The sequence below is a fragment of the Plectropomus leopardus genome, chromosome 11 (genome assembly GCF_008729295.1).
Source record: "Plectropomus leopardus isolate mb chromosome 11, YSFRI_Pleo_2.0, whole genome shotgun sequence".
Taxonomy (NCBI): Eukaryota; Metazoa; Chordata; class Actinopteri; order Perciformes; family Serranidae; genus Plectropomus; species Plectropomus leopardus.
In genome coordinates, this window is record NC_056473.1 from 7,883,166 (window position 1) to 8,010,817 (window position 127,652).

At 40.3% G+C, this 127,652-nt stretch overlaps 2 protein-coding genes across 2 annotated transcripts; both read left to right on the forward strand.

Moving 5' to 3' along the window:
- Positions 1 to 975: 975 nt before the first annotated feature.
- cd82b (CD82 molecule b) lies at positions 976 to 30,234 on the forward strand. Its single transcript, XM_042495812.1, has 9 exons — positions 976 to 1,108; positions 7,304 to 7,376; positions 9,795 to 9,867; positions 16,118 to 16,242; positions 18,258 to 18,332; positions 20,677 to 20,775; positions 23,096 to 23,269; positions 25,767 to 25,850; positions 27,044 to 30,234. Exons 2-9 carry the CDS (start codon positions 7,314 to 7,316, stop codon positions 27,119 to 27,121), a joined length of 771 nt encoding a protein of 256 aa, XP_042351746.1. The 5' UTR covers positions 976 to 1,108; positions 7,304 to 7,313; the 3' UTR covers positions 27,122 to 30,234.
- A 41,076-nt stretch (positions 30,235 to 71,310) lies between these two features.
- tspan18b (tetraspanin 18b) lies at positions 71,311 to 112,243 on the forward strand. The gene is made up of 9 exons (XM_042496899.1): positions 71,311 to 71,590; positions 96,281 to 96,364; positions 104,644 to 104,739; positions 107,264 to 107,458; positions 107,750 to 107,824; positions 108,399 to 108,497; positions 108,755 to 108,931; positions 109,629 to 109,712; positions 111,310 to 112,243. The coding sequence occupies exons 2-9, from the start codon at positions 96,362 to 96,364 to the stop codon at positions 111,355 to 111,357; spliced, it is 777 nt and encodes a 258-aa protein (XP_042352833.1). The 5' UTR covers positions 71,311 to 71,590; positions 96,281 to 96,361; the 3' UTR covers positions 111,358 to 112,243.
- The last annotated feature ends 15,409 nt before the right edge of the window (positions 112,244 to 127,652 follow it).

The window sequence follows — 127,652 nt, forward strand, 5'->3', positions numbered from 1 at the left end:
CTCGTAAAAAATAAATGTATTAATTAATTTAAAAAAATAATAATAATAGGGGAGTCCAGGGTTGGTTGGCACACTTTTTACTCCCGGATGTATTGCATAATTTATGTAGAATATTCTAGCCAGCAGTGAATGAAAGGTTAAGGTTTCAGCTATAAATAAATATGTTTTAATGTAGCGTTGCACAAATGCTTTCCAAAAGTAAGTGATTTGTGAATAAAGGGGGTTGGTTCGCACAAGGTCAAAGTGCTGAGGTTACAAAAAAATATGAAGCAACCAGTAGAAACAATATAAGCATTTAATTCAAACAAGAACTTGGAGGAAGATATGAAAAGTTAAGTGAATATCTGTGCAATTTTAAAACCAACAAACATTTTCAAGCAATTCATCAGTCGGTATGTCTAACTGCTTTTGCCATTGATAGTTCAAATCAATATTAAAAAATATAAACATCGTCTTTAAACTTTAGCAAACAGTTTTAATATCTCAAAAATACAGTGAGGCTTCAATTAAAACTCTTAATTTCACAATTATTTGGCACATGTGCTAACCAGCCCCACTCACATTTTGGTCATTATCTAGAAGTTACACATTTTTTTTTGATACCGTAAAACTTTTAGACGTCTTAAAACAGTAGATGAGTGCAGGTCAGGAAAGCAAACATTTTGATATGACATTTTGCTACTGTGACCTTCAAAAGACCAGAATGTATCTGTGCCAACCAACCCAGCCTTCCCTGTTAAAGTAGCAGACTACACAAAACTGTGAGTAAATGTACTTAGTTGCTTCCCACAACTTAGAAAATAATTATTTTATGAAAGTCTGCAAATTCAGTTGTCATTTATCCTAAGAAAATGCACTTGTGTGGCCTCTTCATTAACCCTCTCCTGCCCGGCTGGCTTTGCCGGGCAGGAGAGGGTTAATGAAGTAACCACGTCTCTCGCGCGGTAGGGGTGTGAACTCTTTCCCAGACACTCACACACTCACAGACGGACAGAGACAGACACACACACGGCTTGTTCCTCAACAGACAGTTAAGTCATTTAGCAAGCAACACAGAGGACGGTCGACCCCTCACTCAGCTGTTTCCACTCTTGGACAAAAGGTCAAAGTAAGTTTATCCTTTATCTTGTCTGCATTTGCGAGTAGATAAAGAGTAACTTAAGCTAGAGTCGTTGTTGTCAGTTAGCCGCCTTACTCTTTGCCTGTAGAAAACTTTGTTTACCTCATAAAAAAGCCGTTAATGAAAAAATGTCTGCTAAACTTACCGAAAATTAACAAACATGTTACTGCAGTTAAGTTAGCATAGCCGAAGCTCGTCGGTTGGCAGTTTTAAGTGAGCTAACGTCATTTACGACCAAACTGATATGGTTTTGATAGCTACGTTAAAGTGTTTAAATCGCTGAAATGATTCAACGAAAGGGCTCAGTTTAACTGTAAAATTGTTTTACTTTGTCAATTTTAGTGTAAAATTATCGTCCAGGGTCAGTGAAAGAAGGAATAAGTTAGAAAACGTGATGTAAAGTAGCAACGTGCCTGCCATTGCGAGGTCTCAGCTTATTGAAAATTTGTTACCGTCGGTCTAACAGCTGTAATATGTTCTGTGGCATTGATATAATGAGTTTCATTGAGTTATATCTATGTTTGGTCCCAAAAAATGAATGATTTTCAGGATACGCTTTGCTTGAAATGTGAAATAGTGAAAAATCAGTAGGGATTTCTGTCTCTGTCCTCAGTTTAGAGTCAGGTGTCCTAACTCTGAAGTGTATTTCAGCGTCCTCAGAGACTTTTCACTCAAAGTGATGGAGCCATAAACTTTGATTAAGTTTATTATCAAAAGATTGTGTGCCAAAGCAGTTATAACAAGAATTCCCTATTATGGACGAGTTTTGATACAGCTCCATTGTTGTCTTCTTTGTTAGTTGTCTGCACCATTGTTTTATAATAAAGCTGTCAAAGAGAGATCTGTGGGACATAAACTTATGTTTGTTAGGATTTGTGTGTTTACCAAGGCTTGATAGTAAAAAGGTTGTGAGCTATAAAGAGGGATTCCTCTGGCAAAACTGAAGAGAAGCAAAGAGTAAAATGTCTACCCACCACATACGAGGCAACATCCAGCTGCCTCAGTGCTCTTGCAGTCTTCTTGCAGCCTTCCTGCACTAGGTGCAAGCTTTTTAGTAACAGTGTGGTGTACAAGCAGAAACTCATATCTGAGCAGGAAGCCCTATTGTAATGAAGCAAGCAAATTTATGTCTGCTCAAAAGTTTCTTGTCTGTACTTAAGTTTTATTTTGTTTACTGCAGAAATCATAAATAGAATAATCCATTATTCTGGGGCAGAAGTTACTTCAGGGTTTTGGCCACCACAACCATTCAGTTAGCCATGTATTTGGTGGCTGTGTGTCAAGTTTACAGACTGCTCTAGCACTGGATTACAAAGTCTTTAACAGCTCATGTGCCCCACATGATGTGTCTTAAAAAGCCACATTTGTGCAGAGGTGAGTTGTTTGATGCTGTGTAGGACACCGCAGCCTCAGGCTGCCTCAGCCTCATATTTCTGGTTCCATTGTAGTGACTGAGGGAGCACAAATTGAATTGTTGATTTTTGTGACTTAAAATTCAGCCAAAAGATTTAACCTGTTATTGTACAAACATACACACAAATATATATATATATATATATATATATATATATATATATATATATATATATATATATATATATATATATATGTAGTCTGACAAAGTGAACATAAACAAAACATCAGCCCTAAGTTGATGTATTTGTCTTGTTTTGTGCACTGAATGAATATAACATTCATAGAAATTTATTTTATGTCTCCATCTGCTGGTAGGCCATCACGATAATTATGCATATATGCATAATATGATGTTAAGATTCCACTACAGAAGGGATTTGATGATCACTTAAATTAGGAAAATAAGAGGATATATTGACATTAGTATTGCTTATCGGACAAATGAGTTGTTATATTTTAGCATATTGGATATCAGCAAAAAATCCAATATTGGGCATCCCTGCTTTTTCCTCTTTGTTTTTTTTTTTTTTTTTTTTTTTAAAAGATCCCAAAAATAAATTCTTAGGTTCTTGGTTTTAGCTGATCAGACTAAGAAAGCAATATTAAGTCATTTGTAATAGGTGTCATTATTTTTGATTTTGACAAAATCATTAAAAAGCTGATCCGTATCAGTATATCTTGTAGTAGGTCAAAACCAGTTTTGCTCTGTTTAGTCTTGTTGCCAATGATACTTCATCATTTCCACTTAAGGTGGAAAGTTACCTGGCATTGAACCCATGGTGGGATTTCACCCCATTATGTCATAAGAGTCCCATTGATACTTAATGAGAAATCCCCTCCAACCCACATGAATTATTGACACTCATCAACTGATGAAGCAACTCAAGTGATGAACATAGTCTAGACCACAGATTTTGCATGATGAACACAGATGAACAATATTGGAAATGATCATTATTTGCAAGCCTAGTTCTCACCCTCGTGAACGGCATTAAAATAACTTGCACCAACAACTGTGTCTGGAAATGTGCTGTTTCATCTTAATCAAAAAAGTCCCTTTTTACAGAGGGACAAACAACATTGTTGCAGATGTTAAAGCAGGATTCTGCCATGGTATTAAGGGCTTTACTCACAGGCAAATTCGTGCGAGCACATTGGCCTCACAGATGTTTAAATGGGTCATATATGAATATAATAGAAAGTGGTGGAAATGGAGGTTGGCACATCGCCTCAGTTTTTGTGTACAACAGGGCTGTTGTTGATCCACGCTGGGTCCATTACAAACACAGTCGATGCCATCTGCCGCTAATGCTGCCTTCATAATCATCTGCACCGCATGCTTGTGCACTAGTTTTTGTATTATAAACTCTAATTTCAATTTAGTGCACCCCAAACACTTTTTTATGGTGATCACACCTTATGCCAAACCGCATAAATGGAGATGGAGGCTATGAAAGGAAAAAAACGCTGTATGAGGTCACAGAGTTTAAAAAAAGCTCAGGTGACTCATTTGCAGCTTTCTTGGAGAGTCGTTTTCTTTTTTTCATGTGGTTTTTGTGTCGTAAGCCTGAGCTTTACTGTCCTCTTCCTCTGCTGTCAAACTACATTGTCTTTTGATTTCAGCAGCATTGTGAATACTAACTGTTATACAAGGCTACTGTGTCTTGGATTTGCCATTTGGTTCTGCTTTAAATTTCCATTGCACTTTCCAGGCCTTATTTTCGCCTTGGAACAGATTTGTCATTCACTTTCAGAGAGTCCCGTGTGATTGGGTTTGTCTAGGTAGGTTGAGCAAAAATAAACCAATAAAATGGCCCCACAGTTTACAGTATCTGCTCAATGTGTGAGCTTGCCTGAAAAGTTCTGCAAAAGAGTGTATTTATGGTTTGGTTTGGCTTCGCTGCTAACCTCAATATGTTCAGTGGGCTGCTACAGAATGAGTTCGGCTGCTCATTTTAACCTAGTAAATTTGTTGTTTGAAAAAATATAATAAGAAGCACTGAGGCGTTGTCTGGAATTGTGATCAGATAGCCAGGGCTCCATCAACAAAACAATGGTTGTCATAACTAAGCCTGTTTTAATCCGCACTGTACTGCTCACCATCTAGACACAAAGACCAGCAATCTCCTTTACGGATTATCTACTTTGCAGGGGTATCTGCTGTGGGGTTTGGGCTTTGTACTGTGTTCAGTTTTGTAAACATGGATTGTGTTGGTATTTAGGTTATCAAATAAATATAATAGCCTAGTATCAGTGGTTAGTAATATTGACCTCAGCTGTCTTTACAGGCCTGCTCTACAGACTGTGCCTAACAGCCAACCACGTTGAATCGGAACAATATGCTGCGTTCACATGCTTCTCATCATTCTTCCGACTTCAACATGTTAATGAGCTTTTAAGTTGTCATGTGGAAAAAACATGGACGCTTCAGAGAAGATGTGTTGTATTTTATTGCTCAGAGCGTTAAATGTCCAAGTGAAGATTCATGTTGCTATCCAAGTAACAGATTTGTTGCTGCACCAGTACATTCCCGAAAACCACTAAAATATTGCTTTGTTACCAGGATTAATGCTAATAAGTAACTTTCCTAACTAATCTAAGTCTACGCGAACATCTACAACTTATGTGTTACACCTAATGTCATGTTACAAATTACATGTGATAAAAAAAATTGTTTGCAATGCTTGAATTAGTAAAAAGTGCCTTAACATCAACCAAACATTTATTCTCATCCAACATGCCTCTGTGTAATGTGACATCATCTCAGCTAGTCGTGTGCCAAAATTTTCAGCACCACATGAATATATTTTATTTTTACAGTGATACAGTATTTGCCCATGTTTGGATTTGGTTAAATAACTAGGGCTATAAGTAGCCCAATTTATGTTACTTTGCGAATCCTAACTTTTAGTGTTTTTCTCATTCTATTGAGCCATGAATCTCATTTGATTAAATTAGATGCAGCATTGTATGACTTACATTAATATAGTGTCACTGTAAACAGTATGTAGGCAAATTAGTGCATTACTTTTTTGAAATTAATTGAGGAAGTAAACAGTATATATATATATATACAGTTTAGAGAGGTGTTAAATACTGTTTCGTGTTTAAATTAGGCTGTAACTCATTTCCTGTTGTGATGCTTCCCTTTTCATGTATATACAGACACACTACTAACCAACTAAAGGGGAAGATAAAAGTCTAGCAGTCAAATGTGACTGAAAGATGTCTGCAGAGTAAATGCTCCAAGGTAACTCAAAATGATTTAACTGAACTGGTAACAACATTTACATATTTGCAGAGAGGGATATTTTACATCATAAAACATTGCAATTTTTACTTAACCAGCCACCACTTTCCCCAAGATTTCCCTGTTATGAAAGAAATTAGATAAATCAAAGACAAACAAAATATGAATCCTTTTTAAAGGATTGTAAGTGACTGTATCATTTAAATACAATACACAAAAAGCACCATGTCATAAATTTTGCTTCCAAAAGTAGTTTACACTGTGTTAAAATAGAATTAAATAGACTCTTTTATAGGCCCAGGCATTGGGAAGAACCTACAGTTTTGATGTAAAAGACAGAGAGTAGAGAACAGCTTGTCATCTGATACACGGGGAGTAGTCTCTATAGGATATTTTCAGACTCCTCAAATAACCAACAACCACAATGGCTGGTTATATTTTCAGTGCTCCCAGTGAGGGAGTAGGTCTGGTTGTGGTAAATATTTTCTTTTGACTTGTGGAGTCCAGGCTGAACCATGTTGCCAGAGTTTCATAGAGTGTCCCTACTGTGCTGTATGTCTGGTGCTGGCCTGGCCCACAGGTGTTTCCAGAAAGGAAAATATTACTCACAGAAAAGTCACTGAATGCAGTCATATGTGTAGGCTTGTGCAGTCATGTGTACATCTGTGTACATGGGAGACTCAAATACAGATGAGTGGGAGGTAAACTGATTGTAAAACAATGCAGATGTCGGTGTAACATGCCCAAACCTGAAAAGTCAGACAGCTACAGTTCTGAGCTTGCTTTGATGGTCTGATTCACAACAGTATCGATTATACAGTGTTATGACATCACTCAGACCTGTTGAATGTGGCTGGATATGTTTTATAGGCTACTCTTGTTGTACACATGTCTCGAAATAGTCAATGAAATTGACTGTAAAATACTGTGTTTCTAACCAAGCTTGTTACTGCTAGTAAACACAGTTGCAGATCAGCCTGGTTCTCTTTTGCTTGTGATGACAATAGCATGTCTGACCACATGCTGTCATGGTCTCCACACACTCATCATGACTTCACCACTCCCCACTTTGTGGTGGTCTTCCCTCCAATCTGTCTCACCAGGGTGGTTCCCCTTGTTTGTCAGGAATTAAACTATATTTGTTAACAAATTTGCTTTCAAAAGCATACCATACTGTCATAAAACCCAATATTTGAGGCCAATTTTTGTCTTATAAAACGTTAGCAGGTTTGGCTTTTTAAAACTGGATAATCGTGGCTGTTGAAAATGAATTAGGCTGGATGTTGCTTTGAAGATTAAAGCTGTGTTTAATCAGGAACCCAACTATGCAGAATTTCCTGTCCTTGTTTTATGGCATGCAGGGCTATCTCAAGGCTAGCTGTCTTTGTTTTGTTATTGTATAATTTCTCCATCTTGTGTCTGTCTTCTCTTTTTATCCCACACACCCACACCAGGCCTCTATATTACCCTCTGATGTTTAATTTAACCAATACATTCTGTTTATTTCTGTCTTCCAGAAGCGCAGCTATGGGGAAAGGATGCATCACAGTCACCAAGTACTTTCTATTCCTCTTCAACCTCCTCTTCTTTGTAAGTGAACACATTTCTTCATCACTGCAGTGCTGCAATAGTTGCAAATGCGTTGCCTGCATTGTCAGAATCATGTCATGTGACTTCCACTGTGTCAGCGGCTTTATTTACCTTACGATCGAGTGATTGGTATGCTATGCTGCTTCAGCCGAATCAGACACTTGTGACGCATCGGGAGCCTCTTAATGGCTTTTACTGTTTTAGTTTTTATTTGATTAGGCAAACTTATTCAAATAGCACCAGAGATTATTGGAGATACACAGGGAAATGTTGCTGCAACTTTGCCTGGAGCAAGAGACTTTAAAGAGTACCTCAGCACAACCAGGTTTAAACAACAGCAGATGGTTTGTGTTTGTTTCTTCCTCTCTCACATCGGCTACAACATAAAGTCCAGGGGTTGATAAAACCCCAGACTCCTAAAACGAACTCTACGAGGATGTCCAGACCTTTCCAATGAGACTGCGGCTGTAAACCTGATACAGACCTTTTGATGTGAACACTCAACTGGTGCCTAATAGGAAGCGTGTGTGTTTGTGTCAGTGTTTGTCCATGTGGACAGATTAGACTTGTGGAGGTTAGGGGAAGCCAGGAAGTGGTGGGCTAATGATGACTGCCGGGAGCTCAACAATCCCTCTAAATGAACAGCACTGAACCAGGGCTCTAATGAGTGTTGTGGGGCTGGGGCAGAGTGGTAGGGTGAGTCAACAGAGTCTCTCATCTATGGATTTTGCCCCCACTACAGTGCCCCCGCAACTTCTAAACAAGGGCCCTCTTAATTACATAGAAGTTCCCAACTTCATTTCCGCATTACACAAAGTGAAACTGATAATTATCTGAGGCTTTCAGACGCCACTCATAAAATGTTCCAGTCTAGAGGTGATAATTTGATTCAGTTTGATTTGATGTTGATTTATTTCAAACATGTAAAAAAGAAAATAGAGAAATGATTATACAAACAAGCAGACATACAAAGAAAGTAATATTTACAGACAATGAAAAACATAGAGCAAAAGAAAAGGTCAAACACATGATGACTTGGTTTACATTAGGGCTGGGCAATATGGCCTATAAATAATATTGTGATATATAAAGGCTATATCACGATACAATATATAAATCTTAATATTTTTAAATGTCCTTTAAACTAATGTTAACTACTAAAATACAAAATTATTGAATGAACTGCAGTTACAATAAAGTAGCTACTGTCATTAATAAAACTGAATGCACTATTGTTATAAAAACATTTAATAAAATACAGTTATAAAGAGGTCAAATAAAGTATTTTCATAATGAAATTTGAAAAGTATTGTTCAATTAAATAAATCAAAGCAGGATCTAGCTCGTCTCAAGCCAGAAGTGTGGACTTGAAGCCTCCGATCAACAGTGGGACGTTAGTGTTAGCAGACAGTTAAACAGATACCACAGCACCTTTAACTGTGAAGATTCTTTCAGTGTGAGTGAGCAACAAACAAACGGCTTTCCAGTTCATGTATTACAAATATCAGCAAATTGCACTGGTGCTCCGTGGTCGCAAAATATGACTAAATAGTCATGATCGGAGCTGCAAATATAAACACAAGCCTCACCTGCTCACACTACCACCATTAAGTTAGACTCTTATTGCAGGGCTGTTTAACTTGATGAATTACTCTTTGTGAGCTGGAAACAAAGTAACAGCTCTCCATAGTATTTGCAAATCGCAGTGGTCCTCCATAGTAGCAAAATGTGACAAAATAGTCACAGTGTGTAGCCCTGCAATAGCCCTGCTCTGTGTGTGTGTCTATGAGAGGTGGAGAGCCTTAGAAGACAGCATGAGAGCCCAAACGCCTGTGGCCTGTAAAAACCACGTCAGAATGTATACTCAGTGTTTGCAGTAGAGTCATTTTATATATCACAGTGGAACAAGCCGCGATACCTAGAGTATATTTGATATATCGCCCGCTTCTAGTTTACCTATTTGAAAAAGATTGAGAAGAAGTACAAATGTATTTAATCGCACCTCTTTTTCATAAGTCATTGAATTCTAAGTAACCAGCTTCCTTCTTAATTTCTTTCTTCTTTTTTTCTTGCCATTTCTGATTGTCTTGACTCCTTTATCCTCGCTTATCACTGTTCAGTTTGTTGTTCTGAAGAGGATGTGGATGACTGAGTATGACTTGTAGATTTGTGGCTTGCTTTTAATTGTGAGAAAATCCAGCAGAGTGGGCCTTCTCACCGTCTCCACATCCTCTTTGTCCCTGCACATTGCTGTGAGACAAAGAGACATGCAGACAAAGTGAATCTGATTAATTCCAGATGTGGCAGACTGGGGACACATAAATAAGGCCCTCTGTTTTAAGACATAGCAGTACAGATTTTGTGTTTTACTCTCACATGATATTTAGTGGCTGATTTTTTTCTGCCTCCCCTCCACAGATCTTTGGAGCGTTGATCATGGGCTTTGGCCTGTGGGTCCTCTTTGATAACCAGAGCTTCATTGCTGTTCTACGTAAGTGCTGCAACACTCACACACACCTCCGCAGTCCTGCTGCCACTTCATTGTAGTGATAGCACCCATGTCAGCAAACATTCAGCACTTTGGACCCATGTCAGTTCAGCTTGTCTGAGCGCAGTAGAATGGGAAATAGAGATTGGAGCGTGTGCTTGTCAAATCCTAAAACCTCTGGCCTACTCTGCAGAGTTTATGTGAATTTCATCCCATAGGACTTATTCCCAGGGAACCACAAAGGGATTTTTGCAACATACCAAAAATATGACTTGCAGATGAAACTTTATGACTTCCTCAGCTTCCCTGTAGAGGCGACTCGTACTGATAGACACATCTGTGGAGATCCTGGGGAGCAGGTTAGTCAGGGGAGGTGACAGTTACCAAGCTATAGCAAGTTATTTTATCTTATGGCAGGAAATAGCAGCTTTATTTCCCCAACAGTTTCCTCAGTGATGTACTTAGAGCTTGCTGGTTCTCTAGGCTCCCCAGATGGCAGGGGTGCACAGATATAATCTCTCACCTTCACAGATGTTGTTGCAGATCTATTTGTAGACTCTGCATAGCGAAGAAGAAACCAAACCTCCGCATGGCATCCCCCTAAGAGACAAAGTTATCAGCTTTGTCATATACAACAATATGTGTAACTTGGGTTATCTGCCCGTGAAGACACTAGAGAAAGCATAATGAAACCCAGTTCCAGCTGAGAAGAAAAAGAGAACCACGGATGGAAACTCTTAGTTGCCATAAATCTTGTTATAAATGCTTTCAGTGTATTCATCCCAGATGGAGCATCGCCGACAGCAGCAGTGAGGTTTTCTTCCAACATCAGTGTATAAAGAAGAATTCCTTCAAATTATTATCTGGCAACTTAATATGCATTGGAAGTCAAATACAGCGTTTCTTGAAACTAAACTGTGATTCTGCTTTCCTATAGGAGAATGGGCATGTGATGCAGGTCGTAGCGCTTCATCTGATGATGAGTGTTAACCCATTCAGATCAATCTCAGATGTGGTTATAGCATGAGCACTGTGCCAATCTGAGAGGACTATGAGATTTACTGAGTGAATAACATCTTTCAAGCTGAAACCATTAGTCAGTTAAAGGTTCAGTGTGCAGGATTTAGGGGGATATATCGGCAGGAATGGGAAATAATGTATCAATATGTTTTCTTTAGTGTATAATGTAATATATATAAACAATTATATTTACATTTGGAGCAGGTCCTCGTTCATGGAGATCAAATTCTTGCACCACCATGTTTCTACAGTAGCCCAGAGCTGACAAACCAGACACTTGCTCTAGACAGGACCATTTTCTTTTCTGCATAGTTAACAGCCCCTCTGCAATGAGCATTGTTGGAAAAGTGTTGATTTCTCTTTAAAGTCTCGGTTGTTATTATCCCTGGGTGGGTTTTGTTTGGAGAGCTAGAGACCGCTGCAAATAATTTGGTTGCATCTCAAAACCTCCTGAACGTGTGGATCTTACATTATCAGACAAAAAAAGTGAATATAAATTAGGAGGTGCTGGTTTCAGCTGGTTTCAATCTGCAATCCTCGCCACTATACTATACCACTCAATCCCCCTGAACCTACATACTGCTCCTTAAAATTAAATCACCAACTATCTTGACTATTGATCCATTGTTTACATCATTTTTCAAGCACACATTCAAAATGATCTTTGAAATGTTTTGCTTTCATTGGTTTTCATATAATTATAAACCAAATATCATTTCTGTAAGGTTGGACAAAACAATAATATTCTGACATCATTATGTGGTTGATAACCTCCACTACTTTTTGACATTTTAGAAACATAACAATTACTGATTAAACAAGAGAGTAAGAAGCAGATTAATCAATGGTAAAAAATAATTGTAAATTGCAGCCCTAGTTTTTTAGCTTCTGTTTGCAGTCCATGGCTATGGAAAGTTTTATGAGGAGGAAGGCCGATCTCTGAGGGCTGAGCAGAACTGGAGAAATCTATATTTAGGCTGGAGGTCTGTGCTGCTTTGACTAATGAGTTGTGAAGAGGCTGAAGTTATGACAAAGACCAACCAGAACTGACCTTGTGTCCTAAACTAGTAAGACTGAATCTTGTCTTCCTCTGACTCATATTTCAGCCCCAGAGGTCTCTGCTCAGAGAGGAATAACTCCGAGGTTGTTATTGAGCTGAGTTTGCTTATCTCCAGCCAGGCGTCCAGAATATAAGGGCAGTACAGTATCCATTATCCCTGCCAGCCCCCGTCCTATTGTTATGATAATCCAGCTGTTCCTCCTAAGATAGCAAAGATCCTGCTTTACTGATACCCTGAGGATATCCCTTCCTATGTGCAGCTTGATGACCTTCTCTCCTCCATGTATTTTTGTTCCATGTACCCTTAATGGGTAAACTTCAACTCTGCACTGGTTCCCTGGATTTCCAACCTCACTGGAAATCTCTTACCACTCTGTAGAGGAAAAAAAACCCAAAGCTGCAGGCAACTCTGTTTATTGACTCTGTGTGTTCCCCTCAGAAGTTGTACTATTGCCTGACCATAAACAGGATCTCTGTGTTTTCAGTTTCCATTCTTTATGAGTTATATTAATAGAGGCCTCTGCAGCTGTCCCAGTGACTTCAGACAGGGGAACTTTGGGAATGTTTTGGTTTCAGGACCCCTATTTCGCAGTCCCTCAGTGCTCACCCTCTATATCAATACAGTGCTGTTAATAGTTTACCTCAGTGACAATATGCCTTGAGTTTATCTGGCTGGCACTTGCCAAAACACAGCTTGCCTTATGTTTAAAGAAAAAGTCAACCTTGGAAAGGAGGTCTGTGAGCCAGAGAGCGTACCAAAGCACAGTTTGGAAATATGCTGTGGATTAATTCAGAAACTTTCCAAAGTCGTGAACAGAGAAAAGACAATTTTGTTGGAAAATAGTTTTTCTTTGGGCTGCGTAAACCCTATAAATTAAGCACAGAGCTGATCCGCTTACGTTTACATTTTAAATGTGTATATAATGTCAACTGTGACTTTTCTTCAGCTCTATACAAGCTGAATGTGTGGCTGTAATCATGTTTACAAAAGGACCTGCAATACCAAACAGTTCCCCCTCCTCCCTCTGCAGCATTCTTGAAGGGCACCATAATTCTTAGCGCTTTAAATGGAAAGTTCCACGGAAACCACCCGAGAAACTATTTTCAAATATCTACCAGTGACCTAAATGGACATGTGCCATGGTACTCAACAGAACAGCACAGTGACCAGGTGAACACATGCTGACTTCAGAAAAAGTGTCTGTGAAACTCCCGCTGAACACAGATGTTAGCAGCTCAGCAGGAAGGTTGTAAAGTTCAGTATCTGTTGCTCTGCATCTTTAAAACACCTGACGGAGGGGCTCACAGGAAGCACCTTTTTTTTGTAAATCAATAGCAACTGGAATATAAAAGTTCTTCTGAATATGTTCCATTGTTAGCTGCTGATGTTGGAGAAAAAAACGATCCAAAGATTAGATGTTTTGTCATAGCATGCCAAGGATATTAGAAAACTCCTTTAATTAAAACTTTAGAAGTGGTCACAGCAGAGAGTTGTTTTGAGGTTGCATTAGTGTTGCATGATGTTTCCTCTAACTCCATGGTGTTTGTTTTTATTGGAATAAGTGTTCATTTAATCACAAGGCTGCAGGGAAACTAACACTCAAACATCTTTTTCAATTTCAGCTCCCACTTTTAATAATTGTAGAAAAATGGCTTATGATCTACACGGAAAAAATATTTGGAATGCCTACTTACTAAATCTCTATTGTGTCGATTTATTGAACCATAACTTAGTGCAATAGTGAAATGGCTCTGCTCCACATTGATACTAACAACTGTAAAGGAAATCATTGTATCTAGCAGAAAAAAATGATTTAGTGTATCATACTGTTTGACACTAAAACTTCCGTCACTGCTTCCTTTATTTTCTCTCTGCTCTAGATATTGATCTGTTGTGCCACTTACTAGATACTCTGCAGTACCTCACATGTTCAATGTGTTTCCATAACTAAACCTTTTGACAGCCACTGAGGCTTCTGCTTAAACCATTTCATCTCCCCAAATTTGTCAGATAGTTAATTCCTGTTTTTAAGGAACCTGTGGACACCTGTTGCTTTTGCAGACACTCTGTGTGTGAGTGAGTGTGAGTGTGAGTGTGAGTGTGTGTGTGTGTTTGTGTGTGTGTGTGTGTGTGTGTGTGTGTGCGTGTGCGTGTGCGTGTGTGTGTGTGTGTTAGAGAGAGAGAAAATGAAATAACATGCTTCAACAGAATGCTGTATATAGAACATACAGTATGCTTGTCTGCCTCCCTTTAAATGCTACCCTGTAGCCACATAAACACTCTGCATTGGTCGACTGACGTACTTTTAGCTTTCAATTATTCTCAGCCGCCTCAACATGTGTTGCTCTGGTAACCTATGTAGAGTCAGCAATATACGTGCATGTAATGACATCTTTGTGCGAGCGCCTGTACTTTGTTACTAGTACATTTAAAGTAAGTAAGTGCTTTAGTACACTACACCATCTATGTACAAAATATACTAGATAGATATTAGGGATGGCATATTAGACATTTTAACAATATGGACTACTCAAGATGTTATATGAACACTGACATCCACGAGTACTCGAGTAGTCGAATACTAAGCCCACCCCATTTTTACATTGGGGCTGCAACTATCAATTTATTATAACAGAATTATAATTTCCCAGAGTTTAAGGTGAGGTCCTCAGATGTCTTGTTTTTGTCTGACCAACAGTCCTAAACCCAAACACATGCACTTTGATGTCAAACATTCCTCACAAGTCCTCACACTGGAGAATCTGAAAAAAGATGCTTCACGATTTTGCTTAAAAAAAATGAAGGAAAGTTTTACTTGATTATTATCAAAGTTGTTAATTTTCTGTTAATGAGTTAATTAACTGATCGTTTCAACTCTTGATTAAGTATAGAATTGGGTGTTTTTATTGGGTGTTCTGTTGGCAGACAGGTAAACAACAATTTAAATTCATGCTAAACTAATTCTTTTTGTACCTATAGATTTAGTCTGATGACAGCAAAAAGTAAAAAGGTTTTCTGTCTCTGTTTCAAAATCTACATCTGTAGTAGGGTGTAGTGGTCTATTCCAAAGAATTTGGGCATGGTAGAAAAATGCACTGCCGCCTTACAAATAGCTTATTTATCTTTGGAGGAATGACACAACCTGCATCCTGTGATACTGAGTGTACGTGATAGAACATAAAGACTGAGGATGTCTGCAGATGAAGGTGGTGCTAAATCTTGAAGCAACTTATAGTCTGGCTTGTTTGTCTGTGTAGACAAATGTTGGCTCAGTGCATGTAGTAGCGTAAAGTTGTACTTGGAAAGACAACTTGTTTTTACAGTCTGTGGGTTAATTAATATTCATTGTGCCAAAGTGTGTATGATCAGCAAGTAATATGCTAGAGGAAGCCAAGAAACAACAATGTATTATTTTCATTGAGCAGCGGTGATGGAGGAGCTGCTGTGTCTTTCAGCTTCTTCACCAAATGGATGGGAGTGAGTTATCTGATAGCTCTGGCCAGTTTGCTTGGCCCAGGAATCTTTCAGAGCTGGAGCCATTTCACAGAGCTCGGATTCTGGCTTCATCTGCCGACCGAGCTCCAACTCTCTGGAGCTCCTCCAGGCCAGATAACACACAGCCACATAATGGCTCCAGTTTATCTCCTCTCCAACCTTCCAATCTTCCATTTCGGTCCCTGCCCCCTCCTCCTGCTGGAGCTCTCCCGCTCCACATACCAAAGAGGGAAATCAATTAATCCCGCCACACATTGGACCAACTCTCTCTGGTGGCCTATTAAAATAATCTTTTGTGGGAGAAAAGCACCAGAATAGTCTGACTTTAGAGAAGTAGAAGGTTTGTGCCGTGAATCATTTTTGGCCTCGCTGTAACTATCTGTATCAAATGGTTTTGCATGTGAAGAGGCCTTCCTCTGAGCTACATTTGTTTGTAGACACACAACCATTGTTGTTTAAGAGGAAAGCAGCAGCAAAGATTAGGGCCCTGCTGCTGTTGTCTATCATGAAAATCATCAGTGCATTTTGTGTGCTAACTGGTTGTGTTTTTTTTTTTTTAAAAGGAGCTGAATTTAACTACAAGCTGCAGAAAATGCTGTTGCAGGTGTTTCGTTTCCAGCACCCATCAAGGTTTCAGTGGTTTGTGTCAGGTTTAACTCTTCCTTTATTTTCTGCAGAGGAATCGTCAGACACAGTGAAGGTGGCTTCTTACATCCTCATCGGAGTGGGTTCCTTGTCAATGGCCATGGGCTTCTTCGGCTGCATAGGAGCCATCTACGAAATCCGTTGTCTGCTGGGTCTGGTGAGGAAGGCCATTTAATTTAAACTCCAGTGCTAACATGCTACAGCTTGGTCTCATTTTCAAACAGGCTGAAATAGGGTTAATGCCACCACCACAGAGAGAAAAGGCAGTTTTAAATGAAATGTGTGTGTGAAACATCAGACCATAGTTATAACACAGGAAACTAAATGTTCTGTTCTATGACAGAGAAAGTAAATAGGTTTCACATTGCAGGTGAGGAATTTGTAGTTTTGAGTAGGGGTGAGCATTATGGCCAGAATTGTGTATCATAATAAATAAACAGTAAATGCTCTGTAAATTCAATCAAAAAATGGTGATGATGATAATAACTTTATTTATATACCACCTTTAAAAAACAGAGTTTACAAAGTGATTTGACTAACAAAGTAAAGCAGAAATGAACACAACCATGTCATACTTCATCATACATCTTTCCTTTGGAACTTCCACAAACCATATAAATCACATTACCTTGAAAGGTAGCTGGATTGGCAAGGATCCAGACATGATTTGCTACATAGCCTCCACAGAATAGCTGCTGCAGTAGAAACAGCACAATTAATCAAGCGATTATTAGAAATGCAAAATATGGCTAAAGTGCTTTTTCCAAATTGCAGGAGTTGCAATTTTTGGATGAAGTTTCATGTGTCACAACATAAGATTATAAATTTTTGTGGTGTAATTTTTATTTATTTATTTTATTTTATTTGCATATTGTGCAGCCCTAGTCCTATTGCCTAATCCAAGCAGAGGGACGCCCAGGCTATCCAGGGGTTAAACGTGCTGACCATGAACTCCAGTGTCCCTTGTTAGAGTCTGGAGACTGGGGGCCTTTACTTTAGGTCATTCATATCTCTCTTTCCGTCATATTTCTAATATTGAGTCTCTAAATACAGAATACAATGCCCAAAATGTATACTCTGTGAACTCAGTAGTGTTTGGCTCTCTAATCAACCGTGGACTGTAAACCTACATTTTAGATGAAACATCCTTGTAAATGCACCTACTTGAGATCTCAAGCTTGGCTAAGAACACATGATAGATTCCTGCTGACAGTAAAGCCCTCTCGCGTTTATGCTTATGTGTTGGTCGAGGCCTCGCAGCATGTGTGGATTTGCAGAGGGGAGGGGGCTGACAGGGATAAAGCCAGTGAGATACAGGGGGTGCAACAAGAGTGGGGATGGGTGCATGACCTCTACAGCGTTAAACCTGCTGGGGGTTAACTGAAGAACCGCTGTGACCTACTTCTCCCAGTGACAGTGACCAGCTGGCAGATGTCTCCCCCATCACACACACGCACACACCACCCTTACACTAAAGGAGGACATACATGAGGCTGTAGAAAAATCTTTAATGGCTGAAATTATTCTTGCAGATGGTTTTTAAAGATTAAAGACTTAAAACACAGATAATAATCAATTTAAAATGAAAGGTAAACATGCCCAAGAGTTTTTCTTTTCTTCTTCTTCTCAGTTATATAATGTGGGATTTTTAAACCTGCAGTAACAGATCTCTTGAGCTGTGATGGCAAACCTTTTAGCAAACAATTGCCTATTTACACATCTAGCAGTTACAGAGCCACACTATTTGCATTTTGCTCCCATCTTTGTGTTCACTGATCAGTATGAGTCCGGTGTTCATTTTTTTGAGCCTTTAGCTCTGTGCTGTGAGAAATATCTGGCTCTTTAACTGCCAAATCCATGAGAGCAAAGAGATCCAAAACAGTAAAGGTGCAGGTTGTACAGATAAACAATGCGCTTAAACTCACTATAAAGCTTCTTAAAGCTGAGGGGAGCTGCAAATTCTGGTGTTAATTCCCTCTGGGTTCATCACTACATGCAACACCTTTCACATTGTCACATCGTTGTAAAATTATCATGAGATGCAGTCAATTACAACCACTCAAATGACCCTTTTCTTTATTTAATTTCCCATTATTTGTTAATAAGAGATATTGATTTTGCAGTATTTTTAGTGATTTAAAAGTTTTTTGACTCTTCCTGTATTCTCCACAGTACTTCACCTGCCTCCTACTCATCCTCATTGCTCAGGTCACTGCAGGAGTTCTCATCTACTTCCAGAGAGATCGGGTAGGACACAGTCTCTGTAATGCACCTTTTCAACCTATTTATTGTTTGTCTTTCATTTTTTCCCTGTTCACTCTCTGTTCTAATTTGATCTTTCGGACTTTAACCTCTCTTTCTCAAGCCCTCTCTCTCCCTACTGGTACAACTTGGGCCGACTGGGTGCTTGTGCTTTCCCTTTTCACAGCTGTGACTGGCCACAATTTATGTCTTAGCTAAACCTGTTAGGGAAACCCCTGCATCTTGTGAGGAAACAGTTTTGTGCCTCAGTGCGTGGAGAGTGACGTGTTCTCGGTTAAAACAGAAGTGACGTTAGTTGCTGGCAGAAAGTGAGATGAAGCAGAGGGACTGAAGGAGATATTTGACAACTGTAGAGGAAGTAGCGAGCACAGCCTTACACGGAGTGTTTCAATTGTCGTTTTTCTCGTTTCCCCCGTTGGGTGTTTTTGTTGTTGGTGTTGGAGAGATAAGACAAACAAATCCATGGTGAATGAGCGTTGTTAAAGCTGCTGTCATATGCTGACACATTAAATTGGCATGTCTAACACTGCCTCATCTAAAACAGTAATTATCACTCCTGGGACAGAAACCACTTTCTGCTGATGTCTTTGATGAAACAGTGCCCCCTACAGGCAACTCAGCAGAGTTAGTTGAATATGTTTCAGCCTTTATCTCTGAGTTGAATTGAGGCTTTGATACATAAATAAATAAGCCCAGGGTGAAAATGTAATCATCAATACACAGGAAAGGGCTAATTTGAAGATATTCAGACAGTCACAACAAAACCAATGTCATAAATACTTCTTGTAAACTGAAAGCTGAGATGTTTTTTGCATACCACTTCTTAAGCTAAATAAAGAATTTAAAAACACAGTCATAGTCACAAAGCTGAAAACAAGACTGTTCTTCTGAAAAGTTTATGTTGAAGTTTACTGACACTGCAATACCAACACCAACACACATTTCCAGAGGACTGTTTTGCTCAGGGCCCTACCTAGCCAATAAGTTCAAAGACGAATATCAGGTGATTTACCTATAACAAGACCAATATAATAGACTGGAGGTTTCAATGTCTTTCAGGCCAAGGACCACTTAGCTGAAAGAGAGAACAAGTATGGACCCCCTATTACATATGTTGGATAAAACTGAGTTGCATATTAAACTGGACATATGGAGGTTGTCAAACAGAAGGCCACATCAGCCTCAGGCTGCAGTGTTGACCTCTATTTGCTTTTCACAAAGAAAGGTTGGAAAAGTAAAAATGTTTGTAATCATGCTAATGCAAAATTTTAGACATATTGTAATTTTTGCAGAAAAAAAACAATAACATGTTGGCCTCCTTGCAGCAGCTCTAAGAACCTATAAGGGGTAGATGTTGATGAGGCAGATGTTGAAGACCCATGTAACAGACAGTGCATACGAAACCGAACCTTTCAAATAAAAAAAACATTACAGCTGGATGTCAAAAATGCATTCAGATTACAAATTACATCCTAAAATCACATGTCCTTTGTGATTTTTATCATGTCATGCCCATCATAAATGAGGGTGACATCAACAGAAGCAGGACGTGAACGCAGCTAAATAATGAAGCCAGTGTGTTTGCATTGTGCATGTGAGGGGAGTGTTGTGTTTGAGCGCACCAACCACTTGGACCGGTTTTATAATCTGAACTTGGCCATTCTCTCCCAGGACATAAAAAGCCTTTCCTTTGATAAACGTCACACCTGCAGGACTTTCGATAGGCGGTGGCTGCTGTTGCCCTTTTAGCTGTTAGCCCTCCAGCATGTATGTGTGTCCTTACATGTGTGTTTTTGTATATCTCTGAGAGCACGTGTGTGTCTGCAGCCTTTAGACGCCCTCCCTGTGTTTAAGGCTTACCACAGGGCAGGGTGGTGCCATTTACCAGAATAGGGAGAGGCTCTAACTGATCTCCTGTAGCGCTCTGAAGATACATTGCTGCTACTGCTCTGTGGTCTTACTGACATAAACACAGAGTCATGCTCCCTCTAAGCTGTTTGTGCAATGTTTCAGCCCAGCATGGGACTTCACAGAGCAATACCACCCGAGCTGTTGCCCTAAGAAACATTAAGTGCAGATGTTGATAGTAAATTTTGCAAAAAGATTTAGCGTGGGTGTGTTTGTTTTCTTTTTTTCCAACACTGTCTCTCTACTCTGCACCAAAGATTAATTTATTAGTGACACAATCTGTTGATTCTTTTTGCTCGCAGACAAACATTCACACACATTCAGTTCACGTACTGCTATCTATTGCATTTGCATCAACTAAAAGCAGGCATTGGTGTGACACATAAACTTTGCTGATTATGTATTCTCATCTCCTTTCTAGTTGAAATATGAAATGTCCAACATCATAAAGGGCATGATAACCAACTACACTGGCCAGAACAGGACCACAGAGCACACCTGGGACTACATTCAGAGGACGGTGAGTTTACCCTTCAACCTGGTCACACAAGACTCACAGTTTAAAGGGATAGTTTGGATCTGTAGAGGTGCAGTTGGCCTGCCTGCATTTTGGAGAAGCAGGCAGGATACCACCACTGAAGCCAAGTAATGTACTGTTGTGGATGAAGGGTAGCAGCCGAATTTAATTTAGCCACTTAAAAAAATAATAATGGTTTAAACTTGCTGTGTATTGATAATATTTGTATAGCTTTACCGTTGCTTCAGACAGTATTTTTCAACAGGGAAGCTGTTACTGGCGTCAGATCTAAGTCAAAGCCACCAGACTCCATTGTCAAAAACAGTCATTTTAGCTCACTAAACACAGGAGCTGCTGGTCTACAGTTGCCCCAATCAGTTTGTTTGTGTTATTGTGTGACTGGTGAATGTAATTGAATTCTTTTAAACACCAAACTCACACAATAACAGAAACAAACTGACTAATGCAGCAGTAGATCAGCAGCTCCTGTGTTCAGCTATGTTAAATTACTGTTTTTCTCAAAGGAGTCTGACTTTGAAAAGAGCATAGGACACAGCTTTGGTTCCCCATCGGAAACAGCTGTCTGACAACAAGGTAGCGTAGTGAAAATATTATAAATATAGTGTACACGTATAGTACACTCATAGTAATTTATTTACTAGCTCATCTGGTAGACTGGGCGCCCCATGTACAAAGGCCATGTCCTTACTGCAGCTGCCGCATGTTCAGTTCCAACCTCAGCCCTTTGCTGCATGTCATCCCCTCTCTCTACCTGTTTCACGCTATAACTGTCATGTAAATAAAGGCAAAAAAGCCCCAAAATTAATCTTAAAAAGAAAAGAAAAGAGAAAGTTTTGTTATTGACCCTGCCACAGCAGCACATTACTCGGCTTCTGTGTCAGTACTCCTGACTGTGGATGAGTACTTTGTACATCCTAACTTCAAATTATTCAAATGTAAAATACATTAACTGTTAATGTAAAACACATAAACTGAATGCATCAGACAATCTGCTGTAATAAAGTGACAGATTGCATTGCTGGTACTATAAATACCCCTTTAGTCTAAAAAAACAGCTCATGGCATCATGCCAGTAATGTTGTAAGAATATATGCTATGTAGCAACATGAACAGCAGCAGCTTGATTTACAGATGTTATCTTAAGTGACTGTTACAGTAACATGAGTGTGTATATTTATAGAACGAGTGTCTCCTGTGTGAATTGAACTCTTAACCCCTTAGTACCTGTTCTTTCCATTGTAATGCGCCCCTAGACAGTGTCGGCAGAATGGTAACAACAAGAAATCCACTGCCAGCCTCAGCCACGTTCGAGATGTATTTGGAGCAGTTCATTAAAAAATTAAACAAAATACAAACAAACTGTGTATAGCTCTTTTTAAATTAACTGAATCGATTATAGTATTGGTATTAATATTGGATATTTTTTAGATATAACTGCCAGTGGTGGAGCTTTCCATTTTTCCATAAGCTTTGGTGACACTTGTGTAGTTTGTCTCCAAGCAGGGGTATTGTAGCTGTACCCCTTGTAGTATCTGGACAGAGAGATAATTTTGGTTTTATGTTACCAGGTCTTAAAATTTGTCTTTTTTTCTACCTTCATCCCAGCACAATACAGGGGATGGGAATTGTGTTAAGGGTGCTTTCAACATTGGAAAACTGCTTTTAATAACAGGACATCAACTTGTCTTTGTCACTCACTTTGAATCCCCCACAGACCTCTCAGTTAAAAGTTTTAATTGGAAGTTTTTTCTACTGTGAGGTCTGTGGGTTTCATTGCTTTTAGGGGAACAAACAAAATTCCTTTCACTGGTGTTGTTTCGGGCTGGCAGCAGAAGTCTGAGAGAAGGATATCTCAGAATCTCAGCACATAAAACTATTGAGAGAAAATATGTTTTGTTTATTTTTTTTTTGTACTTTGGATGAAGTGACTCATAAAACTAATCAGCACTTTGCAAATAAAAACAGCTCTGAAGCCAGCTGAAGTGAGATTGTTTCATGCTCTGATGAAGTTTATGCATTTTCTTCACTATCTCCTTCCTCCTTCTCTCCCTCTCTGTCCTGCCAAGCCTCTTTTCCCCTGATCTTTCTGAAAACAGCTGCCAAGGACAGATTGGTCTCAAACATCATAATAGAAATGCTCATTCATGTCGAGCCAATAAATTTGCTACTTTTGTCTTCATCTTACTCATTTTACCATAAATGTTTGTTTGTCTCGTGTGACCGTTTCTTGTACTTTTCTATCCATAGCTATTTCTCTTTATGTCCTTATCTTTTCTCTCACATCCTCCCTATCTTTCACCAGATGAAGTGCTGTGGATGGACTGGTCCAGGCAACTGGTCTGAGAACACTTTGATCAAGAATAGCACCGAGAACCTCTACCCATGTTCCTGTCGCAATGAGACCTTGCCTGGCACGGACATCAAGGACGTAGGCCTGTGTAACCACCTGTCCACAGATGTACCCGTCTATGAAACGGTACAGAACGCTTTATTCTGCCTCATTGTTTTTGCACCAAAGTTGGAAATCATAATTGTGAATTTACTGTTGAAGCCAACAACTCAATTTTTCATTTCAGTATCAAGTGTATGGCAAATGCTGATCAAAGTACATGTGAATACATTTTCTGTTTAGAGAGGCATAAATCTGTGATTGCTTGTAAAACCCTTCCGACTGTGCTTCCTTGGTTCATAATTTTTGTGGTCAGTCACTCACTAAGCCACCGTGTGAAACTGCTGTGTAGAGCAGCTGCAGCTCCAGACGGCCTCACTGTGCTGAACCAACTGCTTTATTTGAGACGGGACTTTCCCCATTAGTGCAGGTTTTTACTTTGTGGACGTAGTTTTAATTGTAGTTGATGGTCAGCCGTGATTCATTCACAGTACAGACATGTTGGATATCACTCAGCTCAGCCATTTTTTACTCTCATCCAGAATATGTTAACTCTTTGAAACCTGGGTAATTTGGCTTGATTTTTTTTCAAAAAACATTAGAAGAAGGCAATAAGCAACTACAAAAGTGACCTAAAACCTAGCAAGACATTAGTAAAAAGTACAAGAAAATTACCTGAAAATTAGTACTTAAAAAAAGTAAAATAAAAAACAAAACAAAACAAAACACACACACACACACACACACACACACACACACACACACCACGAAATGACCAAAAAAAAGTTTTAAAAATGATTTTTAAAAAATTGTGTAACATAATTTTTTAAATGTAAGAATGATAATTATGAATATAGTTTTTCCCTAGCTATTTCCTTTTCCCTAGATATCTTTCTCTTGCTTTTCTAAATCTAAAAATATCTTGTAATTTGTGAAATATTTCTCACTAATTTGCTCATCGCCTTTTCTCCCATGATTTTTAAAGAAACCACACCAATTTGCTCGGGGTTCAAAGGCTTAAATACTTGTAAAACGCATCTGCAAGCAGCTCAAAACAGTGATGTCCCTCCAGGTTTCAAATGGTTAAAGTAAGGGTGTGATATAAGTCACGGTTCAGTGAGTGTTCAGTACAGCAAAAAAATTAAATAAATCCAATGTATTAGTTTTTATTAATATTGAAATGTCAAAGACAGACAGAATCCTCTTACTGGGGACTGGGAGCATTTGACAGCTTTGGTAAACTATTTTCATCATGAAAAAATAACATTTTAAACACTCATATATATTTCACTCTATGAATTAACACTTTCCCAAAGGGCAAGAGGTCACAACAAGCCATAAAATTGAAAAGCATCTCCTATATTATGAAATAAAAATTACAAAATGCATAAAATAATACAAAATAACCCTTTTGCATTAGGAAGAGTATTTCAGTTAGTTATTTCAGTTAGCTCCACCTTGGCACCCGACCTTTACATATTGCACTGCATTGAGCCCGAAAATGTAAACATCTGAATGATGCCATCAATTGTGCATTAGCATGTTAATCGATCTTCATTTACATACAAAACAACAGTGGAAGAATGCGGACAAACTGTCCTCTTATACACAACTGTCCCTGTCTGTTACTGTTGTAGCTGAGCTTGAACCTGCAGGCGGGTCTTCCAGCTCTGGTGTTGTATTTGCACTCGCTGTAGTGTGAATTACCAGCATATCAATCTGCTTGTTGAATTAACCTCAGCATATGTTGCTAATGGTGCACGGTTTAAAGTCTGCAGGCAGCTCTTCCACTTGTGACCTTTGGTTCTGCATTTTCTGCATCAGTTCCTACATTCTGTGTACTCTGCGAGGGACTTCATGTGCTTTTAACCGTGACCTCTATATGCATTCATTGAACTGTTCAAGCCCTATTTTTAGGTGATACTACAATGTTGAATATAACATTCATTTAAATAATTTTTATCTTTTGTTGGCTTAACATTTCCCATTTAAGTGGCACAATAAAGCCTTTATGACAGGGTTTGCAACCTGGGTTTGCTACCTTGCCCCACTGAGGTTTATATCAATGGTGACTTTTGGAAATGCTAACAGACCTAAGTCTAAACCCTGGTCAGTGTTCCTTCAGCTGGGTGCACAATACTACAGCACGCCTGCATTGTTCTAACAGACCTCACACCTTTACTCGTTACGTAAGTCAGTTTGGCTGGTGTTGTGTAACTGCGGCTGCCAGCTCAGTGTGGCACTGTGGTCATAACTTAATCAGCACTGTGAATGCTGCATTGTTTGTGCTGTGTGATTTGTTCAAACAGCAGGAAAGCTCCACTGTTCTGTTGTTTGGTCTGCATGTTTCAGAAACTTTATTCTGTCTCTGTCTCTCTGCACCGTTCTCCTCCGCTCCGCTAAGCCGTGTTATTCTTCCCCTCACTGACTCAGTCCAAAGACAACAGTTGTGTTTTGAAAAGGCTCTGTTCATGTCCGGCTGGGATCACGTAGCCATTCATCTCTGCTCTGCACGCCGGTCTGCAACCCCCCTCTTTCCATGTCTTTCTTAACCTCTCTCTCTCTCTCTTGTTCTCTGCTGTAGGGCTGTATAACCAGCGTGGAGAAATGGCTCCTGGACAACTGTGGAGTTATTCTGGGAATCTGTGTCGGTGTGGCAGTTGTGGAGGTACAGTATCCATCTCTCCCCCGAGACATTAAAGACTGAGTTTTTCGACATTTTCTACTCTTGTTACCATACTCACATGCCCTGCGTACTGTACTTTGAAAGAGTTTGGTCATTGTTATCATTCCTCTTGACCATACTGGCCATGAATCAATCCCTCCCTGATGCCACTCTGTTGTAAAAGATAGGAGACGAAATCCTGACCAAAAATGCATTTGTAGTTTAGCCAAAGGTAATATGAATTAAAGGAACAGTGTACCATTTTTGGATGCTTGTGCACCAAGCTAAGCTCACCATTTCCTGACTTGACATGAGCTTGGTATCTGATACATGTCATGTCTTAAAGGCTCTTTTGTTTCTTGCCTAGAGTATTTAACCATAGGCGTAGATTTCAGAGGGACGCAGAGGACACATCCTCGTCAATATTTAGAACATGTCCATTGTCCCCTTTAGTAAATACATGAAAAAAGACACCTACACAATAAACTGATACAGAAAAAGCACAAATTGGTGCTATAAAAAGTCACTAGAATGCATTATTATTATTATTATGCTGATTGTAAAATAAGTTTTACCCATTAGTGACACACTTTAAACCTCACTTAAAGCTTGCAAAAAAGTTTTTATTCTGCTTTTAAAAAGCCCTGTGGTAACAGACCCTCTTTTGGAACAAAAGTTGTATTTATAAAAGCAAATATGACTAAGTGCAATGAAAAGGGGCTTAGTGGCCAAACTATGATGTACATGAAGCATGTGACTTACACTTCACTGACAAAAAAATGGTGTCAGATGACAAACAACAGATCTTTGTGAAACGATGAGGACGCTGTAATTAAAAGCAGCATAAAGGTCATATTTACATTCTGCTCCCTAATTGTTTTCCACTATTTGAGGTTTGACTGGCGCTATGTTGTCTTGTCACATCCTCTTCTGCAGTTATTTAATGGCACTTGTCTGGAGATTTTGCTGCACCGACATTTGCATAACAATAGTGAATAGAAACTCACATTACTTGACATTTTCTCTTGCTAATTTTCTCCGAAATTGTTTAAAGTTTGCCCCAGATTTGACCAGAAACCTGTCTGCACTTGTATTTGTGTTTGAATTCTCTGGCTTCGACATCTGCATGTGTGACTGAGCGCTCCACTGGTCAGCTTCAACTCTGATAACTAAGTTGCCAACTCCATTTCCTCCAGCTCCTCGGGATGATCCTCTCCATGTGTCTGTGCAAGAGTGTCGTCCAGGAGGATTATACCAAAGTACCAAAGTACTGAGCTGAAGACAGAGCCAGCTTCACACCTCACACAGATGGATGGACTCCTTTCCTCTCTTCCTCCCTCTCTCTCCCTCTCTCTTGCTCTCTCTTTCTCTCCATGCCTCACATTGTTATGAACACACACAAATTAAGACAGCTGTCTCCACCATTCGAGCTTCTCCTGCCTTGACAGCTGTGCAGATTTCTCACGCCCCATATGTCACATACACACACACAAGCACACACACCTCTCAATCAAGTTTTGACACACTTGTTGGACAAGTCCACAAGTTATCATTATGGTCTTATTAGATGTGTTTTTTCAGGAGGCATTTGTGTTGTTTCTGACATTTGGTGTAAGCCTGAGAATTTTGTGGTTTGATACTATGCAAATGTTCATTTATGCATTTAGTTTTTCTCCGCTGACCTCAATGAAGCGCTTAACATAGATAGTAGAGAGAGCACTTTAGTAGTGACATTTGGTGAGCTGAGAGCATCCTCTGACTCTGAGGCATGGAGATGAGAGGGAGATGGGAGGGTGTGTGCGTGGTAGACGCTCTCAAGGATTAATGCCACTCTGTGATCCTGCAGCTGGTATTTTTGGTGCAGAGTGTGGAGGAGAGGCCCAGGGCAGGGCTGCTGTGGTGGAGCTTTTGGCTTCTGTCATCAGCTCCTTGTACCCGGTAGCCCTGATATTAACCTCCGTTTACACCCACCGCCACCACCTCCTCCTCCCTCCAGCTCTCCATCATCTGTAACGTCTCTAAATCATGTCCTCCTCTCGGGTGTGTCTGACTGGTAACCGGTAGCTTTCCAAAATGACTAGTTTTGCATGAAGTAAGTGTGTGTATGATGTGTTGAGTGAGTATTTTATTTCCTATTTTATATTCTCATGTCTTCTCTGTTTTTTTTTACAACTGTATATATATGACTGGTAGGGATTATGGCACACCAGTGCTTGGTCAGCGTTTTATATGGGAAAGCCGTCACCCACATGCTCTTGTTTTAAGAGTCATATTGTTCTTCGATTCCTCTCTATTGTTTATGATGTACAGAATGTGGCTGCCACCGCAGCTCGTCAGCACTATTTAGGTCTGAATCAGAGAAGTTGGAGCCCTCAGAGTGAATCTGTGCTTACTCTTGGAACTATGTTTTCATTCCTTCAGCATAGCATGAGTTCATGAACAACCTATCATAGCGCCTGCACTGTACATTTTTATTTAAACTCCTCACACCTGCCTTCATTTTGAAAAACCCTGTTTTTTTACCATCATAGCAGCTGTGCGACCACAACGGATTTTCCCTTCTCTGCACAATTGTTTGTTTTCCCCAGAAGTCATTTTGCTTGGTTTTCATATTATCGGTAACAAGAGCAGAGAAAAACGCTGGAAGCTGGCATTGATTGCATATTTTAGAGGCCGCGATGACCAGAAAATGTTCGTCAACTCATGCTGCCTTTGCTTAAAAAGACATTGCTTTGAGTTTCCTCATGCCACTTCTCGTCATCTCAGTTCTTCCACTTAATTTCAAACACACTATTGTTGCTGAATTCATGGTTGATTTAGTGTATAGATTGCACTTTTATGTGATTAATGTCTCGCATGAGTCATTTCAAATCATGTGCATCATGCTGTAATGACACAAGAGGGCAGAAAGTGTCCAGTAAAGAAAAAAAAGAACAATTGTAGCTGTTAGAGTTACTGTCAGCCTTTATTTTATGACCTGCCAAATTTAAAAAAATAATAATAATTTATCTTAATAAGAGATGAAGGCTTTTTTTATTGTGTTTAAGATGTTTTTACACTTTTACAAAAAAAGATTCTGTTTAGTAGAAGAAATATTTTACGTCATGTTTAAAAACAAATGTTTCTTTTTGTTATTGAGAACTATTAATAAACCTGAACCCACTAGAATCTGTTGAGCATTTCTATCTTTTTGTGTTTTTTAAACCCAAGTTAAACAGTGCTAACAGAACTTGACATGTAGACTTAGATTTTGTTGGGTGGGTTAGTTTGATCGACTGTTGTCTTACCTAAAGTAGCCAGAAGATGGCAGTATATATTAAACAGTGTTACAGATCAGACAGAAATATATTTGAATAAGATGAGCAGAATTAGTATGTTATGGTGCTTTAAGTGTAAAAGGAAAGATTCATTATCAGTGGATTCATTATGTTATAAAAAAGCTGATTTGTAGAAGCTGCAGGTTTAATTAGTTTAATGCAGATTCTTGAGAAACCACTTATTTCACTACCTCCCAGCTCTACATCTCTCAGCTAATTCATTTCTCTTTTTTATTATTATTTCCCAATTTAGCCTTTGTATTTTCTTGTTAATTTAGTCTGACTACCTGGTGGCTTAACAGAACAAAGAGCTCCACTTCCTTTCATTTCAGTATGATAACGGGATTTTTACAAAAGACCCCCTCTCGATAAGTGCAGTGACTCTTATCAAGGAAAGGAAGCCGCGTGATGTCATGTCATGCCAAGAGTTAATACCTCACCACTGACTCACCAGTGCTGCCTTTTAAGCAAAATAATGCAATCACAGCAGCGACCCTGCTGCTCTAATCCACTATTGTCTAGGACACTTAACCTCGGTATAATGAGTACAGCTTAGTGCTCTCTCTGGAGACTGTTTTCACGAAACTAGACAGAAACGCATCTCATCAGGGAGCTTCGTCCACACTGCCAAACATCAACTTCTCATTAATAACACCATGTTAGACTTTAGAACAACTGTGGGCTACATGGAGGAAAAAAACATGGAGAGTGTCCATAAAGTGGATTAAAAGTGTTATTGGACGAAAGAAAGGATCTTCATCAGGCGATAGGACATGACAAGGAACAAAGGGAATAATTTTGGCACAAAACTGATCACATCTTGTTGACATTATAGTCACATAATAGTCAGCAGCACTTGCAGACAATCCTCCAAAACATCTAAATAGCTACAAAATCATACATTATTCTTGCAATTGAGAATTGAGGGGAAACGTGCTTGAAAAATGTTCAAGTGGCGATTTTCAATATAGCTTACTGTTCTCTGTCTATATAGATTTGTCAACCCTATTCTTACTGCATCATTGTTTCAGCAAGTAATTTACCCAATAAAATGTTTCAGTTATTCACAGGTTCCTAAGAGTTGAGGATTTGTCAAAATAAGATGAACACATTTGGATTTTGGACTGTTGTTCGAGCAAAACAAGCTGTGTGAGGGATAACCTTGAGCTGTGGGGAATTATAATGGGGCCTTTTGTTTTTTTTATCATGGGTTAATGTGAGTGTTGCTTTTATTTGTCATACATGATTGTAAACTGAATATGTTTGGATTTTGGATTGTTGGTTGGACAAAACAAGACGTAATTTCGGACTCAAAGATATTTTGATGGTGTATTTCAATATTTTCTTACATTTTATAGACAAAGTGTAAATCAAGAAAATAATCTGCAGATGTATCGATAATGAAAATAGTTTCTGCCCCAGTGCACATGATATCTTTGTATTCAGGCTGTGGAAAAATAAGTAGTAAGTATCCTGTAGGAAGGATAATGTGCTGCTTTTGCGGGGCTGCTGGGCTCATCTCACACACACACACACACACACACACACACAGACAATGAGGAAGGAAAGCTTCCTCTGTTTTTTTCCACATAGCTGTCAGTCAGTGAGTCCAGGCCGGAGGAAGTGGGACAGATGATGATCCCTCTGAGACACCAAATGAAATAAAAGATTGAATAATGAAGATGTCGAGTCCACGTGTTCACGAAGTACCCTGGAGTCAGTTAAAAGAATATGCTGATCTGAATAACATATGTTGTGATAAGCAGGTAAAGCAATTGTTATACTGTTTTTTTTATTTATCTAATTTGGATCCCCATTAGCAACAACCAAGGTAACACGTACTTCTCCTGGGGTCCACACAGAAAAACATTACATATTCATAATTAGCATAGTTTGACAATCATAATAATTACGTAGAGTAAATAAGTAATTATACAGTTCAAGGAAAAGGGAACAACAAATTACTAACAAAAACAACATAAAAAATCCACCAATTGCCCAAAAAGTTGTTTGCATTATACAATTGTGCAAACCATGTTTTTATCTGATACTTTGAGACTTTACGTTTCTTAATGCTTCAGTGAAGGTGTGGTTAGGTTTAGGCACAAAAACCACTTAGTTATTGTTGGATAAGATCATGTTTTAGCTGAGTGGCGACGGGGGGCTCTGAAAAGTGAGGCCAATGCAAGAGTGCCATCAGCTGCAGTTCATTAAATGGCCGCTTGCGGCTGGCTCCAACAGCAAATCAATCCTCATCCACCCCCGTGTTAAACTTTACAGCAGGGGCATGGATGTGTCCCTTGTTGTTTGTCTTTTAGACTTATTGTTGGATCTGAGCTGGAAATAAACAAAAACACATAGTCTTATCAAAATGTATGCCATATGCATGAACACTGCTAAAATTATCAAAAAATGAAGGAAAATGCACCAAACACTCCCTAAAGGTTCATTGATAGTATATGTCCAAGCATTTTACAACACAGGGTCAAATGAGATGTACGTTTGCCAGGATGTTCTCTCTGTAACTATTTGTCTCCCTATCAGTGTGTGTTTTTAGTTAGCTCTCCGCTCCACTGGTGCTCATCCAACACTGGTGGGGGTCTCTGCGGCTGCCCCCACTGCCCGCCGTGCTCCCCAGCATCCTGTTCACATTGTGTCACCAAACATGTTCAGGCAGCACCCCCACAATGGACCCCACCTCCACCTGCACACTGACCCGTCTGCCTGGCCCCTTCCTCCTGCACAGACCCTCACTGGCTTTCCTGTTTTTAATCTCTTTCAGGGATCACACATAAACAAACTGTGTGCACGCACTCGCTCACACATATCCGCCTGCTAGATATGTATAATAACATAACTAGCAGGGTCTATCCCCAGTCTGGTGCAGATTACTTTTCGGCCTGAGGAGCTCTAATCAGAAATGAGCAGTATGAGTCACAGCGCTCCTGTATGAGATGGAAAGACGATCAGCCTAGTTCCATTAGCTGTTTAAATTGTTTCTGTGATAGGCTGAGAGGCGGCGAGTGGCTGCAGGTCAGCGGGTGTCCTCTGCCTCATTTCCTGCCCAGCGGCTTGTAGGCTCCAGCAGCAGAGAAGAGTGATACCCTGACTCACACCCCGAGCCACCTTCCTTTCTCTCTCTTCCTCTTTATACCTCTCCCTCTCTCTCTTTCCTCTTGTGGGCTAATCCAGTGTGATAAGGGCAAGCTCTCCTCTTCATGTGGCCTCTTTGGCCCGCGGAGAGTAAAGACCTCTGAAATCACTCTGCTGCAGCTGCACTCTGCCAAACACCGGTGAGCATCAGCAATATGAATATGTGAAAACACACAGTTTCCACTCCAGCCTGGTGAGATGGACATAAAAAGAGACTCTTGGCGCCAAATGTGGACAGATAGAAAAAACAATTGGGAGTCATTTACACTTACATTCACCAAAAACACCACAACAACAACAACTTGAAAAAAGCCTTTTCGAAGTAGAAGTAGTTTAATTAAGTAAAATATTAAGTTGAACTTTAATCATTGTAGTATTTTGCACCACATGCCATTTATCTGAAAGCATTCGCTACTATAGTTACTATGCAGATCAAGATTTCACATAAAAATCATCTCATGAAATCATAAAAGCTAAAATCCACTTCAACAAACACAGATCCCCTGAACATTCAAGAAATTTTCCAAGAATGTCTAAATCTATGATGTCATCCAAATGCACCGAGATATTCGATTTGGTGTCTGTGAGCCAATCACAGTGTACCGCATCATCTAAAGTGGACTGCAGTAGAAATAGCTCCCTTTTGTCAACAAGCATGATCGACTGTGAGGCCAGAATGAAATGTAAGGCACATTTTAATCATTAATCATATTGTTGAAGTACATAATATGTGTTTAAACTGTGTGTAATGTCATCATGATGTGGTATATTACATTACTCACATTTCTTGTGATTGTCCTGATTTAGTGTTGTAATGGTCCAATCTGCAGCAATGCATAGATATCAGATTAAAAAAAAAACACTTGCTGATGCCGCTGATGCTTACTGATCATTACCCCTTGTTTTTATCAATACTTTTTCTAAAATAATACAAAACATGTATGCAATCTATTTGTTCGGATTATGTGACAGAGGGGCGGCTGAGCACAGACATGTAGAAGAGCCACACCAGCTCTCCACTTAAAAGTTGTCCAGCCTCTTTTTGTTGTTGTTTTCTGTCTCTTTGTGGTCTTTTTGTGCATCTTAGTGGTTGTTTTGCTCCTCTTTGTATTCATGGTGAGTCTCTGTGTCTTATTGCAGCTGTTTTGCATTTCTCTGTAGTTGTTTTATGTTTCTTTGAGGTCAGTTTGAGTCTTTGCCTGGTCGGTATGACTTTGTATAACATTTTGCAGGTGAAGGCACTGACACTTTATAGTTGCTGGCTAAGCTTGTTTGGTTGGCTTGGCCACATGTGCATGTGAGTTAGTTTGACATGAATGGAGAACTTTGACTTGTAATCAGCTTCTTCTGCTTAAATTGCTCCATCTGTTACAGCACCTGGAAACCTGGTTTTAAATCTTACATCTTTAAGCAGAAATCAAAGATGAAGGTAGTAGAGCTGAAATTATAGTTTAGTGATTGATTAGAAAGACCATAGTTCTACTTTTGATAATAAATTAATTGTTTTGTAAACCAATAGTGCAAAAATGATGTACTCCCCGCCTTTCAAAGGTGATTGTTTTTCATCTTGATAGTATACTGACATTTTTTAGACTGAATGATCAACTAATTGAGTCAGATACATCCATCATGAAAATGATCATTTAGTGCAGCCCTGTAAGTTAGGAAAAAATAAAAATCCAACATTTAACCCTTTGAAACCTGGATTGACATCAGTCACTGTATTTAGGTCATATTCTTCTATTCATATTCTTTTTTGTTCTTTGTTTTTTTACTTTCCTTTTTGCCTTTTTAAAAATATATTTTCAGTAAAAAAATACATTTTAAAAAAAGCAGCCATTTCTTAAGTTGCTCATTGTCTTCTTCACAACTTTTTGGTGAAAAAAAAAAAATAAACCAACTTTCTCAAGGGTTAATTAAAACCTTGGCTATTAACTTTATTCATTGTGTGGGTTGATCAAGTTTAAATGACAGTGGTGTCTCTATCTGGTAACATGGATATATCACATCATTTTTTTTCTCATCAGCGCTCTGCTGACTTCAGACCTCACCAAAGAGCACAGAGAAAACACAAATACTACCAATCGTGCAGCACACCATAGTCCATATTACAAATCAGATTTTCAGGGGTTTTTAAAAGTAAAGAATCTACACCACTGTTTGAGATCACAGACTGTACCAGCTGTAGTTAACATCTTTAGATGATCACACCTGAGGGCTGTGCTTGAGGCGCTAATTATCTCTCATTGTATCCATAAATACTTCATAATCACACTGTAATCTTCTGTACCAAATTGTGGGCCACAATATTGTCACATCAGTGTATCCCACAAGCTACAATGAGCTATCTCTGCATCGAATACTTCAAGGTGTTTGCATGTGTGACTGTGTGTGTTGGCATACTGTATAAACCTCTGTGTGCCTGAGTGGGAGTTTATGTCCGATCTGATTGATGGAGGTGGTGGTGGAGGCAGAGCTCCCCTGATTGAAGCTACAGGCAGCACGAGGCTTCTCATTAACCTATGATAATGCACCTGTCACCCTGATACGAAAGCCTCGCAGCACATTTGCTGCGGATGGCTGTTCTCGCCTCTTCACTTTTTTTTTTCTTCGCCTGACTTCCCTCCCTGCTCCATCTATCTCCTTCTGTTTCTCCTCTTTCTCTCAATTTCTTCCGCACTCTTGTACATTAACACATAGAAAGTAAGCTGGAGAGTCTTGCTGACTCCGTGCCCAAGCTGACCACAGCAGATGGAGCTTTGTGCATGTTTGTTTCTCCCCCTCCTCTACAGAACGCAGCAGCTCCAGTATTTAATAGGATCTGTGTTCACTAACCCACCGGGACCAGGGTTGCAGGGGATCAACTGTTCCTGCCTTTCATGGATGCATTTTGTTTATGGACTACAAATGCGACAGTCGCCTCTCTAAAATGGCTAACAGTTTGTGCCATCACACAACATACGCCGTCTGAGTTGACTCATTCGCTGACTGTCAGAGATGTGATCTCTCCTTCTGGTCAGTGTTTCATTTTATCTCACAAGACCAAAATTGGGTTTGCACCAGCCACAGTATTTGTCAGTCCATTTCCAAGTTTGTGTGTAAAATTCTGGCTAGGTTCTTCTTAGGTTGTCAAATGCACCATAAAAATCACATTGAAAACAAAAAAAGTCTTAGTAGAGACTTTAGTAATATGTTTAATGTGTGTATCGATTGCTAGCATCTAATCAAAAATAAAAATCCACCACAAAATGTCTCCATACTGCTTATCAGAGGTAATTTCAGTGTCCTGAAGCCTCAACGTGCAAATATGTTTTGGAAAAATCTCACTGGCACCATGTTTTTAGCCTTGTTGTAGCCTGTAGCTCCTAGTGTGGAAGTCACATATGCACGCATCCTCGAGACCAATGAGAGCTCACGGTATCTGCACGCCAGTGTTTACATGCTACCTGGAAGCCTCCTTCACACACAGTAGATTTAAATCTGACAAAGCTGCTTGCTGCTAACTTCACAAGTCTCTCTCTGTGTGCTGGTGAGGCTTCTGGGTAGGTCATTAGCGAGCTAATATTTGTTCATCAATTGGGTTCAGTTAACTAATTCAGCGACATTTATTCTATTCGACATCCCGTTGTTAGGTCATGATTGTGTATATTTAACTATTTTATAAACTGTTGAGTTGAATTTCCCTTAAGTGCAGAACTTGAATGCACTTGAGGTTGTAAATATTTTGTAACAGCTAACCCTGGCAAACGCTCTAAAGTTAGACTTGTGAGGAGCTGGTGGAACTGTCTCCAGTAGTCGTTTTCCTATCATAAGATCTTTCTAGAAGTCATTTTCTCCTCACCAGAAAGGCTCCAGCTCCTCCACCAGATGTCTTCTTTATTCCCTGTAGCCCGTTCCAGTCAGTTTCTCTGCTCTCCAGAGGGCCTGTGTGTGATTTATTTATCCTATCTGCACATTCAGTGCCAGGAACACACCCTGAGAGCACACAGCACTATGTGGGAACGCCGCCTCGAGCCGCTGGAGAGTGTCGAGAAACAGAGAGGACTGAGAGGACAGATAGTAAATTAGTCTGGACCTAAAGATGTGTGTCAGAACTGTAGCATGTAAAGTCGAGGCTACTTCAGAAGACGTCAGGGTAGAGATTCAGAGTCTATGTGGGTGTTTAGGTTTGGGGTTTTGGGGGAGTGAAGCCTCAGTAGCTCCCATTAGTCACTCTGTCAGATGTTACAGAGAAAGACGAGGCTGCGCTTGTCCCATTTGATGCCGAACGGCCTTTGGAATTCAGATTCCCCAATATTGGCAGGACTTGATCATGATTAAAGAATGAGCATGTGTGGTGTTGGGAATGTCTCTGGCATGACTCTTCAACCTCTAATCTCCTCTGTTTCATCTTATGCCATGCAAATCTCTCCGAGGACGATCAAATATTACTGTTTTGATGTCTCTGGACAATAGCTGGGGTTTGTTTGTGTTGGATACCGGCTGCTCTCATTAAGGGAAAAGCACAGGGCAAATTCATGGGTCACACTTTCCTGTTTAACAACCAGCCAGCTTCCTGTTGAGGCCCCATCATGTGACCGTTGACACCTCTCTGTCCCTGTCCCTCATCCTCGACCTTTAGGGGGGAAATCTGCACTACATTTTGGAAATGCAAACATCCTGCCAGTGGCATAACTTTTGTTTCAACATTGGGGGGGGGCATGTGAAGTGGGTGTTTGGGGGTCTTTCACTAGGAAATGTCCGACACTTCATGTCCTACATTCTGGTGATTTTTTTATGCATCCATTTAAGGTGGAAATTCGGTAAAAAAATATAAGTCAAATTTAATACTTTTATTGGCGGGGACAAATGCACCAACAAATTCTCATCTCAACTCGTCAAATATCAGTGGACCTACACATCTAAATATAATGTGCTATAGGTAGTGTCTTGCATCGGTTTTGGATGGCATGTCGGTTTGTGCTTGTTACATGCATTTTTTCTTTTCACAATAAATTTGCATTTTCTCAGGAAATGTACAGTTTCTGCTTGTTTCATGCATACAGTCTTTCAAAATATATCACTGTCTCTAAAACACTTGGAATTTACATTTGATTTCTTTGGTTTAGGCAACAAATGGTTAGGTTTAGGAAAAACAACATCATAGTTTGGCTTCAAAGGGGAAGCAAACAGCGGACTACCAAGTAAAAGTCTGGAGTTTGTTTGACCCATCCACCACCTCTACTGGTCTCTGTGCTTTTTTGCTTTTTATATTACAGTTGGTAATCATACCACTGCGAAAGGTGCCCTGGTGTGTCCGTGTCTGACACCAGCTTTCACTGACAAAGTAGGGATATTTGACAAATTTGTTGCCTCAAAAACTGATGCGCCCACTATGTATCAAACCGCCTCGAAAGGTGCCTCTGTGCATGGTATGTGAGTTCGCAGTGAGAATGTGCAGGATGCACATGATCTAAATAATGACAGGGCCGCGTCCCCTTCATTTCCCGCAAAATTTACACCTATAGGCATCCAGCCATCCTTTTGCTTTTTATACACAGATAACAAAAATGTGAAAGAATTGAAAATTCAATTAAGTGGCATCAACAAATGAAAGCAGAAGGACTCTTGTTAGTGTCTCAGAAATTACTGTTACCATCTTCAAGCAACCTTAATGTTTTTAGTGTCACCGTGACCAACCATCGGAAGTAATTTCGGTGTATTTATCTAGTGAGCTGTCATCCGGAAAAGACTGGCTTTCAGCATGAGTGCCCATTTATTTCCACTGCTTATTGAGCGGGGCTGAAATGGTGGAAAACAAGCCTCTCCTGATGTGACGAGGGCAAAGTGGATATCCTTAACATGGCAGCCTGCTGTGCTTCACGTGTAAAGACAGACCGCTGGACGTAATGGATGCAAAGAACAGATGCTGCCTTCTCAGGGAGTTTAAATTTGGCTCCTTTGATAATAAAAAAGGAATAAAGTAAGGGTAAATTTATGCATCAGTGTAATCAAAATGAGAGGAAGGAGGTGGGGAGGAGAGCGGATGGCCTTCAGTGGAATATTCTCGGATGCTGATTAGAGAAGCCATGTTAATGAGATTCATTGACAGTCTAATACGGGGAACAGCATGCCCCCCACTGTGTCTGTCTGTGCCGTCCCTTTTTCTCGGTCTCCCTTCTTGTCTCATATTTTCCTCCTTTTCGTACTTCCTCTTCCTGTCGGTCTGTCCCTTCTTCACACAGGGGACCATGTTAACAGTGGACTGTGACAGCAGGCCCTCTGAGTCTCAGACACACTAAACTGACTTAAAAGTGGTGACAATCGAGTGTTAGGTCACCTCATGTTGCCTGTGTCTTTGCCAAAATGTTGGACCTGCACACACTGCAAAGACTACAGGCAACAGTAAGGATAATAATAATAATAATCATAATAATAATAATAATAATTGATTGACGGTCAACTAATCAGTTGATAAGAATTTAACTGAACATGTAAAACTTAATTGATTAATTGATAGGCTATGCATTGCTGTCAAAGTAAATGCAAAATTTTGCTGTGATATTTGATTGAGGAAAAAAAGGCATTTGGTACTGTTTGAAATAAGCAAAGTTTTTATGTTTTTTTTTTTTCAAATAGAAATTAATCGATTAATTGATTAAGTGAGAGGAAATAACTCTTCATACCAGCAGGTGGCGTCAGCCTGCATTCATCATTAAAAGAGGGAAAACAGATGACTGACAGGACGATTTCAAGATGCTAGTTAGCCAGTTAGCACATGACCAACAAAGAAACCTAAAAGCTTCAAAATTCAAGAGTTCGGTATTTTCTGACGTATTTGATGACATAAAAGAAACTGTGAGAGTCTTTTAAGCTTATGTTAAACACAAACCTTATTTTAGGCATCTAACCAAAAACACAATGGCCATCATTCATCAATCTAATGTGAAAACCAGTGCCGACCTGAGCACAGAAATCATCCTACTATAGGGTTTGTGTGCGATTCATAAAACGTTCTTATCTCACCGATCGTGGTGTGCAAATAACCAGCTGTTGATAAATGCAGCATAACATATCAGTCATAATCATTTACCATCTCTGTTATTTGGCAGCTGATCTCGTCTTCTGCTCGGAGGTTAAGAAGCTCTCAAACCTCAATTTTTTCCAGTTTGTGAACATTTAACGGCTACTGTTCTTCTTTGAATTAGCCACTATGCTAACAGCTGCTTTTTAGATCTCCCGTGATGAATCACACACATAAACATTTTGTCAAAACGACACACCCGTGCTGCCCATGGTCATGTCTTTCTGGCTTTACATTTTACATGTTACGGCACTGCTACTACCTCCTGTCCCGGTTCAGAGGTGAGACCATGCTTTCCCCTCTTTCCACAAGTAAACATTATATACAGAATGGCGAGGTAGAATAACGGCGTGGCATTCACACCTTGAACAGACAGCATAAGTGCAGCTATAGTTGCTAAGTTGTACCTTTAACATCACGTTTTGCTCAGGCCTCCTTTCGCTTCTTCCTGAACAGCTTTTAGCAGGAGGAGCAGCCAGCCAACACACACACACACACACACACACACACACACACTCACAAAGCACCTTGGGATTTGGGGACGGGTGGCGCCACGTGACAGGCAGGCAGCTGGGCCACATTAACAGGAGTAATGACAAGCGGGCCACTGCTGTTGGTTTTTTCGCCTATAAGCAGTGTATCTTATCCTGTCAGGTGCTGTCACTCAACGGAGCGCTCTGGTATGTGTGTGTGAACACTGTATATGTGTGTGTGTTGCCTACCAGCCAACTCCTGAAGGACCCATCTCTGGGCTCAGTGGAAAGCTGTGTAGAGAAAGTAGGGGGCCCAGATGTTTTAGCTCAATAAGCTTAAGGATGAGTTCATGGGGAGAACATCTGAGGCTTTCAGCGCTGTTGACCCCAGTAAGAAACGCTTAATCCAGCCAGTTTGAGGACACATGTGTACATATCCTTTTCATAAGAGAGAAAGCTTGAGATGGGACTATTGTGCAAGTACTTTTTGTTCAGATAAACTGTGACCTAATTACTTTTTTTGGCATAAGAGCACTTTAAAACAAATATGGAAAGAGTAAAACATTGGCCAGATGCAGAAACAGAAACAAATGTGTTGGAATGCCTCTGGATGTGTACGCAAAAGACTGTGTGTGTGTGTGTGTGTGTGTGTGTGTGCACTCGCGCATATATATAACAGGGAACATACTCATCGTTACACAGTCACCAACAGGGAGGGGCAAAAGTAAAAGCTTGAGACTGTGACTGTGGACAGCAGGAAGGGGGACTGGAGGTGTTTGCAGTTAGACTAAAGTGGCCCCTATTAAGCAGAAGTGTGTGTGTGTGTGTGTGTGTCTGTGTGTGTCTGTGTGTGTCTGTGTGTGTGTAGGTGATCCTGTTTCAGTGCAAAAAAAACAGGCCGGTGCTAATGGCCTCCCCCAGGCCACACACTTCCTCAGCCATGTTAGCTGTGTGGCTGCAGCCTCAGCGTCGTGACTAAAAGGGAGAGGTCAGCAGGGGTCAGATAGAGGGATGAATCCCGTGGTACTGCGCTTGCACTCCGGTCACAACACAAGACTTCCCCCAGCAGAGGATAAACAAAGCCAAACCACAAGCAAGCATCCAGGGAAAAGTCCTCCGCATGTGACTGCACTCAGCTTCTGTCCAGACTGCACTGCTGCAGCTCTGTGGTCACACTTTGACAATTTCATCAAAAAATCCATTGTTTTTACAGAAAAAATGGAGGCTGTGGTTGCCAGAATAATTCCGTAAAGAAATACACTGAAGATGTAAACAACTTTACAGAGCAAACCATAAATTTAACAAAGTAATTACAACATTTTTAAACTGTAAAATTTATACTGTCCATTTGGGAGACAAAAATAACATTTCTGCAATTCCATCACCAGTCACATTATGTGTAAAAACCCTCAAATTAAATTAATGATTGAAAATCTACAAATTAGAAAATCATAATCTCACTTTCAAATAGCTATTATTGGCAGGTTATATATATATATTTTGTCAATGTCTAAATATTATGCCCAAACAAATGTTGTTATTCATTGTTTGGAGTGAACATCAGTAGGAAAGTTCAAGTTTTAAGGAACATTCAAATGTAACATTTTTTAAAATCAATTGTAAAATCCATTTGTAGGCTATACTGTTTATAAAGTACTGTAAACTAAAGACTGTTTCAGTGTTTTTATACTTACAGTTTTATGATGTCATGATTTTACAGCACTTCACTGTTAATTTTATGGACATTTTTTACAGTGACTTGACTGTTTTTTTTAAAGGTTCTAATAGTTTTTACTTGTTTTATATTATTGTTGTTTGGATATTTTTATTCTGTTCATTGAATGTGTGTCTGATATTTGTTTAGATTATTTTGTAATACTGCAAGACAAATTTCCCACTTGGACAGTGAAAAACTGAACCAGAATGCACTCAAGTCAACTCAAGTACTTGAACTTAAGGTACAAGTATAGCACTTGTTTGTTGTTTCCTGATTGTTACTAAAGGTTTTCCTGTACTGTGACACTTGACTGAGTAAGATGAAGGTCGTTAAAAAAGAGTTGCTGATTTCAGTGCATACGCAGAGAAAAGAGATTTGTAAGCAGGAAAGTACTCGTGACTGTGAATGATGCCCTTTATAGTGTGTTTATCAGATTTTGTTTATACTGCATGTATTACAGCAAAAACAAAAACAGAATGGTACAATACAGAACATCCATAGAAAGGTATCATCTTAATAGAACTGCTAAGACAAGGAAAATAAATAATCAGGGTAAGAAAATGCTACCTATACAAATATTAATGGCACAAAAGAAAGACAAAGCAAATGGAAATACATGTAATTATGTTGTCATCAACAGATCAAGGCGGGTAGACTTCTGTGGCCTTCTCCACTTGTAGAAATGTCATAAAACGTCCCCATATCCTCATATCTACTAAGGTAGAGTATTTACCCTTAATCATAAATGTAAGTTTTTGAGTTGCAGTATGGATTATGGAGGCACCAGGTAGTTTTTGAAAATGAAGAAGAATGTGTGGCATAAAAACAGATGATTTCTGATCTTGCTGCATGGATTTTGCCCTTTTGTCCATTTTTTGACATCATTAGTGAATTTTCTAGATTTCTTGGTAAATTTTCAACCTTTGTCTCTCCCCGCTCAGGCTCAGCTGATGTTTGCCATCATGGAGAAGGGGCCCTCTTCAGACTGACCAGACAGCAGGACACGATGAGCTCAGCAAAGCCGCCCAGTCACAGCCTCTGCATCTGAGGATCCAGCCAATCGCTGCACCAGTGGACAGAGAGGTCATCTGAGACCAGTTAAGTCTTTTATGAGGCCATACCAGACAGACAGCGGGGAATGGGACACAGGAACACTGTCTTTTATGGGCTACTGGGGATAGTGTGCTTCCATCTCAAGGCTGTTAAAGGTCTCCCCAGCATGTTGACTCGCAGCCTGGGGGTGGGACGTGGTGCACCTGGGCTCTGGATGCAGACAGAAGCTTAACCCCTTCTCTCCTCAAACCTGCTTTTCCCATACTTCGGCACAATCCCATTTCTCATTTTTGTTTGTTTTCGAGTGCCGCCATGCCCCTTGGAAAAGTGTTACAAGGGACAGTGGTCAAAATCTTCCTCTATGAAATTGGACAACCCTGTCAACACCCTGATTCGTCATCAGTAGTTGTCGATGTTACCGTTTATGTAAACAGGTGTGACAAGTGTTTCCAGACATTGCAAATATGCATGCATGGGTGTCATGTATAAATAATCTATAACAAAGGCAATTCAAAATGCTTTATTTAAAACATCAAGAGCTACAAGACAAAGTGCAAAAGAAACACATCTTAAAAGCACATTTAAACACAGTTAAAACACCACTAACGAGTTAGACAATAGAAAATAAAATCAAACTAAAATAAACTAAGAAACATCTAAAATATGAGAATAAAAGTTACAGTGAGAGATGAAAAAACATTTGATTTAATAAAAGGCAGTGGCACATAGAAAGTCTTAAGCCTTAATTTGAAAGTGCCTAGAGGTGGAGCAGACCTGCAGTTTTCTGGGAGTTTGTTCCAGATATGTGGTTCATAAAAACTAAATGATGCTTCCCCCTCATTTAGTCTTGACTCTGGGGACAAAGCAGATCTGTCCCAGAAGACATGAGAGGCCTCTGATGTTCACAGTGTAGCAGATGTATTTGGGCCTTAAACCATTTAGTGCTTTATAAACCAACAGTTGTATTTTGAAGCGATGTGATCCATACAACTGGCATTTTCTGTTATGCTTGTTATAAAGAAAAGGACCATAGTAAACACTGAGATATTATGAGGGTTACTCTAATTTTTAAAAATGTAATAACAAATAAAATACATTTCCGGGTTTCTTTTGTTGGTTTGTGCAACTCAACAATGATTTCTGATAACGCTGTTTGAAATGTTCCCTTTGAAAAAAAAACCCTTTGGAGGATCATCTAGCCTTTACTTCACCCTATCCCTCTATCCCAACAAGAAATAAACCCCCCTACCCCTAAACGTAAACCTGTAAAACTTGAGGGGTTAGGCATAAGTGGCAGGAGGGCATTGGATATATTGGGATGTGGCCTTTAATCTTTCCATCTCACCACTTACATATGTGCTCCCCATTTAGCTTTCACAGTGCCCAGAGACTCCAGTGTTCTTTGGGCCAATGGTTTTCAAACTGTGAGCGGCTTAAATGCGGAATAAATGTCCCTAAATCTGCTAAGAAATGACAGAAAAGGACACTCATTACAGTTGCAGAGCTTGCTTGAAAATCATCACGTTTTCAAGTTTGTTCAGTAACCTGCTGATAGTTACCTGGTCATCTATGGGTAAATAATATGCAAACAAATACAGGCAAAAAAACAAACAAGCAGGTCTCAGTTGTGGCCCACGGCTAACAAACTGACTCTGTGGCATCATTATATTTCCTGTTTACATACCCCAAAGACCCCAAGTCCTCTTTATTTTGTCTGCCTTCATGCTTGTGATAATTGGAGTCAGCAGAGTTGAGCAGTGAAGGCGAGCAGTATATATAGCGTATACTGTACCCTCTTGAGGTTAGCTTGTGGCTCTGGTTAGTTTTATACTCAACAGGCAGCTGCAGGCTTAAGTGAACTCACTCGACTTTTACTGACCTTCCCCGTCTCCACTGACAGGCCTTTATGACACACATGTTCACCCTCAAGAAGTGAAAGCCTGGATCACTGGGGAGAGTACAAGCCCCCATAAACCAGGATGTGATTAACTCCGCTGTGGGGAAAGAGAGGTGGGTTGTTGAGGCTGCACACCTAAATGAATTTTATTTTTCAAATTTAGCACACAACCCCCCCCCCCCACTTACAATCCTGTATCCACTCATCCAGAGAGCCGAGCAGTTTGCTGCCAGCGAGAGAATTTTTCGCTAGATTGGCTTTGTCATTTTGATTCATGTGGGGTTCGCTAGTGAGGGTGTTATTGTGCAATCCAGAGCCTGTTCTCCTGCTGCACCACGCTCTCCTCCTGGTGTTATTAACTTAACATATTAGATGTGCCCTGTAAGAGATGAGTAGTCACAAGTGGTAGTGGAGGTGTTGGGGAGTTGGAAAATGATAAATTGTTAGAGGAAAGTTTCTTTTTTCTCACTTCCTAAATCTTGCAGCTGATTGAAATCTCACCACCGTCACTTATTGTACCCTCTGCTGTGAACCGAAGGTGGGTGGATAAAGGGAGTAACACAAGGGAGGAAACAGAGAGAGTGTGAGGGGAAAGGCTTGATTTGGCATGCAGTGCGTGACACCAGTGAGCAGCGCATGATTGTGGATGTAACAGCCTCCTTTTCACCTCTTGCCTTCTCTGATGTGGATCATCAGCTGCCACAGGCATCTCCTCACCCCCCCCCCCAGGAGTGATGAACACTGTATCGGGTGGAAATCGGGTGAAAAGTAATGGTTACTGATTTGTCAGCGACATTATTTTCTCACAATTTTGCTCATGCAACAATATCTATGCTGCTAAAGCGTGTTGTAAAATGACTTTAAAAGTAAGTGGTTAGTTTAGTTTAACATCAAGACAGAAGGGAAGGGGGTTAGCTCTGTTTCTGTTGTTCTGCTCTGCTTTCTAGGAAATAACTTTAAAATTGTCATTCTTACACTTTGGTTTTTGTACATTTTAAACAAACATCCTATAATGTGTTATAAGTGGACTTGTAGAGCCCCAACAGTACACTATATTCATAATATGCTTTCACTAGGCCACTAGGCAGCTTAATATGACCTGTAGAAGGTGTTGCCCTCTAGTTGCCATAGTAACGAGAGCAGAGGAGGAAGTTAGGTGATGTAGTATTAAAAGCAGCATACAATCATTAGTTGACACAGACTGCTTATGGTTATATCGTTCATTTTATCGCTCTGAAAGTGATCCCGGCGATATCATTTGCCACTGCCGTTGTTATAGATGTGCTGTCAAGTCCACCATCAACTTGAGTTAAAAGGCTTTTTAAAACAATACATTTTTACCTTTATCGTTCTTGGCCCTTGGTAGGGATTGATCCTTGGGGTTGATTTTTGTACATGTTCACTTTGTCCCCCCCAAAAATTGATAAATTAAAATAACATTTTTTTCATATTGGCATAAAATCAGCATGTTGGTGAATTCTGATATTTCATTTTAAAGTCAATATTGGTCAATACTGATGACGTGTCGATTTTATTGTGCAGCCCTATCCCTTGGCCCTTAACTCTTGCAAGAAAGAGAGTAAGTCAGATAAACATTGACTCAAAAATACTATAATAAAAAAAAAGTCCTTGCTATCTCCAGCCTTCTGCCAAGTGTCCAGCTTATCTTTTCCCCTTTCTCTCTCACTCTGCGCTCCCTCTCTGCCTCACTGCAGTCTGGACTTGAATGCCATGTGCTTCTGTGGCCTGTGGATAACGGAGTGAAAGTGACAGGGCGGGACGACAACTGTCCCCAGAGGGACGTGATGTCCTTCTGCTTCAGCAGTGAGCGAGAGCCAGCCATCCCATATGAAAGCCTCAGCCCAAACTCACCATGACAGAGAGGATGGAGCCTCAGCTCAACCCTGATGGCGAATGGACTCCCAGCCTGGTCTGATCAGGAGCCACGTTTACATGCAACACTGCACCCATGTGATCTGAAGAAGCACCTTCAGGATCCTGACTATGCTGGGAATCCAAATCCATCCATAAAAACAGGACATTATGTAAAACTGCTGTGCTCTCAACAGGTGCCACCGGTCTGGCTTCCAGCTACTGCCCAATAGTCTGCGGTGAGGAGATAGAAGATGGCAGCAGCCATCGAGTGTCATTGTAAATCACTCAAAGAGGAGTTTTACTGGCTCGTCTGCTGTAGTGCATATGCAGACGTGCTGGTAAACCTCAGAAGTCTGCTCTGTGATTGGAGAGAGAAATGATGGGCCTCTTGGTTAATGGGGAAAGCAACCGGTGGAGGAAGCCTGTGTTTTTCTAGCTCATCTGGCTTAGATTAGAGCACGCCTGCACTTCACTGTCACAGTGAGAGCGGAGAGGAGATAGAGGCATTAAGAGATGTGAAGAGAGCAGAGAGTGAGGAGGGGAGGGGACAGAGAGGAGGGTGAGAGAGAGAGAGAAAAATAGAGAGAGAGTAAAAAACAATAGTAGACAGAAAGCAGCCAGGGAGGAGAAAAAGCATTTGCAGGGGGTTTTAGGATTTGTGATGAGCTCTGGCTCTGTCACCCCAAGTGCTTAGCACAAGTCAGAGGCATAAACCCTTTAGATAGGCCTTGTGGAACAACAGAGGAGGAAAAGCTCTTAAGACTAGACCATGAATGAAAGCAGAGGGTCTGAGTTAAGGGAACAGAGCCAAAACACGACTGCTTGCCCCTGGCACATCCTTGCCTGCTAACTGAGAGCACATGGCTGGCACAGGAGGACAACTTTCACCCTCTTCACCTTCAGAACATCCTTCTGCCTCAACAAACGCCCCCTCCTCCTCCTACTCTGCTAATGCACTCAGACATGACCCCTAAGACTCTGACAGTCGGTCCCTGCTCTCTGAGTGAGGGAAAGAAAAACACAGTGACAAAATGTTGACAGTATCTGTATCACTCACTGCAGGTTAGTGTTGTTTACGTGGTTTGTCAGCTTCCTCGCAGCATGCTGTACCTGCAGAGTCACAGAAACAGGTTACAGACATGCTGGAACTAATTGTCTCTTCTGCTCACAACTGCACAGAAAGCAGTTTCAAGACTGTAAATTAGTTGCCTAATTTCAGAGTTGGCACTCCTCCCGTGTCTGATTTGTCCTGCTACATGCAGGCTTTGGCCTCATTTCCACTTTGTGGTTTGGCTCGACTCGCCTCAACTTACTTTTGATACCAGGCCCTTTTTCTCCTTTTCTCAATGTCCACTGGGGATAGTGCTCTTTGGTGTAGGCGTGATTCTCAGCTGATTGCCGTGATGCAGCACGAAACTGCCATGAACTCTTGAAATACAGATGGTTGGTCAGTGGCCCTTGGCGTCAGATACCAACACAGCAAGGTCCTTTAGTGGTGGTATGAGAGGCAACAGGCGGTGGCATTTTTGATGCTCTGAGCAACTGCCATAGTACAAAATGTCTGCATAGGGTGGGCTAGAGGGGTCAAACAAATACCAGACTTTTACCCTGGAGCCCGCTGTTTGTGTTATGTGTGTAAAACAAACACAAATTGAGTTTTAACAATGTAATGTGCTGATATGTGTAGCATACTATTCTAGTGACAATTGTCATGTGCCTCTGCATTACCATAGAAACAAATGTACATATTTTAAGGCTAAAAGTAATGTTAATCATGTAATTTGTTGTCTAATTAATGACGTAAACCTAAAAATAAAAAAGAAGTTTCTTACCTAGCATTTCTGAAAAAAAGTCTGTGCATTTAACAAGCAGAACTGTGCAACTTTCTGTGAAAAAACTGAAGTTTGTAAGAATGAGCTGGTCATTACTCCAGATTCAATGCAACTCTCGCTGAATCCCTTTAATTGACAGCCAAACAGAGAAATGTGTGGACTTTGTCACTTGTACAGTAAAGTGTATGTAGTGTATGGTGTAGTTTTTTGAAGGCTGCAATGTTTTTTTAAATCGAGTCAAGTTAAGTAGAGTCGTGTCATGGAGTAGAAATGCTGCATTTATGTATCTCTGTGCATGATGCTGCACCTGTTAGTCAGTCTTAGGGCTGACGAGTTGTTTTTTTTTTAAGTGGCATTTTTGCTCGGCATGTTTGTATTTATATGGGTGTGAGTTAATCCAGGCTTTTAGACAGTGAGCTGAGTGGAGGGATTTGGAGTGTTTTCAGCCCGTCAGTCTGTTTCAGCTTGTTGTGTAGCCTTCGTGCAGACAGGCTTTCTGGGTCAGGCCTAATTGACGACCTGTATTAATAACACTGAGTGGAATGTGTGTGTGTGTGTGTGTGTGTGTGTGTGTGTGTGTGTGTGTGGGAACGTCCTGCTGTCATTGCAAGCAGGCCAGTCTTCTTCCACACCCTTGTCTGTTTTGCCTCTACATGGGGTGTCTCTCCTCTCAGATAGGAGTGGGGGGGACGTTGGGGGTCACAGTCTGAACAAATAACATCACCTCTGACAGGCAGACAGTGCAGAGCAGTGTCAAATAGCAGCCACATTTTCCAGTGGACAGTTTTTAGAATATGAACAAGTAGATGGGAAAAAAAATATAACCTCTACTAATAACATGAATTCATGAATTTATTTCCAGCTGGGTGGACAGCTGCAACTGCTATGGAGTTTGCAATGGAAAACACCATTCGGCAGTTTAATAACATGCTGAAAAGTGTTACAAAAGTTTTAACAAGAACCAGGAGAACTGAGCGCATCATTTTTTTTTATCAGTACTAATAACATTTTGCTCTCCATGGATCTGGGAGCACAGCGACGTTGCTAAGCAACGTTTTTTAAAAAAACTTATTTGCTTATAATACAATACAACACAAAACAAAATGTATGACATAAAGTAAATAATAATAATAATAATAATCATAATCATAATAATCATAGTAACTGGTACATGTATGTAAGTTCACATGAAGAAATTTAACTAAATACAGGCACACATCATCACATATGAGTGTGCGTCCATATGCATACACAAAAACATCAGTATATTTATCTTAGATATCATATCTCAAAGATATGAACCTGAGAGTTGATTTTCCCATTTTATATATTTTATTCACAAGCTCCTACCACTGAGAATGATTGAAGTTGAATTTTTTTTAACCCGTTACTTGTAAATTGTTGAATTATTGCTGCCGTTAAGATTAGGAACAAATGCACATCAGTCTTCTTCATTTCTTTTGGTGCTGTGTGTGCACCGATTGTTTAAGACGTTACGGGTGCACATGCTGTCCTTTGACTTTCCCTTTTATGTAAAGTGGTTAAAATAATCTGAATTAACTTTATACATGCATATGATTATCTGACTGCTTGTCTTTCTTTGTCAGGTTAGCTGTGTTACAGTGATGTGGTTGTGATCCCAGACCTCTGTGATTACAGGTGAGTACAATATTCTAATTACCTTTGAAAATTAAAAAAAATGGCCAGACATATGAAAATAAAACACAAACTGTATGTAAGTGATGTGCACTGTTTGGTTCTCTTGGTTCTTGTCAGGTCACATTATTTACGTCTGGCGTCCACTGGTTATTTGGATCCCCTGAAATAGAGACCTTTGAAAATGCTGCTGACTCTGTTTTAGTCTGAAAACTCTGGGGTTGCATTTTAGTCTAGATGGGCAGAAACAGACTTTTGAAAACTATAATGTCGACACCGACGTTCACTTCCCAATTGGGTCTTGTCAGCCATGATGTGTCAAGCCAAAACATTACAGATAGTTGGTCTACATACTTTAGTGATTTTATCTTTTTGTGTGGATAACTTTCCTTACTCCTTTCCCATTACCTGTTGTGATGAATAATGCTCCCAGTACGTCTGATATGTCCCAATATTTGTCCGACAGTGTCTCCCAATCTAACATTACTTTCAGTAACAGTTCCACCTCATTATTGGTACAAGCACAGAAATCTCAGGTTGTATTTTATCGCCATCTCTGTTGTATTTTATGTAACTAAACTAAAAGACTACTCTAAAAGAAGAGTAGACAGTCTGCCTCCAGATTACACCTGCATATGTATGCTAAATGTGAGTAAATTGTCATATGGTGTGTGTTTTCAGGTGTGTTCGTATTTACAGAGATTCTTTCTGAAATGATGCTGAGAGGCTTGTTTGCATAGAGACCATTTTCATTGTAAAAAGGTGTTGAAAAATGAAAAGGCATTAGTATAGATGTTCCCTAGAGCTTTGCCTGCTGCCCTCTGAATGTTCTGCAGAGTTCTCTGATGGTCACTTTTGGGAATTGGTGATAAACTAAAAAAAATATATATATTTTTAATTTATTTATAATTTATCCCAGTTTCACTCTCTCTCTCTCTTTGCCTTTTTTGTGGCACCTGTTAACGCGGCTCTTTTTCTTTTGCTGTGCAAAATTTCTGCAGTTACTTTACTTGCTCCGTCCTCTGCCATTTTCACTCCAACTGTGGACAGTAATAACAACTGCAAAATCACCTGTTCACTGCAAAATTATGCACTTGCTGCAGTTCGCTAGCACTGGCTGCTTTTGTTGCACAATGGTTGTGCAACAAAAGCAATTTCCTTTTCTGCCGTAAATCGGTCCTTCATTTTTCCCTGATGATCATACCTCTCAGCAGGCAGAATTACATAGTGAAAGCTAGGCTAATAGCAAACCATTTGGACGCAGTTTTCTCATTGTTCCATAGCATTGTGCAACCAACATTAAATTCAGGATTAAATGTTTAAAAAGTGATCTGCATTAAAATCTAAATTTAAAAATACTTTTGCTTTCTGTATCTTCAATTGACTCATTTACTCTCCCCATGCATTTTCAATGTCATTTTTTGTCTTATGTAAAGCACTTTCCGTTGCCCCTTGCTAAATTTGCTTTGACTCTGTCACAAGGTTATCTCTGTGCTGGAAAGTGAAAGTCTTTGAAGACAGCTTGAGAGGGACAGACCCTTGTCATTACAGAGGAACTCTGTCATCATGGGGAAAATGACTAACTGTATGATGTAAGCCCTCACCTCACAAGCTTTTTTCATCTGGAAAAAACTCAACTTTTCCAGCTCCGTCTTCTGGTGGAAGATATTATGTCTTTTCTTCACACAATGACCAAACTTCTTTGTTAATTTTGCAGGAGGCGCTTTGAGCCAGCACATGCATGCATGCCGCGTGTGGAAGTGAAAGCTGCGTTACCTTGAAAGCAGAAAGTCAGTAAGCTGTTCTCTCTGGAGCAAATAGCTCCTGCTGCTCGGCCTCCCTAATCCCTTGTGGAACTGCTGTGTTCAACACACACTCTAATAACCCCATGCTTCTGTTTTCTGACACGCGCCTCAGCTTTATTTGTGCTTCCTGTCTTTCATTTGTTTCTGGAAAGATCCCCCCCTTCGTTCTCCATCCATCTTCCATCCCAGAACCGTCACTGCTCCCAGAGGGGATGTCAGTGCAAAGAGAAATCATGTCCGTGATCACAAAACTTCAATACACTGACTGCTGAAGCCCAGAGCTGGTGCTCTGGGCTTCAGCAGCCATCTCATGTGTGTGAGATGGAAGAAGGCTGAAATAATTTGTTTATTTATGAGCGATAGTGTTCATATGTGTAATGATTCTGTCAAAATTCCCCCTTCGACTAACATCTGACAGCAGGAGGACAATAAATCTCCAGCTCCTTGTTAAGACAATGTTTTGGACTTGGACTCCGGCACACATTGGTCTGTGGAATGTGAATGTGATAGCTTGTAATTCCTCACATCTGCTTTCCTCGTAAGCGTTCAGATCTTTATATGGTCAAAGTATTCTGTGGCTCCTGCTATTTGGTAACAATGTCTAGAAATGGCCTGAGATCATCTAATCATGTCCATATCCACGTTTTGATGTCTGTGATGTGAGCCTTTTCATAAGGGTAACGTTGAAGCATGTTGTTCACATACTCCCTCGCTTAGAACTCGTGCCCTTGTGATGTTTAAGTAAGTACAAGTTATCATTATCATGCATATTGCTGCTGGAGCACACTTAACGTGCAGATTGTAAGAATCATGCTACTTTTGTCTGAGCAGACTGACAAGGCCAAGTCCTGCTTGGCTCGCTCGCTGAACTCGGTTGTCATGGCGACAGAGACGTCGTGGCAATTGGAGTGCATCCTCCTTTCGAAAATAAGACCGGTAGCAGAGCATTATGCATCTACTGGCGCTGCCTCTTTACTATTAATGGACATAAATATTTATACGGTTTGGAGCTCTTTTCAGTGTGGAGGAGAGCCTGTGGCCTGTGGTGAGCGGAGACATGAGCTGATGAAGTGGTCTGTGTCACACTTTTGTGACTGTCTGCTCATGTGTAGATGCACAAGTGCATCTCTCAGCACTCTTTAATCTCAAACGGTTATAGGAATAATAATGTAGGATTTTAATGTAGCTCTGAAACAGGGCTTTTATTGTGTTTTACATGCATTTAAATTTCACTCACCTCCAGCGATCCTCTAAATTAGAATCATTAATCTCTTTTACAGAGCGCTGATACTGCAGTGTGTTTACAGTACTGGTGCTGTAACGATTTGTTGATTACAATGAGAAGTCAACCAAGAATTGTTTTTTTTAATCTTTCTTTTTTTATTGACAATGATTTGAAATATTTGTTAATTGGTTACAAACATTCTCAAATGTCGGAATATGGTGTTTCTTTGCCATTTGCACTGCAGGAACAGGGCAGTACAGGTACATGGAATTTTCTATGTGTTATCCTGCTAGTCATCTTGTTAAAAATTTTGCGACACCTTATATTGAATATTTTGGGGGGGGGGGGGGGGTTTAGGTTTTAAGTCAGACACATCAAGAGTCTGAAGCCAAATCGTGAGTTGAAACAGATAAGAAATTTTTATTATGCTTACATTTGGATTCAGCAATCTGCCCAAGGACACACTGGGAAAGATGCAGACTGGAGGAGCTAGGGATCGATCCCCCCATTTTCCAATGACCCACTCTACCTCCTGAGCCACAGCCACAGTTTTACATAACAATACAGCATATTTTTTATAAAGAGCACAATTTGTTAAATATAAAGCTGGATCCAAGAGATAGTTAGCTTAGCTTAACAAAGACTGGAAACAGATGGCCTGATGAGGAAGTCATAAAAACAGTTCTGCACATAATTCCACAAATGTCAGTGCATTTTTACTTTTGTTTTTGTACCGATTACATAAAAACAAGAATTATTGAGTTTTAAATGTGCTGGTAGGTGGATTTTGTTACTTTTGGAGGGTAAACTAAACTAATCACCTGCTAGTTTAATTTGCATATTTTATGTAACATGCAGATATTAGAGTGTATCAATCTTCTCATCTAAAGCCCCTTTTACACAAAGATCATGCTATAGGGCTATAGGTCATTGCATTTTTACACAGAATGAAATGATGGCTGCATCATACCGCTCAAGTGTGTGATTTTAGATAGTATGCCGGCATCGCAGATGCAAAAGAGGTGTGACGAGTGTGACTTTTAACACAATGGTGTCTGCACAATCATACTTTATATACAAAATGATGCGGCGGCCTAAGTTGCTGCAAGAAAGTAAATAAGCAAATTTCCAAAAATGTTGTACTGTTACTTTAAGAAAAACCTGGATGACAAAATTCAGATTTTGCTTACACTGATATTTACTTTCAAAACCAGACAGGAAAGTAGTTTTGCTCTCACTGTGATTTGTGATTTTACAGTCTGGAAACTGTCTAGCCACCCTGCAAAACAACATGTAGACAGAGAGAGCAGGAAGAGTAATGCAGGCTGACATAAAATAAATACAGTCCAACATAACTGTATTTGCTTCCCTCTTGCTTTTTCTTAGCTTTTTCTAAACGGCACACTGGCTGCAAGGTCACCCTGTCATTGCAGTGTGATGTTTGAGATCTATATTTTATTGGCTTCTGTGCCGCCCGTCGCCTTGCTCCTCAATCTTTCTCTCTCCAACTTTGTTCTCAAACACACGTCTTCTTTTGTCTCTGCTCTTTCTCCTAAGATTCTCTTGAATTTGTAACATTATTTCTGGTAAAAGTGTAGAGGCAAAGCTCCTCCTCCCCGAGGGCTTCCCACAGTGGGCTCAGCTTTATAGCAGATTAAATCATAAGTAGAGCCCGTGGAATCTACGGGGAGAGAAGAAAAATCATCCTCTTTTATATTTCATTTGCATGCTTTCCTCATTTTTCCTCCAGGCCTTTTGGTTAACGTGACCCACCTCCCATGGCTGTCTCACAATCTATCCTCTCCATAATGACTAATTTAAATGGCTTTGATAATCCGTTAGTACTATGAATTAAATAGCCATTAGATGAGGGTTCACAGGGAATGAGGTGAGAGGAGGATGTGGCCTGAGTCTCTCCATCTCGCCTCTCACTCTGCAGAAAAGTATTTTTCTTTTATATAAAGCACTGGTTAATAACAAAAGGACCTTCACCAAAAGGCTCAAATATTGTGCTGTAATTCAAAGCTTACAATTTATCTTGTTTTTATTCTCTGAAGGCAGTTAAGACATGACTGTTTTGAACAATCGGTGACACTGAGTGCTGAGTTTAAACACCAAAATCCATTCTTTTAGCCTTTTGAGTAATAAAGTATTTTATATGATTATTTCTTTCTGTTTTCTAACCACCAGTAAGAGTTTGTATGAATATATATTTGGTCTGTCTACATTTTCAGGTTTTCCCTGAGCAGATAGAACATTTGATCAAGTGGAATTTTCTTTACTTTTTAGGCTCCATTTTTCCATAAAATCGAACATCCCCTGAACTTATAAAAATGGTTTCCTGTCATTCCAAGCTGCCTTTAACACAAAACTGCTTTACAAGGGTATATATTGGCAGAAATTGAATACATTATAAAAAAGTATATTTTCTCTCATTTGTAATCAAATGGAAAAGAAAAAAAAAAGCATTTTGCTTTTGTTACCTTTTAATGACCCATTTATACATAGGGAATGGGCATCCACCATGTTTCACCGTCATGTTTCTACAGTAGCCCAGAATGGACAAACCAAACACTGGCTCTAGATAAGGCCACTCGTGTTTTTGCATTTTTTGTATAAGCCACTGTAGTTAGCATCCCCTCTGCAATCAGCAGCATTGGAAACACTGATTTTTCTTAACATTAATACGCTTTGATCAGTGTTTTTACCTGTTTAGATTACTGGGTCCGTTTCTTTTGGAGAGGAGGAGACCTCTGCAGATAATTCTGCTCCTTGTAAAAAAAAAAAAAAACCCAAAGCACCCAAGCATCTGGATCTTAAATTATCAGAGAAAAAAGCAAAGCACATATTAGCAGGGTTAGCAGCCTGTTTTCAACACCCTGAAAAGCACTGTAGAAATACTGATTTGTAACATGAAACTGCTTTATTCAGAGTTTTTCCAGCTCTGCGTATAGTTCATAACTCTAATAGAAGTTTCAGCTGGTTGCAAAATGCAATCATCACTAAATCCCCCTAAATCTTAGACACTGAACCCTACATTTTTTTCATAAACAACGTTAACACCTTTGTAGCAACCTGCAGATAAAAATCCCCAAATCACAATTTCCACTTTTCTTTTACATAGAAAGTATCTTTTGGCATGTCAATGACATTTTAAGCTTGTTCTAAAATCTACCTCAAATTTGGGAAATGACCTTTTTTTGTCACTTTGTTGCCAAGAGTTAGGCTAGATAAGACATTCAGTACCAATAATATGTGTGTATTATAACACCACAGCAGTATCAATCTCTCTCACTTCTGCCAAGTAAAGACGATAAGCACTTAAAATGTCAAACTTCCTTTAATGAAATGTTGCTCAAAAACTACCTGATATTTACCACAGTGCCTTATCTGGATATTAAGGTCAGGTCACTTTAATCATAATATCTCTTTTGACCAGTGCATACCTACAAGACAACAAACAGTACTTTGTTTATTTACTAGTAGTGTGCAGTTTGTCACATTATTGCCAGCTGTGAGGAAAATGCTTTCATTATTAAGGAAGACCCTACAGCGGCGTGCATTTGTGTAAGCAGTAATTAATGCACTTTGCTTCAGGATAAACAGTTTAATTAATAAATGAACAGAAGGCAGCTGAAGAGTTGAAGCTCTTAACACAAGGTGAGTGGTCGGGGCAGATTTACAGGTCTTCCCGTAAAAGAAAACCTGATGCAGGAGGCTGGTGCTTTTATATGAGCAGTATTCCCTAAATCCACACGTCACGTTAAAGTTTCATGTATCTGTCACTTTCAAAGTGGTATCGCGGAGTCAGAGCAAATTGAACATTCATCCTGGGGGGATATAAATATCACATCAAAGAATCTGATCTTTTTTATTACGAAAATGTACACTGCCAACTGACAAAGGCATCAATTCTCCCCTTGATGGACTCGGGCTTGTGGATTTATGATTTAAAAATGAGCTTTTATATGAAACTCGGCAGTCAGATGTTTCCCCTGAAACCGCCTGCTGAGTTTTGACATGAAGAAGAAAATAAGAGTCAACCTGCTCTGCTATGCTTTTCCTGTTTGCTTTTTGTACCTCCTCATTGCTTCCTCTGTTCATTAAGTCCTCCGTCTCATATGGTATGTGACATTTATTCTTTGATGCTGCAACAAATGGATGTTGAAGAAGGGCTTTGATATGACAATATGTCACAGCTCATTGGCCGAACGTTGAATCACCACTGATGGAGATCCAAGGTTAAATGTTCAATCAGACACTCCACCTTCACCTTGTCTTGTCCTTGTATAGAAGTGATTACACCACTGTGCCTCCTTTCCTCTTGATAGACCATTCCAATCAATCATCTGGATTATCTTTGTACCCCAATCACATCTTCAAATAATGAGACTGAGATCCATCGGTAAATTAATGTGCCACATCACTCAGACAGGACCGGGATCATCTTTGCCCTGGTGGACAAATAATTGTCCATTTCTTATCCATTGCTTCACTTTGTTTGACAGACTTGTTGGCGACACGACCTATCCATCCATAGAAGGTGACCAAGTAATAATTACATCTAAAATGAGTTTCAATAAGCTTAACATGATCATTCATTTTACATAATTATTTAGAATGTTTTATTCATTGGTCATAAAGAGTTGTGTGTGCATTTAGCAGATGGGTTTTGTGAGTAGAATATGGAGGAAAGCATATGGGGGATAAAATGTCTGGATCCCCCAATGAAGACAGCGAACAATTAAATTCACTTTATTAACTTTAATTCCTACGTGCAAATATTCAAACCTGTGAATTTTTGCAGCCTAGTTGCTTAAAGAAAATTTTGGCATTGTACTTTTTGGAAAACCATTGATATGTTACATTTGTACGTTTCATTTGTGCAGCATGAAATGGAAAAATTCCATTGGCTTTTTGTCAAGGGAGCAAGTAAAATGCTGACTTTCACATAGACCTTTTAAAGAAAAACTAATCTCAGCATCATTTACTGGTTGCAGCAAAAACAAGCTGTAAACACACCAGACACGTTACAACTTTTTAAGCTGATATTACAAATTTGATACTTGTTGTTGCAGATATCGAGCAACATTAGCATTTGGGAGTCCTGTTGGTGTCTACATGATGAATGTATGGTAAATCTAAAATTCATTCTCCTTTAAGCTCTTTCAGCTCATCAGAAACCCCTGAGGAAAATGTCTGGTTATTTTGCTGCTAAATGTTCCACTATGTTCACCAGCTATAGTTGATAACTGTTTCTGTATGTTTGGTGCTATGCAGGAAACCAGACGGCAAAAAAGAGCAGTGACAGTGAGCTAACCAGTATTTGTTTTGGGCTTTAGACCCAAACCATGAGCTGAAAGATGCTGCTTTAGAACAGAGGGGTTCAAAAGCAGGGTGTTAATTATCTGTGAATGCATCACTATGAGCCACCCTGTTACAATAAAACAATTAGGCTGAAAGACATCAAACAGTAGAAGCCTGGGTGATTTTTTTTCTTGCATGGACTGGTCTAGCTGATTCCAGATGGCACCATAATACTGGTGGCGGCTTTCAAATGCAATGTTTTGGTGGCAGGGACTTTCAGCAGATGAAAGCTTGTGCTGATGACCTTGTGTGACCATTAGGGGCCGGTGGTGGAGCCCACTTACATTAAGATCTTTACTGGGAGCGGGGGGGAATACAGAAATACAGTGCTTGTATTGCTTTTTGCTCTGAGATTACCAGCGACCTTATAGGCATCCTCTGATATTTAAGAACTGCAACTTTTTGTCTGGTGAACACAAGCATCCTGATGAAACATAAAATGTCAAGGTGTCTCTTTAACCCTTTAGGGACAGTTTGGCTCATTTTACATGCTTTTCATTCTACATTTTTGGGTAATTCTGGCTGTGTTCATGCATATGAAGTCCAGATTGGGTATTTTAGTGTAATCAGTGAATTTCCAGCTCAGCTCCTACAATAAGTGTAAAATACACTGTGGAACTAAATAGTTACATTCAGACTATTAAGGTAAAAAAAAAATGCTCCATTGAAACCCATTCAAACTGACAGTTTTGATCCCACAGCCATCAAAACATAAAGACATGTATTGTGTTATTTCTGGCTTTTTGACTTGGAATTTGTCATTTTGACTATTTTCCAGCTGATAACATCATTTTGACCATATTTGGCATATGGAGAAAATACATGCTATTTCCACTTGGTGCACTGTCACAACCAATGTGGCAAATAAAAATCTACTCTGCATGTAATATATTGAACAGAATTAATTTTTAATTTTTCACCTAAAAACACAGTGGCATTGTAACAGAAATCTGGCATTTAAAGGATTAAGTATGACATCACCTTTTCTTCAGCCTGAGGTGCTTGATATATCCATGGAAACAGTACCCAAAATAAACATCTGTTCAGCACAGTAGGTTTTGTTTTGGACACTGATTTCGGGGTATTCACTCTGTTATGTGTTTGTCAGTGGAAGCATGACTCCTGTGCATGTAGAAACAGGTTAGCAAACACTTACAGGAGGAGCACAAATGAAATTATGCATGCGAGTTCTGGCACTTTGAACATGTTTGAGCAATTTTCATTTTTGTCAGGGAGCTGTGTTTGCATCCATATCTGACGTCATCTGGAGTGTGATGAGGAAGAAAGTAAATCCTTTGTTTGCATGCTCAGATTTCTGTCCAGAACATTGGACAGGTGTTACCTAGGAGTGGGCCTGTTCTGCTTATTGGCCACACTGTGCACACACATGTAAGTCCCCGATGGTTGTCCTCAGGCCTGGTGAATCTCACATAGAGCAGACAGTAATGAGAAAAAGGATAACTGTGTTCCATCAACAGCTGAGCCCTGCAGCTCCTGTCAGCATTAAATGCACATATATAGCCGCTGGCCATGCAGTTGCTAAGGAAGTGTCGGTATCCAAGCAGGAGTTGGCAGGGAAACATCCCCAAAGTTGATTCAAGAGATTGGATGCCGCTGGAGTTGATTTCGAGCTGCATCCATATTTCATTTATGTATAGTAGCTCCGAAGGGAAAGAGGAAAATTACCTGGGCATCTGTAGAAAGGCTGTGGTGTAAAGTGTAGTAGGTCCAAAATAAACTCTGCGAACATCATTATCAGCTTGTGGACATGAAAAAACAATGTTAGTGGTGGGATAGGACAGTAGCAAGAGTTATGGTTCTGAAAGCCCCGAGCTCAAACTGTATTAACAGGTTTCCACATTAATCTCGGGTCAGCAGGGCCTCCAGCAGGCCGGAGGCAGGAAAAAATACTGACCACCATGACAGTGTTGATTCCACACCTGTTAATCTCCAGTTAAAAGCTGTCAAAACTAGATGTGCTGCAATAAGTGCACTGTAAAACATCACACAGGAACACATGAGCTCCTGACTTAAAATGCTTCAAAGGATTTAGTGGGATGTATTGGTAGAAATGGAATATAATATAGTAAGTATGTTTTCTTTAGTGTATAATCAACTGAAAATGAGCATCATTGTGTTTTTGATTACCTTAGAATAAGCCATATCTACATAGACAGCGGGTCCTTGTCTACGAAGATCGCCATGTTGCACCGCTATGTTTCTAAAGTAGCCTTGAATGGACAAACCAAACACTGGTTCTAGCTAGGGCTCGTGTTTTCACACCACAGTTAGCAGCCACTCAGCGACAAGGCTAACAACATCAGAAAAACACTATTTGTAAAATTACACTGCTTGATTCTGTGTTTTGACTGGTTTAAATCACCAAGTCCATTTATTTTGGAGAGGAACCTAACAGTAAACATTAAGTTATCAGAGAGGAAGGTGAGCACACATTATCGGGTGCTGGGCGAACACCCTGTCTGCGACATGCCAAACAGCGCAGAAGACACATTATTTTTTTAACATGAAACAGTTTTAAACTGTGGGGTTTTTTTTCAATCTAAAGCACTTAGTCTGTTTGTTTTGGGGAGAAAGAGTCTTTGGCAGGTAATTGAGAGCCCAGTAAAAACTCCTGAACAATGAACACTGAAGGATTTCTAACTGAGAGATGTTTCAGATGGTTGGAGTTTGTGATCCTCACAACTAGATACCACTAAATCCCTCTAAATCTCACACACAGTTCCTATTAATGCACAGCTCAGATTTCATTAGCATCTTTTGGGGGTTAAAGCTTCTGGGATAAAGTAGTGGGTTGTTTCACAATGTTGTTATTCAGATTTATTAACTTGGCACATAGGTGTTCCACGAGGTTCTACGTTAGAACCACTTCTGTCTTTGGCTTGCATGTTTTGCTCTTGATTCCTGAATTTTGATAATTTTCCTGTCATTTTCATGTGTTGTGTTTTTTCTTGTTTTTGTGAGTGCATATTTGGGACCTCCTTGAAAACAAGATGACACATTTGAAGGGGTTTATCCAGAAAAACACACAATGGGAACTTGCTATGTGCATTCGGATACATGTTAATTCATGTTGTGGTTATTTACTTTGATAATAATGAAACCAATGCTAACCTTGTCGATTGTAAGTATTCACTTGAGTCCTTATCAAACGCTGTGGGATCAACCTCACATGTTGTTTTTATTGTAGCGCTGGTACAAAAGTGACTCCAACAGGAAAAACGAAAGCTCTAAGGACTTTATTGGGAATGAAGAACAGACGGTTTGCTCTGAGAGTACGTAAGTGGAAAGCAACTGTGAGCGCAATGTATATCAGTGTGACAGAACAAATGTGAACTGAATTGAACTGAACATGCTTAGCTCATTAAGCTTTCTTTAGAGCTGGAAATTACGTATCACTTCGCTGATTTGAATTGTTTCACTTAGTGGGGTACTGTTCAAAGGTTCACTGTCATAACCCATATAGGTTGTTCACTTTCTGTATGCAATTACATCATCAAATGCACTTTAGTATGTATACGCCTGTAAGTGAATGCATCACTTTTCATATGACTGTAATGTTCAACACAGAGGCTTCAGCTCAGTAGAAACATTCAGTCTGCTGCTAGTGTAAGCTGCTAAGTTTAGTTTAGCACAAAGCGAGGTAGTTTGTAGAGACGCTGTTTATAAAGGTGGTTTCAGACAGCTACAAGTTGCCTCATTGTTTACCTCATTCATGTATCTCATCACAGAGCTAAATAGAGCTAGATAGGTTGTAGCTTAAAATTAAAGAAACTGCTGGCAATTTGACTTGATTAATATAGCAAGTTTTGCTTTGTTTGTTGACCCAGACTGGATTAATGGTGGTTTCACATCAGGGACCAGGGCCCAGATCTGAGTCCACTTGACCCTAAAGTCCAGTTCATTTGATTAGTGTGGTCACAATTATACCGGGGTCCACTTGAAAAAGTAGTCTTGTGCATGATTCACGTGTATGCAAGTACAGTCCGCAGGAGGTGAGAAAGCAACAGTGCTGTGCTATGTGAATGCTGCAGTCACTGCCATTATAATAACATAACTTCTGTCACTGTCACTTTTTAAAGTCACTGTGGAAATCAAAAAAGAATATTCCTGTCAACAACTGGTCTGTTTGTCACTTTACAAATGACCGCAAGTTGCCCTCAAGTTTTAAAGACATTCCTTAACGCCTCATGTCTCTTCCGAAACCTTTGTATCTAAGCAGCACTGGGCACTGGGCCCATTTCCCACACAGATCATAAATAAATGCACCTAGATGATGACGCAAGCAGTTTGCTTCTTTTTCTTTGTGTGTACTGCAGACCAACTACGGGCATACTGCCACCTACTGTATCGGACTGTGTACATACATAAGTGTACTCGGGCATGGAAAGACGTTATTGGTAAATGAAGAAATTTACCACATTTACCTTTGTTACTCTAACACAATTTCTCCTCATTGATCTTTTTGTTCTCTGCTGGTAAGAGGTGCATAAAATTAAAAACTAAAACATTAAAAAGTTGTGATAAGAACACAACCGTGCAAGATACTGTCACAGAATTTTACAGATATGCAGCTGAGAACAAATGAAGACCAAGTTCAAAGATTGGTGTGGTCCGAACAAGGATGGAAGAAGTAGACAGGAAACGTAGTAGGGAAGGGCTCCCCCATTTTACCCCTAGCTGACCTTCGCCTTGAGTCGGGGATCACTGTGTCATGAATGGATTGATCCCTTCTTAAGATTGTTTTGCGTTGTTTTTTTTATGAAGCTTTTTACCAGAATAAAATGTACTTTACTGCTGAATTATCAACGGTGCTTTTAGTCTCCAGTGAGGGAGCTCCAACTACATACCTTTTTGTTCACTGCTTCGTGTGATTCAGTATAGTCAGCTCAGATTGTAGATTGTGAACATCTTAAGTCTAACCAGCTTGCAATATTTTACAGTGCGTGGGGAAAGAAATGCTGCAATCCACAAATCACAATTCATTTTTAAAAATCTTTTATATCCCACATTTCCAGCTTCCAGGACTCCCAGACCAGAAAATGTGTCTGCACTGGACCAATAACCACAGACCGCCATACTTGTGTTGCACACACAACCACAGTCTTCTGACAGAAGAAGTGGCTCAGACCTTTTTGAATTAAACTAAACAGTGATGTCTTGTCCCGCTGAATGTATAGCACACCTACAGCAACTGAATGGATATGAGAAATCTACAGAGTTAAAGATGCATGTTCTTTCTGAGGAAAACGAAATCCCCAAATGAAACAGAGGAGGAGAGAAATTGCGTGTGACAGACAAATGGATCTTTCCCTCCCGGTGAATCAGATTTCTGGGGGAGGAGGAGGAGGGGATACAGCGGTGGCTCCCCTGTCCTACTTTCCTCCATTCACCAGCTAGTACATCCTCTTGGGAGCACTGGAGGTATACAGTGTAGGGAGGCAGCTCGGCCACGCTTGGCTTGTCACCGCAAGACAGCAAAGAAATGGCGGCACTCAGGGGGGTGAGAGGGCTGGAGGGAGAGTCAGTCAACACACTTACTGTACATAAAGAGGGAGCAAGGGCAGAAATGGCCCAGTCATTCCTTATTTCCATCTTTACACTCTCCATTTCCTCTCGCTATGCAGCCTCGACGCCTTATGTGTGTGTTTTCTCGCTGCTTGGTTAAACTCAGAGCCGGCAGATGTTTTCTGTTGCGCGAATTCCTGAAAGCAGAATATAATATCAGATTGACATACATCTCTTCCCTCCCACTCTTCCTCCCTTGTATCCCCAGGCTCCTGTCACTGGCTGAGCTACAGCAGGTAGACACCCGTAATTATTAAGGTGGAGGAGAACCTCACACTGAAGTGCCTACAGGTGTTTTTAATGCAGGGGAATGCACACAGCAACAGAGAAAAAGTCAAACTGAAACATACCAGTCTAAACACAGAAAAAGCTTGAAAAAGCTTTTTGACTTCAGATTAAGCATGCTAATACTCTGATTTTCCTTTTTACGCCTCTTCCTACAGATTTTACCAATTATTCCTCTAAAGAGTGTTGGGGGCTTGTTGCTAGGTTACAGCCAGGTAACCCACACCATTACCACAGGAGTTGTTAAGATGAAGATGTTTCCAAATAAAGAAGATGCAGTATCTTCGAGCTTAAGAGTGTCAAAGTCTATTGTCACCTTCCTCTACTCTCTCTTCTCCGCCAGCTTGGCCATGTGACAGATGCTGACAGGCTCACTAAGCCAGATGGAGATGCATGAATTCACAGATGATTTCATGTGAAAGCACACTGATTTTGAATAGTGTCTCAGTCAAATTCTTTCTTGAGGGCGGGATTTGCCACTTTCCTCACAACACTGGTTTCTGCTTAAATATCTGTGCTAACTATTTTCCAAAAGGTTTTGCCTCAGGACAAATACATGTTGGAGTTCTGGAAAACAGAATTATGACTCAGGCTATCAAATGGAAAATTAAAGACAGCGAAGTCTAATTCAGTGGTAGTGCAACCAAATGTGTATGTATGTGTGTGTGTGTGTGTGTGTGTGTGTGTGTGTGTGTGTGTGTGTGGTTCCGCCACAGGGCACGAGGGCAGGAGATGAGTCTTACCCGTCTACACCCAGCCTCACAGTTTGATCCTGGTCCCGGAGTCATCGAGAGGGCAGGAAGCCGTGAGACATGATGGCATGTTTCCCCTGGGAGCTGGCTGATGCCCCCTGACAGATTGAGGCTGCATGAGTGTGTTTGACATCTTCCCGCGTGCATCTGTGTTTTTGTACGTCCGTGTGTGTGTGTCTTTGGGATGTTACATTTATCTGAATAATGGCAGGCAAATCGCACAGTTGGGGATAAACTCTCCGTGGCTTTGTTTGTTTGCTCGAGCAAATGAAATAAAAATTCAGAAATAAATGAATCATAAAAAGCAATCATCAGTGTTTTGTGACTGATCCTCCTACTGCGATTTATGCTCTATTTGTCTTTTATAAAGTTGCCAAAAAAACTTTTAATTGCCTTTTTGTGAGTGTGAGCCTAATCCGAACAGTTAATGTTCAGTCACTGAGTTTGTTTCCGATGCACATAATATATTTACATCTAAATAAAGACAGGTTTTGGTTTCACAGGGGAGTTACATGGTGGAACTACTTCTTGCTGAACTGCAATCTTGTAACCCAACAGCTATCTGCCTGACAATGATTTAGGCTTTGGAGGCAACAGACAATATTTTGGGTGTTCTAGTGTAGCCAGTGGATATCAGGGCCAAGACTTTCTCATCCGTGCACCTGTCATTGTTTACAGTCCAGTTTGCAAATTGAGACTCTATATATACAGAGTTATGGTGCTCAGCAGATATATGCATATGAATGCAGATACATTTTTTCAATAGCCGATGAGTTTCGAGATTGCTAATGTGCATTCAACCAAATATTGGTCAATACTCAAACTACAAACAAACAGAAACCAGAACACTTTCAATACCAAAATCTTGTCCCAGTGCACAGATTCTGCATTAATATGTAGATGGCGTGGGTGGCTCAGGATTGTTTTTCCACTAATTGAAAGATTGGCGGTGTGGTAGTATCCTTGGGCAAGATATTGAACCCCAAATTGCCCCTAATAGCTGTGCTGTTGATGTGTGAATGTGTATGAATTTTTACCATAACTGAGTTGCAAGTTGTACCTTTAGCCTGAGCCACCAGTGTATGTCTTGCCATTCCTGTGAGGTTGCCAGATTACCAGTGGAAACTCTGTGAAGTCACTACAACTGGTCGATGGTCTTCATGCTAAATTAAGGTAATCACCAGCTGGCTCTACATATAACGCTAGAGTTGAAACAATTAGTTGACAAAATATTAATATATTATTAAGTATTTTGATAATTAGTTAATATGTTTTTAACAAACACTCTCTGGTTAAGCCTCTCTAATATGAGGATTTGATGCTTTGAACGGGTTGTTATCATTGTAAATTGAATATTTTATGGTTTCTGACTGTTGGTCAGACAAAAGAAGCCCTATGAGGACTTAATCCAAGGTTTCGGAAAACTGTAACAGGCATTTTTAGTTTTTTTTTTTTAAATTATATTTTATAGACTAAATGATAACTTTCTTGGTCAAGAAAATTACAGATTAGCTTAGATTTGCTTGTTGCGCCTCTACTTAACACTATGACAAACCATGAGAGTGGAATTGATTAAAATTTCAGCAAACAAGTGTAAGGGTTTTGCCTGAACATTGGGGGACACATACTGTACAAAACAGGGGATATGGAGTCCTGTGCAAGAACATTTGAGCATCAAACACACTTCCTGAATTCTGGTGAATATGTGTCTTTTCTGCATCGGTTTATGGTGAAAATGTCTTTAAAAAAAAAAAAGTCCTCTGCAACTTTCATGTCTTCATTGGGGGAGACAAATGCACATCTTCTAAATATTTACAGGAAATTTACACCTATGCCAGCATGAACGCAAACCATAAGCGTATTTCCCCAAATTTCAAACTATTCTTTTACACTACACACGCTGCACAGTTGAAATGGAAAAAGAGCTTTAATGCTATTTTAAATATGCACAACCTAAATCAGGTTTCATTATGAGGAAGAGACAGCTTTATTTGTGTGCAACAACCACAGAATGCTGAAATTACATTGTGTGTTTACAGGAACTGAAAATTTACATATTAAAAAACATTTAAGGACAAAGCAATCCTGGATCACATCTACCACAAAATGCAATATTAAATTACTCCAATGCCGTTGCCGGGGAAATTCCTTAAGACTATGTCCCTTGTGTGCATCTGTGAGTGTGTTTGTGTGTGTGTGTGCATGCACAACAATGAGGCCTACTTTGTGAGAGCTTGTGAAGCATGTCCGCAGCCTGTTTAATGAGATAGCATGTGGTATGATGCTATGTGTGTGAAATTGAAGCGCGGGCTGTGTAAATTGAATTAAATGGTTTTGTGTGTGATAAGAATGTGCGTGTGAGGAATGGCCTGTAAGCTAGCATAGTCCGCCTATCAGTGTGTGTGTGTGTGTGTGTGTGTGTGTGTGTGTGTGTGTGTGTGTGATATGTGATTAACATGGACACTAGAGTAAATTTTATTGCCGGCAGCTTGGAAAGAGGAAAAACAAGTAGACTGTATACCGAAACATGCCAAAAAGGGTTTCAAATTATTTTTGCACATGTAATGAATGCAGCGCTGAATCCAAATTCCCCGTGGTTCAATATCCGCATGGTTTCATTGGAAGATTTCACTGAAATAAATAGTTTGCTCCACTTGTTCCGAAAGCTTCCATCACCTCATCTGAGTTACCTCAAATGTCATTAACCCTTTGAAACCGGAGCAAATCTGTCTGATTGCTTTCAAGGACATAAGAAGAAGGCAATGAGTGGCCTAATTTGACAAGAAATTACCCAAAATACCTGTAAGAAATTAGTAAAAGTTTCAAAAAACCTGAAACCTGAAAATTTGAAAAAAAAAAATTAAAAAGAAAAAAATAAACAAGGAAATCTTGGAAAAAAAAAAATGCTTAAAATAATTTAAAATAGTTTTTTTTGTAACTTAATTTTTATTTAAATATATTATTATAATAATTATATATACAGTTATTCCCCCAGTTTTTTTTTTTAAATTAATCTTGTTTGTCTTTCTCTTCTTTTCAGGTAATTTTTCTTGTCACATTTTAGAAATTTCTTGCAGTTTTCAGGACATTTCTTGCCAAGTAGCTCATTGCCTTTTTCCCCATGTTTCCAAAACAAATCAAACCAATTTGCTCACATTTCAGGAGTTTAAATGCTTGTGAAAGGCGTCTCAATGCCACACAAGGAAACTGATTTCAATCCAGGTTTCAAGGGCTTAATTAGAGTTTGGAGAGTGAATTGCATGCCAGCTTTTCTTATGTATCAGTCACCACTTATTTAAAATCCTCTCTGACTCAAACTGTTTCCTTGAATTCTTGCAAAGTGACTTAGACCATCACTGAAAGGTCAAAACCTGAGACTGTTAACTAATTTTGGAGCTGTGTATTGACTGGTGTACTACATCCCGAGGGGCCGCGGATCACTACATTTGTTGATCAATTACTGATTAGCTAAGAAAAACAAATAATCTCCAAACTGTGCTGTTTCAGGGCCTGAAGAGAGAATGCCTCCCCAGCACCAGTGATCCATGTGAGCTCTCAAAAGGCTGGGGGAGGAGGTGCTTTTAGTCAGTGATTCACCTCAGCCTTTCTTTACTCTCTGAGCCCTCTGAAAATACCCAAGGAGCCAAAAAGAAAATACCTCACAGCTGTTCTCTCGGCAGCCAAGCCATTCCTGTGATACTTTTCTTACACAGGCGGAGGCCCTGCGTCTGAACCGAGCTCCTGACGAGTCTTTGAATCCAACCTTTCCGTAAGATAATCTCTGCCTTGTTTTAAACGTCACTTTAAGTTGCTCTTTGTCATTGATTCTTGAGTTCAGAAATGCTCTTAAAATTGCACACTTCCTAAGGGCCAATAAGAAAGGGATCAGGGCAAAATACAAGGAGACTGGGGGTTGCAAGTATCACGTATGCCACTGGGAATGTCAGTGTCACGACCTTAGAGGAGAAGGCAAAAAGATCAGTCTCTGGAGCGCTTATCTTGCTCTCCATCTGTAGTAGATTTTGTGACACGAGGAGCACAGAGGGGTAGAAAACACTTCAGACACCCCCCTCGCCTCTCACCCCCTCCAAACTCGAAACAAAAGCACTCCTCTTGTTTTCTGACTGTGAGAGAGGCACACAGCATGAATAATTAACAAGGGACAAACAATAACTATCAGTTGCCTATCTGAGGGTTGTCACTTATCTGTTGCCAGAATCAAAAACAGCGTTGAGCTCATTTCTCAAGAAAGTAATACTCATTACTCTCAAAAAGATAATATTAGTTTATGCCTTTGGATACTCTCGAGAAGCAGTCATTCTTTTGAACTTTTTGTTATTACTTTCCCCACAAGTGATGGCTGTATCTTGTCTTATCTGTATAAACAAGATGTTGACTTCTACCAAGAGCTTGTGTGTGAAAAAGATCATCAGGATAAACACAATGACATGCATGATTATTTTGTCCCACACTTCCAACGAAAAGGCATTTCCCCCACTGAGACCACAAAAACAAACTGTAGGGAAAGATAAGAGCCACATGAAAAAACTATTTGACATCTAAGATTACTATCTGAAGTCTGAATTCAAAGAAGATGAGATGAAAAATTTCTGACTTTATTCTTATTATTCTAATTCTGCAATGGATTTTTAAAAAAGCAATAGTTGCAGGGAAAAGCTATCTCACCCAGAGTTAGATGAGAGGATGAATGCCACTCTCATATGTGCCAGTTAAAGGGACATATCACCCCAAACCAAGAACATACTTTTACTTTCACCACTGTTGCTATTTATCAGTTTCGAGTGTTTTGGTGTGAGTTGCAGAGTGATGGAGATATCGGCCATAAAGATGTGCCTTCTCATCAATATAATGGAACTAGGCACTCGGCTTGTGGTGTTTAAACATTTGAAAAACTACACAGCAATGCCTCTTTCCAGAAATCATAACCTTGTTACTCAAGATAATCCACAGACCTTGTTGTGAACAGTTTCATTTAGGAACTTTTTTTTTCTCGCTAACTACACCCAACAATTGTATAATTGCACAGATAGAAGTGTGCATTAACTGGTAGCTCACCTAGCCACATTGAGCTAGCCAACATTAGGGCCTACAGCTCAGCCTATGAGGACCCCGTTAAAGGGACAGTTCTGATTTTCTGAAGTGGAGTTGTATGAGGTACTTATCAATAATTCATGTATGACTTGCAGTAGATGGCAGTTGGCACGCCCCCAGTTCAGAGAAGCAGGCTGGAGTCCATGGAAGCTAAGTAATGTACTGCTGTGGATGGGGTCAGCAATAAAATGTAGCCTGTTTTAACCACCTAAAAAAAGTCCTACCTAAAAAAAAAAAAATAAAAAAAAAATCAGTTTAAATGTACACTATATTGTGAGTATTTTCACCACTTGACCTTAATGTCAGACAGCAATTCCAACATAAATAAAATAAAGCCATTATATTTCCGTCATCAGAGCCGGACTCCACTGAAAAAAACAGTGATGACTTCCCTGTCCAAACAAACTATCTGAGGGAAAGTCAAAGTGGTGAGAATACTTTCAGTATAGCATACATTCAAACTGAAATTGATTTTATTAGGTGGGACTTCTTTGGGTGGCTAAAATATAATTTGTTGTTGACCCCCATCCACAGCAGTATATTAGTTAGCTTCTGTGCCAGACTCCAGCCTGTTTTTCCAAACTGAGGGCGTGCAGACCATCATCCCCTGGTGTCATGAACAGGAGATTCTTGTCCATGAGTGGATGCATATCTCCTTCTAAAGGTTTATACGGTTGACAGGTGTTTTTCAGTAGAAAGAAAATAGTTCCGACATAAAACTGCTCACAACAGGGTCTGTGGATTATATTGAGCAACCAGGTCATGATTTCTGGAAAATGAAGTTGTTGTTGAGTTTTTCAAATTATTTTTTTTCACATTTTGAGCACCGCAAGCCGAGTGCCATTTAGTTCCATTATATCGGAGAGAAGGCAGACATCTTTATGGCCAATATCTCCAACACTTACTTCCTCACACCAAAATAATCCAGGTTGATAAAAAGCACAACAGGTACGAGAAAAAAAATATGTCGTTTTGATTTTGGGGTGAACTGTCCCTTTAACTCTTAGTAAGAATTTTCCTTATGGTGTTCTTTCCTTTTTTATCCCAAAACCTATTCAATATTACTCTACAATGAATGAAATAAAGCAATTAGGATTTGTTAAAACTTTTTGGATACATTAACTTTAAATCAGAGGCATTGCACCTAATTTTGACATGTGGTTCACTGCTGTTTTATTTACCCCTCCAAGAAGCCATACCGGAGCGACAATAGAGAAGGTAAACCGGGGGCGTGTGTATCGGAGGAGAGTCTCCGCCCTCCGGAGCAGAGCAGCTGCTGGAGGAGCCGCTCCGCTTTCAGTGACTTCACTAAACTGTTTGCATACCAATCTCCTCTCTACGCTGCGTGCTTGTCCAAATTGCGATCGCAGATCTCGGAGCGGTGGATTTTATTACACTGCTGGGCACAATTCACCTCCGTGGACGTCCCAGCTACTCGGCATTTATTTATTTTTTTTTGCTCTACAACACTTACCTTCGGCAGTCCCAGGCTCTACAAATCGGCTTTTTAGTGACATTTTCGCAGGGAAACAGCTTGACACAGACACAGGTTTCAGCACTGAGCTGCGCTTTGAGGTAAGAAACGCGCTTTACAACAAGTCTCCAACTTAAATGTGAAAGCTGGATGTTTTGAATCGCTTGTTTTCGTGACTGTCGTGTTGAACGGGCTCATGATTTACAACAGCGTGTCTGGTGGGCGATGTTTGATTTCTGCCTACTTTGTTTGCTGCAAGTTGAGCTGCAGAAACCAAAAGAACAAACATTTTGGAAGAAAAATCAAATAAAGGAGGAATTTCAGCATAATTGCTTATTAGGCTGTAGACTTAAATTCACTTTGGGTCAGATTGGTGTTTTTTCCCCTTTGGGAATAAACATAAACAAACACTAAATATCCCCAGGTGACCACATTTCAGATTTCAGTCTTTGAAATGTAAAATGTGGCAGCCTAAATGCAGATAATAGTAGGTTATACTCTGAGAGACCTGACATCAGGGGGGATTCAGAGTGATGTGTGTCAGTCTCCAAGCTGGCATCCTTCCCACGGGGCTCCAGCCATAACGAGGAGGAGGAGGCTGTCTGCATGGATGTTTGGGGTCAGCAGATGGATGCCTCTGACGGCGCTACCTTTGCTGTAGGGCAGGAGTTCACTGTCAGTTTCCATTAATCAGAGATACATCATCCAAAAAACCTCGCTCTCTGTCTGATCTCCACCGGAGCCAACATGATGTATTCAAGAGCTTTGAAAAAGTCAATACTCCTGAGGACAGTGGCTTTATCAAAGTAGTGCCAAACATGTGACTTTTAAGTGAAATCAGGGCAGTTCACTCAAAAGTTTGGAAAAACCAGCAGAGTGAAAAGTTACAAGACTCAGATATTTGTCCGGATACAGCAGGAAATCAAGTTCTAATCAGATTTCGCCCAAGGAGATTGGCTCCAGGCGACCCATTAACACACACCATTGTCCAGGTGAGTGTGCTGGATTTTCTCGCCTCGAGTTACTCACACCAGCTCTCTGTCTCCCTGAGGCTGGTACAGTGTGTCTGGAAAGAGGAGAGAAGAATCATATCACACCCCACCAGCTTGCACAGACTGACAAATCAGCTCCTGTTGTGATTAATGAGCCGGGCGACCATACTGCTGCATCATGTAAAGATTTCTCTCTTTCTCTGTCTCTTCATGTTCCACCCTCTTCTTTTTTTCTATGCCCGAACCCTAAATGACTGGGAGTTAACAATTTGTAGAGAGAGAAGCACACAAACTGGAAACAGAGGCGTGTTTGTTCAGCATGTTGTGGGTGCCTTGTCAAAAAAAAAGGAAAAAAAAAGAAACAGTAGTATTGATGCTTTTGGAGCAGCTGCCAACATGGATGACTAAACTCCGCCTAAAGCCTCTCTCTCCTCTGCTTGATTCACACCAGTGTTGGGAAATAGTTTTGTTGCTCAGAAACACAAGTGATGTCTGCAGGATAAGTACAAATGCAAACAACAGGGTTTGTAAACCTACAGTGTAATTTATACAGGGAATAAAGGTTGGCAGCAACAATGCGCAGAGTAGCAATTAGAAGGGAGCATGTTTGAGTGTATTCAAATCTCCTCCGAGCCAAGCTGCTATTTATTCCGCCTACAGACACAAAACACCTGGTGTGAGACTTGCCACTGGTGATCAGTGCACTCATTTTTAATAGTGCCTCTGATAATGTGTTGCTCTTAATCACACATTTGCGCTGCCAGCAATGAAACATACAGCAAACGCAGATGAATAGCAAAGGAAGTGTGAGATAGAGTTAGCGAGACATAGCAATACTCATCTTCCTGTCCGGGAGCCAAATCTGGCCACTGATAGGGTGCCAGGTGGCCCCTCAGCCATTGTCTAATTCACAATAAAAATGACAGTATGCACACTTGGAATTGTTTTTGTAGTTTTAGTACATAAGATGCTAGAGTGTATGAAACAGCATCAAAATAGAGCTTGCTTATCAAAAAAGTGCAAGTGGAGGATCCCCCACACCCTCTGACAGAGGTCCTAGCTAAGTCCATGATGTCCTAAAATCCAAGAAACATCCTAGAATATGAAAAAAGTCCTAAAATCCAACAAATGTGCTAAAATCTGAGAAATGTCTTAAAATCCTTTAACGTCCTAAAATCCAAGAAACATCCTAAATCCTAGAAATATTCTTGAATCTTAGAAATTTCCTAAAATACTAAAAAACATCCTACATTTCAAGAAATGTACTAAAATCCTCGAAATGTTCTAAAATTCTAGAAACACCCTAAAATCCCCCAAATGTCCTAAAATCCCACAAATATCTTCAAGTCTTAGAAATGTCCTAAAATCTGAGAAACGTCCTAAAATCCTAGAAATATGTATGGGGCTGCTTCAGTTGGCTCCTAGCCTTCTGTTATTTGAAAAAGTGCCCCCCAAGCAAATCAAGTTGAGTATCCCTGCTGCAGAGCCATGCAGTTTATGTGTGTGTGTGTGTGTGTGTGTGTGTGTGTGTGTGTGTGTGTGTGTGTGTGTGTGTGTGGTGAGTTCACTGCTTCTCAGCCACCCAGTCTTTGGCAGAAAGTGTAAATTTCTGTGTGTGGCAGCTCCTGCTGAGAGGGACTGTGTGACTGACATGATGCTGCCTGACCTGGCAGAGCACCGCTCATTAAAGGCATGAAATTAAATCAATCTACGGTTCCACATGGTTGGGTGCCTCCTTCTCCCTCTCACACTCACACTTTCACTCTTTATCGGCTGATGCGCCTGCAAATAGGGCTGCTGCCTCTTTTTGCCCGGTCATCTGATGACTGGCCCCTGATTTCCCATCCTTGATTCATCCACCACTGCCTCCATCTACCTCCTCTATCTGTCTCCCTCTGTATCATCTCATCTATTATTCTTTCTTCCTCTTGTCCCCATCCTTTCTCATCTACCCTGTCTTCATTCCCCCCTCATCCAGCCTGCGAGGCACGTCTGTATCTGTATCGATGAGTTCAGAGCAGCAAGGCGGAGGAAAAAACGAGGCTGGGTCATCACTCTACACTCTCTTTCCCCTGTATCTGCCCCACTACGGCGGCAGCGGTCCGTAGAGAGCCCGGAACTAAATGGAGTATCTATTGGCTCAATGAGAAAATTGCTTTTTTCGATTGCTAGAGGACCCTTCATTTAATGTGTGTGATGCAGAGGCCTCGGCTAGTAATGGGTTCAGCATCTTTGTTGTCAGGAGACATGAGAAAATGAAATTTGCTTTTCAGCTGACAGAAATAATTTACTCTGGGAAAGGTGTATTTTTCATCAGCTGTTTAAAAGCCATGAAGGTGTGTGTTATTATATATGTCCGCACTGTGTTTTTTTGTCAGCACTGAGTGTCCAAACCCTGTGCAGTTTTAGCTTAAGGTCATGTCACATAAAAACTAATGGCTTTGGTGCCCTTCTAAAACTGGATTTGTAGTTGTTTGTGAAGGGGTTATGGTGTAGCTACAAAGCATATGCATGCCATAGCTGAAATACGTCCTCCAAGATTAGACATGTTGGTTAGGGGCCGTACCTGACTCAGAATTATGTCAATCAAAACATATCTGGCTGTTCAATTCTAATATTCAGCTATTCGTTCCTTTTTTTTCCCATTTTGAGAGTTAGGCCATTCAGGATGGCAACGACGTTCACGTAATATAGCAAACAAGCCATATTAGCCCTCTGAGCTAATATGTGCTAACTATGCTACACTGATTGGAAATGTGCAACAGGCGAAGTGTTATCTTGGAGCCTGAATAGGAAAAACCTCTTTTCCTGTGGGCAACTGCCTCCATCCCTCAGACTCACCCTGGGTCTGGGTCTGCAGCTTCCTGTACAGGAGACCAGCATGTAAGTGAGGAGCTCTCACTTTGCTACATCTGGGGGCTGAAACACTGCACATGGAAGAAGTTTTCTCTGTAGGCTTCTCCCGAAAAATTCTTTTTCTTACAGAAATCTATACATTGTAACCGAAAGCATGATTTTTTTCCCTTAACTTAACTAAGAAACCCCTTCCGCATGAAAAGCCCTCTAGTAAAACTTCTTCCAGTAGCAAGACAACCCCAGAAATACACCACACACTGACTGACAAAAAAAAAAAAGATTGCTTGATCTGAAGAATCTTAGTCAACTGAGGGGTCTGACTGATTATTAGAATCTTCGATTTTCATGGTGGCAGCCTTAACGCCTGGGATATGGCATCAAAATATAGGAAACAAGTTTTTATGCATGGCTGATGTGGACAGGTTGATGTATTGATAAAAGTAAAATGATGCAAAAGTTATGTAAAACAGATGAAGAAAGCAAATCAATCATGATTAACATGAAACATGTGACTTATATGTCCACTGGTGTATACTGGATTTATGTGGAGCAATGAGGAGACTGTTACCTTCCTCAACTGAATACATGAACCAAACATAAATGCCATAATTACATTGTGCTATCAACATCTTTGACTGGTGCTCTTTCAATTATTTTTGTACCCTCTTTTTCTGCAATGGTTTATTGGCACCTAAGTGTAAAATTACCAACTGCTTTATCTCAATTCAGCACTCTACTGATATTTGCATACTGGTTGAAATTGTGAAATGTACCTTTTTGACATAACTGTTTTGCCTAGACACGAAGATGTGACAGCATCAGACAGCAGCTCATGTTGTTGAGTTAGTTGGGCGGTGTTCTTGCTACAAATCTGTTTCTGAGCTCCAGTTTTGTTTTACCTGTTAACTCAAGTGACATTTGGTTAAGTGTGGCCTCTATTTCGTTCATGTATGATAATCTAGAGGCTGTACAAGGGAGCTTGGTAAGGTTTATGTGTATGTTAGTAAAAAGTGACGGGCATTGTGGCAATTCCGTCATGGCTGTTAAGTTTTCCACTTGATTTTTTTCTTCAACGCTGTTCAAGTTGCCAAAAAACACAGATGCAAACCGTTATGAATATCACAGTAATTAGTTTTTTCTTTTGCAGATTGTTTGTAAATTAAAACTTTGGGCTAAATTTGAATTAAAGCAGGACATGTAATTTGTCATGATACATAAGTTTTCTCTGTCAAGTTTCTTAGAACTTCTCCCCTTGAAGACACATTTTATCTGAACAAACTTTTGGCTTTCTGCTTGGACACAAAAGAAAATGCTGTATAACCCAGTAGTATTCATTCATTTTTGCATTCCTTTGGCCCTTGCGTGTCTCCATATGGGCCAGGAAGTAGTGAATGACCTAAGCCAGTTCACTGAGACCAGGAAGCTGAGGGGCCTCTCTCTGCTGACGCTTCATTTTTATCAGGAGGAAGCAGGCTGGCTGTTTGTGCTCAACCCAAGAATTCTTTGTGCTTATCTTGTGTTCACCCTATTTCCCTCAATAATGGCTGTGCTGAGCAGGTAATGAGGTAAAAGGTATGTATTTGACAAGCTGGGCTCGGCAGATAGCGGGCTCTCCAACGAGCTCACGGCTTGGTAGGTGCTTAGTTGAGGGTACACTCAGCACCGTCTCGGGATGTTTGAATCACATCTATCTTGAAATCCCTGCAGCCATCTTTTCCTCCGCATAATGTTTTTCAAAACTAATAAACCGTGTCACTCAGGTGTCCATTAAAGGCTGCTGGTGAGTACCCGCTGGTCATTACACTGAGCGAGCACACTCAGTAAATCCCTGTGCCTTTGCCGGAGGGTTTCTTCATCACCTTGTGCTCTTTTCATCCCCCAGATGTAGTCAAAGCTCAGAGAGGAGCTTAGGCTGGCCGGGGAGCCTGGCACTGATATGTGACACGGGGCTGACTTGTGGGGAGATTACCTGCCTGGCTTTAGCACAACTGTGATCCACTGAATGATGCTGAAGTTTAAGCACATTGCTGCCTGGAACGACATGGAACAAAAGATATGGCAGAGCACCATGCAGCGTTATGCTTTATGTTTATAAAATGGAGGTATTTGTGTTTTTGTTTGCCGTATGAACAACCAGCTCTTTACGCAGTTCACACAATCGCGCTGCGTTGACTCACAGTGGGCTCAGTGTTGGCACACTGGGCAGGAGGAAGCTGGGTGCTAATCAAGTAGCACCAGGGAGGAAGAGCTCTTTTTATGGATGTGTGGTTGTTTCCCACACTCACTGACTAACACTGGAGCTTTTCACTATAGGCAATATTTGGTCCCAGTTTTAACATTTTATAGCTAAAGAACTCGTGAGACATGTTGTTTCTTGCATTATTTGCTTGGTTCCTGTTAGGGGTTTCGATTAAGAATCTGTTCAGAGAAATCAGTTATAGACACAAATGGAGGACTGCACATTGTTTGTGAATAAGTGCAATAAAGAAGATGTGTGGAGGATGAAGAAAATAGCTGTTATATTTTGAGTACATACTAAGAATAGACTGCTGGAACACACAAGTCAGGAGAGTGAGTTAGAAATCTCTCGCCTGGAGTCAATTTTTACTGCCCCAACACAAATTGTTTTATTTATTAGCAGTTATCAAATAAAACAAAGACTTAATTTAATGACCATGTTTAATCTTTGTTTTGCTCACATCCTCTAACACCACCCAGCTAAACTCCTGTTTTCAGGATAATTGAAAAATGCTCGCTTGTACTTCAGCTCAAAAACTTTGCTTTTTAAAAAAATATTTTCTTGCAAGTGCCTGATCAGTACTGAGCATGTGCGACTCCAAAATGAGAAGGATAAGACATGTCTCACTCCTTAGCTCTTAATCATCAGATCATTATCTACATAAAAAATAATGGGACTTAGGCCACGTTTAGATGAGAATGGACCCACTAAAAACAGAAAAGCTTTTCTTGTCTGTGTTGATATGATAACATTGTGAGAACGTTCCTCGTGAACATGGATCCGCAAAAACGACCGAAAATGCCATAGTATGCATGTCAGGCCAGCAGTTGGCGGTGTAGCTTTGTAATGACAAATCATAGAAGAACACCACGCGCTTGTGTGAAGTGCAGCTATGATGTCCCTGTTCTCACAGGATCCGTGCATCCCCATTTTATGGTGACAGAAAGAATTGTGTTTTCCAAGGATTACACTCTGGAACCCAGTGTCAAAATTTTGCATTTTCAGACCAACAAAACACGTGCTGTCACGTGATCGAAAGGCCAAACTGCAACAAAAGTTTAACGTTTCATGCAAGGACTGTTGCTGTGTAAACAGCCCCTTATTCCTGAAACATTAGCAGAACAAAATTGTGTGTAAACTGATCACAATACACAGATGCCTTTGAAACATGTAAATTGTTAAAATTATTAGTTGGCAATTAGCAGTTTCAAGCTTCAGAAGCTTGAAACTGCTAATTGACTGCCAAGCTTGGAAGTCAGACCAAACCACTGACCGAAAGTGTTGGTATTTGACGACCTGGCAATGAGACTCAACAATCAACTATCTTTCTCCAGTCCAGAGTTACATACATCACCTTTTCAACGAGTCCAGTTTTGTTTCAGTGTTCTGTTTTGTACAGGCTTTGCTTTTTTTTCTCTTTTTTTTGACTTTCAGCGTTTGTTGTTGAGATTCAAAGGGTGTACTGCATGCATTAGAGCTGAATACAAAAGTCAAGTAACCAATTACGTGATGAGGATCTTGTATGAGTGTTTCAACTGTTTTTTATTTTCCTCTGTTTTATATAAGTGTAAATTGAGTATCTGTTGGACAAATCAAATTGGCAATCAGAAGATGTCAGCTGGGGTCTAGGACACTGCAATTGACAGTTCTTACTGTTTTCCAGCCTTTCATAGACCAAAAAATAATTGATTAATCAAGAAAATAATTATCAGATTCAGAGATAATGAAAATAACTGTTAGCTGCAGACATCTGTAAGCATTTTGGCAGACTTATGGTTACCCATAAACCTCTTTTCTGTGCAGATCTGCAGACATCTATACGTACTTTTGCAGAAGTATGACATCAGTCTTCACTGATGAGGAGGCAGCGGCACACCAATGGGGATAAAAACCATTGTACTTCGTTTTGTTCTGCTTCTCTTTGGCTACTTTTCGTGGATGGTACTGCGAGCTGAGTTCAGCCCAGATCTGTTTTTTCAGCCTCTCCCAGTGACTCATTGGGACTAATGGTTCTCCCGTCTCCTGACTCAGGCATTTTTCTGATGAAATGGGACTCTCTCCCGGCTTCTGGTCTTTCTCTTTTCTGTTGCCCCAGCCACAACTGTGTCCCGTCTCTCCTCTGCTCCACCCCTCGCTCCTCTTTCTCCCTATTTACCCAGGTTCTCCTCCTCGATTGCTCCTGCTCTTTCCATCCGCATTTCTGGAAGAAGAGAATATAGCTTTACAAGATTGCCCTCATTAGTCTTCTTGGGCTTTTTTTTCAATGCGTCCCATTTTATTACATATTCAGCTCTGCATTTTAACTTCCTCTGCCTAAAGGGGTTCTGAGCCCCTGTAAATATCCTGTTTATTTTTAATCACTGATGATGAGCTACACAGTATAATGTGATATGGTAATTGTTACAAGCAAACACACACTTGCTCTCACCACAAATTGATTTGGTAATGTAGAGTGCACAAATTATTGTAGGGATGGACAGTAGATTGGTAATGATGACCCAGATAATTAGCCTATTATCATTTTAAACAAATTAAATGCATGTCGGGTGATAGAGCTGGATGTTCGCTCATTAACTCACTTTCCCTTGATTGGAAGTTGGGCTATGAAGCCGAGATGGTGCGGTTACAGCCAATTTATGGACACAGGGAGGACTGTTAGTTGGTTTATATGACGTAGTCTTGTTTGCTGTCCCGGCTTTTCCAGCATGGCTGAATTATAGAGTACCTCTGAGAGATTTATTTTGAGCGTGATTTGGTTTTGCATCCCAGTCTGCTAATAACACTTTGCCGTTCCAGTCAGTGATAACCGAACAAACCTCAAATACACAAACACAAATGCACATGAAGCTCTCCCACACACACATGCCTGCAGCCTGGCAAAACTCGACTGGAAATGGGGTTGTTTCATATTTACTGTACACGGATCTCATATCTGCTTGAATCTAGGTTAAATGTTTTTGTATTGAACTTGCTAACATGGCACGGAAAAAGCATAGCAGAGATTTCTTGATTTGGAAATGAAGGTTGTAAACTTCAGTGGATGTAACTGGGCTAATGTGATTCTCTTTCTTCCTTCCTGCAATCTGATTACGTGCATTTGTATTCAAATATCATGCCAATGCAAGTAAGTACTTTGAAAAGCCAGAGCATTTTTTCTTTCCACGAGGCTGGCTGCTTTTTGCTGCCTTTGAAGCCCACACACCTTGTCCACTGCACTGCTCCCTGCAGCTCCTGTGGGATAACAGCGATGTAACAGTCCCTCCCACAGGGCGAGACTCACCACAGGTCTATCAGACATATGGGCTCCTTGTAAGCCTCCGCAGCATCAGGGCGACAGATCAGTTTTTGATTAAAAAAAATCCACAGCGGGGTCCAACTCCTACCTGGGGAACCTTGGGGGAAGGGCCGGCTAATGATGTCTCTCCTGCCAGGATCACAAGCCACTGAGATCCACGCTTGTGTTTCATTTCGGCTTGTTAAAGAGCAGGAACTGAAAATCTTTAGAGCTTATAAACTAATAGCAGTGTAAGGTTAGGGCTATGTGTCTGTTTGCATTTAACGCCTCTCTTGTGGTTTGCTTTGCTTGAGTGATAATGCTATCTCACCTGCGGTTATGCCATATAAAGTCCTCTTGTGTAAAGAGTGCGTTGCAAGTGTTGCTTTGTGGAAAGGATTTTCTGCTACTGTTTCTTCAGTGTCATTCTCTTTATTGCCCACAATCACACCGTTAGACCACATGTGGTTGAAAAGTGAAGCACAAAGGGGTGCTGAACTGTTACTGACATTGTAGCCGTAAAGCCAATTGAGGTCGTTCAAGTGACCAAGCATCCTTCGATGACCCAGTTTGTGTGCAGCGATGGTTATTGGTTCCTGGATGCTTCTTGTGGTGATGAATTTACATGTCCTAACAGCCTCTGCATGTCTGACTGAATAATAGCCTTAGCCTTTTAACAGCAGATCAAATGTACATGCTGTAGACAGTTATTTTTACTCCTCAAAGGGGAAAACAATTAGACAGCAAAGACCGAGAGCCTCACTGCCTCATGATTATTTGATGGCGCTTTATGAAATTTTTAGCCCACCACCACTTTAAAAGTGCGCTTCTCGAGACGGCGTTCACGGGTCACTGTTCTAAAACACGGCCTCTGTCCTTTGGGCAAACAGTCGGTCAATGCCAGCCGATGTGTTACGGCCACAGGCAAAACAAGCTGCCATTACTGTGCAGGGAATGAGCTGCATTTTTATAAACTCAGTGGCTCAACTTCAACTAGAAATTCTTAAAAATGGTTTTCTAAGAAGAGAAGAGCAAAAAATAGATATGAGGAGGTATTTTCTTTGCTGAAAAATTTCTTTGCTAATGGTTATTAGGGTAAACACATGCACACCGTGAAGCATAATTCCTTTTTTCCCTAATCCTCACTGCACTGCATCTTCTTTTCTTTGAAGCTTAGGGAAAAAGAAGAATCCACTGCACAGGAAAGCTAGCCACTGTTTAACCATTTGAAGTATATTAAAGGAGTTTGATATTTTCATGAGAATGTATTTCAGTCTGTGCATTTCTGACGGTAGAATCCAGGGATCACCTTCACATGTGTTAGTCAGAGATAGCACAGGCACGGCAGGTGTCTCCGGTACGCGAAATTAAATTGTCTGCAGTGTTCATTGATTTAGGCGTTAGAGAAAAAAAAAGAGTGCAGATGCTCTCAGGGATTTTATTTTCAGTCAAACATCAGGTGATCTTGGATGGCTTCCTACTGATTTGTCACCTGTCCCACGTCAGAACGACAGGCCAGCAGCAAAGTCAGCCAACCTCATCTTGACCACCTGGGTGTGACGCTTAGAACTGTGAAGTGTTTGAGGGGGGAAAAAAGACAGCTCGGGCATTTCTCCAAGAGTTTGCTCCCCGCAGAAACGGGCCCAGATCATCTTTCCCGATAACACTTGGCAGGAGTGAGATCCCATGTGAAATGCCTCAGCACTAATGTTGAAGCCAGAGTGATTTTGTGGGTGTCTCTGAAAACCCCTGGATGTGCAGAGGTTCTTTTGGCTTTATCTGTCAAGCCATATAGTGAAAGAAAAGCAGCATCTATATTCATAACAAGTTATTGCTGGAATTATTATAAAACTGGACTGTCTATGCAGTAGGTAGATGCAAATACTCTTGATACTGGTTTTACAGGACTAAAGAAAAGAGAGAAAAAGGACTGTAGCATTTGCTTTTGCTCAAAAGGTAGAAAACTTACACCAACCAGAATACACTGTGCAGTACCAGGCCATTAATGGCTCCTATTGATGGGTGACAGAATATGAGCCTTCACCAGAAAAAAGTATGGAGGCACACTCTTAACAAATAATCTTGCATAGTGCTGCAAGGATGACATTTTTTTGTGGGTCAATGGGATTTTTCCCCATCATATATTAGATTATTGCAGAAAATAAGCTCTGTGGCAAACAAATGTTTATGAGAATTACACATTTTGTTCACCAAGATAATATTTACAAATGAACACCACTTTTAGGATTTCTGAAGCCAACATCACCAATAAATGACTGTAAAACCATGTTCAGTATGATGACACTCCGTAGTTTTATTTAGCAACTGTATATTTTAAGAAACATTCAGGCCAAAATTTATGAATAAGGTATTTATTTATTAACATACTTTATGTTATCGAAGAAAATGTTAAGGTTTATATGAACTACAGATCTGAATTTTTGGCATCTATAACCAAAATCTGATTAAAATAAACCCATTGACTTAGGGATGAAGGGACCAGAGTTGCTAAAATGCTAAATCATTTTTGGTTTTGGATTCATTTCTGCACCATCCTGTTATAGTTAAATTTTAAAATATGTTTCCGAAAACATTCTAGGTGAGAAATAGGCAACACAGAAACAGAACCTTAGTTCATATTTGATGAGTGCTGTTCAGTTTTTCCGTTTGATCTCAGATTTTTCAGCCTTAGTTTTTCTTAACAGTACAGGAAACCATATGGTGCGAACTTCCTATTCACAGATTCTCATGTTACAACCAAACAGCACACCAAAATATGTTTCTGAAGATATTTTAGGGGAGAAATAGGCAATACAGTAACATAATCTTTGATTGTATCTCATTAGAACTGCCTATTTTTACCATCTCATCTGAGTTTGGTCCAAGTTTGAGAGATTGAGAGGGGCAGGTCTCTCCATCCTCTTCTATACTCTTTGTGTTTGTGGTGGTGGCAGGCATATGAAAATGTCGAAGCACAATCTGTAGTTTGTGCAGCAGCGCAAGAGCCAGTAAAAATGAAAGATGAGTAGGGAGACCTGGTCGCTGGTAAGGTGGAGGGAAGTTTACAGCAGTTCATTTACACGTACTACTCACATTGTCTTGATACAAAGCTAGTTGAAAATCAGCATACTATCCCTTTAACTTGTGGTTCAGCAGGAGGCTACAAACTGGATTTAACAGATAAAACCACTTTCAGACTACTTTCTTTAATACTTAAATAAAATTTAGTCTCACTCAATAACCGGACATGATCTCATTTGATCTCCCCAAATTAAAATGATGCACTGAAGAAACAATGAAGCAGGAGAAGGCCAATGTTGTGAGCAATTACCAAAACCACTTTCGCTTATCTCTGCAGGCAGTTTGGAATTGGACAAGCTGTTTTTTTTAATGTAATAAGGAACAGATGTCCAACCTTTTCTGACTCAAAACATCTCTCAGTGAGCCTTCCATACATTTGCCACATCTAAAGCAACCCCCCCGTCTCACACAGCCTCCCACCCTTGATAATGCAGTCAATGCTGCGAGTTTTCAAAACACTCCCTTCAAATATTTGGCCAGCTCTTCTTGTGTATGTATTATTCTGTTGCTTTTGGCTCAAACCGGAGTTCTGTTGTGTTTCCGAGAGGCTCGAGACTGTGCAGACAGTTGGAGATATTGCAAACTTTAAAAACTATTTAATATCTCCTACCGTAATTCCACAGCTCATTATCCTGAATATCTGCTGTAATCTCTGTCGGCTTTGTTCATATCGTCACCATTTGGTGGCTGGTATCAAAGACTCGTGGGGAAAACTAATGAGTTGCATTTGTTTGTGGGCTCATACGTTGTTTATCTGCATGAGCTATATGACAGAAACCTTGCAGAGATATCAGCTTTCTGCATAGATTTGAACAATCTGCAACAGTCATCTGTGGCAATTTGATGAACACTGCTTTAGTTACCGCCACAGGTGATTAGCACTTTAGTCACACAGTGGCTCGGCTTCAGCTCACACGACTTTTGTACGTGCATCTCCTAGACAAGTGCAAGGAAGGTAGGTGTTTTTTTCTTTCATTTGAACTCACATGCGAGTGTTTAAATAAGCAGAAGAGCAGTAATGTGCTTCACCATAAATATCCCAGCTGTGGTCACTCCTGTGGTCCTGTGACAGTAGTGGAGAGCATTAAATGGACTGTTTATTTATAACTGTTAGACTGCGGTGGGCTGATGGAGATATGCTACCCCGTGAGCACTGCAGTGTGCACGCCTGAGTGCGTTACTCTCAATTTCATCACTACACCCAATTAATACCCAAGACGGCATCAGCAGCATCTGCTCGGGCAAGACAGTTGTCATCAGAATTGAGAGTACGCTCAGCGGTGGTGTTTTTGCTATTCTAAACTTGTCATGCGCTGCAAAACATAACACAGAAGCTTATGGAGAAGCTTCTGTGTTATGGATGTATTATACTTTTGTGTTGTAAATCAAATCATTCTAGATAGGTTTGACCTCACAGAGTCTCTCGGACCACACTCGTCCCCACACAATTGTCTCAGATCCATCATGTTTTGTGGTGTAAACCTATTGACTTGTGTTTCTTCAGGGACTGAATCTTGGAGCGCCTCCAAGCAGCTCAGTTTCCATCCTCTCCCCATCTTTCCTCTGTCCCCCATAAATCAATGTGATGTAATTGCATAAACTCCCTTTCCCACAGCTCGGGGCCTGGAGGCAGTGTATTCTCAGAGAGAAAGCGTTTCAGTGTGGCCAGTTAACCTTAACCCACTGACTCCCACAACTGTAACGTCCCAGGCTTGTGAAAGTTTTATTTTAGTCTTTAAATATTGCTGTTTACAGATGTTTTTTTTGTTTGTTTTTTTAATGTTTGATGTTTCATGCATTGTTTTTCCAAGCAGCAGGGCTGTGGAAGTTAACTTTCTCACAGCTGGTGCTGACTGTTTACATCTGGCTAATACACTTTAAGCTTAGCAGATTAAATCTCATTTCTGAGAGTGCCTTTCTCTGAGTGCTTTTTGTGTTGAGCCAAGCATGATTTCTTCTGACGTCTCCCCGCTTGTGGCTCCCTCAGCCTATCGGAGGAATGCTTCTTAAAGCGATCCTGCGTTTTTACTAGATTGTACCATGGAAAATGTCCAACCCTCTTTTTCCACATTTCAGTCCCTCCTAGCTTCCTCTTGGGACTCACTCACAGGCAGGATATCTCCTCAAAAGATATCTCTCAACTCCTTGTCCCAGGAGTATCGAGCTTTGAGTGAACCGATGTGGAAAGGAGCGTACCTTAAGGTTTTTGGAGTGGGCAGAAGTCTTAATCACACAGTTCAGAGTTCTTCTTTATCCTGGTTTCATCTTCTGCTGCTCCAGTAATCCTCCTGCCATCCGTCTTGCCCCGGTTTGCTGCAGAACACGAATGATAAAACCTCTTTTTTGCCCCTCATGCAGAAAGACATTTTCAGGCTCTTTGGCCATTAGTGCGAGCATATTTGACAGTGTGAGAGACAAAAAGCATGGGTGATACTCACTGCTGCCTCTCTCTGTGATGTGAGTTTGTCACAGCTTGTTACCTGCTACCACCACAGCTGCCACATACAGGCTGACATAGACGAAGGATTCGGAGGGATTTGGGTTTCTTTGGCACATGTGCAGCTTTATGAGTTGGTCTCAGAGTGGAGACCCTCTGGGCTGAGGAAATGATCCAGATGCAAAGCTTCTGGGTCTCATAACCCAGTGGGACACCTGCCCTGCTGCTCCTGTACATTCCCTTGCAAAATCCACAAAGACAAAGACTACTGCCAGTTCTCTGTGTGCATGTGCAGCTACTTTGTTATAAAGTGCTGCTTCACACTTATTTTCAATGCTTCTACAATGCCAGTGTGTTGGCTTTGTGTGTTTCAGTGGAGCACAATTATTGCTAAGCTCAAGTCAAACAGTGTGTTGCCTCAGTTACTCCTAAATACACCTGAATGTAAACTCTGAAATCCATTGTTAGGCATCACTGCAGATTGGATAGTTTCAGCAAAGTTAATAGCTCTGAAATTTACAGAAGTTGCAATAGAAGACTTTTACAATAAAACCTGCTGAAGGACCTAAACAAACAAATACAACACACGTATGTCAACGACACAAAGCCACTTACTAACAGAGGAGGAATCAATTACAGTTTTATCTATGTTAGGGCCATGACACGCCAAGCCGACAGTCGGCTGTTGGTCAGTGTCGACGAAGCCATCAGAGAGAGAAATTACTCATGTCGTAAATCAACTCAGTGTATGAAAAGAGAAATGGAAAAAAGGAAATCAAACAAATGGCTAAAGTCAAGAGGGAGCGAGATCAAAACACTGGTTACAGATTATGTTTTCATTAAGTAAGCTCTTTCGCTGAAACAGTTTGTAATTGTCAGTGTTATTGTTCAGTAGCACAGGGTTAATGTTCTGTGTTCTTTCAACATCAGGTTGTGTCGTAAATGTGCTAAATAGCTAACTTAGTATCTTCTATCCGTCCTGTCGGTCTTCTGGTTTCCCAGACAAATTCAGACTATGGCTTCCTGCTGTTATGGAGAATTATTTCGTCTTACGCAGGTGTAAAATGTACTGGCTAGTCAGTCTTTGGTTGTAGTCTTCGCAGTGTGTTTAGGTGCAACTTTTTTTTATTTGTTTTGGTGTCTCTGTGTCCTTTACAATAAAAACTTTTTTTGTTTTTTTTTACTGTAAACACATATTCAGCTGTTCAGGTAAATAGTTACAGCATCAGTGAACAAAACGTACATATGTGCACAAAACAATTTATATAATTATTGTTTATGCTTGTGTCTGCAGGTGGTATTGAAAACAAACTACGAGTTAATTCAATTTTTATTAATTATTATGTGTGTTGGGCAACTTGTGCATTTCCATTGAGGGATAATACATGAACTTCCCTTCTTTATTATTCAATAAATTTGAGCACAAGAAATTGATTTTTGCGAGCACATAATTGCCTCTATAAGATCAAATGTTATTGATTTTTACTGTCAGCTAGTTATATGCAACCCTACAGTCAACAGGGACTTCCTGATCTGACACTTTATTGATTCATAATGTGTTGATTCCTTATTTGCTGCATTTCTTGAAGTATTACAGTTCTGTAAAATTGCCTTTCAGTATTTACATTCTTATAGGAATTTCTGCTTAATTTTAAAGCACTGGGCTATGGCAGTTGATTGATAATGAACAGTGATGCTACGCTTCAAGTAGATTTCCCTCAAGAATATGTTCAGCAGAGGTGGTGAACCACCCAGATCTCAACACACTTCATCTTGTATCCAATTTAGTACAAATAGCCACACTCATTTAATAAATAGCACTTCTGCTCTCTCCCTGAAGGTTAATGTTTTATTTCTTAAGAAGGTATTGATTTTCAGCATGTTAGTGAGGGTGCTTGTCCATAAATCACTGCGGAAAACTCTGTGTTTCTTTAATGTGTTTTTTGGAGTCTTTTGGACCCGATTACGCAAGAGATTTCTTTATGTCCTTTCCATTTCTCAACATAGTTTTTGAGAGAGATTTTTGGCATGACATTGCCATGACAAAGTTGTGAAATCCAAAATACCACCAGACCTTGGATATAAACTGGGCAGCAAACCTGCCTTCTTCCTCCCTCTTTTGTATGGTAATGCGACCCACATGTTTGTGCTCACAAACAATGGGAGTCAGTGTGTTGTTGCAGCTTTACGGTGTTGTTTTACCTTGTCAGAACATGTTTGGGAACAACAATTCTACGCCTCAAATATGCCAAATGGAAATATTTGCTTTGGAATCTGAATTATCTGAATTTCAGAGTGGTGTGTGAATGAAGTAGTTAGCTTTAGTGGGTGTGCTCAGTAAAGTATGCAGTGAAAACCATCAGCAATGGGAACCAGACCCAGTGGGCCTCAAATTTTGGGCTGAACTCATGGTGTAACTACCAGGCAGCGATCCAAGTGTCCCTCTGCCCATTTTCTGGTTAAAATGTCTTTATTGGGATTTATATTTTATGCTAGTTGTGTCAAAGTTTTTGTTTTTCATTTGCCATCTGATGTACAGGCAGTTGCCAAGTGGTCATTGAGCAAAATTCCCTTAAACAAAAGCAAAACATCACTGCTCTGGCATGGCTTTTCATGCACATGAGCAAACTATCTATTTCAGAGAGGGAGTTTTGCTCGTGGAGGAGTCCAAACTCAAATGCCCTCCACTGGTTTTCATTATGAAAATAAGTTGCATCTGGTCCCACAGAGTAAAGAATCTGTTTCCACTACTTGTGTATCTTCTGCATTGAGATGTTTACCGTATTGTTTGTCAGCACACCAAACAGCTTCTTTCTTGAGCAACAGAGGAATGAAGGTAAAGTTGAGGACAAATATTCACATTCACAGGTAACATTGCAAGTGTAGGACAGTTCCCTCTAATAAGGACCTTGTGATAAAGATCATGGCTAAAGTCTTTGCTACATAATCTGACTTCAGCATATGTACAGAATCTTCTCCTCTATAGTATTTTAGCAAAATTTAAATGAGGCCTAGAAATGGTTACCAGATGTGTTCTCCTTAGCACACGTTGCAGTGGCTGGTTTGACCTATAGGACAACAGTGGCCACATATTTCTACATGCAATGTCATGTGAAAAATGTAGCCATACATTTTGGTACAAAATACCATGCATTCCCAATAGATTACAGCCTTAGTAGTAGTAGTACAGCTGTGTTAAACATACTTGGAGCCTTTTTCCTTTTTAGAGTGAGTTGGTTTTAGATCAGTTCTATATGTGCTGTTTGACTGGCATTTTGTCATTACAAGGGCTGAAGTGATTAGTCAATTAATCAATTGATTGACTGCCAAAAATTAATCTGACTTTCACTCTGCACCCGGTTCAAAACAGTCAAACTGCAGCTATTCAGCCAATCATACCCATCCCTGCAACATGTTTTAATGGATCCCACTGTGTGCCAAGTCGTTGTGTTGAAGTTGTGGGCAGTAAGGGCAAAGAGGTCATGGTCAGGGCTTGTACTACTCAATCTTGGTTATTGTCCATAATTAAAGTGGAAGACATTTGAGAAAAAACTTGAACCTTTTTTTTTTAAAGTAAAGCAGAAAAAGGACAAATTGGTGCATAAAAATTCACCAGAATGCAGAAGGTTCAGTGGTTTATGCTCAGCATTTTTTGGCAGAGGACCCCTAACCTCGTGGTTTCATATGTGTCCTCCCAAAGGCTGAATCAAAACCTACCCCCTTACATATAAGTCAGCATTGGCTTTTCATTTTTATACTTTTTATTCCCATTTTTTGGATGTATAAAGCACTAAATGTACACTATGTACAAAAAGCTGAATAGACATGACCTGTTAACATCATATTTTGATGTTTCTTGGGCGCCCAGGAATATACACCGGGGTGTGAATAACACATTGGCTATTCCACCCAGAGTGCAAAGAGCATTGTTGTCTAATTGTACAAGCAAGCATGAATCCCCAACATTCTCTATACACACCTTCTAAATTGTCAGGAGTTGTTGCTTTTTTTAAAAAAAAAATCCCAACTTGTGTGTCACTAAACTTAAAAGTTTCGGTTTTGCATCAGTTGGTCAAATAAAACAATGTTAAGACTTCACCTTGGGTTTTAGGAATTTTAATAACCAAATGATGACAGTGCACAAGTCAACAGTGGAGAAAGTAATTTATTGCAGTTAGCGTTGGACAGTATTTTAATGTTACATTGATATCATGATATTATACTCAATACTGTCTTAGATTTTGGATATGGTAATAAAATATTGTGATATTTGATCTTCTGCATATCTCCCAGCCCTACTTTCAGTTTTAGTGTGGTCCTTCTTTATAAAACCATTTCATTGTCTTATGTCTCTTCTAATCTGTTTATGACTACGAATCTGGGATGTTGTCATGTGTGCAATCGTAATGTTTTAGCAGAGGAAAATGCCTCCTGAGGGAAGGCTCAATGCAAACTTCCTCTTTGTGCTGGCAGCTTGGATCTTCATCTTCTAAGTTTTTGTGGCTCTGTAAGCTGCCTGATTCTCAAGCTTTACTGGGCTTTAGGATTTAACTGGGATGGAAATGGTTATCATGCGGCTGTTCGTCAACTGGAAGGGCCCGTGGGTGGGGGTGTCGACGAACAAACTGGTTTGAGTTTAACAGCCCCAGCCTCCTCTATGTAAGGAGTAATGAACTCTTACCTTGGCTTGGAAGGCTGCTGCTGCTATCCTTGCTGTGTTTTTGTAACCCTCACTAAAAAAGCCTTGCTCTTAATTGTGTCCCAGGGGGCCCTGAGCTCTCAGTATTCACAGCCTTTCCTGTCCCTCGCACTGATCCTCCCCCTTTCTCAACCTTAGCCCCATCATCCCAATTCGACAGGTCTCTCCTCTTTAATCGCTCGACTTCAAAGAGCCGCTGTGCTGCCCCTCAGGCCCCAGGGTCCACAGAGACAGGGGGCTCGCCTTTGGGGCCTGGGAAGTAGGGTGAAAGTGTGTTGGTGTATGAGGCGGCTTGTTAAGTTAAACAGGCACAGGTTCAAGAAAATAACAACAAGTAGTTGGGTTGCTGCTCTTCATCAGGGTGTCACTAGAGAGAAGTTGATATGGTGTAATTATAGAAGCATGTTGCAGATGTTTATGTAAGACACTTTTCACCGGTCTTTGATGAGAGCATCTTTTGCGGAGGCGAAAGACGCTGTCTGAGGAACCTGTTACAAAGAGACGAGGCCTGGCTAATGTTTGCCGCTGCCTTACCAAAGAGGTGGACACAGTGTCAGCTTTCATCAGCAGCAAAACAGCACCCTGCAAACACGTTTCCAGGGGCTGCGTTCTTATCAGGTTTCCATTTAGCACAAAACAATTAACGCAGAGAAAACAGATGACTGCGTAATGAGTTCAGTCTTCAGCTGGAATAATTGTGTACCGCAAATGAGTGAAAACACTTGTGCCCGGCGTGTAACCCGAGAGCACCTACTGTAGCGTGGAGAACAAAGAAAACAGTGGGTTAGCTACAGTCATAGAGGAGAGAGTGAGTGATTAATTGAGCGATGCCCTCTGATCATAGTGGGGATTGTTTCTCCATCGTGGTGGTTTATCTTTATCTCTGGTGGTTGACTCGCACTGTTGGATCAATAAATCCAGATGGGGTGAGGCGATAATTCTGCCTCAGAATTGCCCTCATTAAAGCGACCGTTCTGGAGATATATGGCTGCCGGCAATTACCCTCTCTCTCATTTCTATAATATTATCCTGTGAAGTATATGGACTTGGACTTGCTTGGAGATCACCAGGGAGAGCTGACATCCGGAGCTGTAGATTTTTCCTTTTATTAAGTGTGTTTACATAAAGGTTTGATTCCAGGCATAAAAGGCCCCATAGGTTATCATCTGTAAATGTGCAGTTGCCTCTCCAGCTCAGAGGTTTGCTTTTATCAACACTGCTAAGAAACTGAGGGCAAACGCAGCTGCAACGAGTAGATGGGAAGATTTGTCACTTCCTCCCTCGGTTTCCTGCCCACTTCCTGTCCCCAGAGGAAGTGTCACTGAGCAAGCTCCCTGCTGTTCTCTGACCTCTGACATTTCAGTCAAGGTTGACCACCTGATTTGCAGGATAAGATGATTTATGGAGGCAAAGCGAAAACATTAAAGAGGAGCTCCTAGCCAATAGTGCATAAAAGTAAAGGTCGGGGAATGGTGGGAACAAACAAGTTTGTGTGGTGTGTCATTAAGTGTTAATGGCCGTTATAAACAGCCACACTTAAAAACAATGTGAAAAACCTGCAGTTGCATGGGCAAAACACAAAGAATCATACATATGTTTGGACAGTCTCTCCCCATGGTGAATGTACGCACAACAAGCATAATGGAAGTCGTCGTGTGAAAATTAAAAAACAAGAACTTAAAGATGTATTTCACTGCTGAAAAGAGGTCTTTTTTATAAACTTGGCTGTCTATGCAATAGAAAGATGCAAATGCTTTAACACTTTAATACTTAAAATTGGTGCCAAATAAGAGAAAACAGAGGAAAGGGGCTGTGGCTTTTGCTGTTGCTCAAGAGGTAGGAGTCTAGAATAACCATATCATTTTTTTTTCTTATACCAGTGCCAAAATTATACTTTCAAAAGAGTACCGGTGCCTGAACAGATAGCTTTTCTTTAAAATAAAGCAAAAAAGAAAGTATACTTTTTTTTTAATTGCAAAGGCAAATTTGAAGTGGAAATTGAACAATTTAATGTACACTTAGATATATGAATATGAATTAAAACAAAACACCATGAACACATTGACATAACACATTAACATAATCAATAAAAACGTTGTAACAGAATCTTGGTTTGTATTGTATCCACACTGCCTAGTTTGATCTGAGTATGTTCAGCCTCCATCTTAACAATACAGGAAACAATATGGTGCCCACTTCTTGTTCACCAATTCTCATGTGACCACCAATTAGTGCACTAAAATATTGAAAGAGTGTGCAATGTAAACTTAATAGTGCACACTTAGGTTTAGTAGACCACTGAATTTATATCACCACTTTGTACACACACACTTAGTGTTTCCAGAAATGTTTAGATTTTCTGGTGTCAGGTATTTCCACTAGATATTTTAGGTGAGAGATAGGCAGCGCAGTTACAGATTTGTGGTTAATATTTGATCAGCACTGCCTAGTTTTACAGTTTGATCTGAGTTTGTTTTGAATTTGAAAGAGAGTGGGATGGGTCTCCCTCTTGGTTCACTTCTATACTCTTTCTGTCTGTGGTGTGGAAGTACAATCTGTAGTTCAAGCAACAGTCCTAGTCAGTGAAAATCCTTCATGTCATCTGGCAGATTTCGCTTGCAAATGAGCAGGGAGATCCTTGCACTGGTAAGATGGAGGGAAGTTTATCGCAGTTCATTTACACAAACTACACACACTGTTATGATTCAAAGCTGGTCAAAATATCGCAGTAAGAGAGAGGTTAACATCCTTCCTACACTGCGTACAGTCAGACCCAATCTGAGCAGACCTGAGGATAATTAGACAGAAACTCCAAAGTGCAGTCAACCTGAAAGAAAGAACTCCAACAGCGTATCAGCATGAAGCTCTGTTCTCCACCAACAAAAGATTCTGTAGCCAACTGAGTGAGAGTAGGTGATACTTTTCTAAACAATTTAATTGTGAATCAAATTCCAAAAAGTTATTGTCATTTAATAGCATCAGTTGTTTCATAGGCCAGTGATTTCCTAAAATCACGCTGTGACTATGATGCACCATGTGATCAGAGACGATACTGACAATGCTCGTATCCACTCAGACCTGACACCCATGACTGAGTATAATATGGACCTGGTCGAACTTGGGTCCACAGCCCCCCAGCACAATGCTGAGCACTCTTTGACGATCAGTTTATTTAAAGCATACTGACTCCTTCACTCCTCTTATTCCTTAATGGCCACTCTAGTTTCCTCCTCTATCTCTGTAGTGATTTGGCCTGTAGGGGATGACTACAGTACATACTGTATGTAGATTAAGCGCATAATTTATAACGTGCTTCTGTTTTACACACTGAATAGATGTTGGTGATGCAATAGTATTGTCAGAGCCTGAAATATCAGCAGAAGCTAATCAATTAGCGGCTGCCTTGATGTTTAAATTGCCCACATTGCCTGTGAGCTTAAATGTCAATGACTAGTTGGCGAGAGAGATATCCTTAAAAGGAAAGCCATTGAGCGCATGGAGATGAAACCTTTTTCTCTAGTGTTGAGTCGTCCCCCGCTTTGTTGGACCCTCAGCGGCCTGGCCTTTCTAGTCTCCCTCGAGGGTTCGTCCCATTGTTGTGCTTTCTCAGCCGTCTGCGCTGATCTCTCTTCTCACCCCCATAACCGATTAAATGAGGCTCTGCGATCCTATTGGTGCTCCACTTTCCAGTGAAAAGGGTTTCCATGGAAACCAAAAAATAATGCAGACCCTCACCACTGTTGCTCTCCAACAACTAATAGCTCTCTAAACAGGGGTTCAGGAGAGACACCTCTGCAACAGGCTTCAGGGTAAAATTTGACCACTCTGCTGCTCAGCACCAGATTATAGACGATTATGTACCTATCTGCTGCTGCTGCTGCGATGGACTGAAACAAAATGGAAAGGGATTACAGTGTTGTATTGCCTGGGGATATGTTTGCTAAGCCATATGGTGAATATTTTGTAAATGACTCTTTCAAATAGGCGTCCCATGCATGTGTAGCCACCGCAGAAATGTTATTGATTCCCTGAGCTTTGTGCTTTGTAGTGTCTGAATCCAAGGCTCTGTGATAAGGGAGTGTATCATTCCAGTGCATCTCCCCACTTCTCGGATTTGTCCGTTTTTCCTCACTCAGGCTCTGATTGCCTTTTCTAGATGTAATCAGAGCCCCTGTATTGTGTATGGGGGAGGGTGTGTTGCTGCCACTGTCAGTTGGGTTCTGCGTCCCGGTGAATCTGATGTCTGCTGGCAATATGGTGTGTCGGCAGGATGATGTGGCGGGCTCTATCAGCCAGAATGCTCCTGGGATATGCTCCATCCCCAGCCGCTGTCAGACTGAGAATACCCTGCCTGTATTTCACCATCTAATGTGGCAAGAGCTGCATGCTGTTCATGCCTCCGAAGGCAGCTCTCGCCATATTTGATGCTGCAGTTGTCTGTGCCAGTGCTTTGAAACCGGCTCCAAAGTATTGTCAGTCAAAATTGTGCTGCTGACTATTTTTGCACATCGAGTCTGCAATACCAGCAGTTTAATTGGCTCTCATTGCTATATCGTTATTTTCAGCTGGGAGACACTTGTGGCAAAGCAGTTTAGAAACAGGGAAAGAAGTTTAAAGCATTTATGCTCATTAGACATGGTTGGTGGGAGACGTATTGTGCATTGACAGTTTAAGTAAGAAAGCAAGGTATTCCTCTTTCAGTGAATAATGCATGAGTTCAGATGCTCATCAAGGTCGCATCAGAAGCTGCATGAGAAGACTGCAGTGAGTTTGGTCTTCTAATAAACGATAATTAACTAAGTGAGAAGATACACATATTCAAATCCCTCAAGGCATATATTAAAATTTTACCTGCCCAGAACACAGGCCTGGACTGCCACCATTAAAGGCAGTACCTTTTATTTTATTCTTTCCTTGTTAATTTTGCCTCCTAGCTGAGATGTGAAACATTCACACATAAAACACTGATGCAGTCTTAAATTAGCTTGCTGCTGGGAGCGAGCGCTTCATACATAATAAATGCAAACTCTGTCATTTTAAGTGTCCTAGAATTTTATTTTCTGTGGGTTTTTTTTTTTAATGCTCGGTCTTCTTCTGCTCAAGTGAATTACGAAGACAAATGTGCCACTTTTCCGTCTCCGGGCCTCACTGTTTATTCATCTCATTAGCTCAGTCCTGACCTCTGCTTCTTCCATTGTGCTTCTGCCCAACAGCCCATGAAAACAGGAGAGGAGAGAGAACCGAGAGAAGTCATCAGCTTCACCTGAACAAAGAAGAGGAACCAGCAGGTACACATGGTATGGCAGTATTTTATCTAAAAATGAAGCACACATGGTCTTGAAGAAAAGCCACAACTATTCCTCTGCCCGGCATCTGTAATGTGGGGGTGTTGCCATGAATGATTTCTGCAGAATCCAGCAGTGATTTCACCCATGCAGATGTATGTTAAATCAGTGCGAGAAACAGCAGAGAGAGCTTGTTGACAGACTCTTTTCAGTAAGATGCTGACAGCACAGGCGCAAAGCCATTGTTGCCGTCAACAGGAGGCACGGTGCAGGCGAGAGCCAGTGCGTAAAGCTGGTCCTGCGAAGAGGCAGACAAGTGCTTTTGTCCTTTACCCCACCGCAGCAGGCCAGCACCGGTCTTTGTTAGCCTCTGATTTGCATTGGCATTTGTAATATTAGTATTCCAGGCACGGCTAAGCAGCAGACATGTATAGATTGAGAGGTTAAAGGGGAGTTTAGACCCAGACACATCAGCTGTAATCGGACATAGCACATAACCATAAAAGCAGCCAAGCAGGCAAAAAAATGTGTGTTACATGTGCAAGTGACATTTAAGGTTATAACCAGACTCTTACGAGATTTTTTTTAAATTTATAAGAAGTGACTTAAGGGTTAGTTGTGGTTTATTTGGGTATTGTTTTCTGAGTGTTTGACATAATTTAATAAGATTGTAGCGACTAATGAGTTGCCTAGACCTGGGAACACTGCAACATTGTTTTAAAAAAAAGAGGTCAGACGTTTAAGAAACACGAGTTTTCAGATGACCATACCCATTTGAATCAAACGTTAACAAACAACTGTTGTTTGGAAGAGAAAAGGAGGCACAATTTGCAATACTATTACCCAAACGGTCAGGTATAAACATCCCATACAGTTTACAGACCAACTTCCTGGTACAACTACTCAGCATCATACACTCTTTCTGTGCAGTAAGGAATTTTAACATTTTAGGTGCTCACTTTCAATTGTAACATATGAATAAAAAATAGACAGTATCATCAAAATCAGTACAGATTTTTAAAGGGACAATTCACCACTTAATCAAAAATATATATTTTCCTCTTACTTTTAGTGCTATTTATCAGTCTAGAGTGTTTTGGTGTGAGTTGCGGTGTTAGAGTCAGCCTTTTCGCCAATATAATGGAACTAGATAGCACTCAGCTTTTGGTGCTCAAAGCACCAAAACAATACTTTTGAAAAACTCAACAGCAAAGTCTCTTTCTAGATATCCTGACCCGGCTCCTCAAGATAATCTACAGACCTTGCTGCAAGCAGTTTCATCTCAAGATAATCTCAAGATAATGGTGTTGTGCTTTCAGATGTATTTTTCTTTTTACTCTTTGAGCCCCACATGCTGGGTACCATCTAGTTCCATTATATTAGAGAGAAGGCTGACATTTCTACAGCTGATATCTCCAACACTCTGCAACTCACACCAAAACAATCTAGACTGATAAATAGCACTACAGGTAAGAGAAAAAATGTGCATTTTTTTTTTAATTTTGGGGTGAACTGTTCCTTTAAGATTCCTTCCAAGTTTAACCTTGGAAACTGTAGTTTACAAACGATCTTGCCACATGGTCCATCTACAGTAGCTGATCCTGAGCTTTTTACATAATCTCCCTCAAACTGATGGATTTTGACCAGCGCTCGTTTTGTGTTGGTTTGAAAGTTGAGATTAAAGTTAGCTCTTTAAATGGAATTTAAATGGACATTTAAAATTTTTTTTTGTCTTTTTTTGTCCACAATTCCAATGGGGCAAACTCTATTTGCGAGATTGTGTGATACAACATAAATAGAGCTTGTGATGGGCTTGTTTTGTCAAATATAAATGAAGATAAGACCCGCATTGTAATAAACCAAAATGATCCTTTTAAATCCAGTGATAAATCTAAATATGCATGATCTCCAATTTCTCCATAAACAGTCTCACAGTCACAAAGTTACATTAATAACCACATGCAGCACAAGGTGCTCGCGTTGCAGAAAATTACAAGCAAGATCAAAGAGTCCTGAATTTTCTGCTACACTCTTCATGCAAAGGCATTAACAGTCTTTTGGTTTATTTCTATGAAGTTGTTATTTTTGCAGCGGGGCCTCAAATATATGTGGATATCTCTTTCATCTGAGGCACAAACATTCATGCGCTTTATCCTCAAGGCTTTTGTTTTTAATCTTTGCATTGCGCTTGAAACTCCAGCCTGTAACACAAATTAGGTTACGCTGTTCCTTTCACTGTTTTTCTCTTTCTTTCGTTGAACTTTAACTGAGTGTATGATGGTTCAAATGTGTGTGTATGTGTGCTAAACAGAATCATCAGTGAGTGATGAAACAGCTTCGAGGCCTTCCACAGAGGAGAACTTGCTGTATTCAAACTAACATATGGCCTTGCAACAGGGTGTGAGTGATCGCTCATTAGACAAATGGCTGGCCAAGCTGTCCCCCTGTCGTAAAGTGCAAGCCTCTGCTGTCCTTTGTTTTCCAACAGGAACTAGTACTAAGTGGAGATGCTAAACAGGGCTCTTCAGACAAAGCCCACTCTCACCACATATCCGGGTTGCCGTGGAGACCGGCATCCTTATTGGAGGGCTGGAGAGATTCCAACATGTGCAAAAAACAACACAAATTGTGTATTTGAGCCAAAAGAAAGTCACGACTCATATTATCTGTTATATCGTAGTATGTATATTTATGCTCATTGTCAGCATTTGGTGACGTACGAGCACTTGTGTGTGCGAGTCGGTGTGTATTTTGTGCCTCTGCGCATGTTTACACTCCCAAGTTTCCTTTTGTGTTTGGTCCCCTGAGGCTGAAAGCGTCGTCTTTCCTTAAATCTCCCATTGTTTACTTCTGCCGAGGCCATCTGTGATGTAAACTCTCTTTATATGGAGATTTGGCGACGACAACAACCTTGAATTTAATGGTATACAGGATCCAGAGAGAGCATTACCAACAGTTTAATTGCCTCTTGCCTGAGGGTCAAACACTGGACACAGCAGAGTTGGTGGGATTATTGATTGGATATTAAAACTTTTGGTCAAACTGTTATTGATTCCACTCCTAATGACCCTGGTTTAATAATAAAAAAAAAACTTGGCAAAGATTGTGGGAACTTGCAGACAGAAGTCAAAAAGTAGGACTGCAGCGAAATGATTCCCCCTGTTGTCGTAACAGTAATAATTTAGCATTTAGTCCTGAATTGAGTTCTAACTCATTTTTATGGAAAGCCCCAGTGGCTGTGTGTCATCCTCCACAGTTCCCCGTGGGAAAAGCCCTAGCTGAGTCCTACCAGGCGGTTAGGTGCAGAAGTGTTTATGTGTTCATTGTGTGCTGCTACCACATGCCCTCACTACCTGACAACCAGCGGACTAAGACCTGGAACTCCGGGGGATCAATGCATCATTGACCATGTGCCTGGGCCTGGTATCGATCTGGCCCCGCGCAGCCAGTTTGTATCTTCACTCAGCCAGATAGAGGTGCCGACACAATTAAGTGAAAATCTCTGCTTTGAGAGAGCGAGGATCACACAAACACTAGTGTTCAATAGAAGCCAAAATCTGCTCATCTCAATCACATATCTTCGGCTGGAGTTAACCAGGAAGCTATCAATACCCTTCCCCCATTTTCCAATCTCTCTTATCTAAGGAGCTGGAGAATCAATTTCACTGTAGGAGCATGAGCAACTGTTAGCTGAACTAACAGCTGGACGCATGCCCGGTTTGGATGTCAAGAATGTGGCCTGCAGTGCAGTTGACAACACATGGCCAGTGAGTGTCTGACTGTGCATTTGTTCATTTTCGGGAGTCTTCTCTAGTTAATCGGCCTTTTGTTCAGGAGTGTGTCAGCTGCCTGGTCAGAGGACTTCTGCCCTCGGGGGTTCACACAATCTCATTACCAAACCGAATGGGTCAGGAGAGCGCCACTCACAGGCTCAGATAAGAACTGCTTTAGATTCACTGCACGTACTGCAACAATGGGCTGAAATGATAAATGGCTTTGCAAGGCAAAGCAAATTCATCAGACTGCCTACTTTTTTTTTGTGGTGAACTAGCCTGTATGTGCAGAAGCTGTTAATGTTCACCAATCCTATATATATACTGTGAAAACTCATTAAGCTAATCTTGCCTGAGGGTACAGCATTTGTATGTCTCCACCTCAGCATCGAACCAACATGAGGACCTTTGCTACAAGCCTAGCAGTTTCTCCAACTTCCCAACCGCGGCTGCAGTTTCTGCGCTGCTGTGCTCTCTGTGTGAGCTACTCCCACACACACTGTGCGCCGGGTTGCCTTTGAGCTACTTTCGTACACTTTCTCTCTGCGCTTGTTCGCTGTTGTCTGCAAGCTGCATGCCCTCTAAAGCAGCATACAGTGCTAGAGCTGCTTAGCATTCAGTACACTTCAAAGCTCCTCAGTGTGACAGCACAGCCCAGGGCTCATTCTCTCCTAATTGGAGGTTCATTAAGGGACATGGTGCGCCTCAGGGGAGCCCAGCTCACTGCCAGAGGAGCCTGTCTTTATTCGGATTTTGGGGTGTTTACTTGCTGCGGCTGATTTAGGAAGTCATGAAGAAATATGAAAATGGGTTTTTAATTGAGATAAAGGCTGATGTGGCATGTGTGTGGTCTCTTAGTGTCATTGTCGGAGGGTATTAGCGCACTCCAGAGAGAGCTTTAGAGTGGCCCGGAAAAACACACCTGCTCCAGCTGCGTCAGGGAGCCAGAGGATGAAATGTGCCGTCCCCAGGGTTCAACTACAGGTGATCATTTAGAGGGTCAATAACATTTAAAGGGGTCAAGCTCCAACCCTTCTAGTCTCAACAGGGTTTCAGTATTAATGGTTACTTGTTATGCTGGCTCACACTCAAAATGAAGTGAACTGACTGGTTATCAGGGAGGTGGAGGGTGGCGACAGTTTGGCGAGGAGCAGACGCAGTGTCCTTGTCGTGGTGATCCATTTGTCCGGGGCGGTGGCCAGTGAAGCAGGGGAATATGGACTCACTTCATTAATCGTGCCCAAAGTGTCAACTTCAAGGAGAACCACCCAAGGGTGTACTATTTATACATGCAGCGCACTAAATGCAGGTCTATGTCTTCTTTATCTTTTAACCACAGAGAGTTGAGATGACCATCATGTTGATCATGTAGACGCAGCCCAAACATACCCCTGGATCATTGAGTTAAGCATGAAAACAGGCCTGTAGAAATGTGTCAGAATTCCTAATCTTCATACTGAGAAGAATGTAGGTCAGATGGGTTTGCCCTCATTACAGAGCTCTGGCTTTTGTCGGTCTTGTGAAGTTGATTTAGGATCACTTCTCATTAATCCCCTATCAAATTTAGCCATGCTGGGCCCTACAGCCCAAGCTGGCTGGAGATTGGACTTTGCCAAGATTACACAATGGGATCTTAGTGCCGTTTGGCATTTTCATGATGTCAGTAACAGGAGACGCTACAGACATAGACGGAGTTGGCATTTAGTGGATACCTCAGGGCAAAGACTGCTGTTTAGATTGTCAGATTGAGGACATACATACATACAGTACTTCCAGCTGACAAACACATTGTCTGCAAATATAGCACTGCAGGATTTCTTGCTGCCGTGTCTGTTTATAATGGGTGGTTTTTTTTCCTATACAAACACAATGACACACAACTCTTTATTTTGACACATTGCTGGCTTAGCAAAGCAGTACACCTGAGAGAGATCTGCCTTTAATCTCGTAGTAATTTGCTGGTGTTGTTGTAAGGCTGCAGCTCCAGGGGTGTGAACCACGTTCCTCCTGTCTACATGATGCACTCTGCAGAATACTCAGAGAAACTTAGCGGTCTGATCACCACGGTCAGTCTGTGATCGATGAGGACCAGCGATCCCATGGGAGTCATGGGAAAGACCAGTTTGTTTACTCTGCACTTTCTCCAGGGTCTCTATGGCAGTTTGATTTATTCTTTGCTGGTTTGCACCATAGGCTTGTTATTCGGAGCCTGGCTGGGCCCCGTATCGTCCACTTCATTCTTAAGCATTCAATGCATTTTAATGCAGAAAAGAAAATTGGCTCCAGATCTGACAGCTGGTTTGACCCTGAGATGGGAGCGAAGAGCGAAAGGGTGAAACTGGAAGAGGAATCAGACATTTTGTTTGGAGAATGAGATGTGAGCTGAGCCCTGAGAGTTTTTCCATCCGACCCTTTCCTCCCCCTCCTCGTTCCGCCTCTTCATCCCCTGCTCCAATAACTACAGTTTGCACCCTTCACAGGGGCCCAGGACTAACAGTGGAGAGCAGGAGGGATGAGAAAGTGCCTTTTCTAATGCTTTTTTCTGAGACTATAATGTATGCAAATCTCAATTAAGACCTCCTGTGCCCTCATTAGGCCTTTCAGTGGGGCTTAGGAAAGGGGGGGGTTAATTAAAACCCATCTCGGGCAATGAGGCTGTTGGTTGCTCTCAGAGTACCACTAGGAGGGTGATCAATACCTAAGCATATCATTATGATTTAGAGGAGGTGTTAAACCATAGCTCTAAATCAATTTCCCTGAGTCTGGGGAGGAAAGGAGGAGAGGAAAAAATAATAAGCCCTCAGGCTGATGAGGGGAGGAAATGTTCTCATTCTGTGTTAGCTCGTTCATGCAGCAGACAAAGACTGCCTTCACATCTTTAGTATTGTTCAATTTTATTGTCACGGCAACTTACACAAGCCTACAATGAGACAAAAAACTTTCTCCGGAGCTCGCAGCACATTGAAATTAGGAGCAGGAGGAAAAACAAAGCAGTGCACGCACACCACAACAAAAGAAAACTAGACAAGAAAAAGATATGGGTCATGACTTTCTTATTCACATGACTGCTGTACTTCTGTGTTAAATAATAATTTGCAGCAACCAATTGAGAGTTCTTGTGAAAGACAGTTTTCTGAAAGATGGTTTATTTCACCTGAAAATGTGAATTTCCGAGTCAAAGGGGTGAAATGGTCAAGGCTGGATTATATCCCAGCAGAGCCCCTTCAAAGACAGACAGGAATCAAAGCTGGCGTCGATCATAACCCCAGCTTCACCGCCGCCTCCTAGAAGCAGAGAGATCACCCGGAGGAGTCATCTGACAGCGCATCAGGCATCGGGAAGACTGCCTGAAGATTAGGAGATTACATCTGACGGACGTGCTGTAAAGTTGGACAAAAAGAAGTGAAAGGGAGGCATTTAAACTTTTTTGTTTTCAATTAGAGGTGACGGTGTCTCGCTGCCTCATTGTGTAAACCTATTTACAATTCCTCAGAGGAGTCGCCTTTTTAATCCGCATGTTTCTCAGCCTCAATCCCGGCTATCACTGCGGGAGAACAAATTAATAATCACAACTACAAAGCAAAGAGTGCTGGTTGGTTTCTGCCAAATAATTAATTTTCTTCCTTCACTGAGACTGCAATTATAGCTGCCCCACAGATTTTTTTTAGTCCTTTTTTTTCAGAATACGTAGAGATTCCTTCGAGAATTTCTGTCCTCCCTGAGAGGAAATCTTGTTCATTTCCAGCTTGGTAGGTTAAACAAATGCCTCAGTGAAGACTTTGTGCTACATCAGATATATATAGGTAAACAGGGTCATGGACACGGAGGCACCCATGTGGGCTCCTGATGCAGGAGAGGCGTTCTTCATTAACCAGGAGTGCCTCCAGGACGGGCCCTCATCAGGGAAAGTGTGTTTATGTCAGATAGGAGCGCAGGGCTCCTGCCTCTCATTACATTAAGTAAAAGAAGTTCCATGGTAAAGGCCATGCGTTGACGGTTAATGCACACGGAGCCCCAGTCAGGACTCATATCCTTAAAATGTTCTGACATAAACAGTCCCTCGAGTCACACTAAACCCAGGGACCCCATGTGTCCAGAGAAAGGAAGTACTGATAGGGAATCAGGCCTCCTGACTGTGAAAGCGTGTTTTAAAATGACATAAGTTGTCATGGTGTGTGGTGAGATGAGTTGTGTCAGGTTGGGCTGACATTTGTGGCCCAAACATGTAGTTACTTAGGGATTGCTGAGAGACTGTGGCTGCTACGGTGCGCCTGAGGGGATAATACAAGGATTTTCTGCTGAAATTGGACCAAATGAACTGACAGGCCTGCTTGTGTGTTTTTTATGTTTGAGTGGCAGAACTCATTAAAAATGTGAGCAGGTTTTTTTTGCAGAGTATTATTTTCTTGGCAGTTTCATCTGAATGCATATCCTGAGCTCAGGAGAATGGGAATACTGTGAGCATTTGGCAGGATTCATCAAGTGGCACGTTTGAAAGTTTATGTTGTTTTCTTCCAGGGGCAGGGAGAGGCTTCAGCACGGGGGACGACCATGGAGGGGGACTGTCTCAGCTGTATCAAGTACCTCATGTTTGTCTTCAATTTCCTCATCTTTGTAAGTATTTTTCATCTCTTTCTCAAAGACACTTAATCTGGCAATCTCTGAAGTTAGCGTCAATCTAATGATTTGAGATGGGCTTCTGGCTGCCCCCTGCTCGACTCACTAATGGAGCCGCATTTGCATTTCATTAGACGGAGGCAATCTTGATTCTATCAAATTCTCCTTTGATTAGATTTTAGTGTGCTGACACACATCTGAGGCTCGGTGTGCCAAGAAGAGTTTGTGACTGGCACCTGAGTTTATCAGTCTTGATCAGACAATCAAGAGTAATCCTGTTAGTCTGAGCCTGTGAAAGTGGGGGGAGGGTCTCAGTAAGAAGGTTTGTCTCTTTTGCTGCTTTATTAAGCGCAACCAAACCATTTAGAGACTCTACTCTGACGTGGTTGTTCGAGGCCGGGGTAATAATGCAACCAACAGACCAAAGAATGAACTTGGCTGTTAGAATCACTCAGTAAAAACCACCTTTTCACCGACAGACCTTTGTTTCACTCTTGTTTCACATTAATGTAACGCAACATTATTTTAATGATAATAATATTAAATTGCAACTCTCGTGATGTGTAATATAGCTTGAAGTGCTTATCAAGAGAAATCAATAAATAATCAATAAAGTAAAAACAGGAGACACAAGAAGTAAAAATAGGAAAGTAATAAAATCCTTAAAAGATGAAGGATATCACGAGAAATAAAAACAGCTTGATAATGGTAAAAAAAAAGAAAAGAAAAGAAATGAAGTTATGAAAACAAGGGATATCCTAATGATTAATTTCTACAAGCAGTAGTCTCAATTTAGCCCAATGTAATTTATTAGTGCAAACTTTGCCAAAAAAGTATTGCACATATTTTAATTTGAAATGGTTCATCACATTTATCAATCACCAAATCATTAAATACAGCTTAAATGTGGCTCTTTGCATTATAGGTAATGCACATTGTCCTACAAAACATGACAACACCTCACTAAATAAAAGGTAATAAGTAATATTAATTGAAAACAATATTTTTAACAGAATAAATCAGATGTTCACTAGTCAACCAATCACTCACATTCCCAATAAAAACCATAAAAACAAGTGTAAGAAAAATACAGGAAAATGAAATGGTAGAAATGGTAATGATGTTATAAAAAGGTGGAATTGATTAAAAAAGATCATAAAAAGACCATAAAAATAAGTTTTGAACTGTTTGTGCAGGAGCAGTTTGGAACAAATGTTGCTAAACTGTGCTAAACCATTTAGGACCTTAAAGACAAGGGAAATGGTTGAAAAATCAATCCTTAATGTTACAGGTTTCCTGTATAATGATGCTAGTACTAGTATAATATTTTCTCTCTCCTGTTTTTTGTTAAAAATCTTGCCGATGCATTTAAAACACTTTTAGCCTATCAATGGCTTTTTCAGATAATCCTGTATTAGTGGATTTAAGTAGTCTAGGTGAGAAAAGAAAAAACAATCTATGTAACATTGTTTATATGATTGCAAATTCTAAACAGGACAGTTAAAGTAAAAAAGTTGAAAAAGACAGTAATAATGGGTAAACACAGTAAAGATTGCACAAAAGTGTCAGTTGCAAGTGAAATAGAGAGCAATAAAAAAAACAAGACAGGACTAATACAAGACAGATACTACAAATTAAATCTGTACCCAGACCAAGACAATAACAAAAACTTAGTAATAAAACTAAAAAAACAGAAAATTATGTAAATATATATATGTACAATGATAAAAGTAAAGAATAACACTTTTCTGTACTGAGCCAGACTTCAAAGTTTGCTTAATATGACTTCTCTCTTTACATTTGTACCACTTGTTAGAACTTCTGTTTTATATTCACTGTACAATGCTGGAAAGGCAACATATCAAGGGATTAAGCGTGTCAGTATCTCCTGGTGCTACAGATAAATATAACGGAGTGTCATCAGCATAACAATGAAAATTCACTCCCTGTTCAAAAATAATTTTAAGCCCATTGTGCTCTCAAATTGGCTCCCTCCTCTCCTCAGACTTTAACCTCTGCGTCTGTCATGAGGTGGCATGTATTTGCAGAGAGCCAGGTTTCTGCCTGTGACAGGAAGAAGGGGATTGTAGTGGAAGTGTGTTAGGCTCAGATCTCTTCCACCCCCTACCTCAGTACCTTCTTTTCTTAATCACATGAGTCACCTCACGGTGGCTGCAGATAGGGTTTTAGTGAAAGGGAGGATGGTAGAGGATGGAGGCTGCAGTACACTTCTTTAGCAGGTTGGGGGGGCATAAAGCCTCCGACTGAGGCTTTATGGCCCCATAGATACCCAGTCTTTCATCTGCCCCCAAACTCTCACCCCAACCCTCAAAGATTTGAATGACTAGCACGTTTTCCTCAGAAAGTGGGCACAAATCTATTTTCCATTATATGACATCTTGTTGAATGTTGCGTGTGTCACTGGGGATACCAAGCCATCCTCTGAGTTCCCATTAATTTTTAAAGTGCAGCCAATTTCTGTTTTGTCTAACTAGTGCCTTCTTTCCTTTTTCTCCATCAGCTGGGGGGCTCTTTCCTCCTAGGAGTGGGAGTATGGGTACTGGTGGACCCCACAGGGTTCAGGGAAATAGTAGCAGCTAACCCCCTGCTATTCACTGGTGTCTACATCATCCTGGGCATGGGCGGCATGCTCTTCCTTCTGGGCTTCCTAGGCTGCTGTGGAGCCATCCGTGAAAACAAGTGTCTGCTTCTCTTTGTGAGTCGGCTGACAAATTCAAAACTTAGTTCTGTTACTGATCTTGTTTGTGTGCATATATGTTGATTATTCCGTCTGTCAGTTTTTCGACTGTCATGCTTGAAATGGAAAGCCAAAAGAGCAAAATGCCCTTCTATTTGCCTTGGTGCCTCGAGTCTCATGCATAGTTAATGCTGAGTGAAGCGGGCACAGCCAGAATGTGATTTTTACTGACTGACATGCACTTTTTCTGCCACTCATCCACCTTGTCCCACTTGCTCTTACTCCTTTTTTTATTTTGTTTTATTGCAGTTTTTCATGCTCATCCTCCTCATCTTCTTAGCAGAGCTGGCTGCTGCCATCCTGGCCTTCATTTTCCGGGAGCATGTAAGTTGCCTCAATATTCTAGGGTGGCCCTGAGGATCAGAGCATAACAACATTTTAGAACACACAACATTTCAGAAAACACAAGGACGTTTCACAAAATGCAGCATTTTATAAAACACAACCATATTTTACAAAATTATATTTAACAGAGCCAACCTTTCAGCACATAGAAATATCTGTGTTTTCTGAAATGTTGTGTGTTGTGAATGTGGTTGTGTTTTGTAAAATGTTGTGGTGCTTTGTGAAATATCTTTGTATTTTCTGCAATGTCTAGTGCTTTGTGAAGTACTGTGTTTTCTGAAATGTGGTCGTGTTTTGTGAAAATTTGCATTTCCTGAAATAGTGTGTTTCATGTAATGTAACGTGCGTTCTGTGAAATATTGTTGTGTTGTCTTGGACGTGGTTTTGTTTTGTGAAATTTTGTGTTTTTGACCGTCAGGGTCATTGTAGCATTCAGCTCTGCGTAGTTTCCTCTTATAAAGATACTCTGTCGATATGTTCAGCAACCTTCTCACATGTGAAAGAAACAAACATCATCCCTGTAGTAACACTAACCTGTGCTCTATTATTTTAGCTGACCAGAGAGTACTTTACCAAGGAGCTGAAGAGACATTATCAGGGCTACAACAACACCGACGTCTTCACCTCCACATGGAATGCCATCATGACTACAGTAAGGCCACAGCACACATGGCAAAGAGCTTACACACTGTAGCTTTTACCAACTCATTGCTTTCACCAACAGTCTGTGGAAACAGGAAGGTTCGCAGCCTGGCGTCAGGGGGCTATATTTTATAGATAAAATCTGAGACATTTAGGTCAATATTCATGCTGGATTGGTGCACGCACACAGTGGACCACAGGCCAGTGCACAAATAGGGACTCGGAAATAACGGCCTCTTCTCCTTTTCTCTCCTCTCCTCCCACCAGTTTGACTGCTGTGGGGTGAACAGCCCAGAAGATTTTATGGACAGCTTGTTCAAGATGCTCAACCCAGAACATTCTGTCCCACAAGCCTGTTGCCAGCGTGCCAGTCAGACCGGGGAGATGGCCTATATTAACCTGCCCCAGTGTTTAGATGGCAAAATGATGTTCCGCAATAACAAGGTAACTTCTGACATCCACCACGTCTCCCTCTCTCTCTCTCTCTCTCCCTTGCCGCCCTCTCTCTTTCTCCCTCCTTCCAAACCACCTCCAGGCTTAATTAGAGCTGGAGACAGTTGAGGGGTGACATCCAGGGACTCGCTGACTCCTCCATGGCTGATTAGTGCTTTTGGGTGTCATGGGAGGCAATCTTACTATGTGCTGTTATGTGGAGACACCAGTGTGAATGCATCTGAACATGTGTGTGTGTCTGTAAATCTTTGTGTGGCGCACATGTGTGCAAAAATGGAGGATAATGAGCGTATGAATATGTGAAAACGAGGTGTGCTTCACAGTTACACACAATCACACCCACACCCGTGCCTCCATGTGTGTAAAGAAAGCCTTGGAGTGAAATGTAATTACAGTGAAAGCTGATAGGAAGAGGTTTTCACCACACTCTCCACCTGTTGTTTTCCTCCGACCAGTAGAACAATGTGAGATGCCCACAATGTGTGTGTGTCTCTGTTCATTCACACAAAGAGCCCTCATTAAAAGGCAGTGAGGCTGGAGGCCCTGCTTCCCACTCATTCAGCCAGCCTTTTGTTCCGAGCCTCACTCGATTAAAGCTGTGATGTTACTTTAATTGCCTCGGTAATTCTGCAAGTTTATAGACTATTGATTGTCTGCTGAGCATCAACGTTTTTTTGTGTGTCCACAGGGCTGTTACTCTGCAGTAGTTGACTACTTTGAACTGTACATCTATGTGGCCGGAGCGCTGGCCATTGTGGTGCTGACCATTGAGGTATGAGTGTTTTTGGTTTTTAGTGGAATTTAGTGGAAGGTTTTTCTTTGTCTCTCCTGTGATGTAAATATTCATTTTAGAAGTGGTCAGTTCTGCAATGAGCTGAGGATATTTGCCTGAACATGTGCAGTGTCATTTGAAATCTCTTTGTATGGCAACATCTCCATCTAGCGGTGAGACTTGGTGCTACAGGAAGCCAGATTCGACTTTACAGTTGGCTATGGGCTTGTTTCTGTACTAAGTTAACTTTGTCTTTGCACTGTTGTCTTTAACAACATGCAGCTCAGCACAACAATTATTCTCGCATCAACAATGCCCCAATAAACCTAACATTATCACCAAATATGACAACTGTGACACTCATAATTCAATGATCTAAAAGTAACAACTGATAGCATCACAATATGTATCGCTATTCCTATTGACATAGCTTCTATTTATTTATTTTAAAATTTTCAATTGTGCATGAACCAGGATTTCATTAAAATAAATAAAAAGCACCTCTTTACTGCATGAATTGTGCTAATTACAGGATGTATTACAGAAACTAATGAGAAATATTGTACTATAAATAATTCCAGCAATGCAATATATAGTAGCCTATATTTGTCATTATACAGACATATAAAGGATAGCACAACCCAAACACCAGAATATATGTCGGCATTGTACATTTCTGCAAACCAAATATGTGTTACATTTGTACATTATTATATTTAAATTGTTTCAACAATACTGTGGTCAACATGTGGTTACATTTAGACACAAAAATGACTTGATTATAGATAGGAAAATACCTTTTTTTGCTTTATAATACCTGGTTTGGGTGGCACAACACCCACTGGAAATGCAGCAATGTCCCTGTAAAAAAAACAATCAACTGCTTTTCATGGCACTATCCCTGGTGGAAACACAGCAAAAAAGAGCAATATTTGGTGGTTAAAAAGTTCCTGGAAACACTGTAATCCATAAAAAACACAATTTGTTTCGCTGTGTGTTGGTGTCAAACAGTAGTATGCAGTGGTGTGCAGCTTAGCAGGCGTCACACCTAGGTGTCAAGCAATCCACCTTCAACTCATCCACAGTCAGCTCCTGCACTACATCACTTTAGAAACATTGATATGACATTGAGATGATGCGTGTGAAACGTAATTATGTTATATAGGCATGATTTGCAGAAATGTACAGTGACAACATTTTGCTCTGGCGACTAGATTAGATAACTACAGATAGAGACACAATATTGTATGGCACAGTTAGTGGTTTATGGTATTTACTTTTCCATTGTTTGTCAGTATATATGTTTGAGTCATACACAGAGTTTGGAGCATAGTTGATTTTGAGTGAGAAAACAATTCATGAAATTTGAAAAATGTCGTCAACGAATGCATTTTGTGTCAAACCTATTAAAACTTGTCCAGGTTAATCCACACGGACTGCCGGTGTGTAGAGAGGGAGTTTGTTTTGAGAAATGTATGTAACAGTTGTTAAAATAAAAAAGTAATCCAGGGTGGGAATAACATGCTGCTGTTCTAGTGTCACATGCTTCACAATTTTTCCCATATTCTAATACTATTTTTTTTCCTCCTTTCCTCAGCTCTTTGCCATGGTCTTTGCGATGTGTCTCTTCAGGGGAATCCAGTAGAGCTGCTCCGTCTGTGAACTTCTTTTTTTTTTTTTTTTTTTTTTTAAAAAAAAAAGGGAATTCAGGAGAAAAGAACAAAAATGGACACTTGTAAATTTGTTAATCTCTTTTTCTATTGGCTAATTGGTAGAAAAAAACAAACTCTTTAACTCTTGTACTTCACAGCTGGACTTTTGAGGTACTGGGTAGCAAAAAAAACCAACAACAACACATTCACACACTCATAAATGATAGAGAAAGTGGGCGATCAGAGACAAAACTGATGTAAAAAGATTGTGTGTAAAGTGGAAACAGTAATTTTTTTTTGGACCAGGTCTAGCATAGACTGGGTGTTAAGTGGACCAGGCATGAGGACCAGGTGAAGCCTGAGCAGAAGGCACTGCACTGACTTTTGGATGAAGAATATTTATATTAAGTAAAGTTGGCTTAACTGTAAAAAAAAAATGTGTTTTATGTACACTTTGGCTGTCACCCTTCTCCTGCTCATACTGTGTACTGTAACACACTCCTTTCCTCCATATGCCTTTTTTACAGCCACTCCTCTTTTATGCTGTATTATATAAGCTCTGTGTGTCTGTGCGTGGATGCATGCGTGTGCTTTTGTATGAGACTGTGTGTGTGTGTGCGCCCGCGCGTGCATGTGTGTGCGTGTGTGTGTGTACATACTGGATGCTCTTTTTGAATGTGTATGATCTAGTTTGTGAGCATATGAGCTCTTCATGACCTTCTCCCAAGCTTAAAAGCCAACCTCTGATTCTTTTTCTATTTGTATGGTGATGTTAATTGCAGTAGTGGTTATAATGTGGTTTTAGGTGGTGAAATGTATGTGTATGCATTTGTATTAGATTCTTGAAAAGTCAATGACATAAATGGCATTCTAAATGACTGTCCTTGTGTTTTGTTTTTTGTTTTAAAGGTCTGGTGTTTTGGATTTCAGGGTATATATTGTCAGAAATTAAATATAATGTAATAAGTGTGTTTTCTTTGGTGCGTAATCACCTGAAAATACTAATCGGCGTGTTTTCGTTACCTTATAATGAGCCATTTATATCTACATAGTGAGCGCGTTCTTGTGCTCAGATTTAACATGTTGCACCACTTTGTTTCTACAGCAGCCCAAAGCAGAGATAGGGCCAGTTGCGGTTTACTGCAAATAACTCATGAGAATTATTTTCCAACCTCATCAAGTAAAAAAAAGGTTCAGTTTTCGTTTGTTATTTAGACTTACAGTTTAAGAGAACACACAAAACAAATGCCCATTTTGTGACAAAAAAGAAAAAAGCTTTAAGGTTTTATTTTTATAAAGGCCCATGATAAAATCTTTTTTTTTTTTTTTTTTAGCTAAACTGCAAAACCAAGATATTCAGGATAGACAGTTTTCTGCTGTGGCCTTGTTGCATTAGTGATTAGTCTTTTAATAAACAGATCTTTCATCTCTGCTGCACCTCTTTGACATTTGATGTATTGAAACACAAAAGATGAATGTTTCGTTTATTGATGAGCCAAAGCATAATAAAGTGTGGTTAGAGTCCACACATGGCTCTTGGTGTTATTGTGATAATGGACTCAATTTCACCTCAAATGCATTAGTGTATTGATTTTTTTTGCCCGGCTAGAAAAATCCATGAAAGGTGTGGAGAAACATACAATAAGAATAAATAAGGTGATGTTCGTCCTTTGTTGATATGCGAGAACATATATATTGCAGTGACAGATTGCAAAGCAGAAAATATTACCTTGATTTGTCTGTACAAGGACTGGACTCACAAAAGATATACTTTCACTGGGGTATAGGTCCAGCAAATACTTAAGATAGATTGGTGGTTGTACAAACCTGCCTAGTTCTTGACGATCTTGCTCTAATGTGTAGAGGATGTCTCTAAACTGAAAGAAAAAACAAAAACATGATTGCTGCAGCTTTGTGTAATTAAGGACATTTGTGCCTAATGAAAGAATTTAATTGCTATAAAGATATTTTGGCAAGTGAGAAAAACACTTGGGCAGGAAAGTAAATATAGGTTTATGTGGTCTTTGACAACTTTCTTTTCTCATCAGTTTGTGCGCAACATTGGCACAAAACTAGACATTTATTTATTTATGTAGTTATTTGTGTATTTATTTGTTTATATGTCATTATTATTATTTTTATGGTTGTTGTTGTATTGTTATTTATTTTTTCGCAGGTGTGACTTCAATCTTTTTTTTTTTATTCTTAAATCTTTATTTTGATGCATATTAAAGTGCCAAACTCATTCGGGCATGGTGCCATATTAACAGCCGTGTTGAAAGGCAGCTGTGTTCATTTGAAGCTACCGGATGTTTGGCCACTAGGAGGCAGAGAAGCATTAAAACACGATGGACGCCGCAGCCTCCAGGTGGGCCGGCAGACACCTGTCTGCCTGTAAAAGTAGTTGAAGCTAACGTGTTAGCAAACAAGTGCAAAAGGTTACGTCGAGTGGACACGGAACAGCATCCGTAATCATTTGTCAGTCATGTCTCTGGCCACCGGATGTAAGTAAGTACAGTGGTCACTTAAACTCTGTTGTGTTGGTTTTGGTTAGTTTGCTAAGCGTTAGGCTACACTAAATTCTGTGACACAGATAAAGTGACCTCCCTGCTGAAAAAAGACAAAGATAGACCAGTTTAAGATGGTTAAACTGGGTGACCAGCTTGTTTGGACAGCTTAAGGTATGTTTTTGCATAATTTTTGATGATTTTCTGCTCATACCGTCTTGTGATGGTCACTTCAGCTGATTTATTCATTGAAGTTCCTGTAAAAAGGAAAGCAAGTCATTGTCCTTGAGTCTGGAGAAATAGGAGTGTCATGAGCGGGAAATATGAAAGGCAAAGGGCATGGATCAGTTAAGTCTGCTGTCACAGAGGTATATGTGCACAGCTTGATAGGCTGGTCACACCAGCATGTCTAGCTGATGGCCCACCCAGCTAAACCATTATAGACCAGCAAGAACTGGGTCAGGACCATCAAAGACCATCTTCAGCCAGCTAAAACCACCTGAAACCTGCTACCAGCTCTACAAATACTGTGTCACTATACTAGTCCAGAGTGACATCTTCAAATGTCTTGTTTTGTCCAACCAAACAGTCCAAACACAAACCTTTCCTTGTATGGCCAAAAATAGTTCACCGTTTCAGTAGTAATCTACAGCAATGGCAAAAAAAAAAAAAAAAAAAAATGTAGCTACTTGAATCACTATGCAGGTATGAATGTATTTGAACTATTAGTTTAAATACAGTTAGTTCATGTTCCCCAACAACGGTTATCAACTATTTCAGCCACCATGTATCTTACATCTGTCTGAAAACTATATACAACAATTTATACAATGTAATGAAAACATTTACAGTGACAACATAGCTGACGTTCATACCGGGGTCACAGAATCTGAGAAAAATGCCAAACTTACACAACCTTTTATTTGTGAGGACTTTTTTTCTTCATCCTGTGGGGATAAGGAGGCTACTAGTACTTAGTGAGTACTACTTACTAGATTACTGCAACGTAAACTTGTAAGTGCTTTAATTTTGGGGTTAGCACAAACCACAATTTGGAGGTGTCTATGGGATCTGTGGAAATTATGATAAGTATTCTCCATCTTTTTCTGGACTAAATTAATAATTCATTATCACAATAATAACAATAATGCACTTTAATTCATAAAGCACATTTTAAACAAAATTAGAAAGAGCTTTACAATAATAGAAACTGAGTAAGTTTTTAAAAACAGAGAAAGAATGAAATGAAACTAAAAGCAAGCAGTGAAGCACATGGAAAACCACAGGGTCAGATGAACTAGAATGTCCTAAAATGTATGTGAAATCATTGAGAAGAAATTCTAATACAAGTGTCGTTTTAAAAGAGATTTAAAAGATGTCAGAGGATGCAGCAGTGCAAGAGGGGATGTAGGGCAATAACAGATCAGCAACAGGTAGCCAATGTAAGGATGTCAGGACTGGTGAAATCATGTGATCATGTTTCTGAGCCCAGTTAGTCAGATTAATTCATAATGAAGACAATTATGTATTGAACTGTGCCAATGCAGCTATATCACCTCCTGTAATCTACCACGTCACTTCCTTTGGCCTGTGGACATTGAGGACATGAGGACATTTATTTTTTGGCAAAGAGCGCCATCATCAGGTGAAAGACTGAGTTACAGATGTGCTGGAGGACCTGTGTTAGTTGACTGCTACATGCTGTCAGCACTACGCAGAGTTAACCTCTGCCCCTCAGCTCTCCTCTCACTTGGGAGACACAGACCTCCAGTTTTAGGTGAGTAACGGTGAGCGTGAAGTGCACGATGAGGCTGGTGGGGATGGACATATCTGGACTGAGGTTCCCCAGTCAGGCTTCACAGGTGTTACTCATTCCCTTTCTCCTGGTCGCCCTCCATCATTTGTGCTGGCTGCTCACAGGCAGAGATTTTCTTTTTGCCATGTTTCTCCTCACCTCCCTCACTCTGCTCTGTTGCAGCTTGTTTTCACTCGTCTCTCCGTAGGTGTTCTTTCCATCTTGAATTTTATTCAGCTCCCTCTGGGGTTGCTCTCTCAGCGGCACACACTGAGTCTGGCTTAGATCTAACAAATAGTAAGTCAGATAGACATGTTAAGTTCAACAGTTGCAAAAAGCTGTCTAATTCTTGGCTATTCTGTAAGTAGGGCTTGTTTGCTTTGCATTCCAGGTAGGTTTAGACGACCCCCCCCAAAAAAACTGGAGGGCAAATTGCAGCTCAGTTTGCTCAGCACTGTTGATGGAAGGAATAGCAGATGAAAACGTTTCAAGGGTTTACTGGGGTCTGTAATAATTATTTCCCTCCTCATTGTTAAACCTGCGACATTGTTCACAAACACGTTAGCTATGTTTTTGTGTTTTGTTTTATGTTTTGTTAGAATGAGAACTGCTATCATTTCTGGGAAAGTCTAGGTTTAGAGTGGCCAGAATTCTAGACTTTTAAATAATTTATCTTTATGGACCATCTGGCCTTTGATTTATGGTACCGAAAACCAGTTATAACATTTATAGGAAGTCTTTTATTCCATATGCCATTCATGCAATGAGCACAGGATATTGTATTAGGGGAACTACTATTTTGTAAGATCTGCTCTCTTTTACTATTTATTTCTATTTAGATAAATTATTGCTCCCATTGCCTGTTTGCACTATTGTCTCTTGTATATTGTACATTTGTGTGTTTTTAATGTTGTATCGTTTTATTAGTTGTATGTATCTTTGAGTGAAGCGGAAGACAAATTTCCACTGAGGTGGATAATAAATATATCTCTGTCTCTCTATCTCTTTTTTCTAAACTGTCACACTTACATGATCTATTCTAAGAGCAACCATTTTTCATTTTCTGATGAAAATCTTTGTGAGTGGGGTAGATACTGCTTTACCAATTTCTTGTCATTTTAGGATTTAATGGCATCTGGCGGTGAGGATTGCAGATTGCAGCTCGCTGAAACTTCTGGTAAGGATTCCTTCAGTGTTTGTTGCTCAGGAAGTTTTAACCGGGAGCCACATCATCAACAGATGTCTCTTTCTTATTTGATCAGGTAAAAACACTGAATACAGAAGTTTAACATTATTTTTTTTTTTTCAGATGCTGCATAACTAACTACGATAGCTGACACGGAACATGATTTGCTCTATAGAGCCAGTGTTATGTTTGTCCATTCTGGGCTTCTGTTGAACAACATGGCAATCTTATCGAGGACCTGCTCCCTATAAACAACTCATTCTAAGGTAACAAAAACACAACAATTCTTATTTTCAGGTGATTATTCATTAAAAAAAACCATACTTACTACATGATATTAAATTTCTGCCAATATATTTCCATAAATCCTATACACTGAACCTTTCACGGGTGCCATTTTTTAGTTACTTTGATTCTACAAGAAAAAGGAATTGCGTTTTTTTTGGCAGGGAGCTCATATTCCTAAACTTGTTGTATGAGTTGGCCCATATTGTTGCCTCTGGCAGACAATAGTGTAAATGGAAATTTGATCGACAAACATCTCTGGCAACAAACTGGGATCAAGTAATATGGTTTGCATTTAAGACCTGACAAATATTAATTGTTTATCCAGTAGATAAATGGGCATGACTGTGTAAACACAGTGAATATTCTGTAAAATAAAATGCAGAGATGCCACGTTTTTGTTTTATAATTGCATGATTTTGCATCATATTAGCAGTGCATGTTTTACATAGTTCAAATTAAAAAAACACAGATTTTCTTTGCTGTACTTTAGCCTCCCTAAACACAACATAACAGCCTACAACCGAACATGTGATTACAATTTTCCTAACAGGCTTATTAAGAAACACACTTTTACACTTTTGGGAATGTATGAATACTTGTTAAGCTCAAAGTGAACTGAACAACGGCCAGCTGACTTCTTTTAGTTTCCCGTCCTCATTACCATATACTGGAGCTCATTACAGTCACCTCAAATAAAAAGGAAAATTTGCAGCTCTGTTTCCTGCACCATGCATGCCGATGGCAATCAGTAATGGTCACAGAACAGTAACCAGTGAATTGAAACCAAGCTGAATCATAAATTTAAAAACCTGTACGACATCTCACAAAACTTAAGTTTTGTTTGAACAATTCAAAAACTTTTATTAGTGTGCTCTCTGTGGCTCTCATTTATTAGCTCTCACTGCAACATATCTATCATATACTTACTGATGATAAAATAGCTGACGAAGTATTAAGCTTACCATACAGTGTTTATTACATCAGATGTCTAAAATATATATATATTTATTTATTTTACCTACGTTTATACAGAAAAACGTCTTGAGATTAAAAATCTCTTTTTCAAGAGTGTCCTGGCCAAGACAGGCAGCAACAGAAGTTGCAGACAATATGTAAGAAAAATGAATAAATACAAATACACTCTGAAACAAAAAATGTAAAACACAAAAAGAACACAAAATAAAGTTATCACAAGTAAGGACTAAAAATTATAAAATGCTTATTTAAAATTCAGCCCAGTTTTTATATCTTCATGTTCAGTAGCAGACAAATATTTCATTCACCACATGAGGGCGGTAGCATTCCTGCTACTCTTTCATTCTCTATATGTAAATGTAGATTTTCCATTAAGCATCAACAAGAAGGGACCTTTGTATAGATGCTGTTTGATGTATACTTGATGAGTTTAGCAAGTATTAATTAATTAATCATTATTTAGTAAGTAGGTAGTTGAGGTAGTTGTGTGTGTGTGTGTGTGTGTGTGTGTGTGTGTGTGTGTGTGTGGTTTTTTTAGTATTAAAAAATAAAAGACTCAAGCACATTCATCTTCATTTTCACAGGTTCAAAATAAGAATTAAAGTTGCTGTCTGCCACACATAAATATATTTAACACCATCTGTATGCATAATGTTCCACGGTGCCCTTTCACTGGCTCTGTAAACATTAGCTCCAATCTCAAGAGGTCTGAGAATTTCAATCTTACAAACTCCCAGTGTTGACTGAAGCAAATTTGACATGACTATAAGGCCAGAGCCTCAAATTAAAACAGTGTGTCTTTGGTATTTTAGGCACATTTTGTGTTTGACCTGCTGATCAGAAAGTAAGCACCAGTAGCAGTCAATGTGTCAGAGCCCCCCCCTCTCATTTGAAGTGTCTGCACTGGTTCAGGTCAGGATCTCACTGAGTATTTAACAGCTGCTAAGTGTTACTGGTGGTCAGCACGAGCAGCTCCTGAGCCTGGTGGTTTACTCTCTGCAGTTCGCTCACACACAAGCCGGAGGTGTGCAACCCTCCTGGTTTCATCATAGCACACATACTATACAGCTATTTTGTAATTCTCCTGTTTTTGCTTCTGCCTCTGGGATGATAACGCTTGAATCAAATTTTTCCCCGTGAAATCAAACTGAAAGCACTCGAACAAATTAACAATTTGGTAAAAAAAAAACACTTGTGTGTTGACATTCTGTGAAATTTTCTTTTTTTAGACTGCTGAAGATTTACCATAAAATACAAAACACTGATTTATTTTCCTTTTAATTTGTTTGTACAAACTGACAGTTTGTGGCCGAGGTGGAACCAAGTCACTGTTTTGAAAGTCACAGGAAAGCAGAGGCGTGGACTCCAGTTTCATGACTTGGGCTCAAGTCAGACTCAAGTCACAATTTACTTAACTTGGACTGAAACACCAATGACTTATGACTTCACTTGGACTTGAGCCTTTTGACTCGAAAGTACATGATACCTTCCTGCAAGCCCAAAAGGACTTGGGACTTGACTTTGGACTTAAAAGACTTGAGACTTTCTTCCGACTTGCAAAGCAATGAATTAGTCCCACCTCAGCAGGAAAATATCAAGTCCTAAATAAGCAACATTTACTAAAATCATGACAGGTTTTTATAACTTGTGTTTATTTCTTTAAGTTTGTTTAAAACTTCCTCAGCTGTTGAGCTAAGTATTAGTTCGCTAATCATGTTAGTATTTGCCTTGCGGCTCTTTGAACAGCTTTAAATGTTGACATCATTTGAAGTTTTTGTGTCTTTGTAATTTTTGACCCACACATTTTGCGTACATTTGTTTTTTACTGACCAGCATGTCGATTTTTTACGTGAACTACATAATCTTTGGTGTCATTTTTCCAACTGCCATCAATAACATTGTTAGTTCTGCATTTCATCCTGCAACTTTTTTGGGTGCAGTCAGATTGGTTCAAACTAAATGGATTTGTGGAATTAAGTGTCCACTTGCATTGGGAAGATAATTGTTAGTGTTAGTTGATTTTAGGAAATGAAGGGAAATGATTTGATTCGTGGCACACTTTTGAAATATCAAGTATTTTCAAGTTAAAAAGCTCAAGTCCAAGTGAAGTTATAAGTCTTTGTAGTCTAAATCCATTGAAGTTGCAAGACTTTTTTTGTTAGGTCTAAAGTCATCAAATTTAACTTGAATCTGACTCAAAGTCCAAGTCATGTTACTCAAGTCCACACTTCTGTGTTGTGGTTAAACTTCTCTCTGAGCATCTCTGGTAATGTCAGCATTTTCCATCTCACTTGTGGCCAACAGATCATCTGTGAAAAGCTTTTCTGCTCTGTTGTAACAAATCTTAGAAGAAGAACAGACACTGGACACCCCTTTGTTGTCATTCTGTTAGCATTTACAGGGCTAGGATTTGTAGTCTTCCTACTGCTGTTAAGGGAACTTGTGTAAAAGCCCTTAAAATAATGTTTGATTATTTTGTAGTTTGGGGTCACTGCAGAGGATTGATGTTGTCGTATTTACCTCTTTGCTCTAGTGTAGTCTTGCATCTCTTCTTTCCTCATAAAAATTCCAACCAGAAAAAAAGGGAGAAGAGAGTGAGGGACGGGGCAGCACTGGGGCTGAGGGGCTCTGTGTTCAGTTTGTTTTAGCCCCCTGTTTGGAGAGGAAACTTTCATTGCTTGATGATTTATGAGCGGTTAGACTCCCAGGGGAATTAGAGAGTACTTTTTCCTGCATGTAATAACCCACCCTCTAACATAAAACTTACGTTTCTCCTTTGTGTTGTGTTTATCCAGTGTGAAAGGTGTTAGGTCCGGTGGGGAGTTGAAGGGCCCCGGAGAAACCCCCGAGGGCCGTTCAACACAAACCATACTGGGGGCAGATGATTCACATCTGCTGCGATGTGACCGCAAAAACCATTGTGAAAATGTGAGAGTCTGAAAAAAAAATACACAGTGAACCAAATAATGCTTTAGCCCACTTTAACAGCCTTGCTGTTGCAGTGTAGAACGACTGAATTGTCCCACAGAACCAGTGGCCCCAGACTCGACAGGGCAGCCTTTGTGACGCACAGTGTGGTGCCCATGACCCAGCGTGAAACAGGAAGTGAGCTGGAAAGGCCAGGAAATGAGTCTGTAGGGATGGGTCGTTTCTCAGGCCGAGCATCACCACTGTCTTGAGAGACCTCTTGTGCTCTGTGACTCACTGGAGGAGCATGTGTTTTCAGTCCACAGGACTCGGATTTAGATGATGACTACAAATAGATGGCCCACGCTATCCCATGTGAGAGGACCACAAAGTGCTCTATGGTTACAAAGGAGAAGAGTAATGTTTTGTGGGCAGCCGTCAGCCGAGTGATAGCGACTGCATGAGGCTACATTTTTCCTCATTAGCTATTTTTGTTTTCTTTTTTTCAGTTTTTCTGCCCCCCCCCCCCATTACAAAGTTTCCTCACAGCTGGAAGCTAATGCAGCGCTCACCTCCTCATTGGACGCTAGATTTTCTCACCCTGTGGCCTCCGCCATCTAGCCGTCATCTCTGCCTGTCAATCAGGTCCAGAGTGACCTGTTGCACATGAGTCCGCGAGAGGTCAACTGTTGTGTATGTCTGACCTTTGAGCTCTGCGGCAGGAGGGCTCCTTGTGCGAATGCGCCAAACACAGCTGGACTTGAGTGCACAATAAATCAAAAAGGATGCTTCACCGCCCCCATATTCACAAGATTCATAATTGGAAGCATATTGCTGCGAGGAGAGACAAAATGCTGCTTGAGGCAAAGAGGTTGAGAGGGTTAGAAACATAGCCTGATAACAAACTTGAGGGAGGAAATCAGCGGACAGGCTGCAAATTTCAGTGCGTTGACTTAATTTTCAAAGGGCTGCACACGGGCAGAGAAAAAGCTAGAGGAATCAACAGGGTGAGTCATTTCATTGCTACAGCATGCCAGCTGACAGTTGAAGCATGTTTTATCAGTCATATTATTTATGCTCTACCATATGCATCTTGTAAATACAAAATAACAATTTTTATAAACTTAACCACTCTCATCTTATACACAGTGCTTCTGCAAATATGCACTTTTATATTTGCTTGTTACTTTTAACAGTGCTGCTGCTCTACAACAATGCATGAATGCTGATTTAACCCACTAACCCAGTGCGTAAGATCCACTCTGTTCACCTCAGCCTGCCCAAACCTCCACCCATGTGTCAGTACCACTTTAAATCCTTTCCCTCCCTGTTTATGTTAGCATGTCAAAAAGCCACACTAGACGTTTCCACACTCTAATAAACTGGAGTTTTATTAGTGGGAGTCAGTGAATGATGTGGGGCGTCGTGAGGCTGTCTCCATGGTTACAAACCGCAGTGATGCCTGTCATACAGCTGGCACAATATTGGCTGTGGTGGCTAGCTAATGGGAAAAATGGAGGAGAGACTGGAGACCAACTAAAGATTAAATATACAGTTCACCCCCCAAATCAAAAACAATATTTTTCCTCTTACATGTAGTACTGTTTATCAGTCTAGATCCTGTTGGTATGAGCTGCATAGCGTTGGAGATATTGGCCATAGAGATGTCTGCCTTCTCTTCAATATAATGAAACTAGTTGCCACTCAACTAGAGCTTTGAGCACCACACAGCTTGTGGTGCTCAAAGCGCCAACTAATACATTTTAAAAAGTCAAAAGAAATGTCTCTTTCCAGAAATCAAACTTTGTTGTGAGCAGTTTTATGGAGGAATTATTTTCTTTGCACCACACGACACCTGCAAAACCAAATTACTGCACAGCAGGAAGCACACATCTACTGCTAGCTCACCTAGCTCCGCTGAGCTAGCTAACGGAGGATGCCATTAATGATTACATCTGTCACAAGCCTCTCGTCCATGAGTAGATGCTCGCTTCTGTGTAGTGATACTGTTGGCAGCTGTAGTTCAGTAGAAAGACAAAGTACATGAAACTGCTCACAACAAGGTCTGTGAATCATCTTAAGTAACTGGGTCATGATTTCTGGAAAGAGACATTGCTGTTGAGTTTTGCAAATGTATTTTTTGGTGCACCACGAGTGCCGTCTAGTTCCATTACATTAGACAGAAGGCAGACATCTCTACAGCTGATATCTCCAACACTCTGCAGCTCACACCAAAACAAAATTTAAATTGATAAATAGCACTAGAGGAAAATATGTATTTTTGATTTTGGGATGACAATCCATTTAAAAAAAGCAAGCTAGTACCTTCTCAAACTGGCTGTGAGTTTTGATCCTAGTTTTACACAGTGTCTGATAATTGCAGTTTCTCTTTGTTGCAGACACAGTAGAAACCCAATTAAGCCTTTAGACTAGATCAAAGACAAAAAAAACATTGTGGTTACTTGCTTCAGGGCAAAAAAATACAGATAAAACATTGTAGCAACACTACCTCCCAAAAATGCCATGTACAGCTGAATGCTGTAAGCGGTTATGATGGAGCTTGCATACCTACTTTAGTTCACAATCAGTATATTGCTGCTGACATGAAAGAAAGTAATGCGCAAAAGTGCAGCAAGCGAGTCTGTGCCAAGTTCAGTCATGTAATTACCACAAAAATATAATAGCTTATGATGTTATACAATTATTATTTAGCATTTCTTTGCCAAATCATGTTTTCTTTTTCTCACAGCTTGGTAGCAAATGTTCAGTATGGGTCTGCAACTCTGAGGTTTTGTATCAGGATTAAACAGCATGTTGTTGCCACCTGAACATAAAGTGAAGAAGGAGAGGGTCACTTAGTCTGAAATAAAAATAGTTTTGATCAGGTATGACCACTGTGTTTGCAAATTTACAACTCTAGGTGCTCCACAGTGTGAGCATCAAAAGAGATGAAACTGATCTCGTTGATAGAGTTGAGTTGTAGATAAGTCGATAGGACAGGCTGGCCCCGAGCCAGAGACCCCATTAGAAGGAGCTCAGGGAAGTAACGTATCCATGCTCCTCTCTCAGTAAACCTCCACTCTGATCTCCCCTCTGAGCGAGTCCTCCTCCTACACAATGACCTGTCAGATGGTGATGCACAGATGTGGTGATGTGCAAATACGCATTTTGGTTTATTTTTGTCAAAAGTGCATTCAATGTCCCAATGAGTGTTCCTCCAAACTCGGACAGCTTGGACAGATCCACCCTGTCTTTTGCTCTCGCTGTTTTTCTTCTTTACCAAGTTGGCATATCTATCTAAAAATAGCTGTCACTACTGTTAGGTTTATTCAAGCTGTTAAGGATTGGTTTCTTATGTGTGTCAAAAGCTTAGCTAAAAGTAAGCTGTTTACTGGCATTCTCGGCTTGTAATAAGGGAAGTTTTACTGGACACAGTGATGTATGTGGTGCTCCTTCCTCTTTAGCCGTATGCTCCTCTCCACAAAGCCGTGCTGAGGGGCTGCAGTGCTGACTTATGGCCGCAGCAGGAGACAGCTCGGCCTTTTATGTCCCTTAGGACAGCATCAATATATCAAACTTCTGCTGGCTCTTTTGATTAACGACGACATGTCACTTGAAGTTATTTGAGTGAGGTAGACTTTGGTTTCATTGGAGCAAACACGGCGTGTGTGAATTTACATGTCTGAGTCTATGAGGTGAAGTTTTCTTTTTACTGGTCAGCATGCTCCAGTCCTCTACAGTTCACAGGAGTCCCAAAATTAAGTGGAATAATTTGATTTGCTGTGCAAGCACCAGGTTTATACTTAAACCAAAGGGATCATTTAATAGTGTAAGCTAACGTGTCAGCTCTAAAATATGACCTATAAGAATTTTTTTGCTGAAAGCTGATATAAGGGCTGATTTACAGCCTTGGCCTTGCTAACGATGGCCCTTAATGAGCAGCTCAAGCATCCACTTGTTTATGGAGCAGACTGATTGACAGGCCGACCAATGGAAAAATAAAGTAGTGAATCGGATCTGTCCCCTCTTTGCCATATCAGCAGGGCCCTAATGTAGTGGGGTGAACTTTGAAGTGCCCTAATGGTCTTTATGGTCCTTTAACCATGCAGGCTTCTATTAAGGGTGTCAGTGGAGCCTGGCTGGAGCAGCGTGACCCATTAGATTTAATGAGTGCTGTTCAGGGCACAGTGGGCTGCTCTTCTTCCTCTCTGCGAGTGTTTATTTATCTCATCTACCCGCGTTTCAGACAGAAGGGGAGTGCAGAGGCGGAGGGAATGACTCTTTAACTAGCAGCCCATTTTGTTGCTGGGATCCTGAACAGATGACCACTGAGCTCAGTCTGGGTCAGTAACATGGTCTCACTGGGGTCATCACTGGCAACTAAAATGTTTATTTTGCTCTGTTTCTGCATCACTTCTTACTTAGTATGATTAATCAGTAGGAGTGATTTAAGGAACTCTAGTGACATTGTGTATCTTTCTTACTGTTTTTAAGTTGTTCAGTATCGTCTCTGTAGTTAAAGGCTGAAAAGGTTTATTGCTCAGTACCAGAGACCTCTATTGTGATCCAAAAACTAGTTAGTGGGTTAGTTGGTGGGTTGGTTGGTTAGTACTTACTTACTCACTTATTAACTTACTCACTTACTTATTCACTTACTTACTCACTTATTTACAGTTTTTAATTACTTATTCACTTACTTACAGTATTTAATTACTTATTCACCTACTTATTTACTTACTCACTTACTTACTCACTTACTCACATGCTCACTTACTTACAGTATTTAATTACTTTCTCACTTACTAACAGTATTTAATTACTTACTCACTTACTTGCATATTTACTTACTAACTCACTTACTCACTCACTTACTTATTTACTTACTCACTTACTTATTTTCTTACTTACGTACTTACTTACTCACTTACGTACTTACTTACTCACTTACTTTCCCGCTTACTCACTTATTTACTTACTTACTTACATATTTACTTACTTACTTACTCACTTACATACTTACTTACTTACTGACTTACTTTCCCACTTACTCACTTATTTACTTACTTACTCACGTATTTACTTATTTACTCACTTACTTACTTACTTACTCACTTACTTGGTATTTTTGGTTAGTTTTTTCTGTATCATGCCATTTCTGGCCCATCTCACATGGGATTACGATACAACATCACAATACACAGCATGTGTCTTCTTCAGGTTTTACAGATATCAGCAAAAAAGAAAAAAAGTGCATACACAGAATAAAGTTACAAAATAATATATGACCGATGTACTTGCAAAAAATTAATTGTACAGTGAAAAATTAATTTTACAAATTTCACAAATTACAGTTTATCTTGATAAAGAGCTTATTTTCTCATCTCCCATGCTTTTTTCAGATAACGAGCTAATCTAAATGTTTCACATGTAAATAACTATCTTAATGTTTGTGCATCATCCATATATACAAAATCAATATCAGTTTTTATGTACTAAACAAAAGGTTGTGCAGTTCCACATAAAAAAAGGGCAGTAGAAAACAAAATGAAACGTGCTTGGTGTATCAGCCAAACAACACATACAGCAAATCTGCATTTCTTCTTTTAAATTCGCAAACCATCTAGTTTCAGCCAGCAGTGGTAAAATATCAGATCTCAGCTGAGCACACAGAGATCTCTGCTTTTTTGCACATGAGCGTTGTAAGAGTGCTTTAAACCTTTTTAAGGTTGTTTTGAAGAGTTCAGTATCAGCCAAGTTTATTGCTATTGCCATTGTTATGAACATCATAAGGACATAAAAGAGGATAAAGCTACTGCACAATAAGTATTTTGTTTGGCAGGTACTAGCCTGCACTGAGGCAGGTCCTCTTCTACCCTTCCATTTCAGTCCTATTGATGATCTCCAGTTCCTCAACTAGAGTTGGAGGCTTTAGTGGGCCTCTTTTGAGTTTTCCCATTCTCGTGCGATCACAGTGCTCTAGTTAAACTCTTGCACAACTGTGGAAAAGACAGCAATTGTTGCTGGGAGCGAGCAGAAATGGGAGAGCTCCAACATTCTTCATAGGGCAAAGACCACAGCGATGGCAAGCTGTAAATTGGCACAGGTTATCTTTTTTTTTTCTTTTCCTGGCCATGCTGTCTCTTTTGTCTTATGTGAGAGTTGTCCTAAGTTGTTGTGCCTTCTGTGGATGATATTCAGCACAAAGTTTGAAATAAAGGCTGGATTGATTGCAGACACAGTTTTTGTTGTGTAGGAAAGACGTTTTGAAGTGATTAGAAATGTTTTTCTGAGGACTGTTTTGTTGCATGATTGAGCTCGTATTGCAAAAACAAAGAACATCTGTGTGAAACGATGTTGCATACTGTATTGCATGACAGCTTTCTCTCGCCCCGGCCATAACTACACTGTTAGCCAAAGACCACCTGGAGGTATTTAAGTCCCATTCAAACTATTAGGCTTAACTCTGGGCCTAATGGCTTGGGCAGAGCATCCCATCTGGAAGCTGCTGATGCGAGAAAAAGAATGGGATCACATATCATCCACCTTCAACCACACACACATACACACACATGCATATACTCATCTTGGCTTAGTGATACATTAGACATTTCTGTAGTTTAATACGTGTTG

Coding starts and splice junctions, on each gene's coding strand:
- cd82b (XM_042495812.1), top strand. CDS start 7,314: ATGGGGAAAGGATGCATCACAGTCACCAAGTACTTTCTATTCCTCTTC. Junction 9,868..16,117: donor GAGCTTCATTGCTGTTCTAC/GTAAGTGCTGCA, acceptor TATTTTCTGCAG/AGGAATCGTCAGACACAGTG. Junction 20,776..23,095: donor GGGACTACATTCAGAGGACG/GTGAGTTTACCC, acceptor ATCTTTCACCAG/ATGAAGTGCTGTGGATGGAC.
- tspan18b (XM_042496899.1), top strand. Junction 107,459..107,749: donor ACAAGTGTCTGCTTCTCTTT/GTGAGTCGGCTG, acceptor GTTTTATTGCAG/TTTTTCATGCTCATCCTCCT. Junction 108,932..109,628: donor TGATGTTCCGCAATAACAAG/GTAACTTCTGAC, acceptor GTGTGTCCACAG/GGCTGTTACTCTGCAGTAGT.